This window comes from Oryzias latipes, chromosome 21 (genome assembly GCF_002234675.1).
Source record: "Oryzias latipes chromosome 21, ASM223467v1".
Taxonomy (NCBI): Eukaryota; Metazoa; Chordata; class Actinopteri; order Beloniformes; family Adrianichthyidae; genus Oryzias; species Oryzias latipes.
Window position 1 is genome coordinate 11738830 of NC_019879.2, and position 144179 is coordinate 11883008.

The window sequence follows — 144179 nt, forward strand, 5'->3', positions numbered from 1 at the left end:
GTTGTGTTAATTATTGTCCCACAGAGCACTATGGAAACTGAACATCTGAGAATCTCCTCTTTTTTTTTTTGCCTCACGGTCACATTTTCCATGTGCTGCAATGACTGTTTTTTTCCCCCCACTGGATCTCCCAGCAGCTCTGGCTAATCCATTAATTCTGAACAACTCACCTTGATTCAGCCTCAGCATATCTGCAAAGTTTTCAAGGTCACATTCAGAATTTAATTCCTGTTAATCCTCTGCTGATCAGAGCTGAGGGGTTCAGACTAGGCCGAGGCTATTTATTACATAAATGCTAAAAGAACATGTTAAAAATACCAATAAACACCATTTTCATTGGAATGGGTCTTTAGGTTTCTGCATCTTGCACCTGGGGGTCTAAAGTGACTCTTTCTCAATGTACAGTTGAGAAAAAACAAGCTCAGAGTTCATAAAGTATTTTTAAAAACAGCAGATGTCATCATGTTTGAGCCCAAACCAGATGCTTCACCAATGTGGAAACTCCCAGATTAAACAAAGCAGAAAGAGCAAATGGAACAAACCGTTGAGTAATTAAGTGCTGATGACTCTTAGCAAAAAGAGGTGTATTTAAGTGTACTACGAGTATACTTGTATAGTAAAAGTGAGGCAGTGTCTATTTTTTTTTTTTTTTTTTTTTTTACTATTTTCATATTGTAAACTGGGCAGCACAATGGCGCAGTGGTTAGGGACCTGAAACAGAACACCAAAGGGACCTTTCAGTGTGGAGTTTGCATGTTCTCCCCGTGCATGCGTGGGTTTTCTCCGGGGACTCCAGCTTCCTCCCACCTTCCAACAACATACTTCAGAGGTTAATCGGTTACTCTAAATTGTTCCTAGGTGTGAAGGCAAGTGTGTATGGGAGAGCCAGGATAGGCTCCGGCAGCCCCTTGACCCCGAAACGGACAGGACGGATTTAGAAAAGGAATGAATGGACATTGAAAACTTAAAAAGTTTCCATGTAAGCTGAAGAAGTATTCGGTTAGGATACTCCTTGCACCACATGTACATATTCTGTAGTATACTTGCTATACTTATATTCAAGTGTACTTAATAAAATAAACTTTTTGATGAGAAAACCATTTTTTGGTACAACTAGACCTTCTCTGAAGGTGGTGCCTCAAAGATTGCATTTAAAAAAATCTTCAAGTTTTAGCTGAAATGACATTTGTAGACATGATTTTAACTCTGCATTGATAAGCCTGGAGCCAGAACAGACCCCACCTTCTGGTTAGCATCATGGATCAGCCTTGGCAGCATTTACTTCTAAAAAGTAATTACTTTACTTAGTGTTACTGGATCAAAATTATAATAACATCACTTTACTCATCACCTATTTGGAAAAGTATTTCTCTACTCTTTCCTTTTTTTTTGCTTTCACATACAAATTCTCGAAGGGAAAACAGCACAAACAAGATCCTCTTGTCTTTCATTTAACGCTATTTTATTTTAGGCAATGACCTTCTGCAAAGTATGAACTGCTTTAAGACATAACCTGGTTTTATCAGGCTTCAGACAACAGTTTGAAAAATGAAACAAAAATAAGTTACAACACATGTAGTCTATGCCATTGCGCAAAGTGAGATGTGGAAAAAAAAACTGCCACACCTTTATTCACATCTATCAAATCTGAAGTAAAGCTACTCTTGTGAAAACACAAAGAATTATTTCATGTCCCCATGTTCATTTTCGCTGACTTTAGGTTTTCCATTACAATGAGTTGCACCTTTCTCCCTCTCTACATCTGTCGTTTGTACAAAGTTCTGCACTGCTGGGGGTCTACCACATTGAGCACCAACTCACATGGACCAGAGACGCAGTCACATGCAGCTTGAAGAAAGAAAAGAAAGACTTAGTAAAAAAAGACGACTCCCAGGTAGGAGACTTGTTTTTTACACCAAAGAGCAACTTTGATGGGGGAAGGACTCTGTCAATAAGAAACGTTTTCATAAAGTATTTATAAAGTTGTGTCCGAATTCCTTCACTACTCACTACATAGTGCACTATATAGTGCATTTACCATTTTGTAGTGCTGTAGCAAATCTATAATTCCAAAATCAAGTGAACTGATTTGATTGAAATCAGGTTTTATGTACATTTGGCAAAAATAATTAACAAAATTATTTTATTTTTTGCAGGAAAAGTTTTGTTTTTAGGAAAGTCTCAGTTAATTCAGACATTGATTCCATCATTGTGAATGCAGGGATGTCCCATCATGTCCCACTACAAGTACAGGGGAGAGTTGGCAGCATTCCCAGAGCTCTCTGACAAACTTGTTAATCAGCAACAACAGTCCTGGCTCAATCATGCTAAGAAGTTTCCAAGTGAGTTCATTGTGGCTCATGTCAGAGTGCAGGGAGAAGTGGGTGGAGAGCAGGTGCTCACCCTGTCAAACCCTAATTAACTTACACAGGTTGAGAGGATGATGACAGATCTAAAGACAGACGTTGCAGCAGCTGACTCAGAAATGTTAACACGCAGGAAACCTCAGCTGATCAGACAGCTATGAGACACAAAGTGCATACAGAAGTGGGATTACACAGTGGTATTTCACCATGTGAGCTCACAATCAGATGATGTGGGTCTGTTGTCGGACACAGACTGGATAGGATTGCAGCAGCTGCAACAAAATACACTGCTCAAAAAAATAAAAGGGACACTACAAAAACACATCCTATATCTGAACGAGTGAAATATTCTTCATTCATGGTTTTATGTGCTGACAACACAAACACAGAAAAATTATTAATGGAAATTCATATCATATCACATCATAGCCAAAAGAAAAATCGAAAAACACACTACAGGCTGATCCAACTTTGACATAATGTCTTTGAAACAAGTCAAAATGAGGCTCATTAGTTTGTGGCCTCCACATGCCTGTATGACTTCCCTGGTGGTATGCTTCTGATCAGGCGGTAGATGGTCACCAGGGGGATCTCCTCCAATACCTGAACCAAAGCATCTGCCAACTCCTGGACAGTCTGTGGTGCAACCTGGCATTGGTGGATGGACTGAGACATGATGTCCCAGATGATTGGATTCAGGTCTGAGGCACGGGCGGGCCAGTCCATTACCTCAATACCTTTGTCAAGCAGAAACTGCTGACACACCCCAGCCACATGAGTTCTAGCATTGTCTTGCATTAGGAAGAACCCAGAGCCAATCACACCAGCATATGGTCTCACAAGGGGTCTGAGGATCTCATCTTGGTATCTATTGGCAGTCAGGCTACCCCTGGTATACACATGGAGAACTGTACTGCTCTCCAAAGAAATGCCACCCCAAACCATTACTGACCCACTGCCAAACCAGTCATGTTGGAGGATGTTGCAGGCAGCAGAGGGTCCTCTTGAACTTTTCTTTCATGTGGGAAGAACACAGGGTGCCAGTGGTGAATTTGCTAATCTGGGTGTTCTCTAGCAAATACCAAATTTCTTGCACTTTGTTGGGCTGTTACCACAACTCCCACCTGTGGACGTCAGGCTCTCAGACATCCCCCATGGAGTCTGTTTTCTAACAGTTTGAGCAGACACATGCACATTTGTAATTGGTAAATGGTAAATGGCGTATACTTATATAGCGCTTTTCTTCCTACAAGGACAAAGCGCTTTACAGTCACAGACCCATTCACCCAGTCACACACACATTCACTCACACATTCACACACTGGTGGCGGCTCCGCTGCCAAACACAGGCGCCTGCCTACCACCAGAGGCAAGGTGGGGTTCAGTGTCTTGCCCAAGGACTCATGGGCATGCAAGGCGGGAAGCCTTAATTTATTCAATCCTACACTGAAGGCCTGATTCCCTAAGATCTTTTATGAAGTGTGCAAAAGTGCATGGTTGCAGGTGGAGGTCAGAGCTGTCAATATCAGCTGCTCCAGAGCAAAGCAGGCAGGACTTGGAGAGGTGGAGAGGAGCGCACTGTGTACCAAAAAATGTCCAAAATACATTATATGATATTGAGAAAATGATATTTCTTTAAACAATGTATTCACCTTGTGGTTAATGCAAACTAACCATTGCACAAAAAGACAGCGGGTCAATGTGTATGTTGATTGTTGATAGACTTGTACAACAGATACAGCAGGTCAACATGTGGGAACCTGAGCTGTATTTCTAAAAAAAAAAAACGGTTTCACTGTACAGGCAGCCACTATTTGAGTTGAATTCTATCCTCAAAGTGGAATTGTTTTTTTGTTATGTGGCCTCTCAAAACTCTAAGGAAAATTTTCTCGAAGCAGCAACTTTGTCTGGTCTTTTGTTGTTGTATAAAATTAGCGGAGAACATCTATTTATCAGCAGAGTAACTAGGTCTCTTTCTCCAGCTTTCAAAAAAGTGGAGAAATCTAATTTTGAACTAATACAGACCCTGTTGCTCAGTCTCTGTCTTTGTTTTCGAACTGTGAAGAATAAGAGCCGAAGAAAGCTCCAGGCGACACTCCTTTGTGTCTGTTTTAAAGGAAGAACATCCACGGCTGCTCTTCTCCATCCACACAATATAAAAAACAGACACATCTGGTGACTCTTTGGCCTAGATGAACATCGGTAATGCTGCAATTCAGCACTTGTCAGCACGGTTAGAACCACAGCCTGGAGCGTTCTGAAAGAGTAAGGCACAGCATGCAACAGCACGAAATGGGAATACCATAAATCAGCATAGAGAGTGGAGGACAGCACGGGATTTATGGCAACAGGAAGGTTCTAAAGTGGGATCAGAGCTCTGTTACCATAAAGTAACGTTAGCCATATCATATTAAATCAGTTTCACATTCATGAAAGGATATTTTCCTTGTCACACCTCAAGAAATGTTTAGTTTAGATCCTTCTTATAGCTCTTTAAAACTGCCTTTAGTGGTTCTGTCTCCTACATTCTCATTTAGTCACAATAAATTTGAGATGAATGTGACATTTAACTTGCATGAATCATATTGTTGTTCATAATGTTATGAGTTTTCTGTTATATTATCTCCTAACTGAGAGCTCTTTGTCTTTACTTTAAATCTCTGATCTTCTCACCACATTTCTGGTTTTGATAGACTAACTAGACCAGGCGTATGCGACCTGAGAGTCTGGAGCCACATGTGCCTTTCTCACCCCTTGTGGCTCTCTAGGTGAAGATAAATAAATTATTGGTCTTTAATAAAAGAAAGAGTTACTTAATTAGCATTGATTGCTACATTTGTGATAGAGGCGCACCTAGAAGTAAAAAAACTAAAGGTTTTTTACATCTGTCCTGACATCAAGAGTCCTTCTAAGCTTCCTCCAGAATACACACATTTTAAATACAAAACTGCACTTCGATAAAAAGTCTGATTTTCTCTGATTGCACAGATTTGTATATTCTTTTTCTACTTTTTCTACTGGATCATAAACCAATGAAGTCAGAGGACAACCGTTCACCTACAGCAGGGGTGTCAAACTCATTTTCACTGAGGGCCACATCAGCATAGTGACTGTCCTCAAAGGGCCAGATATAACTTATACATGTAACTAAATTTAATAAAAAATAAATGTATCTACTCCTCAATGTTAAATAACTCATGATTATTTTACTATAACTTTTTAAAGTGAAAATTACAGTTAGATAGAAAACATGTTTGTTGTAAACTCTAGAATAAATCCTTTTAAATTTGATACTGTCAGGTTAAGTTATATGGACAGTGTTTAAGTCCTAATGTATAGCTGATATTTGATATTTCAAGTCTGATTCCCCCTAGACATGTATAAATACACACCAATTTTTATGTTTTATTCTAAGAAATTAAAAACTTGTATGCTCTTGGGGCCACATAAAAGGACATGGCGGGCCACATTTGGCCCGCCATGTCCTTTTACGCTGGCCTTCAGTTTGATACATGAGACCTACAGGGTACAACAAGAAAATATTCTACTTTTGTCTTTCATTGTTTAAAATCTTCAATAGGAGTACATTAGAAGCAGTAGCATGATCCAGTTAAGAAGTCTTTTATTTTGAAAGGAAATCCTACAAGCTTCTGTCAAAAGAGAAAATGCTTGTTCCTCTTTATTTTTCTGTTTTTATTCATGCCAAAAAGGAAATGTGATTCATATTTTTTAGACAAATGGATAAAAGCAAATCAGTATCAAATTTTACTGGAGGGTGAAAAAAGAAGACTTTGCTGCTCCTACTAGGTTTTGTATAAAAAAATCCATTTGATGACTCTTACTGTTAAATGTTGCAGATTTCTTGATTTGAAGCATTTTATTCAAAGCAATAAAGAATTTACACATATTTATACAAAACAAGAAAGTCGCTTAAATCACATTTGCTTAATTAAATACAGTGATCATTAACTAAATTTAAGTAGAGCTTGATTTATGGCTTGAAAAGGAGTGGGAAGAAGCAAGTTTATATAATCCCACCCCTACTGAGTTAATTCATTTTATAGTTTTACAGTTTTTGTAATCCAGTTCTGACCCGATAGATTCTTTTTCAAGTAAAAAAAATCCAATGCCTAGTAATGATTAACTTCAGAAAACATTCATTCATGATTGCAGTAAACAGTAACGGTAACCGTTATGCAATAATCATTGTTTATCATTAGAACTCATGATCACATTAAACCAGTAATTATTGCTACACATTGCAGATCAAGTAAAGAAAATCAATGGCTTATTGATTGACTTCTGAACTAGAAGAACCCCTTCATCAATTATCTACTAAACCTCTCGCTTAATTGCATCTCAACGTGATTCAAGAAGCAATAAGGTATTTGCAGGAGCGTCTTTAGTTGTTCTCACTCTTTGCAGCTACTTTCTGCTTCCTGTCAGGTAATTAAAGTCTATTTTAACTTTATGCATAACAATTTAGCACTCATTTCCTGTGTTTTGAAATTGGTTCTATTTCTATCGGCCTTCCATTCTTCTTTTTTGCTTCCTTCTCATCCAACACTTTGTCAAAACAAATTGGATTTGCTTTAATCCCGCCTGATTTTTGTCTAACTTTTTGTTTTGTCTTGAAGTGGCGTTCCCCTCCATATCAGAGACAAGTTCAGACACATGGCGATAAATGTCCTCCTCTGCATTAGACACTTAATTTATGATGAAGGAAAGATTGACGCACTCCTGCAGCTAACTCACTCCGTCTATATTTTGCTCTTTTAGAAATGTCATTCCACTGTTTCTTTACGAGACAAAACGGGCACAGAGCTGGTGGCCTCAGGGAATGTTAAATGCAGCTTTTAGCCCAGACAACAATAGCCTGGAGGCAAGAGGCAGGACTGACGATAATAGTGATAAATGGTAACAGCGATGAGGACAGGTAGAGTCACCAAGGCCAAACCGTCCACTTTCCTGTTTGACAGAAAACAAACTGGAGTGAACCCTCTGACACATTCCTTTGAGCCCTCTTTCCCTGAAAGACAAAACAGCAAAGGTAGAGGTTTGTGCACGCCTGCTTTGACATCAAGCCAGGAGATTTTTTCTAAAGTGAGGAAAGACGGTTTTGTCGGCTTTATTTTTCACCTCCTAAATGTTACAATCATTTAAAAATGAATTTTGATCAAATATAAATTTTATAAATATTTTCAGTTCAATTCAGTTTTATTTATTGCTCAACATTACAACACAGTTGTCTCAACGGGCTATTTAGGTGAAAGTGTTGAAATGACAGGCTTTTTGTAAATGAGGCGATAAGGCAACTCCTTAAAGCTTGAATGCAATAATGGGGTCTAATTAGTGTAGTTCCTGTTCATTTAGGGATTTTTTTTGGGCATATTTGTGCTTTGATGGGCCTAAAAACCCCAACAGGCAGGAAATGCCTCTAAACGAAAGCAGCTTCTTTTCCTTTCAACTCTCAATTAAAGCCTTTGCTTGTGTGTGGTATCACAGATGGATTTCACTTTGTACAACTGCTGTACAATTACCACAAAATAAACAAAACATACACTAAGCTTATTGGAAGCTTTGAGACAAAAACAGCAGTTTCAAAACATCATTTAGTTTTTTTTTTACTTGTGCAAATGTTAGACTTTCATACACGAGCCAAAATCCTACCCACAAAGGCACCGTAAAGAACTTGACACAAAAAATGTGGCACTGGGAAAGAGTTAATAAAACCTGAGCTTTAAAAATAACTAAAAGTTTGGAGTGTAGATTTTTAAAAAATAAATCCAGTCAAGAAAATGAGACAAGGTAACCAATTTAACAAATGAATTAACATTTTGCCAGTCTTGTTTGAGCTTAAACTTGTGTAATTTCCAAGCATTATCAAGTATACAGCATGAAATCATTGATGTATTGATCTCACAATCTGCTTGGATCTGGTTTCAATTTAGAAATATATAGAACTAAGACTGACTCCAATGAATGTTGTGATTTTAACATGCTCCTGTAGTATTTTTCTGATTATGGAGGGCATATCTAAAAGAAATTAAGCTTAAAATTGCATCTCTGAGTATTTCTTCAGTCAAAATCACTGTAAATCAGGAGGAGATGAAAAAATGCAGTTGGAAAAAGATTTAAGCTGTGACATAGGAAATACAATTGGTGGGCCACAAGCTCCCTGCTCCGCTCCATTCTGATGCATCCACTTGTAGACAAATAGATCCATGTACGTCTTTGTTTTCCTCTTCTGAGCTAGAATCTGGATCTAAACTGCACGGCTGGATAGCTGCAATATAGCTCACCATTTTTGTTGCACCGGTAATGTTAAGTTGATGGTGTGAAGGGCTGCAAGCTAGCATGAGAGACTGTCAACAGATGGATGATGGGAAATGAGGTGGTGAGATGGGTTTGCTTTGTGCCAACAGTTTTTCCCAAAACTCACAAGGGAATTTCTAAAAGATTCTTGGCACTCTGCAAAAACATTGTCCCAGAATACAGCCCAGTTTTTTTTCCTTTGGCTAAAAACAGCATAATGATAATTAAAAGACCACCGGGAAACTTTTACAATATATCAAAATATAGTCGAAGCTTTAACATAAATATTAACTTATCCTAGTAATCATTAGATTTTTTTAAATTGTCTTTTTCAAATGCAAGAGTGCACAATCAAGTGTTTTTGTGTAGAATTTCAGGGTGTATTCAGACTGAACACGTCTGGTTCTCTTAAAGTGAAACAGAGTTTGTTTCCCTCGATAATCTGGAATAAATTTTCATTTTCATATGTGCAAACGGATCCTGGTCCGGGACCAGGAACCACTCTCTGATCCATCTTTTGAGGTGGTCTCGGTTCGTTTCCAATGGGACTGAGCTTCAGTTCGCTCCGAGATTCCTCAGTTGGAATACAATCCGTTCCCGAAGCGGAACAACTCAACCAAAACGACCACCACAGCCAAAGTAAACAGAGTAGGAATGTCATGGTATTATGTTTATTTATTAGAACGTTTCATACATGCTTTTCCTGGATCTAAATACGGAGCAGGCGCCCGGTGCTGCTGTGACATCATCCTGAAAGCTACCTTGTAGTTCCTTAACAGAATTCTCTTAAAATAACGGCGTAACGGCAAAACGATGAGACACAGCAACTCATTGAAATGTGGTCGGATGAATGCAGGCTCATTAAAACAACTTTTAATGTGATACACATTACTTTCACTTTTTTCCCAACAGTCCATGTCATAAACACTTATCAGAGTACCTTCTTACCTGTCGTCTTGCCAGTAACCACCCTGCGGCATGTCTCCACCAGGCCAAAAAAGCAAATAAAAAGTGTTGAGCCTGACGTTGATATAGAAGTTTCAAACTTGAGAGCAAAATATAAAGTTTAAATTAACTAAAAGCGCAGGACTTCCATAATCTCTGCCTCTAGTTGCTTTGTCCCGCCCTTGTAATTCCTGACGAATGAGTGAAGAGATCTTTAATCACATGGTTTTGTTTACAAGCTTTAGTCCAGAACAGGGGGATATTCCAGAAAGCATGTTTGAACTTTCTTGACTTTAACCATGAACTCTGGCTTAAGTCCGCCTGAACTTGCTTACTCTGGGTATGTCGGTTCCAAAAGGCCGGATATGAGTTAACGTAATTACACTCGACTTGATAACCCTGGGTTAATGCACGTGCACTGCAAGACATTAAGGCATTCTCAATGGATTGCCGATATCCCGAGTCTCCATGGAAACACATGGAGAAAAAAAAGAGAGCGCTATACTTCAGTGAGACAGAGTCGGAGATTTTAATAACGGCTATGAAGATTATACGCCCATCAAAAAGTAATACGGCTGCATCATCAAAAGAAAGAGTTTCTGCTTGGAGAAAAACAATGGACAAAGTAAACGTAGGAGTTTCTAATCTTATTTCCAATTACATTGTGATACATATATGATATATATATATATATGTGTATGTATGTATGTATGTATGTATGTATATATATATATATATATATATATATATATATATATATATATATATATATATATATATATATGTGTATGTATGTATGTATGTATATATATATATATATATATATATATATATAATGATTGTAACATCGGGGGCGACAGTGGCTCAGGTGGTTGAGCGGGTCGTCCAATGATCGAAGGGTTGGCGGTTCGATCCCCGCTCCCACCAGCCAAAATGTCGTTGTGTCCTTGGGCAAGACACTTCACCCTCCTTGCCTCCAGTGTGGCTCCACTGGTGTGTGAATGTGCATGAATGATCCCGGTGATGGTCAGAGGGGCTGTAGGCGCGAACTGGCAGCCACGCCTCTGTCAGTTTGCCCCAGGACAGCTGTGGCTACAACCATAGCTAACCATCACCAAGTATGAATGAGGAGTGAATGAATAATGGACACAATGTTAGCGCTTTGGGTGTCTTGAAAAGCGCAGATAAATCCAATCCATTATTATATATATTTATATACATATATATATAAAATGTTACGCCCCTCTCACCCTTCCGCGGGTGGTTTTTCCTCCAAGCTCGGGTCCTCTACCAGAGGCCTGGGAGCTTGAGGGTCCTGCGCAGTATCTTAGCTGTTCCTAGCACTGCACTTTTCTGGACTGAGAGGTCTTAGGTCTTTCCAGGTATCTGTTGTAGCCACTCCTCCAGCTTGGGGGTTACTGCCCTGAGTGCTCCAATTACCACAAGCACCACTGTCACCTTCACTTTCCAGGCTTTCTCCAGTTCTTCTCTGAGTCCCTGGTATTTCTCCAGTTTCTCATGTTCTTTCTTGCTGATGTTTCCATCGCTTGGCACTGCCACATCCACCACAAAGGCTTTCCTCTGTTCTTTATCCACCACTACAATGTCTGGTTGGTTTGCCATTACCATCCTATCAGTCTGGATCTGGAAGTCCCACAGGATCTTTGCCCTCTCATTCTCTACCACCTTCGGAGGTGTTTCCCATTTTGACCTTGGGGTTTCCAAGGGTTTCCAGTTTCTGTTTCCAGCCACTTGATTGTGGCGCTCCATGTATGCTTTACCTGCCAGCATCTTACACCCTGCAGTTATTTGCTGGATTGTTTCAGGCGCCTCTTTACACAGCCTACACCTTGGGTCTTCTCTGGTGTGGTAGATCTGAGCCTCTATCGCTCCGGAGATCAGGGCTTGTTCCTGAGCTGCAAGGATGAGTGGTTCAGTGCTGTCCTGTAGGCCAGCCCTTTCTAGCCATTGGTAGGAGTTCTTGAAATCAGCCACTTCAGTTATGGTCCGGTGGTACATCCCATGCAGGGGTTTGTCCTCCCATGAGGATCTGTCCTCCAGTACTGCATCCTCTGCTCTCCAGTTCTTTGGGTGTATTCAGACTGAAAATTAGTTCCAGATTATCGAGGGAAATGAACTCTAGTTAGCTTTAAGTGGACCAAATGTGTTCAGTCTGAGTTTTTTAAAGATGCTTGTGCCGTAAGTTTTTCTCATGTTAAAATCACTGCATTTGTTACCGTTTTAATCCATGTTTCAGCCGCCGTTTCTTTTCTATTAAAGCCTCTAAAATAAAGTCCCTCCTCGCTGCCTCGCTGGATTAGACATGCAAATTTCAGCCAATCATATCAACCAGAAATGTTACTGCCCCCAAGTGACAAATACACCCCTGAATACCGCCCCCCAAGTGACAAAAACGCCCCCTTAACACTGAACGCAAATCCTGGTGAGGGCGCAAAGTAGAATTGACCGCGCGGGATAAGCGCTCAGTTAGGATTGCAGGCGTGCAGTTGTAAAATGCGGGGTCGCTTGGTTAGAATTGCGCCTGCGCGGTTGTAAGGTTCTCTCACTCAGTTCCTGAATACGCCCGCTCAGTTGTCTTTACCCCCTTTCACTTTATGGCAGAGATTAAACGGCATAAGCTTTAACCTGAATGTTTCCTAGCCTGTTTTTATCACTGCAATGACGTACCTGCTGTCTCTCAACCATTTAGAGAAACTTTTCTTCATTCACACCACATCTTTGTCCCTCTTGCATTTTCTGTTTTGATCCACCGATTGTTTTTTCTTTAGGGTTTCTATTTTAAGTGCGTCTTTGCGAGAGCGCGCTCCAGCACGTTCTCGCGGACACGTGCTGGATTGCGCTCTCTGTTCAAAACCCGAGGGAGGGAGGAGCGGTTGCGGCGGGGGCACCCAATCAGTTACGATGTGCTCATTTACTGATCATATCATGCAAATATATGTGCGCAAACAGCTGTGAAATTAAAAATTACGAACTATAAATAATTTTCACAACTTCGGATTGGCGCCGCCTTTGGCTGGTGCCCCCATGCGACGCATATGCTGCATACCCACTTGTTGCGCCCCTGATCACAGGTGATGGCTTGTAGCTGGAACCTCACTAAACCTGCTCGAGGTCATTGCAGGCTGAGATGAAGGTTTCTCCCTTCTGCTTTCAGCCTTTAACTACTACAAATTCTCATTCTTTCAGTGCATTTGCCAGGACTTTTATATCACATTTTTCCATAATTTATGGAAGCGGTGTAGCACCTAACCTTTTTAACAGCAATCAAACACAAAACTGAAGTTTATTTTACTGCCACACTTATTGCATCTGACAGTTTTCACTGCTGTCAAGGTCCTGATGATTCGATGAAGACATAATATGATAATCATTACATTTTAGAGCTTTATGAATTCAGACTGTGCGAGGCCATGTGTACTACAGTTTAGTGAACTTCTGAGTCTGTGATATCAACACACATCTGTATTTCTGCCTGTTTATGGATTAAGCACTTGAGCAGCTTTCAGAGGCCTCTAGTCCAACGTCATGATTCTCACAAACAGTTAAAAGATTTTATTATTGTCTAAATGCCTATCTTTGTCACTGTACTTTGAAAATCTGTTTTTAAATGTAATCCTCTGTGTTTACTGTCTTTTCTTGTCTCCTTCCAACAGTTCCTGTCCCAGCTGTTGTTTTTGCCTGGCTTTTTCACACTTTCCCACACTTCCAGTCTTGTTTGTATGCAGGCTGAAGCCTTTCTGACCACAGAGGAGCTGCTGTTGGCTCCTCGTTGCTGCTGTTAGTTAGTCTGTTTGACATAAAGTGCTGTGTGAATGTGCTGAGAATTGAATATCTGCCATATTCCAAGTCCCTTTTCTTCTTCAGCTTGTTTCCTAGTTTCTTGTCTGTTTTTTCTGCAGCTGGTGGCATCAAACAGCAGTTGCACCTCTGCTCTGGCCCCTGTGCTCATCAGACCAAATATGTTTAGATTCTTGGCAACTGAAATATTGAAAATTCAAATGTATCACTCTGTAAATATAGTTTTTCTTCACATCCTTTTTCTTTGAACAAGTATCGCCGGGCCAGCCTTATACGTGAACTGAGCAGCGGTTCTTCACTCTGACACAGGGGTGAGCAAACTTGAAGTGTTCTAAAATTCAATAGAAGTGTCGAACCAGGGGCAGATGGATGGAGTGTGACAGAACATTTTGGAATTTTTATTTCAAAACTGTGGCTTTTGTTCTCATTTTAGAGCCAATTGCACCAATGACTTGATGAACCTCGTGTAAAACCCAAACTTAGAGAAATGCTGTGTTCACGTGTTTGAATGATCGGAAGAATGAAAAACAACAAGTCTTCCAACACCACATGGATGCTAGAGCGGGGTCCCCAAACATTTTCTTGTGAGGGCCACATAACTTTTTTCCTCTCTGATGTGTTTGAATTTAAACTTCTTTTGTCTTTCTTTCATTGTGAAGCACTTTGGTTCCCATGAAGGAGTTGTGAAGTTCTAAATGAATAAAGTTTCATTAATTCATACATGATCCTTTTAATTAAACAAACAACATTATTTGTGAAGAACAAATAAAAACAAATAACTCTCTCTGTAATATTCAAAGAAAAAAAGTTAAGAAAAATAACACTAATACATTTCCAAAATATAGCCTAACAAATAGTCTGTCTTTGTAAGGATTCTGTGGTTTTGTTTTGTTGTTCTTGGTCATGTTTTTTTTTTGTCAGTCACTCCGGTTTCAGGTTCATGATCCACAGCTGTCTTCAGTTCAGTTATTACCTCAGCCTATTTAAGTGTCTTGGTTTCTGGTCATCCTTGTCAGGTCATCTGGGGGGGGGTATTTCAGAAAGCATGTTTAAACTCCCCACACTTTAACCCTGAACTTTGGCTGAAGTCCGCCTGAACTTGCTTACTCTGGGTATGTCGGTTCCAAAAGACCGGATATGAGTTAACGTAATTACGCTCGACTTGGTAACCCTGGGTTAATGCGCGTGCACGGCAAGTACATAAAGACATTCTCAATGGATCGCAGATTTCCAGAGTCACCATGGAAACGCGTGGAGAAAAAAAGAGAGCGCTATACCTCAGTGAGACGGAGGCTGAGATTTTAATGACGGCGTATGAAGATTATACGTCCATCAAAAAAGTAACGCGGCTGCATCATCAGCAAAAGAGTTTCTACTTGGAGAAAAAGAACGGACAAAGTAAACGCATGAGTTTCTGATCTTATTTCCAACTTTTATACAACTTATAAAACTGAAATAAATTGATTCAATTGGTAACAAGTAATTGAGTTAAATTTATTCAACCTAATTTCTTATGTCTATCCAACTCAATAGTTGTTTATACAACTCAAATTTACATATTTATCTAACTAAATGTCATATTACTCCAATTCAATTATGTTTTTCCATCCTAATGTATCCTATTGTACTTCTTGAACCCTCGTATGTCTAAGTTGGAGGCTGCAGATATTCTCATTTTTATAAAATTAAAATAAGAGACAGTTTGGATTTACAATATATACCATGCATTTAATTATCATGACTCTGACTGTAACTTCAGTTCTTATACCATTCTGATGCACCAGTGGTGTTAAATAATCTCATCATCCTCTCCCTCCCTCTCACTCATGTAGCAGAAAGATTTAAATATAACAGTACAAATAACTCGGCAAAACACAGTAAAACAGCTACAACTAAACACACTTGGTAAAAAACCCACACTTAAAACCATATTCGTCCAGACAGGCAAAGGGAATGGTATCCCACAATCCCTTGCGCTGCCAATCTAAAAGCAGCACCAAAGTTACACCTACTTAATTGAATTAATTTGAATGAAAGTAAAATAACTGTCTGATAACTACGTGTTATTTTTAGGTTGACTGAACTCAAAATAATGATTTATCTTAACTGAAGCAAATAATTAAGTTGGATCAATGTAAAAAAGTTTATATTTCCAACATGCATATGTGGTCTTATCACCCTCTCATGGTGGAAAAAGTATTATCTGACCTTCTTCATCCACTAAATCATCTTCAATGGACACGCCATGCTGCTTCACCTCTCTGAAAACAACTAACCTTCAACTAAACCTGCTCGAGACCAGGTTATGTTCAGAGCATGAGTTGGCATGACAACTTGACATACCCTGAAACATACACTGTACCTCTGTTTTTGGAATCGAAAGCTGAGGTTATCCGCTTCCTTAGCCTCAAACTTAGTTTGAGTTAGTGAGTTAGTAGTTAGTTCCTGACAGTCTTTTCCCGTCATAGCGCCATTGAGACTTTGGAGGGCTGAAGCTCCTCACACGTCTCACAGTTTGCAATAAATTTCACGAAACAAACTGAGCAGCAGCACTGTGTCCTGCACGTTTGTTTCTCATCCAGTGATACTGAAAAAAGTCAAATTCTTATGTCTTCTGCTGCAGCTGGACATATATCTGCATCACCTTTTCACCAGTTCATCGTTCTGATCGTTATCAAAGATTTATGTACCGGTAGATCTGAAGAGCTGTGCGTTTCTGTAGAGAGGCGGAGGAGATTGATTGACAAGGTCTCCAGAAAATCAGGACACAGAACATGGTGCGCTGTTTGAAAAAAAAACAAAAAGCAACATGATCGCTCTAAAAGAATAAGTGAAACCGCGAAAGATGAACTGCAATGTAGAAAGGGAAGACTGTCTTCTGTTTTATATAAAAGGGATTTTTAGAGGGTTTCAGATCGGGGCACAGACTGCAGAAGGGAGACTAAAATATCCCGTTCTATCTGGCTCTCGATCGCGTGGCCAGATTTAAAAAAAATCATGTGTCTCTGTTATTGTTCAGGGGCCAAACATGGGGACGGAATAGAACAGACAGTTGGGGCCTGAGAGCCAGACCTTATGGCTAAAGAAGCCTGTCTGCTAATACATTCAAGAGGCATCCTTGGAAGGAAGTGACTCACCAAAGCTGTTTGTCCTGTTTCTTTTGCATTCAACAATGCTGAATTCCCAAATTCCATAAAGTAGAGTGTCCAACTTGTGGACGAGTGTCCACCCTGAGACTGGAAAGTCATGAGTTCAAATCCATGGTTGAATCATACCAAAGACTCTCAAAATGAGACCCTGTGCCTCCCTGCTTGACATTCAGCACAAAGAGGTTGGATGGGGGGGGGTTAAACCCCTAAATGGTTCTGGAGCACTACTGTGTTTGCAGCTCACTGCTCCTCAGGGGGATGGGTCAAATGTGGGGAATAAAAGTTCACACACCATAGTGTGTGAAAGCTAATGGGACTTCATGCTAAATAACTGATTTGTCCTTTAATGTGCAGCTTCAGCTGTTGGTATTGACAATCTCACCACGTTTAAGAACATGCTAAACATGGGTTCTTAACCCTTGTGCTATCTTAGATGACCCCACCCTTCCATTGACGTGTTATTCCTACCATGAGGTAGGTGGAGAGGATTTCATGTAATCCATGGACACCAGTGAAGATCACAAATCATTGAAGAAAAAAGGTTCAGAGCACTGTCTAGTGGGTCTAGATGACCCAACTCCCAACGTTAAAGTGCCTAGGATAGCACGAGGGTTACACATGCATTTAACCTTTGGTGTTCACACTGGACAAGCAGGGAGGGGCTTCATTTTCTTCTGCTACTGCGCATGTCCACCGCCTACAGTTAGAAGAGGTTTGGTGTGAAGCGTCAAAGCTGTGCAAATCTGGTGAATCTTGCTCCAGGCTTTTTCTTTCACAGCTCTATTTCAATAAATGAAAGACTTGGTGTCCTACAATTCCAGCTGGACACAAACCGCAATATTAATTTCTCCTTCATGATGCAGTTTTTAACAGTTGGCACTACAGTGAATTCAAAGAGACTCCATCCATACGTCACTACCAAATCCGAGTCCCTGATTGGTCAGAGTTTAACATAGCGTAACTTTCAATGCGAGTTAACAAAAGTGCTTAACAAAAATTTGCATAGCGACACGTGAAGGCAAGAGTTTTGAAAACGGAAGCCCATTTACACACTCCTACATAGACTGTTCATTGGATGAGGCTGCTTGAACGCGCGTTGCTGAGGCGATGTGAACGTAGCTTGAGGCTTCTGGAGGACATTCACATATGCGGTTTGATCAAAGATACTTTCTAGCTTTCCAGCATCCTATGTGACACTCCAGGCAAGGTATTCTGGGTATTGCTGGAGAAAAACAATTCCCACTCAATGGATAACTGATTATTATCATGATTTCAGAACTCCAGTATGACTACCAGGAACCCGAATGAAGAGAAGAAAGATTTGCTTTACCAAGAAAATGTTATTGTTTAATTTTACCTTTCAGGTTTTAGATGTTTTAAATACATATATTGTTTTCCAGTTTTGTAAAAATCCACCTTATTCCAGTCATTGTGTTAAATTTACATCTGACTGTTGTGTCAGTACTTTACTATTTACATAATAGAAAAATATATTTCACATAAAGTGATACATTTACACATTGATGGTAAAAAAAACCAAAAAAAAACAATTATATATCCATTATTAAAAGCCTTGTTTTAAATACTCCACCAGCTCAGGTTCTGATGGAGGAGTCTGTGCGATGACAGATGTTCCAGGAACTCTTTAAGTTTCAATGGGGATCCTGAGCCCTCCTGCAGTCTGAGAGCATGCTGACCCTGACCGGACATGGTGTTTTCAGGTGGAGTGTTTGCATGGTGCTGGCTTTGTCAGCAGGGAAAGGTGAGCTCTAAGTGCTCAAGGAGAGGTGGGGTGGGTCCAGCCATCCAGATTCTCCTTATATGCCTTTAGGATAGCCTGTGTGTCACATGCCTAAGAAGAGACAGAGATATTCAGTATACTTCAAAAGAACTGCTGCTGATATCCTGAAGAGCTGTCTTGGTTTTCTTGTAAACATGGTTGTATGAATGTACATGCTTATTCTCAGGTGCTAATGCGGGAGCAGGGCAGCAGATACGTGGCTTCTGACTTCTTCAGACAGATGTCCTTTCAGGCCCCAAACGTCAGGACAAAGCCGGCTGTGTATGCTGCGTTTTTACTCCCACTCTTTTCTCATTCCATTCCTGACATTTACAGTTTCCCTCAGTTGGAATTTAAGCTCCGGTTCTCACCAGCACACTGTCTCCAAGCTGCAATGCATGTGGACTCTGCCTGGTGCTGCAATGCTTCACATTCTGCAAGTGTTCTGCTACTTTTTACAAATGCGGATATTGGAAACATTTTGCTGCACTGTTCAAACACAGCCTCCCTCCAGCAGAAGCTATGAGACTTGATGATCCTTGAAGCTGCTTCCTGACTCATGTTTCCTGGAATGCTGAAACGTTTGGCTCCACTGTCACTTTATGAATGATTGTTGACATACAGAGCAAAAGGCCAGCAGAGAATCACCCCAAGCATGGTAGTACACTGCCCAATTCATTATGACAATCTTACTTTGCAATGTCTTGTCGAGGTCTGCAATGAAATCCTCCAACTCTTTGGTGTCACCCAGTTTAGCTGTAAAAACACAAACACTAATGAATCAATATGACACTTTGAATTTCAAAAAATAATGGGATTTATGGTTTATATAAACTCCTTAATTTCCTGAGTATTAGATACATTTGTAAGGAACTTGAGTTTTGACAAAAATAACTTATAGGTCTACCATAGAGCAGTTTTTAGTTTGCTAGTAGGTAAACTGATTGGATATTTTCATTAGAAAAGAAAAAAATTACACACATTATTATAAATACACACATTTAACAATGAAAAAAGCTGTAATTTAATATATGTGCACCAAACTGTTTGTATCAGTTGTATATGTTTGAAAAACTGAATTCCTTCCCAAAAAGGTTTTGTAATTACTTTAAAACTGGGCTCCATCTGAAAATAAAGTGACCATTTTTGACTTCCAAAAGGGGCATGAAAGTAAAAGTAACTTTCAATTAAAATTAAAGAATGATTTATGGTTTAAATCCAGACTATATTTTAGTCCGGTTAGAATTACAGACCCACTCAGATTATCTTTTGATCTATTCTTAAAGTGTTCCCGGAGGACTTTTAATTATGATTTCACTGTTTAAATCAATTAACCTGTGTCATTTTTAGGACATAGTTTCTGCAGAGCAGCAGTTCATCAGAAATTTACCTCTGAGCTGTGGTGTGACCCTGCCCCCGCTTCCTGTTATCCATCTGTTTAAACTTTCTCCAGCTAGCTTACAGCCCCTCACACATCCCCAAAAAATATTAGTGGTGCAACAAAAATGGCGAGCAATATCAGAGCCATCCAGTCGTACAGTTTAGATCCAAAGTCCGGCTCAGACGAGGAAAACAAAGACGTATATGGATCTGTTTGTCTGTAAATGGATGCATCAGAATGGAACAGAGCTGATTGTAGCTTCTACGTCTCACCTACAAGCTCTTTCCAATGGTATTTTATCGTCCGCTCCTGATTCACAACAACGTGAAATAAATACTCAGAAAAATACATTTTAATTTGAATTTTGTTATATATGTTCTCCATCATGGAAAAAATGCTACAAGAACATGTTAAAAGACCAAAAATACAATTTTTCATCAGAGTGGGTTTTTAATTCTACGATTTATAGATTGGAATCATATTTTGAATGACAACATAAGGAACATTGCAGCCTTGTGACTCCTACTTTCTTATTTGTGCATTAAACATAAAGCTGATGAATCTATGATAAAAATTATGGACATGATAGTAGACCTAATAAAATAAAAAGATACTCTCTGAAATCAGGAGATGCAGCAAAGTTTTAAGGCTTTGTCTATTTCGGCCTACTCTCCTTTTAAAAAATGTTTTAGTTGATAGATTTCTATAAAATACCCATATTGAATTTTTTTTAATTATGCGGGGTATAAATGACATTTTATAATAAAATTGGTTCAATATTTTATGAAAAAAACTGAAATATACCGTATATTTATAGGAGGGATTATAAATATATGTTGTTATTGGGTCTAAAGGTGATGGAGCTTACGTTTGGGCGACATCAGAGGGGGGGAGGTGGTGGCTGGAGACAGCGGGGTGGGAGAGTTCAGCCTCTCGTCGCTGAAGCTAAAGCTGTTTCTGTGCAGCGACTCGGCACCTGCCGCAAACAAAGGAGCAGTTTAGGCGATTTAGAAGCTTCTGGTAAAATGTCAATCAAAAAAACGTGCAGACATCTTCCCTGTGTTTGTGGTCATGTTTGGCACATGTCACCACATCTCCACATGCATGGCATATTCACACTTCTACTTGAAGACACAAAGTTGTTGTTTTTTGGCTTAAACATAAAGAGTAAACTGTCTTTTTTCAAAAATAAATAGTTTATAACTTTAGACAGAGTTTCACATGATGTCCTTTCAAAATAAAAGGTACCCAGCGTCACTTAGTATTACCTGAGGCAGTGAAATGTCAGCTGTGATTTAATAAAAACTGTTTATTTTATCATTTGTGGTGCATCTGAGCAACAAATGTGTAAATCTATCGAACAAAAATTAAATCAGAGTTAATTATGTGACCCGTACCATATTGTTTGAATCATAAGGCGCATATAAAAGCCTTACATTTGTTAAAAATAGAAATTTAATTCAGTGCACGTTAATCCTGGTTGTGCTCACTGACCTCCAATTGATTTTCTGTGGTACACGGAGCACAAAAATCTGTCAAAATGTTTCCGTTTAACTTGTGATGTTCTGTCCTTCAACAGTTTGAGAATGGGTTGAATTAGAATCAGAATCAGAATCTTTTATTATCATCATGCAGTGCACAACAAAATTATTTTCAAGCAGCTCTTTTCAATAAATAACTATACAAGTAAGAGAGAGTGCACAGGAAAATAGGAATGATTATTGCACAAAGATTTAAAGTGCAGCCGGAGCATGATGGGGGGTAGATGGACTTCACAGCTCTGGGGAAGAAGCTGTTTCTCAGTCTATTGGTGTGAGTTCTGATGCTCCTTTATCTCTTTCCAGAGGGAAGAGGTACACACAGTTGGTGTCCCGGGTGAGTGGGGTCTGCAGCTATACGACCAGCCTTCCGTCTGACTCGGATGTCGTTCTCTGAGTTGAGTTGTGGGAGAGGCCCTCCCACAATCTCCTGTGGGGTTTTCACCACCCAGGCCAGGTCCTACCTGTCTTGAGTGGTGCAGCATCCGTACCACACCGTGGCAGTCAAACAGAAGATGCTTTCTATGGTGGCTCTGTAGAAGTTTCCTAGTAGTTGCGTTGAGAGTCCAGTCCTCTTAAGCTTCATGAGGAAGAAGAATCTCTGTTGAGCCTTCTTCACATGGTGGGATGTGTGCAGCGACCAGGTGAGGCCTGAAGTGATGTGGATCCCCAGGAACTTGATGTGGTCCACCCGCTCCACCGCCTCACCATGAATGAGGAGAGGGGTGTGTACCACCTTATCCTCATTCCTTCTGAAGTCCACAATAACCGCCTTGGCCTTGGTGGTGTTCAGGAAAAGGTTGTTATCGGCACAACGTCCTGTTAGGTGCTGGACCTCCTCTCTGTAGGGAGTCTCATCATTGTTGCCATCATGGGACCTACTACGGTGGTGTCATCAGTGTGCTCTACAACCATGTTTGTGGGATGGATAGCAGAGCAGTCATGGGTGAACAGAGTAAAAAGGGCTGGGCTGAGGACACACCCCTGTGGTGTTCCTGTGCTCAGGATCAGTGTGGATGATGTGGAGTGCCTGATTCTCACCACTTGAGGCCTGTTGGTGAGAAAGTCCCTGATCCAGAAGCACAGAGAGGCAGGCAGTCCCAGGTTGTGAAATTTCAGCGTCAGCTTGTCTGGGATCACAGTGTTGAAGGCTGAACGGAGGTTTACAAACAGCATCCTAACGTAGGTGTTAGTATGTTCCAGGTGGGACAGGGCCACATGTAGGGCTAATAAAGTTTGAGTTAGTTTACTTTCGTTTTTTACTTTAGAATTACTTTCGAAAATTACAACCGTTCTGTTTTTCGTTAACCAGAGAGCCACAATGGAGGGGTCAAAGAGCCCTAACCCTAAGCCATCGGTATCAGACTTGAACTATCTTATGCTTGTATTCATCACTGTCTCTGTAACAGTGACACACAAACTCTATATGTTTGTTCTTTACTTGCCAACCCTTCCCCTATTAGTCCATCCATCCATCAGGGTGGGACACAATAGGTCACCTGGGTGTTGGACAGCTCTTTTCATTAAAGACCGCACAAATCATGCTGGAATGTGATCCTCGCTGCTTCCCTGTTTGTCGCCATTATAGCTATAGAAGTAACATCTATCAACAGGTCAAATGAGCATCAGTGACTCAACTTCCAAAGGCTTGTGCTAGTTTTACATTCACTTGTTACATTACTGTCATAAGTCTGTAAGAAATGCTTTTAGCTCCAGTTAAAGGGAGGTTACAATAAAATTTGCCCATTAATGATAATGTCAGACATGAGAAAATTACTGTTACCATATGTTACGTCATAGAACTGAATCGTGGGGAAAATTGATCTTTGTGTCCGTACTACAGACATTTTCATACATTTCAGTTGAAAGAGTCAAACACGACTTACGCTGAATTTAATGTATCGAATTTTTTTTATTTACATTATATTAAGCCAAGTTCCATGACCAGGGTTTGGGCCTCAGAGCAGAGCAGGCACCCGCCTTCGACTGCCACCCAAACCACATTTCACCAGCCCCTTTTGAGGTCTCCTGTGGGTGGTGGGCCCATGGGAGATATTAGAGATATCATATCTGCATCTTCTTTTACTTCTCATTTTCTAATCAATTCATGATTAATCATCTAACGTTGGATACATCAATGAATAAGATCAATCAATTTTGTTTGTCTTCTTGAATATTCTTTGTTTTGATTGCTAGAAATAAACCAATTTCCAATCCGATTCAATCCAATCCAAAATAATGGGCAAAGGAAAAGGAAATGAGCATGCGCTTCAGACAGACAGGTGCAGCACCTGTCTGAAGCTCTGAGAGCCCGAAGGTCCGGTTCTACCAGAGCGCAGGTACCGGGTGCGCGCGCACTCACTCTCCGAGTCGCTGAAGCCGCTGTCGCTGACGCTCGCGCTGCTCCTCCTCTTCATCGTGCGCAGGTGTTCGTCGTACCTGAAGTGACGCTTCTCCACGGGGGACGTGAAGTCCTCGATCACGGCGTCGAACTCGCACAGCACGTCGCTCAGATCGTCCTCGTCTGCAACTTTCGCTGCAATATAGAGCAGATAATCTGGTAATATTTATAATCCTCCATAAACCGGTTCTGATCCGGATTTCTAGCAACCCGGTTCCTGTCATCAAGGCACCTTGAGCTTTCTGCTTCGGGGACTTCATGCTGCTTCGGTTCGCTTGAAGAAGATCTGTGTGTTCCTCCGTCCGAGCCTTTGCCCTCCTCTGAGCCTCCGGCCAGAGAAAAAGCGCTTCTGGAAGAGGGAGGGAGGGGTCACGAGCTCCTGCCACACCTCCCTCCACAAACTACTTTACCAAACACATCAGAAATTCACAGCCAGTCCAAAAAGTTTTCATGTTGAAGTTTTTTTGTTTTTTTTTTACTACCCATAATTTAAAGCAATATGCATGTTCCAATTGAAAATGCAATTTGATCATGCATTTTACAAATGGAATTGTCTATTAATAATGGCTGAATTATGGGTTTAAAAAACTTCTATATTGTAACCTTTTTTATTTTTTCAATTTTTTCTTTTATTATTTATGTACAATTACTAAAAACTGAACATTAATTGGAAGCTGTGCCTTGTAACGTGTATGTGCTGCTATCTGCAGGTCCCATTTGTACAGCAGAGGTCCGTTAGATTTATCTCAGCCACCAGCAGTTTCTGCTCTACACCTGTGAAGTGAGTTTAGACTGACCCCTTCTGGTGAAAAGCCTGTATTATAAATTTCCTTAAAAACTAAGTAACCCCTGAACAGGGCATCATGCATTTGTGCATGCATCTAGCAAAACTCACACATAATTGTGTAAGAGTTACATAATATTTGCATATAAACTACGTAAAATAGTTTGTCTCATGCTGCCAAGGACCAGGTTATTTTAAAGTTCTTGAAAGGAAAGTCTTTCTTTATTTAAGCTTTAGGGATTTCTTCCTCTTCTGAAGGTGATTCATTCTGCTCTGGTTTGTCTTCCTCCCCATCTTCTTCCTCTGATACATTCTCTACTTCCTCTTCTGAATCAATGTTTTCATGCAGGACAGCTGAATAAAATTAACTCTAGAACCCGTTCAATGTTATAATGTGCGCTCTTGGCCTCTGCGCATAAAGTATTTGGGGTACTGTCATCTGCAGCACTTTTATAGCTTCTGAGAGTCAGCACAAAGGGGCAATATTGTCTTATTTGGGTTAGGTTGGGTCACAGGCAGGACAATCGCTGAGAAACCCACGTGATCCGTCTTGTTTACGGCCGTTACTAATTTATCTGAGACAGTTCTAAAGCATTGTCGCACTTTTTGATTGTAATTTCAGCTCGATTTGACTGTCCGGTCATTATGAACAGAAGACAATGTTTGTAACATTTTCTGTACATGTAACATAAAATTGTAAAGAAACACAACAACACACATTTTCTATGTTGGAAATGTAATCAAAATTCTAGTTGAAAAAACAATGTCTAGGGTACTTTTAATAGGTTTTCAACAAAGTGGTTGGTCATTTTGACCCAAAAGCAACAGGGGGGTTAAGTATGCTAGTGTACTTCAGCACCATTTTGGTTGGGTTGCCCATGCTTTTTGACAATTCGAGAGGCTGGTTGAGATATCTGGTCTTATTAAAGTTTCTTGACAGATCCTTGACAGCAATGACACCAATGTGCTTGTGATCTGCAGAGTCTTATCTTATCTGAGGTTTACCAGGTTCCCGCTGGCACAAAATGTCTACTAGATACCTAATATACATCTATTGTGGATGTTTAGTGGAAATCTCAGATAGCTCTGTTTTGTTACTCTATTAGATGTCTACCAGTAGTGTGTGAAAGATATCTGTATGTAGAGTTCTACTATCTACTTGTTGCCTTCTGTAACACTTAACTAGGACAAGATACACTGACTACAGAAGGTGTGTTTGTCACAGTGAGCTTAGAGTGTGTGAATGAAAAACGCAACACAGGAGTAAAATAACCAATAGATTGGATTAGAAAAAAACAACAAACAGAACATTAAACATAAAGGATTGCATCTGAGGGCTGATTGTCCGGATCTCTTTAGTCCTTCCTGAAGGTTCTTTTCCAGTTCTCAATTCAGGTGCTCTGCCTTTCGGTTCTTTAGTAGCTCACCATCGAGTGAAACAGCGGGTTTCAGTCCCAGAATAAACAGCAGGTTGGAATGTATTTATTTCCTGGTGTGGTTTCCACTAACTCCAGCCAGAGCACATCCCCCCCACAGCGGAGCAGCATCAGTAGCACCAGGAAGGGGAGCCCGGAACTGATCTGATGACCCGGTTGTTTTAAAGAGAATTTGGCCTCGCCACATTAAAGGCATGGCCAGGTGGTGATCATTCCACTGACTGGTTGTTGTCACTTGTCCAGGTTACACATCTAATCTTACGATATGTTTAGATGTCTATTAGAGAACTTTTTAAAACATTTACTAGTTAAAAAAAACACTGTCATTTCACATTTATCTATAGTACCTGCGGCATTCCCTCTGGGGTCACGGGGCCACTTGAGCCAAACCAGCTATTATTGGGGAAATGAGGGGTTCACCCTGAACAGGTCGCCAGTCTGTTGCAGGGTCACACAGTCCCACACACGCACACACACACATCGGTGTAATTTAGAGACACCAGTTAACTTTTGAAGACTGTTTTTGTACTGTAGGAGGAAGCTTGGGAAAACACACACATGCACAGGGAGACAATGCAAACCGCTCACAGGAGGGTCTCAACTGGAATTTGAAGGCGGGAGTGCTAACCACTACACCACCATAAAACCCGCAATTTTACAATTAGTCACCTTTGTGATTTTGTTCACAGACAACTAGTGATCACAAAATTCTACATTACGAGAAACAGCAAACATTTCTACTAATATCTAATTGCCGTTAAAAGGTTTCAAACAATCCAACACACTTTTGGAGCTTCATTTGTGAACATCATTCATTCAGAAAAATCAGAGGGGCTTCATTTTCTTCCTTTTCACAAATCAAAATCCAACATAGAACATTTAAATCTCCTAGTACAACAATGCAGATCACATCAGAAACAGAGTGTAGCAACCACAGCTATATATTGAACATGTATACTTTGAACAGTCACTTTCACTAAAGTCATCCTGTTAGATACTATCAAGATCGTCCTGTAGTATTGTTGTATTCGAACATTGTCCTCCGTTTCACTATCCAAAGTTTGAAAGATGGCTTCTAAAGCACACAAAGCCACCATTAATGCACCCTAAAATGATTGTTTCTGTTATCTATTTAACCCTAACCCTCCTTGAGAAAAATGACAGCATATTTACAATTCGCAAGCTATGTTCGGATTGTGCTGTCATTGGCTTCGGGAAAGTCATCTGCTAGAGATTCAAACAGCGATGTGCAATAAAACTCTATAAATTGATCTCCATGAGATGCATTATGCAATTTATAGAGAGGGAAACATGTCATGATTTAGACATCTAATAGGAGTGTCTGAGCCCAGTGGGTTGCAGTTTTGATGTTGAACTACATTGCTGAATCCCATGTGAGCTATTTTTGGGTTTGTTAAAATTCTTTTAACTGTTTTTTTGGGCGGGTCTTTACATGGGTTTAAAATTGTCTGTTTGTCTGTGTTAAAAATGAAAAACTCTTTTCAGTCAGTTACATTGTATTATGCAGACTAAATAAAAGGAGAAAATAGACAAGTGTCTTTGATACGGTGATGCTGACAAAAGCGACACCAGGAAAAATTTGGACAACTTTATTTATGCACAATTATCATAGAAAACCCCAACAACCTGTCACTCAAAGTCACAGCCCAGCAGCTCTATTCTCATAGTGATCGAACCAATCCATCTTTCTGGAACAATTCGGATGTAGCGGGAAAAAATGGGAGGGTAAATGTAGTTCCTCACGTGGTCACTGTTGTTTGTGTTTCCAGAGAATTTCTGCATTCAGAAACATAATAAAAGAAGATTTAACTCAACTTAACTTAAGCAGAGTTCTTTCATAGGATTGTGGTTCTGGGGGCATCTTGCTGTAACTCACCTTGGCAGGAAATTCCTCGTTACCTGTGTAGTGTGTCCAGTGGACACCATTGTCACTGTACTGGATGGTGTAACTGGTAACATACATCTCCTTCCCTAGAGACAAGGCTCCCTGAGTTATAATACCGGTGATCTTCTTTACTTTTGGCAGCTCCACCTGCAGCCACTGGTTCATGTTGTTATTCTGTCAGAAACATACTCTGCATTAAGTATAGTCAGTTTTGCAGGCTTTGAAGGTGTCTTAATCAGGTTAGTCTTTGACAAACTTATTTCAAATGCACTTTTTTAATGTCTTAGATCTATACCTTTGCTCTCCATGCATTGATAGCACCCTGTTTGTTAAGCCTTGCAAGGAATGGACTCCAGGAGCCACCGTACCAGCTGGAGGCTGTCGAGCTGGCGGAGATGCTGTGGTCCTGTATCTTGCCACTCTCCATCCCCAGAGGTACTGAGCAGCCTGATAAAGGTGAGTAAAACAGTCAAATATACAGATTATAAAATATTGCACGCTTGCTTAGAAAATTTAGATGTATTAGTTTATATAAGCAGAAGATATCAAAGAGAAGCACGAGTTGCCACTGAATGATCTGGGAATCTTAATAAATCCCTTATGATACAGATGATGGCACAGGCATTATCATACATTTTAGTTGAAATGCAAGGGAACTTCACAAAAAAGATATAGTCAAACCATAAACACAAAATAAAAAGACTTAATTAAAAAGTTCTAATAAAAGCAACTGAAACAGGTACGGCGTTGTCAAACAATCATGGCTTTACAAAAAGGCAAAAAAAAAGTACAAAAAACTGCTAAACCTCTATTAAAGAAAGGTGTCAGTAAGCAGGAATCTTTTTTAACTCGGGAAAACCCACAATGTTGAATTTGGCCCTTGTTTTTTCCTAATTTCTTTAATCTATTTTTATATCTATGTTTTAATTTTTTTTTTCTAATTTCGGCTGCTGTTAATTGCTGCTTTCCATAATGAACTGACAAACTGTAAGTCAAAAATTCTTACCCTATTGTCAGATTTTCTTTAAAGAAGCAAATATATCAGCCAAATGGGGTAATAAATCTGCTCATACCAAGAATTCTTATTTTAAGAAATAAATCCTAGTAGCAGATATGTTCTCTTCATATTATTTTCATGCATAACAAAATAAGACATTTATTCTTGAACTAAGGGTCTTTTTACTTTCTTAAGATTCAGTTTTTAGAGATGGGATAGATGGGGGGGCAGCACCTTGCAAATTGTGAAAGATGTGGAGGAGAGTCGCTCTATTAAGGCTCTGGCCACCATGACAAGCTATAGACTAATCGTAGAGCTAATTTAACCCTTCAATTGACATTTTAAAATAAATATAAACTTTTATTGATCTTTTTACAGTAACAAAAAATGTTCTTGGAAGAATGTAATTTATTGATCTTACAAGCCTATGGACTCTGCTTTTGAGTGGAGGAGTGCCTGGTTAGTATGTGAGACATCCTTGGTCCTTTATCTATTGAAAGCTCTAGATTATCAAAGCATTCTAGAGCCAAAAATTCTGTCTAGTGTCAAAAAGTTTAGGTTCACTTACAGGTAATATTTCTTCTTATGGGATGATAACTTATTACATAAATAGTTTGAACACAATAATGTAAAAATTGAACAATTTTTGGGAGGCTTTCTGTGAGCTCTGATCTAAATTCTGTGAAACACCAGTGAAATGAGCTGGAACCTACCAACTAAAGAAGGGACCTTTTAAACATGAGACAGCTGCTGACTGTTTGCTCTTGAGGAGCTGGCTAAAATAGCAGCAGACTGTTTTTCATGACCAGCTTCAGTTGTCACTCATGCATTTTTAGATGACATATTATGGTATCACAATATTTCTTATGGCACCATCAAAACACACAGACACTGTTGGTGGGAAGCAGCACCCCCTTTCCCACCCTTTGCGGAGCAGAGAGGAGCAGGGAGCTAGTACCCATCCGTTTGAGCATAAATTTCTTTATCTATGTCCTTCATCATCAAAAAAAAAAAGCCACAAGAAAAAGTTAAAAACACCATCTTCATCTAAGTGGGTCTTTAAAGAACAGAGCATTAACTATCACATATCCATAGATTCTGGCTTCTTTATGTTCAGACTCTTTAATAGTAATGTATGTCTAACCATCAAGCTCACATCCATAGAACTCCATGCGGACTGTGGCAGATTTGTACCACTCAATGGGGTGGAGCCTGATGAATCGTCCAAACACAGGAGGAGAAAATGTGTTCGTCTTTGTCTCATAAGCCTCCTGGTTACCAGGGAATTCCTACAAAAGGAAAGATACACAGAAATCAGAATAAACCAGAGAGGTGTTAATTCCATCCACAGGTGATCCTACCACCCTTACCTTCCAGAAATATTTGCTGTCGCCTTTGTAGTAGCTCCATTTGTGGTTGTCATTGCTGTATGAGATAGAGTATTTTGTCACATACTGGGATTGGAAGAGCTGTTTGGCACCCTGAATTGCCACCTGACTGATTACAACTGGCCTCTGGAAGTCCACCTGTACAGAGACAGATTAGAAAATGTCAAAAGTTAGAGGCCGCACAAAGTGAAAAGCTTGAACTGTTTACCTGAATCCAGCTGCTGTTGTTCTCTGTGCTCCACGCATTGTATCTGCCATTATTGTTCAATCTGGCAAGATGAGGCTTCCAGTACCCTTTAAAGTTAGGCAGAGATTCTTTATTAGTTCTGCAATGGTAAATAAAGGACACTTATTTAGCAGTTTTTCAACTTATTTAATGCTCAAAGACCATTTAATTCACTGTCACACCTACTTATTCCCCCTTGCCACAGATGACGTGAACTGCCATTAACCGGGCTAGGAGCAATGTGAGGATCGGTCTCTTGCCTAGGGACACTTGGACACATGAGTGTGCAGAATTGGAACCAAACCTGGGGTTCTTCAGAAGCCACTAAATCCATTTTCAGGAAATAGGTTGCCAGTCTTTTGCACACTTACACATACGGACAATTTAGAATTACCAATTAACCTATAAAGAATGCTTTTGGACTGTGGGAGGAAGCTGGAGAGCAAACTCCACACAGAACTAGGGCCTTTTCACTGTGATGCAAGAGCAAAAACCACTACACCACAATCCAGCCCTTGGCTGAAATTAACATTTGTTTTTACTCCCTCAAGTCTTTAGTCAGTTTAGGTCAACTGAGCTAACGTACACAAAGAAGGTATTATGGTTGCTCACAGATTACATTTAGCTCCAAATAGCAAAATGAGAAGTAAGAATGCTCACCTCTTGTATGGATCGCTGTAATCTGGTTGTCTTTTACACTGCCTGACTCAAGGCCCAGCGGATGGTAGCAGTCTTGAAGAAGAAAAACATTCTTAGCCAAAAAGATATTACCATCTGAATACAGTATGTGGTTGAATCTGTGTTTTTTCATGCACCATTATCCAGAACTAGAAAGAGGGTCTGCATGCCCTTCTGCTGGATTAAACCAATTTCTGTCTCCAGCTGCCACAGACCAGGTTTAGATGGGTACATCTCCAGGGTTGCAAAGCTCCCTATGGAAAAAACAATGAATATTAAAGATTATACATTTGACCTTAAACACCATTCTGTATTCTCTGCATTTATTTTTTTTCACCAGGCAATAGTGGATAGACAGCCTGTCTGTAGCTCTTGGTCTTCTTGGTAATGAAAGTCTGTCCATGAAAGTGAACACTCTGAAAGTCTTTGGAAGAACCCATGTTTAGAAGGTGCCAGTACACGAGCTGGTCTGTGTACATCCTCAGTCCCTTCAGGTTGAATATTATTCCATTTATGGCTGCATAAACAAAAGACGGAACATGTTTTGTATCACTTTTGCCTCTACACAAATGTGGAATTGCAACTCACCTGGATGGTCAAATGATTTGTAATAGATTTTAAAAAATGCAAATGAAAGAACTGATCAAAAATTGATGTATTTAAAATATGAAACTTGTTATCTTACAATGAAATTTGAGGTTTTCCTTAAGGCTGGCATCCAGAAATCTCCTTCGGCTCTTCCTTTGCAACAGCTCAAAGTTCTGGTTGTAGTACCAGCTCTGGGACTCGTCAAATGTCATGAAGAGCAAAGTGAACTCCCTTGAGTCTTCTTGTTTGTCCAATGTACCTTCTCGACACACCAGTAAAGGTCCAATCAAGCCAGAGTGGATATCTTTTTCCTAGGTGTAATAACAAGGTGATGCATTCTTCATTTTCTTTGACAGGTTTTTGTGACATCTTGGTTTTATAAGACATCAAAAATCATAAATCACATATCATAAATAAACATATTTCATTCTAATCATATCACAAACTGAAGAGGCTATGAACTTAATGGACTTTAAAATAAAGATGCCTTTTCACATTCTAAGTTATATCAAAGAATTACTTAGGATCCACATTTTTGAGTACTTTTAATTCAAATAGTTGTGAATCAGGATGAGATGAAAGTACTGGTATGCTGTTTAAAATTTGTAACTGTGACGTAGAAAAAAACAACCGGCAAGCCACAAGCCGCCTATTCCGCTTCATTCTGGGTCTCGCCCACAACCCAGATGTGAATTTCTAATGAACTACTGCTGCTCTGCAGAAATTATGTCCTAGAGAAGGACACAGGGTTTTTTTTGTTTTTATTTTTTATTTTAGCTATACAACATAATGACAATTAAAAGACCACTGGGAATACTTTTACAATAGATCTGAAGATGTTTGGAGTGGGATTTAAGGCTGAACTTGTGTCAGGAAATACAATATAAACTGAATTTTTTAGCCACCAAGTTTTTACTGGTTGGCATGATATTCTAAAATTTATAAAGCATGTTAATTTTTCAGATTTTGAAAATGTACTTTTATTCCAAAAATGTAAATCATTAAAATATATATATATATCTTACAGGATTAACTCCAGAGTAGTAAGCCCAGGTCCGGCAATTAGAGTCTTCTGGTCCTGGTCCAGCATCAGTACTGGCCTTCCATATATAAGTAAAGGTTGTATTAGGTAGAACCTCGTTGTCATACTTATACCAGTTCTTGGAGCCGTCCTCATAAGACATGCCCTCTGTCTGCTTTGTATAGGAAACTCCATTTGGATGTATGGAGTAGGGGCGGTTGGCACGGTTTCTGAAAACTACCTAGAATCAACAAAAAAAATTGTTTTATTTATGAAAGACATTTCAAGTATATTTGCAATTGATTTGTTAATAAAAGAGACATAACTTTCTCTTTTGAGATGCGTTCGTTTTGTAAATTCCTCCAGTGTTATAATGAGGATTCACTGAGTATGCAGTCTTTACCAGAGAAGCTTATATGTGCAGTTGTTCTTGAACAGTACTTTGATCTTATTGGGCTGACGTAGATTGACAAAGTAAAAATATGAAAAACTTGGCTGTGCACTTTTTGTCATTTTTATTCCCAAAGTTGAAAGCTGTAAATTGCAGTAGAGCTGTAGCAGGATTCTCTACCAGATAAACAGTTTTGTTGTGTTTACCTAATGAAATGCCATACAGTAAAACTCAAGGGCCCATTGCAAACCTTTGGTATTTTATGCTGTTTGGCTTTTTACCTCAGGTCTTTTATCACAAAGCAAACAATCATAAGTCAATAATTTCAATGCATCACAGTGAAGTAAAACAAAGTTGCCTCTTGGGGCAAAGGAGCATTTGCACAAAAGCCGGTTCTGTTTTACCAGGGACAACCCCGCAGATAAATAAGACTGCATGTTAAATTACAAACACAATGCAGATGGTGATTTAATAAACAATGTTTTGCATTTTTTTGTTCTTGTTTATTATTTGCTTGTTTCTTCATTTCTGAATGTACAGAGAGATAGAAAAAAATCTTAATCCTGAATCCAAATTTAATCTGTTTATATCTTTAGTCTCCCCAATTCTTTTTAATGTTTTCAATCCCAATACAACCAAAGCAGAATGCATTTCCATGGTAACTGGAGTGATCTTAAATATTCATTCCTTTCATGAAAAGGCAACTGAGTCATGAATACATTTACTCAAGATTTCTAAAAAATCCAGAACAAATTCCATAATTTTATGTGTGACATTCCCATCAGATCTTAGGGGAGATAAAACAGATGTTATTGTACTTACTCAGATAAACTCTGAAAAAGGATTTAGATATAATTTCAAAAGAGAATTTTAAATAGTAGACAACGTGATTTTTTTTTTACAAAATAGTAGTACGGCCATTTTTGTCTGTGTCAAGTAAAAAATTGGATTCTTGTCTTAAAAGCTTTCGTGTCAGCAGTCACCTTATCTTCAAATCAAATGTTGCCTTCATAATGCCTTTAATGTCTTTAATTTCTTGTTTTATTTCCAAATGTATTTTCTTGGTGTCTTGGCTTTTACAAAGAACATCTCACTTGTTGAATGATGCATCTGATTTATGTGATGAGAATTCCCTCTGAGCCAACAGGTCCTGTCTTACCATAATGGTTTGTCCAACCTCTGCTTTGATGACAGGTCCCAGGATACCAAGATGCTCATCAAGCTCCCCACGGATATCAGGAGTGCTAAAGTCACTATCCAGGTAACCACGGAAAATAACCTTGGTAAATTTTGTTTCTGGGCCGTACAGTTGGTTTTTTTCTGGTCTCCTGTACAGATAACAGAACCACATGTCAGTTCCATGTTTACTTGCATGACAGTTTATTGTACATTTCAAAATACCTTGTCATTATTAAAGCTTGGCTTTAATGTTTACCTCTGCCCGTAGCCAGCATAGTCCCATTCTACTTCCTCTGCAGCAATGAAGTAGGTCTTGGTATTTGGGCCTGATAACTCTAAGTAATATTTGGTGGTCTCATCCAGGTTCATGTTCATAATATCTTTGTGATCACTGTAGGGATCTTTGAACATCACATATTCATATTCATTTGCCGTCACATCTTGTTTATTGATCTCCAGATGATCTGGTTCCTTTCCAGGAATATATAGCTGGTAATCACTGAAACCATGCAGGGGCACACCAATAACAATCGGTTGGTTAACCAGCTCCTCGTCATTAGACACAGGCTGTGGTGTCAGGGGGCGATTCCCACGGGGGGTCATCTCTGGACTGAATCCTCGAGGAGACAAAGGTAAATCACTTCTTTCTTGAGGTTTATATACCTTCTTTCTCCTGGTCTTCATTCCTTGGCCTTTCTTGGGTTTTTGTTTGAGAACAACCTTTTTGGTCTTTTTTGGAGGCGGAGTGGTTGTTAGTGTTTCTTTCTCAAAGTATTTCTTAAGGTCGTCCGGAATCTCCTGAGGCACTTTATTATGAATTACATCATAAGTCCAATTCTGATCTTGTGGATTGAAGGAGAAGGTTTTAATTGCCTCTGTAGTGTTTTTGTTTAGATAAATGAAAACCTCTTCTGTGTCATACAAAGAACTTAAGATGTTTGAACTCAGTTTTTCTGAGTGGTTAAGTAAAACTGAAACCTCACTGGGTAAACTTTCTAAAGAGGTGTTGGTCAAGTTTTCTACGTTAGATGTGACATTATATTCATTCGTGTTTGAGGGATCAGATCTGGATGCATTCACTGTGATGTTTAGTGAAGGAGGACCTTTAGGCAAACCATCTGTCACATTTTTAATGCATGTGTTGGTTACAACAGTCAAAATCTTGGAAGAATTTTCTTGAAGTTGATGGTCTGTAACTGTAAAGTTATCATTAATGATATGTGTGGCATTAGTTATTGACTCAAGAGTCCAGTTGTAACTTGCAGAACTGTTGCTGTTTAATTCCTTAAACCAAAGTTTTATCCCAACTGTCACGTCAACAGGCTTTGTTTTGTTGTCATATACTTGTTCAGTAGTTGTATTGCTAAGCACAGTTGCATTCTGTACAGTGCTGTTGTGTTGCATTGTGGTACTGCTGGTCCCAAACACGTCATAAAGGAACACATCTCCTCTTGTGATTTGACCCTCAGGTTCTATTACTACTCCTTTGTCCACTGCAGGAGAGCTATCCTCAAGGAACTGAGTATTTGTTGTTTCGTTTTCTGAAAAAGATGTTTGATTTTGTGGAAGTGCTACAGTCATATGGAGACCATCCCATATCTCCATGGTTAGATCATTACTTTTGTCACTAATTTCCGTTATTACAGTTGGTTGTATAGGGGATCCTGTGGTTACATTAGTAATGTCTTGTGACTCAAAAGTTGTATTGGTCTGGTCTAGAAAGGCTTCAGTTGGATGGGTAATGCCTGGTAATGTTGCGTTTAGACTGGCAGCCTTTTGTATTTCTGTAGTGGATTTGTGATTGTCCTCTGAGTCTTTTGTTACATTGGTAGTGTTTTGTGATGTTCCAGTTGATGTGACTACTGTTAAGGTTAAATTGGCATTACCTTGTAAATCTAGTATTACATTTGTAGTATCTTGTAATGGCATGGTAGGATTGGCTGTAGCTTGTAAAGGTGCAGTAACATTTATGGTTTCAGAAGACACGTTCTGAAATATTGATGATGCAGTAGATTTGTAAAACGTAGTATTTGTGGAGAAAGAAGCAGATTCAGGGTTGGAAACAACTTTGGACAGACTTGCATTTAAAGTTAAACTGCTGTTCTTTGTCAACTCTTTATACTCACTGAAAACTGTTTTGTTCTTTGTTTGAGGAACTGACAAAGAATCAAAAGCTGCAGTCGTGTTTCTCAGTGAATAGGCTGCGATGTCACTTATGCTTTGGTTTTGAAAAGCAACTTCTTCCATTTTTTTGCCGTTTGAAGATTGAGTTTTGTTCAGCACGTATGGTTTTGAAGAAGATTGATGGTTTGGCTCCTTTAAAGTGATGTCACCATCTACATCGATGGCATCATAATCAAGAAAAGACAAATCCAGCTCCTCCACATCTGATGCACTGGACTGGGTTTTCTGTGACCGTATATTTAGCCATTCTGCATAAATGTCCGTTAGATGATCTGTCTCCTCTGTTGTTGCTTTAGTTTTAGTTTTTGGCTCCTCTTTCTCTTTTTTGATCTCATCCAATGTTGGAGGATTCCACACAATTAGAGCTGGATTTTCAAAGTCGTCGTCATATTGAAGCTCACGATAGCACTCAACATCTTGAAACTTGGTGCGAAGTCCTTTAGTTGTTCCATGGGAATTCAGGGAAGCCAAAAGCCAGACACCTGTTCACAGAAAGATGTGTGTGTCAATCTCTGTAGACTTGGAAAATAACATTTTGGCAAGTGAAATATAACAAAAAAATAGTCTTTGTAAACTGGGACTCACCAATATTGTCCATGTTCATCGTGATGGTCTCTCCAGTCATGGGATAGAGGCTGAGAAAGTCTTCTGTCCTGCCATTAAGCTCAAATGGGTGGCCGTAGAAGGTGGCTGTCTGAATGTGGTTCTGTGCGCCGATGCTGGACACATGCCATGTTGCCACCTCACCATTGCAGAAGCCCAGGACAGGCCCACTTTCAAAAGCATAACCATTTATAGCTTTGAAAAAATAAACAAATATGTAAAAACTGTTATCTGCCAAACCAGGAAATGTGATTGCAGTCTAAAGGGCTGTCCCCCCAAAAAAGTATGCAATGCTGTTAATGTCTCCCTTACATCAGCCCTTTAAATTAGCTTCTCTGAGCACACATTAGAGGCTTAAAGAGGCCTTTCATTAGCTGCGTTTACATGGACAAAAGTAATCGGAATGAACGCCTGATCGGAAGAAAAATGCGTCATGTAAACATGCCGTTCGGAATATTCTGCCCTGATCAGACTCGTTCGAATCAAACTTTCTTTACGATCGAGATCGGTGGGTTATGCCGATTGTTGATCTGACCGTGGTGCATGTAAACAGCTCATTCCGATCGTGTGTCACTACTGCTCTGGTTTTACGTCACGCATAGACGGTGCGGTGCTCCAAAGAAAGCTTTGGAGCGCAAACAGGACTGACCGGCTGCTCCGCAGCAGTGAACGGTGTCTGTGAGCACAGCAGCCGGACTTATAGCTTTGTGTTTGCAGGCAAGGGGGTGTGTGTATGTGTGTGTGTGCTTTGTTACATGTGCGCTCCGGGGGAGGCTTCCGTCCCGCCTCTCTGGGTGAGCTGCCGGACTCAGGAGAACCATGTCTCCCTGTAGAACTGTGTATCCCGAGCAGAGCCCAGACTAGAGGGCTGCATTGGGATTGGGACCCAACCCAAATCTCGCGGGATCGGGCGGTTTGAATTGTGCTGCGGGCGGGCGGGAGCGGGCGGCAAAAAAAAAAACCCGCTGGATCAGTGCTGCCATGAATATCTCATGAATATATATTAGCGGACTACGTTTGGCTGTGCGGCTGTTGGATACTTATGTACTGAAGCTCCGTGAAGGCACCAGGTTGAGATGCCCAATGGCCTCTGTCATCTAACCTGTTGTTGGGAGTGTGCAACGCCCCGCCCCACCTCTTACTAAGAGCGCGCTTCAGGCCGTCTGTCTGTGCGCGCACACACGCAAACTTTTAACCGAACAGGGTTTGGGAAAATATATTTAATATTTAAGTTGCACACAAAAGAGGAATGCATGAAAAGATGAGGCTGGAGGAGGGACATGATTCTCTTTAATAATATCAATAAAAATGTGTTTTTTTCCTGCGGGACGGGAGACGATACAAAATCAATGCATCTCTATTACTATGCGGGACTAAATTCTCTGAGTTTTGCGGGTGCGGGCGGGAGTGGACATACATATTGCGGGTGTGGGCGGGAGTGTAACGCATACGTTGCGGAGCGGGCGGAATTGGTCAGAAATTCAGCGGACGCGGGCGGGAGCGGGATGAAGAAAATAGTCCCGCGCAGGGTTCTAGCTCAGACCGCCAGCTCACACACCGGCTTTGGGCCGGTGTGGATTTGTGTTTCCAGTCGTGTCCCGACAAAATAAAGGCTGATGTTATTCCCACATATTTACGTGGAGCCAAGATGCAAATAGCTGCATTTCCCGCATAGATTTTATGTTCATCCAAGGCTAAATGTTGTTAAAGTGTTAACCTTCTCCTAACCCTTCTTCCGGCTCCGTTCTCCCTGAAAAAAAGCTCTGACCACATGTATTAAAATTAAAATGATAAGCGAACAGGATCTTCATAATAACCATAACAATATTAAAAGCATGTTTAGAAGATCATCTTGTATATTAGCGAGCTGCCACATATCGGCATATCCACATATCGGCTTGTTTACAGTGGAACTCATTTCCTCTTCTGGTATTTTAGTGAGTACTGCACATGTCCAAATGATTTATTCCGACCAAAAATGTAGCCCATATGAATGTTTATATATATATTTGGAAAACGTTTTTCTGGGCACATGTACACGGTTGAATTCTAATCCGATCTTTGATTCGATCAAGATATTTTGCACATGTAACCGCGGCTAATGTCTGGGTTTTTAATCTGAAAGCATCAGAAGCTTTACACAGTGCTAGAAAACATCACTTTACTTCATTGTTAGTGAGCACCCTAACAAACATTTCCACACTGAACCTGATCAAGAAGCTTTAAATTCACAGTTTGAGCATAATTATATCTCAGATGCCCACCTATGAAGAAAATGACAGTTGGAACTAAGCTATTGGATCAATGAAGGTTAACTTATCTGATTTGAATATTCAGGGGAGGATTGGGAATTCATCATGGCATGAAAAGATTGTAATGTTTGCCAATCATTTCCTTATGACCTAAGTTTCTTAGTTCATTTGCCTACATCCCATTGTGCTTTGGTCAGCCAAAATACTGTATTTTCCGGACTATAAGTCGCTCCGGAGTATAAGTCGCACCAGCCCAAAAATGCATTATAAAGTAGAAAAAACACAGATAAGTCGCACTGGACTATAAGTCGCATTTTGACGGGAAATTTATTTGACAAAATCTGAGACCAAGAACTAATAACTTTCACAACCTCATATGACAAAATCATAGCAGACTGTTTATCTCATAATTTCACAGTAATTCTTTCTCAAACTTATTTACTTATTCTTTTCATGAAGCATCATTGGCCAACTAATACTCTGTTTTCATCCTTTATTGGTAGAAACAGTTTTCATTTTTATTGCATTTCTGAATCTATGAAATCATTGGAAAATAGAATATTATGTTTTTAGCCTTCAAGATCTTACTGTAAAAAAAAGTTTGCTGATTCTCTGAGTCACTTAACATACTCTTAACACATAACATACCTCATACATCAAATTTACCCAGGAACATCATCTCTGTTCCTCACAAATGAACATAACAGGAGGGTTAACAACTTATTTATTTGAATTTATTTCTAGTATAAGTCGCTGCGGAGTATAAGTCGCACCCCTTGCCAAACTATGAAAAAAAGGGCGACTTATAGTCCGGAAAATACGGTACTTCTTTCTGATGGCATTTTTACAGTAGATGATACTTTGTTCATGTACTCATGACATACACAAAATCTTTAGATTGAGTCATGGCATCTGGACTTAATGTCCTCTCTTCTGAAAACACTTTACTACTTATAGCTTCATATGAAAACAGAAGACATTAAGTCCAGATGCCATGACTCACCTTCAAGAAATGTTTTTTCCAATGATTTTATTTAAAATCTTCTCCTCTGACACAACTTATGATAAAAGCTAGAACAAAATAAGTGAGCACAGATGTGCTATGCGTGTCACAAAGTTATATTTTCATCCCTACCCATTACCCCTTTACTTCTAAAGACTAGGAGACAGGGTCTGAATTCAGATGTAGCACTAACATTTACTCTTTGTTAAATAATTCATATATAACTGGATGTATCCCATTAATTAAACTTACTGTGCATGACATTAGAATCATAAAAGTCTCTGTCAGCCTTGTTGACTTTGGAAACATCCGAATACAGTCGAATGTTGTCATCCAAGTACCAACTCTTGTTCTCATCAAACATGGCAAACACTGCTTGCTGCTCTTTGTCTGCCCTCACCTGCAAACAGTAAAAAACAAAGACTGTCAAAAGTCTAAATAGGCATTGCATTTGGTTTACAGGTATACACTACTCCAAAGTTGTAATTACTTACAATACGTCAGGCTTTGGTTTTTGTTTTAGTCTGTGTTTGAAGCTAACACTTTTTGAAACATTCTGTGTTTAGACTCACCTGTACCAGCAACTCCAGCTGGAGGTCCATATTACCAAATACCAATGCATTACTTTCTTTGAATGAGGCTCTAAAATATCCAGAGAAGCTGGGACCTTGTGGACATCATTTAAAATTAATGCATTATGTGTTTAATGCATTGTGTTCCTATTATTTCTCTGTTTGAGAGTGGCTTTCTTTGAAACTCATTTCACTTCCCATGTTTTCTTTCATACCTATTGTTTGAGTCAAAATAGAGTCCAAAATGCTAAAAGACTTGCGTGTCAACAAAAAGTGACACGCAAAAAACTCTCAAAAGTGAATAAAACAGTCTGGTAATCTGAGGGATTTTTTTACTCAGGCCCTTTCATCAGGCAGAGTTCTACTCAGTTGGGAATCATGAACCAGCTTGTGACACTATTGATTGAATGACAACTATTTGGTTGTTCTGGAAGGCCAAATGTTATCAAATGTTGCAGCTCTCTCTTCTTCACAGACACACACACACACACACACACACACACACACACACACACACACACACACACACACACACACACACGCACACACACACACACACACACCCACACACACACACACACACACAAACAAACACCCTTTCTACACATTATTTAAATACATTACAATTTCTAAGAATTCAGAACATGCCTCTGGGTTCACACTGCCTCGATTGCTGCTCCAGATTATTGAACGCTTTTGGTTCCAGCCTCTTTAGTTTGTTCTATCCTGGCGCTCGAGTAACAGTATTTATTCTTCATTATACATTTTATATTGGTGATTGGTTGATTATCACCTTGCTAAAGAAATTGCTTTAGCGTATGGATTCTTGCATTTTAGTGATCCTTACAAAATCCTCAATAAAAATACTGTAGTGCATAAGCCTCACCTAATGATTTGATATGAAGAATAGTGACAGTTCAGTGCCATGTGAAAGTACACTTGAGGAATATACAATTGTGCTCACATTTGAACTTTAACAAGAAAGGATTTTTTTTTACTTTTTAGAGTAAACTTTCACTATAAAAACAATTTGCACGGTAAGTTCCTTCATTCCAGATCTACTCACTTGCACATTTCTGACATTCAGGGACTGACTCTTACAAATGAGGATTGGCCCAATCAGTCCCGACGCAATGTCCCGAGGTGTGTCCACTGCACTGTGGTACATCCGTGTCAGACAGCGAGAATCTGCATCTAAAGGCTCATTTTCCTCCAGCACCTTCCACACATAGGTGTGTGTTTCACCTGGTTTAACCATGTGCGAATGATTTCCTGTTGCAAGCATTCAAAAACATCCCATCATTAAATTACTACATCTAAGTTTTTAGAATGTTTTCACCGTTAAGCTTTACAAGGTTTTGCTAAGTTTGTCTTATAAGTGGAAGACAGTACCTCCTTTTGGGTAGTAGACCCCCTCCTCAGATTTTTCTATCATCAGCCCATGTGGATAGATACTGTAAGGCCTGGATGCCATGTTCTTAAAAATAACCTGAGCACAAACAGTTAGCCTTTGATCAGAATTTGCAAAATAAAAATTAGTGCTGTTTACCGAGTTACCTAATGTGTTTTTCTGAGACGGAATCCTTTTAATCAAAATGAGGGCTTTGTATTTTCAGGTTCCACTCTTTTGCTCTTTAGACACCTACCTTAATAACATCTCTGATTTGAGCTCTGATCACTGGGCCTAAGATCCCCAGCTCATTCTTGATTTGCGCATTCTCCAATCTTTCAGTAAATGATTCATTTTTGTACAGCGTGTACACTGCCTTCTTGTACTTGGCACCAATACGAGTGGATGACTGCGTCAAGTATTGGCGTTTGAAGTCTCTATGAAAGAAAAAAAATGGTGTTACAAAATATAAGGAACCCAACAGCTACTGTGATGAATTATCCAACATGACAAAAAATTAGCTTTTTTGGAAGTGGGTGTTTGTTTTCGCTTACTCGTCCATATGTTCCTGCATGTTGGGGGAGTAGTCCCAGACAACTTCCTCTGCAGCTATGTAATATTTCCACTCTGTGCTTTGTCGTTTTTGTGCGATGGTCATGGTTCGTGTGGGTTCTTTAAATTCTTCACACTTCTTTATGTCCAGAAAACCGTGCAGGCCGGCTGCAGCAGACAAATTGCATTAACTCCCTTTTTAAGCTCCCTTAAATTGGTTTATATCATAAGTGTGGAGGAACACCCACCTTCTATATGCCTCATGTTTTGCGAGGAGAGCAGCCAGCGCCCCGCGTAAGGCGCCACCAAGCTGACGGTAGCTGAGGAGCCGCTGATTAGCCCCACTGATGACACTTTGTGTCCCTCCTGAGTCAGTACCTGCCCGTTGATGTGGACTGAAAACACTTCGGGGTTTGAGCTCATTCCCACCAGATGCAGACTCACAGGGGCGTGAGCGCAAAAATGGACATCTTCAATACAACAAACAGATTATCCTTTTCAATTAGGATTCATAGTATGAAAATAAATAATAATAAATAGATTACATGCATAGAGTAAATAAATGTAATAAAACTGATGGCCAGGACTAGATCTATAAGCCAAACATAAGGAAAAGCCCCTCAAACTGCCTGTTTGTTTCTACAAAAGGATTCAGTTTGGATGTTACCCGAAATAAACAAGTGGGTTTTTTGTTTGTTTGTCTGAAAGTTTGCCAGGGTAGTTGGGATGCTATTAAAGTCACGGCTGATATTGTGCTTCTTGAAAACAGCAACAGCTTCTTGGCATAGCAAGCAGACAGCCTTTGATTGGACTTTAGTGAAAAAATATTCTGTCGTCCTCTCTGTATTAAAAACTTAGCAATCACTATCCACTTTTCTTTTCTTTGATAAGCTCATTTTTAGGGCTTGTTGGGAAACCTTAAAAGAAAAGACGGCACCAATGGTCAGAATGCATTATCTGTTGGAGAAAGTTAAATGAATGGTGCGCCTACACCTGTCCCGGTATTATTAATTCTATATTAATAAATAATAAAAATAAAATAAAATAAATAATTTTATATTGCAATATAATTTGGACAAGTTTGGATCATCATCCAATCAGCGATGGCCTACGGTATCTACCTTTTCTGGTTTCTCATTGTGTTTCATTTTTTAAAATTTCATTTGGTTTTTCTAGAAATTACATTTGTTTTCTGAAATGTTTCCTTTTTTTTAAGTTTTGGTTTCTGGAATTTTTTTTTATATTCTGACATGTAATGCTGTATTTTTAAATATTTGTTTTTCTCTTAAAATTGTCATTGTGATCTTTTAAATGTTTTCATGTCGAGTAATTTGCTGATGTGATTTGCACTTCAGGGCCACCGTAGTACCGAAACTCTCTGCCAAGTTGCTACCAGTTCCATAAAGAAGCGTGGGATTAAAGAAGCGACACTGTAGATCACAGTATTTTACTCAACAGACTGAGAGGTTTGGGCATCTCTGGTACTGTACTAAAGTGGTTTTATTCCTATCTCACAGATCGAAGTTTTTACGTAAGTATGGATACTTGCTCCTCAAGGGTCTTCGACATCAACTGTGGGGTCCCCCAAGGTTCAATTTTAGGCCCACTACTTTTTAATCTATATATGCTGCCACTGGGGGACGTCATCAGGAGGCATGGCGTTTGTTTCCACAGCTACGCTGATGACACTCAACTCTACATCGCTGTGTCTCCTGATGATGAAGAGTCGGTCAACACACTCTTAAAATGCATTTTAGACATTGAGTCATGGATGGCAGAGAACTTCCTACAGCTAAACCAGGACAAAACAGAGGTTTTAGTGATCGGTTCTGAAGACAAGAGAGAGGTAGTTTTATCTAAACTAAAGAATTACAAAACTTCTCAGTGTGTGAGAAACCTGGGTGTCATTTTTGACTCTGAGTTGAATTTTATCCCACAAATTAAAAACATCACAAAAACAGGATTTTATCATCTAAAAAATATATCCAGAGTCCGCCCATTTCTCTCTCTTGCCAGTACAGAGGTGCTAATGCATGCTTTTATTACCAGCAGATTAGATTATTGTAATGCCCTGCTCTCTGGTCTTCCCAGAACAAGAATAGCAAATCTTCAACTGCTGCAAAATTCAGCAGCACGCGTTCTGACGAGGACCAGGGGGCGGGAACACATTGCACCAGTTTTAAGATCGCTGCATTGGCTCCCTGTGCAATTCAGGATTGATTTTAAAGTTCTTTTATTGGTTTACAAATGTTTTTATGGTCTCGGGCCTTCATATTTATCTGACATGATTTTAAAGTATGAGCCCTCGCGGACCCTGAGGTCCTCTGATACAGGCCTTTTGGTTATCCCAAAAGTTAGAACAAAAACGTACGGCGAGGCCTCATTCAGTTTTTACGGACCTCGCCTGTGGAACAGCCTCCCAGAGAGCCTCAGGGCTGCAGAGACTGTTCATGTTTTTAAAGGAAGGCTTAAGACCTACCTTTTTAATTTAGCTTTTAGTTGAATTTTAGGATTTTTAATTTTTTTATTTGTTTATTTATTTGTTTATTTATTATTAGTATTATTTTTTCTAATTTATTATTATTATTATTTTTAAATATTTTAATCAATTTATTTTTCTTTTAACTAGTTTTATATGTGTATGTAAATACATTTATTTATTTATTCTATTAATTTTTAAGACGCTCTTACTATTTCATATGCCTATTAGGGTTTATGTAATTATTTGTTTTTTGTCCATGTTTTATATATATTTTAATTTATTCCTTTTACATTTTATTACACTCCAGTGTTTTCCTCTGAGGGATCCTCCACATCGGTGACTGACCCTTCTCAGTGAGCGGGGTCGCTGCAGTGGGATCTCCTGGGTCTGACTCTTTTGATCGGATCTGGGGGGTTCTGTGGTAGTGTTCTCCGTGAACTTGGGTTGGGGGGTCGCTGGTGTGGACATGTCCCCAAACTATCGTTTTCCCACCTCTGGACAAAGCCAGGTCTCCACATTCTATCATTCTATCACTTTTTTATTTATTTATGTATTGATGTGTGTGTGTGTGGGTGTGTGTGTGTTTTTGCGGGGGGGGGGTTGTCGCACGGTTTGTCTTGTCATCTTGTTTTTAAATTTTATTGTATTTTATGCACAGCACTTTGAGTGACATCTGTTGTCGAAAAAGTGCTATATAAATAAAGGTTGATTTGATTTGATTTGGTGCTTCACAGCAGGCTTGAAAAAGAACAGATGCGCAGAGCGCAGAACTCCAGTAAAAATCCTAAAGACGGACCAAAGTTCTGCTGTACTTCACAGCCAAAGAATCTAATTCAAAAACTGATGGATCAGAGTCATGTGTACAATGCTCTAAAAAAGAAACTTGTTGTGGTGATGAGGGAATGAAATATGTGTTTACTTTTGCGTGTTTGAAAGCGGTGATGCCGTGCTGCAGTGCAGACAATCAGGGAAATACAGCCTTAGACACATTTAAGCACTCTCATTCGCACTGTCACATTGCATCCATAAGCTTAAATGTTTATGAAAAGAATGCACGATTTTTTTTCCCCAGTTTTGATGCAAACTCATTGGTTAAGGCATTTATTCATTTTTTTTCTCATACTGAAAACTTATTTGTTATGGAAATCAGACAATGTTGACTGTTGCCTTAAAGAACAAATATTTCTTAATTTACCAAAAGAAAAGCACCATGAATATGCTTGGGCAAAAGCAACTTGCATATGAGATACAATTGCTGTGCTAAATGTTTTGATCATTGCATAAAATGTATTTTACCATTTTATTAATGTAAAAGGTGTATTAATATTCAGGCAGAGTTTTCTCTAATGTATGCTACTTAAAAAATAGGAAAGATTTGTCTTAGGTACTGTTTTGAGATTCATTGGGACACGTATGGTATTGTGGCATTTGTATTGTGACACATATCGCATCGCCAGACTCTTGCCAGTAAACACCCCTAGTGATAACCATTACACGCTAACAGAGTTTCCATCAATGCAAGTGGTGTGGGTACCATAACCATTCGGCCTGCAACAACTGTTCGGGGTCCTTCGACTAGTGCTGACGTCACATTATGTGATTGGCTCTCCGTTGGTCCGATGACGTATCAGATAGTGATTGGTCTGGACAAGTTACGATACTACCATAGGAGAAGATATTGTTGTAAACAAGAAGAGCTCCGACATAGAGCGAGATTATTATTCTAAACGTGCTTTTATTACTGTTATGATTATTATTAAGTGCAATTGCAGCCAAACGGACTGCAGTCTGAACCCTTCTCAGGACGGCGCACACTATAACAAAGCACCTTCCCTGCCTGCATGCAAACACTAAGCTAAGAGACTCCAGCTGCTCTGCTCAGAGACACGGTTGGCTTGTGTGGAGCAGCCGGTTAATTCTAACAGTCACAGATCTTTTTACAAAGTGGATTGTGGCAAAATCTCTCTATAAACACTACAAAGAATTATGTCAGACACAACTTATGGGGGAAAAGAACTTTGGGTTGCAAAAGGCAACGTGAAATGAAAATGGGTAGAGCCTGAGCAGATCTCCATACTACACAGTTTGTCCAAGTGGGGCTACTGTAGTGTGACTTTATCCTCAGTCGAAAGAACCCGAACGGTTATTGCAGGCCGAATGGTTATGGCACCTACAGCGGCACCAGCAAACTTAAGGCAGGAAGTCAACCACCAACTTTGTAGTTTGGTTTAAAAGACAAATTACATCCACATTCCTTATAGGCCTAACAATTGGAAAGTAATTTTATTATGCCCACTTTTCTAACACAAGTTTTTGTAGCTTTCACCTGGTTGACCTTTTTCCAAAAATGATACCTGGTCACTTCACTCAGTCATTACTGATGAATAAAGGACAGCACTAAATGTAATGGTTTGGCTCTTGTGAGCACAAGATTTAATCCAACTTCTACTTAAAAATAACAATAAACTGCTCACTTCAATTTTTCATCTGCATAAACGTGTGTTACTCCAATTAACTTTTACAGCACAACTTTCTGTTTGATTTTTTTTGTTTTTTCCAGTTTTTTGAAGGTTTTTCATTTTGGTCAATTTCTGAATAAGGATGTTTATACTGTAGATGTTCTTGAATTTTTCCTGATGTTCTGGTCTATTTCATGGTCTAGTTTCTTTGTTTGTTTGTTTTTTGACAGTTTACTTTTGAGTGTATGTTACATTCCAAAATCCATTCCAAAAGTCAGCTATTCCCAACTGGTCTGTAATTAAAGTAATTTCAGTAAGTCTGTATTTGATAGATTATCCCCACATTGTTCCACCAATGTTTTGTGGCTTGACCTTTTGACTGTTCTGTAGAGGTGTTTTCATTTCTCATCTCTCAGGTTGCACAGATTTCAATCTCCTTGGTGAGGACTCATACTTGTAATAAAAATCTATTGTGTTCTCTATTCTGTTTATGCTTATTTGTTGCTAATCATTTACATGTTTTAATAATCAGTTGAATCAGCTTATGGACTTTTGCTCACTAGCTTTTTCTGGCTCATGTGTGTAGGATGGTCCTTTTTTATAACTGTTTGCATATTAAAATTGGAAAAAACAAAGAAGGAAAGACAAGCACTCACCAGGCAGGGCTCCCTCTGCGTATCCATTAATGGTATACATGACATGGTTGTCAGTGGAGAAACCTCTGGGGTCATATATGCTCTGTTTCTCATCAAAAACTCCAAAAAGTAATGTGTATTCCTTGTGGACACCGACCTGCTTCCCTGACTCATCAAGACTGCCTTCAAACGGAAGGGAGCAGTCATTATTCACTTTTTTCCTTCAATGCACAAAACATCCTGGAGTCATTTTACTGCTCACCTGGCTTGCAGATGAGTAAAGTTCCAATGAGACCAGAGTTGTAATCCTCCACTACATTTTTATGGGAGAAGTACGTGTAGGTAAGGCAGTTGGGGTCATCAGGCTGTGGAGAAACTTTTGACGTAACTTCCCAGTAGTAAACGTGTTCCTGGTTGGGATATACCAGATCATCTTCTTTTTCTTTTAATGATGTGTTGTCAAAGTAATTGGCTCCTGTAAAAAATGGGAGACTCTGGTTTGGTTTGAAGAAAAAGGTTCACATCAGAGCACCTGGAAATACACTGACCAAAAAGATAAACACAACACTTTTGTTATTGCTCCCATTTTTTATGGTATGAACTCAAAGATGTGAAACATTTTCCACATACACAAAACAACCAGTTCTCTGAAATATTGTTCACAAATCTGTCTTAATCTGTGATAGTGAGCACTTCTCCTTTGCCAAGACAATCCATCCCACCTCACAGGTGTGCCATATCAAGATGCTGATTAGACAGCATGATTATTGCACAGGTGTGCCTTAGACTGGCCACAAGAAAAGGCCACTCTGAAATCTTCAGTTTTGTTTTATTGAGGGGGTCAGGGGACTCAGACAACCAGTCAGTATCTAGTGTGACCACCATTTGCCTCATGAAGTGCAACACATCTCCTTCGCATAGAGTTGATCAGGTTGTCTATTGTGGGCTGTGGAATGTTGCTCCACTCTTCTTCAGTGGCTGTGCGAAGTTGCTGGATATTGGCAGGAACTGGAACACGCTGTCGTATACGCCGATCCAGAGCATCCCAAACATGCTCAATGGGTGACATGTCCGGTGAGTATGCTGGCCATGCAAGAACTGGGATGTTTTCAGCTTCCAAGAATTGTGTACAGATCCTTGCAGCATAGGGCAGTGCATTATCGTGCTGCAACATGAGGTGATGTTGTTGGATGTACGGCACAACAATGGGCCCCAGGATCTCGTCACGGTATTTCTGTGCATTCAAAATGCCATCAATGAAATGCACCTGTGTTCTTCGCCCATAACATACACCTGCCCATACCATAACCCCACCACCACCATGGGCTACTCGATCCACAACATTGACATCAGAAAACCGCTCACCCACACGACGCCACACACGCTGTCTGCCATCTGCCCTGAACAGTGTAAACCGGGATTCATCTGTGAAGAGAACACCTCTCCAACGTGCCAGACGCCCACTCAAGTCGGCCCTGCGAGGTGGGATGGATTGTCTTGCCAAAGGAGAAGTGCTCACTATCACAGATTTAGACAGATTTGTGAACAATATTTCAGAGAACTGGTTATTTTGTGTATGTGGAAAATGTTTCACATCTTTGAGTTCATACCTTAATGGGAGCAATAACAAAAGTGTTGTGTTTATATTTTTGGTCAGTGTAAAATGAATTTGTTTCAAGTTTATAACAGTTTGATTAATACCATCTTTTGTAGCAGCTGTGTGTTGCTTTTTAAAGACATTTGTTGAACTGACCATAAGTAATTTTTATGGTCTCTGGTCTCTGGTCTCACACTACCCTCTGCAACATGCATTCAACTGGTCACATCCAATGAAAAGTCTATGTAAATGCACATATATACCCATTTCAGGCTTCCGCATTCAACACTCTCATTCACTTGTAGCTATGCACATTTTTAAGATAAGATTTGGTAGTATGGATGGCATCTCTTTTAATTCATGAAAGTGCTAACCATTTGAAAATTGATCATGAAGGAGAAATTAATTATATGACACCCAGTCTTTTATAAATCGAAATGGAGCTGTCAAAGATTAAGTTCAATTCCCAGGGGTGAAATGAGCTTCATCCAGTGTTGGTCCTTGGGCCACACCATTCGTGTTACCGCCTAACTATGTAGCCATAAGGGGCACAAGTCTGGGAGTATACCCCTTGCTGATTCCCAGCCCGGATAAAATAGTGTGTTGTTTCAGGAAGGGCATCCGGCATAAATATTTCTGCCAAATCATCTGTAAATCAGTGAAAGCTAATCCGCTGTGGTGACCCAGGAAGGGATAGGTTAAAAGGGTAACAACACCAACAACATTTAGCTCCAAGCCTCTTTCTACTAGAAGTGGCGGACATGCACCAGTATCGGGTGGCGACAGTACAGTGTGAACACTGTGGGCTAAATCCATGTCCAAAAATGTGCGTTTAGTGCATTCTTTAGCGCACGAGACATTCCTGGTGTGTCTGTAGTCTCACACTTAAACACACAGTCACACAGAGTTTAGCAGTGGGTTAAACAATAAAAGAAAACTTATGTCACAACAGAAACAGTCTGGGACAGAGTATCAAAACAAAGAAATTCCTCACGGAAAAAGAGCTTCTGGAATAATGTGTTGATTTGGCAAGAAGCTGGGAGTGGATGGGGGAGGGGTGTTCTGTACATGTTTGTGTACAATACTTGTACTCATGACAGATAATGTTCTGTGAGGCTGGCGAAACCTAGCCTTTTAAATGTACTACCCTCCTTGATTTGCTATCTACTGTTTGGATGAAAGTTATTTTTACCCTCTGACTGACTAAGCACATCTGATCTGACTCATGTTCAATCTGCTTCAGCAAATCAACAGCAAACAGTACACATGGTCAGAAAACAGGCGGGGTTGTGGCTCTTGAGGGTCAGAGTAGATCAGTTACGGATTAAAACATTTTATTTAAAGGTCTTCTTTCTGTCATTTGAGTGGATGTCCAAATCCTGCTAGGAAGAGGAAGCTACAAAGTACTTATTTAAAAAGAAGACTTTGTGCAGACAGTAGCAGCTAAATAGTCATAAAGTCTAAAAATGTTTTGCAAAAATAAACTGTTCCAGGAAAATCTCTAGCTTTAATTACAAAATACAGTCAGTGATGTTTGCACCATTGACTGTACTGTATGTGAGAGATGGACGAAGTGAGTGTGATGTCACCCATAGAAAATAGCTCAGTTCTGGTTTCAACAAAATAAAGTCAATTCGGTTGCCATTTTGGAGCCAAACGTTGTCAGTAAGCAGTGATTTCTCTGAGTCTGTATTAGTCATCGTTTCATGGCAACCACTCTTGCCAACCAGGAGTGAGCTAGTTGGAAGTCCACACGCCTACCACTCAAAGCAGGCTTGTGAGAATTTGTTAATCAAATGTTTTGAACATATGACCTGAGACCACATACTTTGATTGAGGCATTTGATTGGTCATTTTAAAACTTGAATAACTTGAACTACAGAAAAAAAACATGAAAAAAATTTGGATTAACAAGAACATGTTAAAAAAAAGGAGTCAGAGCAAGAATGACTATTCTGACAAATAGTAATAGCTGTTTATTTGTCTATAAAAAGTCTATGAGATCATTGCTTCTTGGAACCTGCGGGTACTTCCTGTTTGGTCTGACGGGGGGGATGGGTTACTCAGTCCATTTCTCTATACTGTCAATAGTTCACACTGATCAACTTCTTATTTTTCCTCTCTGTCCAAGATAAGTCCTTAATCCTGGCTTAACCATTTTCTGTGTTTTATGAAATGCCCCTATGGTAAGGACATGATGATTTTTTATTAAATCCAGAAAGTATGCGACCCGTACCTGGAAATATTTAGAAATACATGAAACCAAAGAACCAAAAAACAACAACAATGTCTTATTATTCTTATTTCAATGATCCCATGGTTCAATTATCTTTCTTTCTGTCAAATAAAGTCCCATTGCATTTAGAAGACAATCGACTAATCACATCTCATCAATGAAATAAAAACAAAGGTTTATAAACAATTACTCTACAAAAATCCAATATTTATTTACGTTTTTATTTAATTAAGGAGCCCTCAACTTCCAAAATCCATGAGTCACTCCTTACATACTGAGATAAATATTTTCAAAGGCTTAGCAATCCTTCCTGTTGGACTTCAGAACTTTTTGCTTTGGTGCCTTGTCTGTCCTAGTTAATCTTTTAGAGAAAGACAAACAAAGTTGTTTGCTGTAAAACGAGGAACATCATGAGTATACACACACCATGACCCTAACAGGCCGTGCTGTAGCTGTTTTAATAGTTATGCCAGAGGAATGTGTGGCTTGATTAACCCTTGTGCTATCTTAGATGACCCCACCCTTACATTGACGTGTTCTTCCTACCATGACAAAGGTGGATAAAGGTGGAAAGATTTCATGTAATCCATGGACACCAGTGAAGATCACAAATCATTGAAGAAAAACGGTTCAGCGCACTGTCTAGTGGGTCTAGATGACCCAACTCCCAATGGTAAAGTATCCAGGATGGCACAAGGGTTAAGAGCTGCCTACCTTCAGATTGTTTCCCATAATTCACGCCATGGGAGTGGAGGCTGTATGGACCATTGGCCCTGTTTCTGAAAGTGACGACAATCGTCTCTCCCTCCTCAGCTCGCAGCGTTGGTCCAAGTAAGCCTGTGGAGGAAGTTTATTTGAAAGCAACTATCCATCATGACTTATCGGTACAACCTCAAATGGACATTCCGCCATTAATATAGTTGTTGTGGTCAAATCTACAATTGTTGATCAGCCAAAAGGAATTCTATCATCTCTTCCATAGCTTTACTTTCTCTCCTAATTCTTCCCTGATATAAATGAATATTTTTAAAATGTAGCCAATGTTAGTGGTTCTTTCTTCTTTACTATTTCACTTTGCATCAACTCAGATGCAACGTAGGGACTGGATTTGGACCCAACTGGTATTTCTTCTGAATCTGAAGCATCATTATGGTGTCAAACCAATGCTTTTTGGACCCCCTAGTACACCCAATTATTTGTTCTTTGACAAACCAATGACTATACAAGTATGTCTATATCATAATTAACCTCAAATCTGAGGTTCAAATCAATATGGCATGCATGCCAGTTATGCCAGGGTCCTATAGAACAATGCAATCAACACACAGGTATAAAATGCAAACCCCAGAAGAGGTCCTCATGCATAGACATCTCCTGTAGATATGTATACATGTTTCTTTAAGAAGGAATCCAGATAAACCGAGCTAACATCAACATCAGGGAATACTAACCTAGCCATGATGGATGAGGCTTAGCTTTTCGGAAGTCTTTGTCATACTCCCGAAAGACCACTTTTTTGTAGATGGGATTAAACCTGAGGAAGAGCACAGAAACAGATATTTGCAGAATGTACTTGTACAGACACCCCACCCCCACACAATGTGTTATCCTTTTGTGCTATCATAAAAATATTTAAGAAACAGGCTGCAAATGGCAAACAAAGCAACAAAAACAGACTGTTCAGTTTTTCCCAATCGAATTGTAACCATCGTCTGATTAAAACAATTGAAAATATTTTTTCATGAATAAATGTAAACGCAGCAGAGACGTCTTTTCGTCAAATTTAAAAAAGATATAATATTCTAGCTGAGTAGTTGAAGTAAAAGATGACATGATCTATTTCAAGGTTAACTCACCTGTTTGTGCCATTGCCGGAGTAACTCCAGTCAATTTCCTCAGCAGCAATGTAGTAGTGCCTCTCCTTCGCTTGATTCTGTTCAGCTTTGACATGTAGTGCTGACACAAGAACCAGGACTGGCAGCAGATGATGAGCTCCTGCCCAGGAACAGAGCCCCATATCTGGGAACTTTTCTGACTGAGTGTGAAGCTGCGATCTGACAAAACGCTTCACTCTCTGCTTTATCTGTGACTGCTCCACACAAACCAACACACGTGGGTTAGACAGTTGTGTCCCAGGGCAATGAACTGTGCGACTGCCTTGTTTCCCTTTTATAATTAGATAGTGTGCTTTTTTTTAATTAAATGATGAATTATGCCTTCGGGTTTGGGCAAATCTCTTAAGAAATGTGGAAATGAGTAATAAAAAAAACGTATAAATTCTTTCAACCCCATAATGTCTCTGGAGAATCAATGAGAAAAACATCCCGTAATTCAAATAGTTTGTATTTCTCAATACTTCAAGATCAATGAAGGAAGAACAAACACCAGACCTCAAAGTTTTCTCAGGTAACACACATATTTAATGCATCCATGCATCCATCTATCCATCTCCTGAACACAGTGAAGTTGCTGCAGTTCTGATGTTGGAGATCAACACCAAGACTAATGTTGAAGATGAGGCAGTTAAAGTCCCACTCTGATAATCTTTAGACATATTGTTAAAGCATTCCCAGAGGTCTTTTAATTATGATTATGACGTTTTTAGCCAAAATCAAAAAACCTGTGTCGATTTCTAGGAGATACTTTCTGCGGAGCAGCAGGAGATTATCAGAAATGTGTGGGCGGTGATTGGGACTGTTGGCCTGGAGTAAGCTTTCCCTTTTTTCCCATCATGATTTGTTTACACTTTCTCCTGCTAGCTTATAATAATAACAATAAATTAATAATAATGAATGTTATTTGTACAGCGCTTTAAATGGCACACAAAAATGTTGTACAACACGTGAGTAAAACACAGTCAATAAAAACAAGAGCTAATACAATTAAACTAAAAACATAAAAATGACAGATTTAAGATTAAAAGTAATTTTTAAAAAGATTAGTTTTTAGTGATTTTTTAAACACTGGGTGTTGGGGCAGTGTTCAAGCGGGTTGGGGCAGCGATTGGCTCTGTCTCCACAGGTTTAATGTTAGGTCCAACAGTGGAGGGACGAAAGGTTTGCATCAGAGGAGCACAGGTGTATAGTTTTGAGCCAATGAGGAAAATGAAGACGAACATGGAGCTAGTCGTCTACAAGTAGATGCATCCAAATGCTGTGGATCAAGGAGCTTGTGGCCTGCTGATCTTAGCACCTATGTCACTGCTACAGGCTTATTCAAACAGCATTTTTTTTGTCTTCTCCTGATTCACAATGATTTGAATAAAGAAATATGCTGAAATGCAATTTAATCATAATTTTCTTTACCACTTTTCTGAGTATTTTTTTTTTATTCAAGTTGAGATGAATCAGGAGCAGACGAGAAAATGCTGTTTGAAAATACTCTTTTTCGTGACTCAGCAAGTGAAATGGGCAGGCCAAAGTCTCCCTGCTCCGCTCCATTCTGATGCATCCACTTGCAGACAAATTAGATACATTAACATCTTAATTTTCCTCATCTAAGCTGGCATCTGGCTCAAAACTGTACAACTGGATAACTCCAATATTGTTCACCATTTTTGTTGCACCACTAATGTTTGATTGGGATTGTGAGGCGGTGTAAGCAAGTGGGAGAGATAGTATAATAGACAAAGGGATAATGGGATGTCAGCCGAGGCTTACTTCTGTGCCAACTATCTGGCCCACAACTCAGAAGTAAATTTCTGATGAACTCCTGTCGCTCTGCAGAAACTACTGTATCTCCTAGAAAACGAAACAGGTTTTTGATTTGTGCTAAAAACGGGATAATCATAATTAAAAGACCACTGGAAACCCTTTTACGATAGATCAAAAGATGATCAGAGTGGGCCTTTAAGGTGTGACAGGAAGCTGTAGATTTAGGTGATGTTTAGACATATTCATACTCTGCCTATTTCTCAACTGAAGCAGTGATGGGTAAAATACTTTTAAAGAGTATTTGATTTCTTTAGCTAGTGGATGCAATCGTAATTGAATTACTTTACTCATTCCCCAGTTTAAAAAGTAATTCACTACTTGCTACTTTACTTTTTTCCACTCACATACAAATTCTCAAGGGAATAAAGTTAGCACAAACACGATACCCTTGTAAAATTCACAAAATAAGAACATATAGGCTATACAAGGACAAACATGTTTTTAGCACCACCTCTTTAATTTCACCACATGAATATGAGAAATGTACATTGTATAGAAACCTACATAATAAATAGATCATTGACACTATAGGGCAGTGGAAAGCAGTTCATCTCCAGGACAAAAAATGCACCTAATTGAAATATTTTTGCCTTTGTTTTCAACAAATTTGAAATAATTTGGTCTCCAGACGAATGCGTCTGTGAATTTGTCCATATTTCCATTCTCTCAATCTCACTTTGAGGTATCCACAACTCTCCATACAACTCTGCATCAACGCGAATGCGTCAGTTTCAATTAACCAAGAGGCCCAGTCAGAGCCAACTGTTCAAACAAATTAATGTGTTTGATTAGTCACCTATGGTTCCACTGTACAAAAATGTGAGTAATGAACTTATGACAGTTTCTATAGTCTAGTAATTGTAATTCAAATACCAAAATTTAAACTGTGATTGTTTAATTATTCCGTTACTGACAAAAGCAGTTAAATTGCAGTGTTACGTTACTTTGTACTCCATTACCCCCAACACTGAACTGAAGCTAATGAAAAACATGTTCAGCTTATTGTATCTGTTGAGATTGCCATCAAACTGTTCTTTCTTCAGCTTCTTCTTCCTTTCCTCGTGCCTCATCATATATTTCTGACATAGTTCTGCTGGTGCGGCCTGCTATGCTGCTTTCTTTCGTTCCTCACCTTGATGTTTTAACAATTTTTTAAATTATAGCAAGTTTATTTTTTTTTGTTGAATCAGATGGAATCGGATTTCTCCGTACTGCGTTAAGAACAGAAAAGAAAAATGTTGACGTAAGCACGTCACTTGTGATAGCCAAACATCTGCAATGCGCATGCGTCCGTAAACCAGGAAGTTGTGTTTTGTATTGACGGAACAAAATGGAACAGCTGTGTAATGAAAAGACATGATTTAACAAGTGAGTGGTTTTAAAAATATTTCTTTTTCTCGTCTTATTTACTACGCAAAAAGGAAAAGACTAAGTTGAGCAATAGAAGAGAAACGAGTGTTTCCTTCAATGAAGCCGGGTGCTGCCTGGAACTGTGATGCTAATCAGGCTAAATATTAAACATATTTTTGGTGTCATTACAAATTGTTTTAAAACACTAACAAAATGAAGAAATTCTTATTAAGAGTTTACGTCATTAATTGCCTTTTTTAGTTTTACCCTATCAACACGACAGCTGTCCCTGCTGTTCCTTTGTTTGTGTTGTATCTTTGTAGGGGGGTTAGCATGAATCTTTTGACTAAAAACCACCAACAAAAACCTTCACAGTAAAGGTACGTAAAAGAAACCAAAATAGCTAGGCTAAAAAAGGGTGCACTATTTTATGGTTTAATGTACACAGTAGACAAATGTAATGTTATGAGCCCAAGGTTTAAACAAGGGGAAAAATCTTGAATGCAGTCAGTGTGCGAGAGAATTTGGTAAATTGTCCATCCCTGTTGAAATAATACGTAGTAATTCATCTTTTCCATTAACCACCTCACACCTTTATTTAAGGACTTTATTTGGTTAAGTTTATCTGTCTTCACAAGAACGTTTAGGCGAAGATCACAGCTTAAACGGGACACCAAGGATTTTAAATAAATAATCTTTACGTTAAAGTCAAGTCTGACATGTAAACAATTTTGACAATGTAAGCCTGAAGTAATTATTAATTATTTAAATATAATTCAATACTTCAAAGACAATTTAATACATTTTATTCTTTGAACTATCTAACCTTTTTATTTTACCCCCCTCTTTTTTTTTTTGAACATTTGCTTTGTTGGTTCCTTATAACTTATTTCTAACATCCTTTCCTTCTTCATGTAGGTGCTTCGATAAATAAAATATTTCAAATACATTTCATCACCTGTTTAGACCTTTAAATCTGGAATGAAAACTGATCAAAGTGAAGATATGTAGATGAAAAAATGTAGAAGGGATGATGGGGGAATTAGGTCAGATTGGGCTCTGTTTCTTTCTTGATTTGACACTTTAAAGAAAACACCTAGAGTAAATCATTGTAAGCATTGAATACTCACTATTAGGAAATAACGTATTTTTTCACATAGTAGGTGGAATAATTTTCCGTACCTATGGGGCTTGCTGGCACCTCGAATATTGAAACAAGGTCGTGGTGGCTCAGTGTTTTTGTCACTTATGTGTGACAGGTCATTTGTGTGAACAAACTGCCAATGTATAAGCTCAAAGGCGCGATCTGTTAAAAATTCAAACCTTTTGTTTGTGGGTTACATGTATGATTAGTCGCTATTTCACACAGAAACTCCTCTAATGAAAGATTTGCAGTCACACGAATATTAATTTTTAAATGAAGTTGTTCTAAATGCTCAAATATTGATAATTATTAAAATACTATATAGAAACAGTTGTTTGCCTTTTTCTGTTGTGTCTCCAAATAAAACTCGGTTTACGTTTTTTTGGCAGCAGGTGAGACCTCATCCTGCCGGAGTTGCAGCCATGGTCTGCTGCCCCCGCTGCCCCAGGCTGTGCTCCCGCTCCTCAGCCTACACTCTGCTGCTCGGCCTGTGCTTTGTGACATTAGGGACCAGTCGCATCCTGCTGCTCAAATTCTCAGCCAATGCTGGTGGGTATAAAAACAAAAAACAAAATACAGCACATTTGTTAATTTCATCTGAAAATGTTTTCCACATGTCTGCTGAAAAATAAGAACAACAACTTTTTCTCTGTTTAGACAGCCAATATGACTTCCTTCCTGCTTCGGTCAATCTGCTGGCAGAGGCCCTCAAACTACTCTTCTGTTTGGTTATGTCAGTCAGAGTCATCATCAGAGGTAAATTTCAAAGTCACCGTGTTTTTACAGGAGTTTCTTTAAGTAAACTCTGTGCGGTATCTCATCAATAGCAAAAATGCAGGTATAAATATGTATGTATACAAAAAACATTGTGAATGCTCAGCAATACAATTACCAGATGACGCATTGAGTTCACCTTATGACCAGTAGTTACAGAAGCTGTGCTTTAAGACATATGTCAGTCTAAAGCAAATATAAATGAACTGAAAGAGATTCAGGAAACACACAGACCTGTTAACACAGCAAAGGACGCCGAGCTAAGGTTCCTCCTTTTGCTAGAATTTCTGCATCCATGCAGTGAGGCATGATGGTTAACAGTCTGTGGCTCAGTTGAGGTGTAAAAACTCTGGTTGCTCTGAAAGCAGCTTCACTTCTTCTGGATTTCCATCTTCCTTTTTTCAGTTCCCCATAGATTCTTGAGTAATTTACCTTTAAATGAGTTTGCATTAGTGACTGCTCCAAGTAAATGAGGTTTTCAATTTGCTCTCTGAAAATCAAAGCTTCCTAAAGCTTGATTTGCTCTACTGATGGAAAAAAAAACATCAGCAAATAGTTTATATTGAGTTGAAGCAAACATGGCATGTTCCCTACCAGTGTTTTATAATTGGAGCCTGACTGCCTAATTTGTGAAAAGGTATAACAGATTGTTTGCAATGAGGTGGTGTGTGTCCTGCCACCTCAGGATCATCCCACATAGAATTAAAAACAAAGTGAAATGCTTTGTTCTGTAGGCTTCAGGCTGTTCTTTGGTGTATTAGCAGAACTCATAAAATGTAGTCTTTAGCATAAAAAAAGTATTCCTATATTATAACATGAAAATGAATGTGTGGAGAACTGTGTTTCTGATGGTTTCAAAAGATGTAGTACATTTAAACCTCCCGTCCGTCTGTAAATCTGTGTTAGGTTTGAGTCTGAACTTTGGTTCCTCTCATGTCTCTGCAGAGGGACGGTCATTCAGAAGTTTGGGCAGCACTTCCAGCTCCTCTTTGCTCAACTCCCTCAAATGGTCCGTTCCTGCTTTCCTCTACTTTGTGGACAACATCATCATCTTCTACGTGATGACCTACCTGCAGCCTGTTAGTGGACACTGATTGAAATGTGCAGCTACTCTTTTCAGTCCATTGAGTACAGAATGTGTCATCTCTGACTCTGCCCTCGTTGTTTTCAGGCCATGGCAGTGCTGTTCTCAAACGTTGTCATCCTGACCACTGCTGTGTTATTCAGAATTGTGTTAAAGTAAGTGGAGACAGTGACCATCTCCTGCAATGTCCTTTCTTTTCAGTTTTGATTTTACCTGACAAAATAATTGAGTCTTTTTTTAGTGTTTGTGTGAGCCACATTAGAAGCTAAAACCTATGATTTAAACAGAATTAGTAATATATTTATCACATTTACATGAACGTTCTTAACCTCCTGCACAAATGGAATAGAATCAAGTGCTTTACTGTCGTCATACAAGAAGCACAACAAAATGTAAGGCAGCCATCATGTTAAGGTGCATTAAGGATCAATCAAAGATACATTTTAGAGTTACTACTAATAAATCAGTAGTGTTTGATTGCAGTGATCACATTAACGTTCTTAACTCACTACTAAAACAGAATAGAATACAATGCTTTATCGTCATCATACAAGGGTCATGATGAAATTGAAGGCAGCCATCATGTTAAGGTGGATTAAGGATCATAAGAATAAAAGACGATACTAAAAGCAGTGTCAACCTGTATATGTGTACGGATGTCAAGGCGTTTGAAATGGGGTAATAACTGTGCTTGAGTCAAATGTGCTCAACTAAAAAACAGCCGTCTGTTTTACAGGGGAACTGAGTTGAAACGATACATTTAGCTGCTGGTCTGAGTATCTTCTTCAAGCTACAGAAGCTACTTGGATGATCAGCAAATTGTTTTCTAGGTTGAAGTCCAGCAGAATCCTGAATGACTGAGAACCTTCACAGACTTTGACTTAAACAGTTGCAGGATCTCCTTTCACAACATTTCTCTTTTGATTTTGTTTTTCCACGTCATTTTAGTAAGAATTTTCTGATCCTGATAACTGAGAGTTTCTTCTTTTCTTTTAAAATGATTCTTTTAACTGGTTTTCTTAACTGTTTTTGTGTCCTTGTCCTTCAGGAGGCGCCTGTCTTGGGTTCAGTGGGCAGCTTTAGTTATCCTCTTCCTGGCCATCGTTTCCTTGACAACCGGCTCAGGATCCAAACAGAACTCCATAGTGGTGTCAAGCCTTCACTCAAACCCCCTTTTCACACCCTCCAACTCTTGCCTTCTATACACACAACTCTTGGATCAGATGAAAAACAGCAGGTAATGCTCATGCGCTAAATTGTGCTCAGATGTTTAACTAACTAAAAGGGTAAAAAGATATTACAGGTTTTTTTATCTATATTTTCTTGATCTTCTTCTCTCCAAAGCTTTAGAGCAATGATGTAGTCCTTGAGGTCACTGTCCCACTTGTTTTCCAGAATACCCGCCCCGCTCCTATAAATCACTGATTACTTTTGCGAAGTGTGTTTTACCACCAAGTGTTGGTGTGATTGAAGAACAAGCAGGGTAGTGGCTTCTGGGACTGGTGCCATTTCACTGCCTCAGTTTTCTTCTAACGGATTAGTAAACTAAGAAGCTGAGTTCTACTAGTTATATAATCTACAATTTGAGGACTCCAAGAGTGTATTTCTACTAATTCCTCTTTCGTTTTGAGGCTAAACTTGATTTCAAATTGATAATTCACAGTGAGGAAAAACTTCCACTAGGAAGTTCCAACAGTTCCTCAAAAATCAGAATTGAAAAACTCTTGGACTGCAACTGGGGTGTGGGAGGAGTTTGGTGCAAGGGTCATCTCTCCAAAATCTTATGAGAGGGAAGTCCCCATAGGTTCTCTTAAAGTCCCACTTCAATCATCTTTTGATCTACTGTAAAAGCGTTCTCAATGCTCTTTTAATTATGATTATGCCATTTTTAGCCAAAATCTAAAAACCTGTCGTTTTCTAGGACATAGTTTCTGCAGAGCAGCAGTTCATTAGGAATTTATGTCTGAGTTGTGGGTGAACTATTAGCACGAAGCAACCCTGACCCCCCTTCACCATTTCTGTTGCTGAGAGCACACTGTTTACAGTCTCTTCTGCTAGCTTACAGACCCTCTCAAACCCAATCAAACATTAGTGGTGCAACAAAAATGGTGAACAATATTGAAGCTATCCAGGTGTACAGTTTAGTTCCAGATTCAGCTCAGACGAGGAAAACAAAGACGTACATTAATCTTTATGTCTGCAAGTGGACAAATCAGAATAGAGCGAAGCTGGGAGAAATAGTTTTTTTTTTCTTCAAACAGCATTTTTGTGTCTCTTCCTGATTCACAACAATTTGAACAAAGAAATACTCAGAAATGCAATTCTGAGCTTAATTGCCCTATATGTATGTACTCCATCATCAGAAAAAAACCCACAAAAACATCTTAAAAACACCATTTTCATCAGAGTGGGTCTTAAACCTTCCAGCTTGCTTTGTTCTTGTGTGAAACAGCACCTCACAACAGAGCTTTGTCCAGAAAAACAACCAAATGCATTCTTGCTGGCTTGGGACGGGACCCTTATATAATATATATAATATATAAAAGTCCCAGAACTTCATTTATTGCCTTTATGTAGAAAAACATTGTGTAAACTAGGAAGGGAAGAGTGCATGACATCATTTAAACACACATGTATTGGTAAAGGGAGGAACGAACCTCGATGGAAACATGGAAAGCCTTTCCATTGCACATTTATAGACATTTGATAGCAAAAACAAAGAAGAACGGAACACAGAACATGACTCACTAATATAACAACATTTTTTTTATTGGTATGATTGTATGATAATGACCACATGCATCAGTAAATAAACCAATAGTGTTTAATTTTAAACAGTCAGCTGAAGTGACTCAGACCTGAAGGAGCGACGCTGACAGAGGACATGCAGGAAAACACAGTTTTGAATGAAGGAATGCAACATTAGTCTTCTCTTTCTTGCTTATGAGCAGGAAACCATTTCTAATTTCAGCTGTTAACGACTGATATCTGTGGCTTTTAAGCAAAGCTTCTGTGCTTGAGATGGTCTTGACCTGTTTTTGAATCCATGTTTGTTTTATTCTACACCAAAAACAGAACATTAGATGCATACACAAATCTAAATGACACATGCAATTAACTAAACACCAAGATACCTGTAAAAAGAAAGTGTGAGAAACAAGGAGAGAGGCTGGGTCTAAGCTTTAGATCTTCAACTTTTTGGTTTTTCTTATCATAGCAGCGCTGGTTCGAATCCCAATTGGGACCTTTCTGTGTGGAGTTTGCATGTTCTTCTGGTGCATGCGTGGGTTTTCAGCAGTTTCTCCCTACCGTCCAAAAAACATGCTTCATAGGTTAGGTAATTGGTGTCTCTGAAGTGTCCTCAGGTGTGAATGTGAGTGTGTAGCCCTGCGACAGACTGCTGACCTGTTCATGGTGTACCCTACCTTCACCCAACAGTAACTGGGATGGTTACTAGTGACTATTAAAGGAATTCAGCGGGTTTTGTAAATGAATAGATGTGCTAATGTGCAATGGGGCTGAGCTAACCCCTTTTTACACTTCAGTTCAATGCAGTCATGATGACAGGTTTCTCCCAGTGATGCAAAGGACTGACAGCAGAATGTAATTCCTAGTTTTATTAGTCAGAAAAAGTCAGCAAAAAGATTGGACCGGTTTTTGGTGTAAACAATTACAAAACTGTCTCTATGAGAAAATTAGGAAAAGCATTTTGGTTGCAATTAATGACCAAAGAAAGGCTAGCTCTAAACTGTCATCAAAAGCTTCAAAACCACACATTTAGTTTTACATGACCTGTATTTCTGCAGTAATGATTACATTTAGTATTTATTAACATGGTATCCATTGCTGTGAAGTTTTTACGTTTGTGTATGTTCATGTTGCTGTTTGCAGTGCCTCTGCTTTGTGGACTTCATCTCTTCCTGGTCAAGCCTGGAAGGACCGGATGCTGGAGAAACTTCGATATCTGGGCGTGGGCCACATCCTGATTCTGCTGCAGTGCTTTGTCTCCTCTATGGCCAACATCTACAACGAGAAGATCCTCAAAGAGGGAGAGCAGCTCACAGAGAGCATCTTCATCCAGAACAGTAAACTGTGGGGAGCCGCTCGTGTAGAAAAAGCCTGCAGTAGAAGCAAATGTGTGACTTTGAAACTCATGGTGTTCTGTGTGGTGTTGTAGGTATGCCTTTGGTGTGGTGTTCAATGGCTTTACTCTTGGGGTGGGCAGTGAAGCCCGAGGGCGCACTCTTCACTGTGGCCTCCTTTACGGCCATAATATCTTTTCCCTGGGCCTGGTGCTGGTCACCGGTGAGTATTGATGGAAAATTACTATAGTGGTTTAGTATATTCCTTTATTTTGGGCAATAACAGGAGTTTCTGCTTCTGATACACATCACACTAGCTGCCTTTGCATTGATTATAAAATTACCCAAATTGGATTTGCGATAATAAATTTGCGTCATATGACAATTTCGGGGGGAAAAACTCTCATTTATCGAAAAAAAGGTTTTTGAGCTTGAAGGTGTTTTGAGGCGTATCGAAATGGACGTATATCGCAAAACTGCAATAGAAAACTCTTTATTTTGAATTAAATGAGTCAGATAGTGATGGCAATGTGCTTCTTGGTATGAACTGGTTGCCTTTTAAGCACTGCACAGCGGGAGCCACCAGAGGTCACACAGTTCATCACAAGATGAGCGTGTCATGCAGAATTGTTGGATCTAGACCTCCTTTGTAAAATCACTAACCACCATTTCCCAAAATCCCTTCATCTGTGGACACTCCCACGTGTTAGGAGCTCCATGGCCTGAATAAGACGCCAACGTCTCCTTTGATGGATGATGATGAGCGCTAGTGCCGTGATAGAAATGTGACTCTATCTGCTGTAAATCATTTTTCACACCCGTCGCTGTGTTTTTGAATAAATTATCACATCAGTTGGTTTGTGTTTATGTGCATAGTTATGATTTAATTTAGAATGTTTAAGTACGAAATTGTGTTTTTTTTCACTTTTCTAGAATTTTGATGAATGTTATGCACGTTATGTGTGTAATAGAAACTAAGCTAATGAGAAGCTTTATTTAGCAATGCTTGAGGAACAGTAAATTAGGATCACTAATGATAATCTGGATAAATGGCAGTCTTCAAGGTAGAAAGGAGAAAAGGTGAGGGAAGACAAGAAATAAAAATGAATCAAAAGGCAGACATGCTCACGGAGACAAAGTTTGAGATCAATTATAAGGTTTGCTTGTTTTCCTTGTCTTTCCTTACCGACTCTGTGTCTTCCTGGCAGCTGCTCTTGGTTTATCGGTGGCTTTCATCTTAAAGTTCAGAGACAACATGTTCCACGTGCTGACCGGCCAAATCACCACCGTCCTGGTAACTGCCATCTCCCTCTTCTTCTTCAACTTCCACCCTTCACTGGACTTCTTCCTGCAGACCCCTATGGTTCTGCTGGCCATTTTTATCTATAATGCCAGCCGCCCTAAAGACTTAGAGTACAGCCTGCAGCAGGAAAAGTTACGGGTCATCAATGGAGAGGTGTCTGAAAGGTCTAGAGGGGTAAGCTGCTAAAACACATCCGCCTCCTAATTTTTAATGCACATACCAGGTGCTCTGTAGAAAACCATTTTGCTTTTTTCTATTCGCTGATGCAGGATGGCGAGGAGCTAGAACTACTGACGAGGACGGACACAGACAGTGAATCAGAGGAGTCACTATGAGCAGCATCACAGAGGCTCCTGAAGGAGATTCAGCACAGACTTTTTGTTGAAGCGTTTACAGTAAATGGCAGCGATGTTGGGATCAGCTGGGACTGTGACAGAAATCAGATGCTGGAGTTTTTCAGACGTATGGATCCTTAAATGATTCCAGTTGTAATTGCTGCTCTTCAGCTGCTGATGAGTGACCTCATTTCAGGCTTTTCCTCCTTTTCTTTTTACCTGTTTTTAACACTTCATTCATCATGTGAGAAATAAAGAGATTTGGAAAGTGTAGATTTAAAAAGTATTTCTTTTTAAATGTGTTTTTGTTCATCTAATAGAAATACAAATGCAGCATGCAAAATTATGTTTATTGACATTCTTTTCAGGAAAAGGTAAAAAGAAAGTTGTGCCAAAAAATATCAAACAAATCTGTTTCCAGCCAAGGTTTTTTTTTTCACATCACATCCTTTTTAAAATGGCTAAATAACTGATCAGGTTCCTTCAAATGTTTGCCGCATTTATTTTATAGCAGGAAAGTGTCAGATTTATGTTTTTATTATGAATAATAAATGCATACTTATGCAGAAAAACTCTTCCTTCATAACTAATTCTAGAACAAAATAGGCTTAATATTTTTCCACAAGATAGTTGGTAACCTTTTTCCCTGAAAACTGCTAATGTCTGTTCTTCATCCTGGTGTATTTGTTTGTCTTATACAATTTCTGACCTAAAATATTAGAAACATTGTTTTGAACAGTGACATTTAAATTCTATTTTTGACAAGTAGAGACACTATTTTCCATATTTTTGTTTTTGTGGTACTCTGGCAAGTCAAAACATACTCATATGTTTTCAGTGTTTTCAAGTACTGAATACCAGTACAACCACTAAAGGAAAACTCAGGTATGTAATTCTGAGGTCGAGACCCAAAGATCACAACAGACTTATGAGCCTCAAAATGTGAAAAAAGATTGTTTCCTGAACTGCAATGCTAAGACCTTCATTGTGCTCTAGTGAAAACATGACCTGTCATTTTTTGTGCAGTGGATATCTAACGGTGTGTGAAATCCTTCTGTGCTGTCAAACACTGACTTTAACATTGAAAAGTCATCATAAAAATAACTGCATCTGGCTCAGACAGTAAGAAAATCATGCATTTAGTTACAATCAGGACCATAAATATTTGGACAGAGACACATTCTTTCTAATTTTGTTTCTGTACATTACCACAGTGAATTTTAAATAAAACAATTCAGATGCCATTGAAGTGCAGACTTTCAGCTTTTATTCCATGGGTTGAACAAAAAGATTGCATAAAAATGTGAAAAACTAAAGCATTTTTTAAACACAATCCCTTCATTTCATGGGCTCGTAAGTAATTGGACAAATGAAATAACTGAAAACAAAATGGTCATTACTAATATTTGGTTGAAAACCCTTTGTTGGCAATGACAGCCTGAAGTCTTGAACTCATGGACATCACCAGATGCTGGGTCTTCTCTTTCTTAATGCTCTGCCAGGCTGTTACTGCAGCGGCTTTCAGTTGCTGTTTGTTTGTGGGCCTTTCTGCTCAGATCAGATCCAGGTGAATGCAGCCAAACTGATTGGGTGGCATTTCATACAGTAATACAGATGGACATCGACCCAAAACATACAGCCCAAAGCAACTAAGGAGTTTATTAAAGCAAAGACGTGGAATATTCTTGAATGGCCAAGTCAGTCACCTGATCTTAACCCAATTGAGCATGCATTTCAAGTTCAAGAAGACTAAACTTCAGACATAAATACACAAATAAAACATTTAAAATGTCTATTTGTGTATAAAAACATCACAAGCTACAACTGATTATGATATCAGTTCAACCTATCTTAAATGAATATTCCTGTAATGTAATTGTGGAAAAACCCATTGTGTGTTTGTTCATATTGTTTGTTATATTGTACCGGTAATTGAACCCACCATTACGTATCACAATGAGGACCCAACATGAGGATAATGACCTAAAACATGTCGTGGACTTGAAACCTTTTTACTTGTCATACTGTCCATAAAGTATAAATAAAACTTTGGGCAACAAAAGAAATGTAGAAGAAAAACAATGTGACAGCTTTTAAAAAATTGCACATTAAACAAGACAGATACCAAATAAATACACATTATGTCAGCCCACTATCTACAGAATACAGGTCTATGCTGAAAATCTGAGTCGTATCTGGAGAAAAATGAAATAAAGTGAGACACAAATATGCTTAGATGACAAATGTGTATAATCTAGGTAGGGATTATATACCTGATATTCCAAAATCTCCTATAAAACCAGATCTGATGAATGGGTGTTCAGCCTATTGTTACCTATGGTGTGTGTCAAAAAGCACATTGTAAGGTTTACACGAGGAACAGCAGAACATTCAAGGCGCTAACTCCATCTTTTGGAAGGAGTATCACTTTAAAACAAATGAATGTTTAATACTGAAGGTAGTTGGGAATACCCTCCATAACCCTGGAGATACTCCCCTAATAATCATGTTCATATCCATGCTGATGGTAGCCATAACCTCCATACTCGTCCTCAGGGCAACGCATGCCAAGCGACTGCTGGATAGCCATCTCCTGTCTGCGCAGCTGCATGGAGTCCACCAGGTCGTAAATGATAGCCATGGACCACATGGGAGAAGGGTACCAGGATTTGACGTTGCCATCCTTCCCAACCAGCAGCATGGAGAAGTATTCTGGACTTATCTGGAAGTAGTTCCTCATGTCCTTCACCAGAGTGGGCGACAGTCCTTCACGATCCACTGTGGCACTTCCTGAATGGATCAGAGGTTTAGATTAGAAACAATGAGCAGCTTGAACCAGCCACGTCTTTCTGTCTCCCAAGTAGAATGTCACTAGACAGAACTTAGTAAACTTAGTAAACTAAGAACTAAGTAAACGTTTAAAAACTACATTGAAAGATCAACATACAGAACTTGAAAATCACAGTGGGTGTTTTTCTGTCAGTCAGACAAATGTGTGTGTTTTTGTATCATGCATTATCCATTTTCTATACCTGCTTAGTCCATTTCAGGATAACAGGGTTGCTGGAGCCTATCCCAGCTAGTGATTGATTAAAGCGGTGTTCACCCTGGAAAGTTCTCCATTACATCATAGGGCCACACAGGCAAACACATACTAACATTCACATCTAAAGGACAATTTAGAGTCACAAATGAACCTATTTCTCAAAAGAAATCTGTGGGATTTTGGCTCCTGGGAGCCAGCAGGGACTTCCTGTTTGGAACGTGACGGGGGATGGGTCATAAACAGGCAATGGAGGCAACGGTGCAAACCACTACACCACCAAGCAGCCCTTCTTTGATCATAGTTAAATTATACATCATTATATATAATTATGTTAATGACATAGTAATTACTAAAAAAAAAGCTTGGTGGAAACCTTTCATTGATTATTTAAACTGCTCAAGATTTGCTTTCAAGCCATTAAGATGTGCCATTTTTTACTGAAAAAAATAATGGTCTTGAAGCTTTCCGAGGCTTAGAAGACTTCTTTATTAATCAAGATATTAATCATATCTTGTAGCACTGTGAGGTTTCATTTAATGAAAATTGCATTATCATTATAATGTATTATTATTATTAAACAGACTTGCTCTCAGCTGATTGAATGAAAGATATATCATTTCAATGTCTAACTGTATTCACTGGGGACATGTGAGACAGCCAACTCCCTTATTCTTTAGCTAACATCAAATCCATATCGTTTCTTTTCAGTATTATTGGACTAAAGTTTAGTTTCATCCCCATGTTCTACATTTGTTGATATAACGCTGAACATCATGTTCATGTCTGCTTCTTTTTGATCCACTTGTTTTCTTTAGTTTAGCTGCTTCATACATGGGATGTGTTCCTGGATGTTTTCCCGAAATCATCGACAATGAAGAGTTCTGTAGCACAATATGGAAAAAAAAATGTTTGAAAAAGTGCCAAATAACTGCAATATAAAGCTTAGCAAGAATTGCCAAAATGCCTGCTGGGAAATTTCTGAAATAAAGTCATCACATATTCCTTTTTCTTTCTCGTACCTGATTATGTAGAACAGCAGGCACAGACACAGGGACAAATCATATAATTAAGTGATTCTGTTGTTTTGTTTATGTGCAATATTTTTTTCAATTTTCATGACTTGTGTTAACTTTGTAAATTATATGGATGTCAAATAATATTAAAACCTTTGCTGTCCTATTTTGGGAAAGCTCTTACATTTCCACAGCTTGGAAAAAGTCATGGAAACCAAATACTGTCAAATCTATGGCGCTTGACCAGCATTACTATTTTGTTAACTGTTGTGATCCTGTGTGCATGCTCTCCTCCAGAGCCTGAGCCACACCTGCACCTCATCCTGGCCGTGCACCTGCTCCTCATCTGCTCTTCATCAGCCACTCTACATAAACTTCACATGGACCTCCAGCCGACGCCAGACTATTGTTCACCTCTGGTAACAAAATTGGCAAGTACTATCAGAGCTAAAGTCGTTTTTATGTGTCCTAATCCTCCTGTTTCTGTTTGCCTGCCTGCAAAACTGTCAGCCCGCTATCCTCACTCTGTTCAAAATAAAACTCGTTACCCGGAAAGCCGTGTCCGCATTTGGATTTCACCTTCCACCCACCTGCCCTAACACAAACTCAAGCTTGGTCACTCCTACCACAGCGTTCTGACCTCGATTTATCTGCTCAGTGGAAACATGACTGTAGTTTCCTGTTCTTTTTTTTAAGCTAGGAACATGTTTGAGTGCAAAAAGGTTTCTTAGTTTTTTTTCTTTCCTTTTTGAACAGAAATGCTTTTGAAGAAAATCAGCATTTTGAAAAATACTGAATGTTCACATTGATGGTAGCAAAAACATGGTAACATGGAACATAATAAACAAAGAAAAGAGCACTATTAGATTTCAGTTTCATTTGTTCAGGCACCATGTGCAGAAACAGACATGCAGAACTCTAGGTACATGTAGGTCACATTGTTTTGAGATTTTACCATTAATGGGATATAATTCCAAGACTCCGCCCATGTCTGGCAGCTCCTTACCAACCAGCTTCAGAATTGCAATGTGTCTCAGACCTACATCACACATGAGAAAAAACAGAGCAAAAACATATTCAGGGAAAAACCAACGGTTTGTCATCAACCAGATCAGATTCTGAGCTGATTTATTCATCTTAACCCTTGTGCTATCCTTTGACCCCACCCTTGCATTGACGTGTTCTCCCTACCATGACAAAGGTGGATAAAGGTGGAAAGATTTCATGTAATCCATGGACACCGGTGAAGATCACAAATCATTGAAGAAAAAAGCTTCAGCGCACTGTCTAGTGGGTCTAGATGACCCAACTCCCAACGTTAAAGTGCCTAGGATAGCACAAGGGTTAATCCAGCAAAGCTGCAACTTCTAAGACAAAACAAATTGTTTTTCCCCCGTTTTGCGTCTAACCTCCAGCTGAACATCTCTGAAACTAAGAAGGTACTAGACTTTTCCCAGGCTCCCCCCTGCTTTACAGCCTATCAACATGGATGGTGAAGGTGGAGGTACTTAGTTATATTCTATCATATTGCTGTCACAAGTGTCTTCTTTTGTGCTGCTGTTTGCTTTCTGTGTCAAGGAAAGCCTCCTGCTGCTCAGCTGCACTCCTCCTGGAGGTCCCTCCTCCCCTCCCTGCTCTCAGGTGTTCACAGCTGGTTCTCATGTGCTCCTGATTTGTGCCCTTCTTAAGTTGCTCTGTACTCTCTGTCATTGTCGCAGCGTTGTGGTTTACTGGCTTCTCTAGCTTTGCTCTTGGCATTAAAAGCCCTTTCGAGTTATTTAGTTTGTGTGTCTTTCCTGCACCTGGGTTCCTCCTTGGTTCCTCGTCACATTACGCTGCGACCATGTCCAACCCAGCAGGAGATTCGTCTCGACGAGACTTACCTGGATCCACCGCCGTTGGTGGCTCCGTCACCAACGGCGACCGAGATGCGGGGCTTCATGTCGGGTATGCAGCAGCTTCACGAACGCCTCTCCAACCTGGAGCATGCTTCCTCGCCTTCTCCTCGGCAGACCAGACTGGGTCACCCTGAACCGTTTGATGGGACTGCTGCTGACTGCCGGGCGTTTCTCACTTCCTGCCGGCTGCAGTTTGACTTTAATCCTGATGATTTCCCCTCTGAGCAGAGAAAGGTGGCGTTTGCTCTGAGCTACCTAACCGGAAGAGCCAAACGATGGGGACTGGCGGAGTGGGAACGCGGATCGGAGCTGTGCCGCTCTTTTCGAGTCTTCTCCACCCGGCTTCTCACGGTATTTGATCCCACCACGCCTCATCGTGCTGCCGCTTCAGAGCTCCTTCGTCTGCAGCAGGGATCCCGCTGTGTCTCGGACTACGCGGTGGAGTTCCGGACCTTGGCTGCCAGCACCCGCTGGCCAGATGAAGCACTGCTCGACGTCTTCCTGCGGGGCCTGTCCGACGCTCTCAAGGACGAGCTGGCGGCTAGGGAACTTCAGGACGACCTCGAGGACCTTATCGACCTGGCGGTTCGTATCGACCGGAGAATGAGGGAACGGGGTAACGAGCAACGCAGCCTTCCAGGTTACCGCCTACCAGTCCCCGTGGAGGTTTCTCCGCCTCTTCCCAATTCCTCCCCGGAGCCCATGCAGCTAGGAGCTGGCCGTCTCTCTCCGGCTGAATGGCAGCGCCGCATACGGGAGGGACTTTGCCTTTACTGCAGACGTTCGGGACACATTGTGCGCAACTGTCTGGGAAACGCCAGGGTTCCCCAGCAGTGAGGAAACTGGTGAGCCGCAACTATTCTTTTTCCTCTCCTTCTCGTCCTTCTACCAAGGTCTGGGTGGCATATGCTGGAGCCCAGGCGGAATTTGACACTCTTATTGACTCGGGGTCTGATGGGGATCTGATCTCCCAGGAGGTGGTGGATAGACTGAAAATCCCCACTGAACCTCTGTCTCCAGCATTAGACATTCATGCCATTAATGGGTCCCTCATTCACAAGGTATCTGTTCGTACTGTTAATATTTCTGTGTCTATCTCTGGAAACCTCTCCGAGACCATGTCATTTTATGTTGTTGAATCCCTTAAACCTCCTGTTATTTTAGGGTTTCCCTGGTTGAGCAGACACAAAACTCACATCGACTGGGCTTCGGGGCGGTTTTTGTCTTGGAGTCCCTTTTGTTTGCTTAATTGCCTCTCCTCTGCCTCAGTTCGTAAAGCTGTTGAAGTTCAACGGTCCCCAGACCCTCCAGATCTCTGTAAGGTTCCGTCTGTTTATCACGATTTAAGTTCTGTGTTTTGTAAAGTACGGGCCAAATCTCTACCCCCCCATCGCCCTTATGACTGTGCCATTGATCTTCTGCCGGGGACCCAACCCCCTAAGGGGCATATATACCCCCTATCACCGCCTGAACGAGAGGCTATGGACTCGTACCTGCGGGAGAGTTTACAGGCGGGGCTCATTCGACCTTCTTCCTCGCCTGCTGGGGCGGGTTTTTTCTTTGTGGGGAAGCGAGACGGGGGTCTGCGACCCTGTATTGACTACAGGGGTTTGAATAAGATCACCGTACGTAACACCTACCCCTTACCCCTACTGCACACTGCATTTGACCTGCTTAGTGGGGCACGTATGTTTTCTAGGTTGGACCTCAGGAACGCATATCACCTTGTCCGGGTGAGAGAGGGTGATGAGTGGAAGACGGCGTTTAACACTCCTAGTGGACACTTTGAATATTTAGTTATGCCTTTTGGACTAACAAATGCTCCTGCAGTATTTCAATCTTTGATCAATGATGTTCTGAAGGACATGCTGAACAAATTTGTGTTCGTTTATCTGGATGATATTTTGGTTTTTTCACCTGACCTGGATTCTCATGTGCAGCACGTCAGAGCCGTCCTCCAGCGCCTCCTAGAGAACCACCTCTACTGCAAGGCCGAAAAATGCGAATTCCACACTACGCGGACTCGGTTCTTGGGGTATGTGGTCTCTCCTGGGCAGGTCCAGATGGACGACTCTAAGGTTCAGGCCGTCCTGGAGTGGCCGGTTCCCTCTGGTAAGAAGCAACTTCAGCGCTTCTTGGGGTTCGCCAATTTTTACAGGCGTTTTATCAGAGGTTTCAGTGGCGTTGCTGCACCCCTTCATAGGATTACGTCTGATAAGGTGCGTTTTGTTTGGAACGAAGAAGCTGAGAAGGCTTTTAGTGAACTGAAGAGACGCTTCTCTACGGCCCCTATACTGACTCAGCCTGATCCCTCCAAGCAATTCATTGTGGAGGTGGATGCATCTGAGTCTGGTGTGGGGACTGTGTTGTCACAGAGAGCGTCCGATAACAAAGTACATCCCTGCGCGTATTTCTCCCGCAAGCTCACTCCTGCGGAGAGAAACTACGATATAGGGAACAGAGAACTTCTAGCTGTGAAAGTGGCCCTGGAGGAGTGGCGCCACTGGCTGGAGGGAGCTGAGCAGCCGTTTCTAGTTTGGACTGACCACAAGAATCTGGAGTACATCCGGTCTGCCAAGCGCCTCTCTCCCCGCCAGGCTAGGTGGACTCTGTTCTTCGACAGGTTCGATTTCACCCTCTCCTATCGACCGGGAAGTAAGAATACCAAACCGGACGCACTCTCCCGTCAGTACCAACTGGAGGAGGAGGAGAGACCTGCTGAAGACACGCCTGTGCTCCCCTCCCGCATGGTGCTCGGAGCCACCCGCTGGTCTCTGGAGCGACAGGTACAGGCTTCCATTCCAGATCCTGCCACTATCCCCGCCGGCTGCCCGGAGGGCCGACTCTTTGTGCCATCGTCTCTTCGAACCATGGTGTTGAAGTAGGGGCACTCTTCCAGACTGGCCTGTCATCCAGGGGTTACAAGGACTGGTTTCCTCATTGCCCAGCGGTTCTGGTGGCCCTCGATGTCTTCTGACATACGTGCTTTTGTGTCAGCCTGTCGTGTTTGTGCTAGTGTCAAGACCCCCAGGACTCCCCCTGCCGGGCTACTCCACCCTCTACCTGTGCCGTCTAGACCTTGGTCCCATGTTGCTATGGACTTCATCACCGGATTACCAGTTTCTCGAGGTAAAGCGGTTATCCTCACTATCATTGACCGTTTTTCTAAGTTAGCCCATGCCATACCCCTGCAGAGACTTCCTTCAGCCAAAGAACTAGCCACCCTGGTTTCACACCACTTGTTTCGCCTTCATGGCCTTCCTCTGAGCATCACGTCGGACCGGGGCCCGCAATTCATTGCAGCCTTCTGGAAGGAGTTTTGCAACCTCCTCGGGATCAAGGTCAGTCTGAGTTCTGGTTTCCATCCTCAGACTAACGGCCAGGTAGAGAGGTATAATCAGGATCTGGAGACATCGCTGCGAGCCATGTGTGGAAAGAACCCCAAGACCTGGTCTTCACAGCTCCCATGGATTGAGTACGCCCATAACTCCCTGGTCAACTCTACTGGGTACTCTCCCTTTCAGGCTGCCTATGGCTTTCAGCCTCCCTTGTTCCCACACCAGGAGCAATTGGCGACCTCCTCGGGGCCAGCTGCGTTTGTGAGACGATGTCGTCGCACCTGGAGCAGGTTCCGGCTGGAGCTCCTACGGAACCAGGAACGTCTCGCTATGGTGGCTAACCGGCGACGGATTTCTGCTCCAGACTACAGGGTGGGAGACAAGGTGTGGCTGTCCACGTCGGATATCCCGCTGAAGGGTGGTTCCAGGAAGATGCAGCCCAGATTCATCGGCCCTTTTACCATCTCTCGTATCATCAACCCTGTGGCCGTGAGACTGGACCTGCCTCGCTCCATGAAGGTGCATCCGGTGTTCCACGTTAGTAAGCTAAGACCTGTTCGGAACTCTCCCCTGCAGCCGGATCCCACTCCCCCCTCCTGCTCCACGGATGGTAGGCGGTGGCCCGGTCTACACTGTCCGGGAGATCCTCGCCTCCAGGAGGGTAGGTCGTGGCATCCAGTATCTGATCGACTGGAAGGGCTACGGTCCGGCAGATTGCCAGTGGGTGCCTGCACGCCACATCTGCGACCCCACGATGATCGCTCGCTTCCATCGCCTCCATCCAGATCAGCCTCGTCGGGGTCCGTCTGGTAGCCGGACTTAGGGACGGGGGCTCTGTCAAGGAAAGCCTCCTGCTGCTCAGCTGCACTCCTCCTGGAGGTCCCTCCTCCCCTCCCTGCTCTCAGGTGTTCACAGCTGGTTCTCATGTGCTCCTGATTTGTGCCCTTCTTAAGTTGCTCTGTACTCTCTGTCATTGTCGCAGCGTTGTGGTTTACTGGTTTCTCTAGCTTTGCTCTTGGCATTAAAAGCCCTTTCGAGTTATTTAGTTTGTGTGTCTTTCCTGCACCTGGGTTCCTCCTTGGTTCCTCGTCACATTCTGTCTAATTCCAGCAGACTAAGGTCCTGTGTATATATATATGTTCAAATGTAGTTCCTCCTTTGTGAGATGCAGTTGATCTTAACTCATCACCAAGTCTTTCTTTTCAGCTAGTTTTCCTGGCTCTACCTTTACCCTACTCTGTATCACCCTGTACCCCTTTCTACTTCTATTTATTTTCAGTGTCTCAACCTTCTTTTCTTAATAATTGAGCAGAATGATTAAAAAAAATCTAGTTTGGAAGTCTCCTTTATATTGTGTTTCAGAAATAAATGTCAAAACCTCAAAGCCAGAATCCCTGGGACATTAGTCAGAATGAAATCGTTAACATTTGTATCTGCTTAAGTAACATCTGGTCCCGGGGTCTGCAAGGGCCATTTAGATCAATGAATTGAATTTATTCTATTGTTACTAGTATAATAAATAAAAAATCACCTATTTTTGCATAAAACATAAACATAAGATTTCTTTTTCAAAATAAAAAATAGTTCATTATGTTTGACAGAGGTTCACATTATGTCCTCTCAAAAAAGACACCCGGACAGCATAGAATTATCTCAATGCAGCAACTGCAGTAGTTCAAAAAAATGTGCATGGTTTATTTTATTGTTGTTGGTGCATTTTAGCCTGAAATTTGTAAATCTAACTAACTCAAATAAAATTGAGTCACCTTACCTTACTTAAAAATCCTTGAATTGAGATATAAACTCCGGTGCACCTTAAGTATGAACTCTGGTTGTGCTTAGACCCAGGATTAAACGGAGAAATTGTTTCTATATTTGACATTAGCAGCTGGATAGCTCATTTGAGTGGGTGTAGGACTGTATGAAGGAAATCTGGGTTTGCTTCCCAGGCTGTGCAATGACCTAATTCCAGCGTGGGTCCTTAGGCAAGACCCTTCACGCTGGTGCCTATCTGGGCATCCCTGAGCCATGAAAATAAAGGATTGTGTCAGGAAGGGCATCCGGTGTAAAAACTTTCTGCCAAACCACCAGTGCGAACAAGTGAAAACTGATTAGCTGTGGCGACCCCTGACGGGATCAGCTGAAAGAGGAACAAAAATGTCGATACTTTACATCAAAAAACACTTTAAAATTCCCCTGGATGGTCTGAGAAACGAATGTCAGTTTTGACTGTTTCCCCTTTAACAAAGTCTCAGATAAATAATAAAAATGAATAGATAGTTTATTGCAGCTAATAAGATTAAATAAATCATACCTCTCAACTTATTTCTGTCACAGTAATACTTTATAAAGCTGCACTAGTAACGTCTGTAATCTGTCTATAGCTTCATTGCATTGAACTCTATTGAGATGTTTGCATCTGTCAACGCAGTAGTAAACTAACAGATCAGTTACAGTTTTCTGAAGGGACTAGTTGGTTCAGATGACTCACCCAAATTACAAGCCTGACTGTTTAAACCATAAAGTTGCTGCTGATAGGACCAATCCTCGTCGTTTGGGGCAGAGATGATAAACAAGCGGCGTCTCCATCGAAACCTGCAATTACAAAAATATATATATATATATATATATATATATATATATATATATATATATATATCACAGCTTGAATTTAAATACCTCTTTGGTACATGATTGAAAATAAATGCAAGTGGAAACTGCTAGTTCGTACTCAACATTCTCCCATGCAATTACTGCCAAATGGGGACAACCCAAAATTATGCTTCAAAACAACCTCTGTAATCTGTACTTTGCACTGTCTCCATAGAAACCAAAAATGGCCTGTCTGCTTTTGATACTTCTTTAAAAAAGTGACAACATTGATTCGGTTTTGAGAAACTGCAGAGGATTCATTTAACTTTATTTTCTATCAGACAGGGGAAAAATCGGGCTCATTTCTACTAACGGTGACCATACAGTATGCTACCTACTTACTGTAATACTTTGTAAGGACAGACAAGTTTATCTCAAAGTCTAGATTCACCATAAGACTTTTTTTTTTTTTAAATAGAAGGTTTGATGTGGGACCACTACATACACAGTCAAAGGCAAAAGCCCTAGCTTTCTGATCCCCTGTCACCATGGAATCTTGTCATCATGGAATGTCACCTCTGTGCTCTGTTAACCCTTGTGCTATCCTAGGCACTTTAACATTGGGAGTTGGGTCATCTAGACCCACTAGACAGTGCTCTGAACCTTTTTTCTTCAATGATTTGTGATCTTCACTGGTGTCCATGGATTACACGAAATCTTTCCACCTTTATCCACCTTTGTCATGGTAGGGAGAACACGTCAATGTAAGGGTGGGTCATCTAAGATAGCACAAGGGTCAACCCTTGTGCTATCCAATGTTGGTCAGAACGGAGCGATACCTTGATTTCACGTGTTTCAAGGTAATAAACATGGACTGGCAGACATAAATTGAGGAGAACATTGACATCAGATTGAGAGCAGCTCTTTTACACACGGGTATTTCTCCGTTCTCCAAAACGTAACAGGGCCTTCTTTCAAAAGAGATTTCAGCTCAATCATCTCCAGTTCGCTCGCTGCCTCATCAGTGACAAGCGGGGATCTCAGGCAGTCACTCTCTGCATTAAAGGATCGATTCGAAAAGTGATCTGTGGTCGTTTCTGCTGCAGGTCCTCAAACCGCAAAGTAAAGTTTCCGTCCAGTTGCACAAGCAGCGTCACGTTCTGCGCTTTATTAATTTGGATTGCTGCCTTCTGCTGTGAGCTCCGCAAAGAAGGAGAGTGGGACAGATTGCCGTTTTGAATGTGCACTTTGAAAATCTTCAACTTGTTAATAAAGGAGACAATTTGTGTCAGATTAGGAAGAGTTTTTAATTTTTCCCGGGATACGTTTTGTTCTTTTCTGCCATGAACTATTTTACTGCTTCCAAAAGCTCACAATAATAAATATAGTGACGCCATTCTGTTCAGTAAAAAAGTAAGAATCTTCCCATTCTTCCAGAAACATCCTGCGTTTATCTTTATACTCTGAATTTCGCCATTTTGACCATGAGAGTAACAGTCTGCACGCACATCATATGTTTAGTTGTTTTTTCCGTTTTTGGGCGTAACCTGCGCAAATGATTGGCGATCACGTATGTGTCGGGAACAGCATCAAAACAAACACACTTCGAAATTGCTTTTATTATTATTTATTATTTAATACCCTCTGATGGATTTGAGTGTGGTTTACAAGCGTAAAAACTATGAAATGAACAATATATAGAAAATACGATGAGACGCAAAGGCACGCGGCTTTCGAGCCGCATGCAGCTCGCAGCATGCAGCTTTTTCGCCCCTTCTGCTCCATAGTTTACAGCCATACTGGATGTTTAACACATATAAGGAGAGCTTAGCTTCCTGTGCTCTGCGGTTGGGAATGAGGTCCTGAACGTCATTTGTGTTCATGTCCATGATGTCAGCTCAGGGTAACCTGGCTCTTTTGTGGGGGTGCTTCCTTGTTTTCTTTTTTAGTTTATTATAGTTTGTGAATCGACGACAGTTACAGTTTGTCTGCTGTTTGTCTCGGTAAAGAGTTTTACTTAACTGAAAAGGAGGGTCTAAGGGCAAGGACGCCCAGTTTAACTTTGTGTGTTTAGTTTAGTTTAATCATTACCTACTGAATCTTATGACTTCTTCGTTATGATTTCATGTACAATTCTTATACGATTACCAGCATCTAGCCCATTTAGACGACGATTGTTGTAATATTGGGCTGTATAAATATAATTGAATTAATGTTTACTCTTACTATTAGCCATCGTTAATTTGTAATGGGAGGCATCTGAGGGTGTCGCTGTGCCACGGTGCAGAGGGTATAAAAGGAAGTTTATGTGTGGTTGCCATGGTGCTAGAAAGGTAATAATGTTTTTATCCTTACCTGTGGCTGATGTTGTAACCCTTGTGCTATCCTAGGCACTTTAACATTGGGAATTGGGTCATCTAGACCCACTAGACAGTGCTCTAAACCTTTTTTCTTCAATGATTTGTGAACCTCACTGGTTTCCAGGGATTACATGAAATCCTCTTCACCTTTATCCACCTTTGTCATGGTAGGGAGAACACGTCAATGTAAGGATCGGGTCATCTGGACCCCATAGGATAGCACAAGGGTTAAGCAGTGGTTGATGTTTTTATTTTAATTTTATGACAGGATCACGGCAGAGGTAGATCCTGTTTTACCGGGGGTTTTCTGGACTGGGTATGAGGTTTTGCAACGCACCAGTGTTGGAGTACTGTGCCCTGCTGTCCTGTTCAAGTTTATGTTTTTGGGTTTTGTTTGTCGTGATTGATTAATCAAGTGGAGGAGCGGCGTACTTCTCTTGGTCATTTTTGTTAAAGTTACTTCCCTCAATTCACACTCGTGGACATTATTTCCATGTTGGTGGTGTATCTGACCGAGTTTGCTGTGCATCACACTTATCCTGCATGTTTGACATTTTTTATTGGTGGGCATTGATTGTTTGCTGTGGTGTTATCGGTATGGCATCAGACTGTTAAACTGTAAATGATGGTGCCTCTGTGTTAATAAAACTTTTAACCTGCTTCACGGCATTTATCCTTTTTTGCTCGGTGCAACAAATTCAGAATCTTTGCAGATAACCTCACCTGGAGAGGAAGTTCTCCAGAGATCTGGGCTTGTCCTCCTTTTTACAAACCACTCCATCTTTCTTCTGCTGTTCCATTTCACTGATGCGGGAGGAGAAGGTATCAATGTAGTCAAAAATAGCCTTCATTGCGATTGGGACCACGTAGGATTGCTGGTAAAATAAAAATAAAAAATAAAAACAGCCATAAAAATTATATCACTTTGTCTTAACACTCTCTAAAATGAAGGTTTTAAATGTGTGAAAACCAAAGAGGAACAACATCAAACGCAGACTTTGTCAACCCCTTTCCTTCTGGTTTTTCTGACATTTCTGCTCTACTTGCAGAAACGTGCATTAGGTGTATTACGTTCAAAAGAAGCTGCAACGACAGCGGTGGTTGGTCAAGAAGCAAGATAGTGGCTCTCAAGGACAGAGGTTTAAAGTCTTTTTCATTTAGTTACTGAGTCAGCATGTCTGTGGAAAAATCTAATGAAGACAGTCCAAGATTTTCAGAACTTTCGAAATTAAAAACATGATGAGGAAATAGAGCAATTAAGTCTGAAACGTGTTTAGAAATGTGGCGGGGTCTTAGCCAAAAATTCTCTGCATCATTTCTCAGAAGCTGAAATCCATATGTTTGCCAGTCACAAGCCTTACATTGTCACTGGTTTTTTGGGTCGTGCTAACTTTAAAAATGTCTGTTTTTAACTGCAATCTCATCTTTTTTTTTTTTCTTAAACACACAACCCACACTCCAGACTCTGCAGAAGACGATCACTGGCCACTACAATGAATCTAACCCAGGGGTCTTCTGCAACCTGAGGCCCCCGAAGCCATACGTGACTCTTTTATCCTCCATTGTGGCTCTTTGGCTTTGAAGACAAAATCCAAACAATTTGAATTAATAATGGATTGTAGTTCATTTGTTTAGGTTAATTAAGTTTTGTAATTGATGTTTTAAGGTTTAAAATGTCATAACTGAGCAAAAACACATGTTCTGATCAACTGCTGCACAACAGTGTCTAGTTGCTGTTCAGAAGCAAAGTTCTCAAAGTATAGAACTAAATTTACTTGTATATATAAAGAAAAACATGGATTCCACACCAACGTCAACGTTTATATTGGATAGTAAAACCAAAGTTATGATAGAAAATGTCATGTTTGACTTTCTTGCATTTTCAGTTCAAGTAAATCTGCTACTGCAGGAGGACCTTCATTTACACAGCACAACTTTTCCTTTGAAAGAAACTTGTATGTGCTTGTAAGTTTCAATTATTATATGTAGAGAAATTTACCACTGTTATAATTCAATTATTGTAAACATTTAAAAGTTTAATTTTGTAAAAGAATAGCTAAATGGCCTCAAAAACATAACATGTAGTTTTCTGGGCGGTTTTGGTCTGTAAGGAACTGGAACAAGTGGATTTTTTAGTGTTAAAGGTTACAGATCCCAGCTGTAACCCAAAGCAGCCAGCTGATTGACCTCTGCACATAGTCCTGCAGAGAAAATAAAATGTAGACCCAGTTAAAAGACAATAATCATAAAGCATAGAATATTATTGAGCCAAAATTAAACGAAAATAAAATAAATATATTTATCTTTATTACAGTTGCTTACTTTTTCTGCCTTTTTGTATTTTAACAAAGGTTCCCATTTTTTTGTGTTCTATTTTTTATCATTTAGACTTAAGCCAGAACTTCTGTAACTTAGCCAGTTACAGAAAGTTGTCCCCTTGACAGAGTCGGCTTCTGGTGGACGGCTTTTATATTTAAAAGTAGTTGTTGTTCTTCTCTCTATAGCCCCTTTATTTCATACAAAGTTCACCAACATTGGTATCGACCACTTCTATAGTAAATGCTCAAATTTAGAATAAAGTGAATAAATGTCACTTTATTCAAAAGATTCAGACCTAAAACAAATGGAAATAAAAAGAGGTGTTATGACTCTGTAAGTGAAAGATCTGGACTGCATGGAGGTCATCTCCGCCTCTGGACCTTTGTGGGACAAAGCCATGCTGTTTTAACAGCTGGTGTGTGTGGTTTGACATTGTTCTGCTAAAAGTCTTGTGTTGGGAGCACATGTTTCTCTCACAACAAAGAATGTCAAGTTGGACTTGTCTGACCACAAAATCTGCTTTATAAAGGTCTATTTTAAACAAATCCTGACCTAATGGAGCTTTTGGACAATCTTCAAGCATGTCTTTTGTTTAGCATGGAAGTTTTTCAAAGCCTTTGCAGTGTGAAATGTAGAAATATTGTTTTAAATTACTGCAAGATATTGCACAACATGGGAATTTTAGTCTAAATGACTGTGGAAGTTTGTGCAATGCAAAAGGATAAATACTGATTTGTGGAATCTGTAAACAGATGTGAAATGACAGGATTGTTTCTCAAGACTGACATGTTCATGGCAGCTGGCCCCTTTCCTGGTGGTAAGTCTCCTAACCAACTTCTCCGTCATTTTCCAGAGAAACTGCAATGACTAAAGAGCTCAGACTGAACAGGCTTAGTTTAGAATAGTTGATGTAAAGCCCAGTTTTCAAAATTGGAGATGGAACTGGCATGGATTTATTTGTTGTCTATGCTTAGACCAAATGTGTCACTGGAAATGAAGAAAAACAAAGCTATAACGATGATTCCTTTTATCTGTGACCTTTTTATGAACTCATTTTGTGTCAAACATGTTTACCCCTTGGCTTTTAATGAAAATATGCAACAAACCAATTATGCTCCATAAATCACATTAATTTAGCATCTACTCAAAAGCAAAAACATAACTGAAAAAAAGTTATAATATAAAGATAAATTATAATTAAAATGAAATTAAAATTAGTGTCAAGAAAGTGTCAATGAGGTTAAAAAATCATTTTTAGTTTGAGGGTCTCATTTAGAAAGACTTTTTGTGGTTTAGATTTTTATTTATCTATGAAAGTAAAACATATGTACATTTGTTAGGACTTTACTTAGAAATATTTTTTGTCATAAAAACCTAAACATAAAAACTGAATTTCTAGACCTCTGTAGCTGAACAAAAGTTTAAAATCTTAATCGAAGTTTCCTTTCCTGAATAACAAAAATTCTGTTGCTGCATTAACTCAAGGACCACATTACCCAGGAAAAAATTCTCTTCTGTTTGCAGCAAAACAGATGCACTATGTGATGTTGTCATTGCAAGTGTGTTCTTCCTTTATGTACTTCCTGTCTGCACACACAACTTTACACAAAGTTGTGTAAAGTCCTGTGTGAATTTGAGGTTTTTCCATTGGAATCACTTTCGGCGTTGCTGGAGCCGACCCGGCTACTGTTGGGCAAAGGCAGGGAGCACCATGAACAGGTCAGCTGTCTGTCGCGGGGCCACACACTCACAGTCACACTCAGGGGAATTTTAGAGTCACCAATTAACCTTTGAAGCATGTTTTTGTGCTGTGGGAAAAGCTGGAGTGCCCAGAGGAAACCCAGACATGCACCAGGATAACATGCAAACTGCTCACAGAAAGGACCCGGCTGGGATTTGAACAACGAACTTGTCGCTGTGGGGCAAAAGTGTTAACCACTGTTCCACCATGCAGCAACTTGGGATTTTAACTAAATAGAGAAAATACTAAGGGAATAGGCTACTGGTGTTTGATAAATTATGAATTTTTGGAGAAGAGTCATCCATGAAACTCATGGCTATCAGGAAAATGGAAACAATCTCCTGCTGCCAGAGAGCAAACTGATTAGAGCAGACAAGGGAGCGCTCAGTCATACGTTAGATTTTAAAAAAAACCCACAAAGAACCAAACAGTCATTTTATCGGGGACACATACCTGAACTCTCATATCAGTATCAGTGAGAACCATGTAGAATTCATCATATGTCATTCCATACTCTTTCCTTAGCTCTGTTATTAGGTCCTGGTTTACCAGATCCTCCTGACGGAGACCTTTCATCGGCTTGTCGTTTTCTGAAATGCAGATAGACAGATGGTTAAATACAACTGTCACTCACATTTGAAATGACATTTATAAACCTAAAGCTGTTAAATGTACAGAAATTCTTTGAATTTTCTTTCATAACGTCAAAACTAGTATTGAGATTCAAGAACATTTCTGGATGCTCTTCTTTATGCCTCTAGAACCATAAGCTATTGTTATTCTACGAAGCCCCAAAGTTTTTTTTAAAATTACGTTCTTCACTGCAGAGCCTTTTTTCACTGCTCTGTCTTGTCTATATGTATAACATTTACAGAGTTACTGTTGTTTTTCTTTTTTTATTACAGCAGTTCCAGTGATTTATGTTTGTCTCTGTCATGTCCTCTTTGACCCCAGCCAGTCCCAGCTGCATATGTTCACACTTAGTGAGTCTGGCTCTTTTTAGAGGAAGCTGTTCCTCTTTATCTTCATCCCCCCCATAATGTTTTGTCAATATAGTGGACTACTCTTCAATGACAATGGCATCGGGGGGCACATAGATCATTATTAAAATACAATTATTACAACATAGTGCTACCAGTATGATTTGGACTAAATCAGGAGTGTCAAACGCATTTTGGTTTGGGGACCACATTCAACCCGTCTGCTCTTAAGTGGGCCGGCTGGTAACATAAAAGCAAAATAACAGTTTTGTGTTTGTTTTGTTTTTTTTCTCAGTTGGAAAAAATGCCTCAATCAACATATAGCCTAATCATTTATATTAAACATTCATTCACAGAGGCCAGTGGATCTCAAATAAAATGCATTACACTTAAAAAATGTTTATTCAATTTTGTACAGACTGAATATTTTACATCTGAAACTGAAGCAATCCCGATAGTAAACTCAAGAGGAGGCAATGCAAAAAAATGAAACACGCTGCCTAAAGTGTAAATGTGCAAATCAATGAAAAATGAAACTAATTTAAACTTGCAAACATTTGTGAACATAATAAGAATTTGGAGTTAACCTCCCTTTCTCTCCTGAAACTTCACCTAGCCATCAATATCAGGATTCAGATCCTGTGCAGAAACATATTTACTGTCATTCAAGTTTACAAAACACAATGAAATGTCCAAGAATCTTTTATTGGTTTGTTGCCTGAATTTTGTGGAAACACCTGCCTTCTTCCTGACCTTTGATGGGGCGCCATCAGTGACCAGACTGACATCACATGACCGTCTGGTCACATTGTCCAGCACAGTAACTAGAGAGCTGACTATGTCATCAACTGTTGTTGTGTCCATCATTGGAACCAACTCAAGAAACTCCGCTGTGACAGGTCTCTTCAGCACCTCTAACAAATGTGAACAGTTGTATAAATCTGTGATGTCGGTGCTTTCATCACTAGCGACCTAAAATTGAATGCATGACTGGATTCCTTCATTTAGCTGCCCAAGTCTCCTAAGAGATGTTGGATCTGCAATCCCTGACAGACTTCTGTTATCAAAGGTCCACTGCTTTTTGGATAACAGGACTTCTGCAGCCTTCAGCATTTTTCCATAAGATCACCATCTGAAAATTATGTTGATGTTTGCACCAACTTGTTTGCAATAAGGTGTCTGTCACTGCTCCATCACTGACGTCACGGCGGCAGTAAAAGCAGACAGTGGTTTTTTTCAGTCCAGCTAATAGTTGGTAAATCTTCTCTTTTCTTAACTGCCCCTTCAAATGGTGAAACTTTTCTTTATGGTGAGTCTCTTAGCCCTTGTGCTATCCTAGGCACTTTAACATTGGGAGTTGGGTCATCTAGACCCACTAGACAGTGCGCTGAACCTTTTTTCTTCAATGATTTGTGATCTTCACTGGTGTCCATGGATAACATGAAATCTTTCCACCTTTATCCACCTTTGTCATGGTAGGGAGAACACGTCAGTGTAAGGGTGGGGTCATCTAAGATAGCACAAGGGTTAATGGTGCTGAATGTTATATTCTTTTAGCACTGCGACCTGTTGATGACATACCAAGCACGCAGGTTTTGCATTCAGGTACGTGACTAAATAATATTGTCTGTTTTTCGTGGAAAGCTCAGCACTCTACTTCAACCTTTTCTTCTTTTTGACAACATTTTGGTCATTAGGGTTTCACTACTGATCATTCTCATAGCAACGTAAGAGCGGTGAGGCTCGCGGGGAACCAAACTCCATCTTACACAGACGCAGAGCTGTTAGGTTTCGCTTTTGGCACGCGCTGATTCACCTGTATTGCTTTTCCTTTTTGCTCTCCCTAGTGCATGTTGCACATTTTCGTTATTTCTTAAAAAAAAGTTTTCAATTTCTGCCATAAGCCCGGTCTCCTGCAATTCTGGGTCCCACGCCACCACATCTGAAACCAGACACTATAATACACTGAGGATGACTGTCTCAAGTGAAGACAGCTGTGAATAATTACCAAATAAAAGCAGGTGAGGGTTTGACAGAAGGAACCAAGTAAACATCATAGATCCAACAAACCAAAGGGGTACAGTTCGATCCACAAGGAGTTCCAAGAGAGCAATCCAAATGTAATCCAGGTCCTAAAAACATGTTCCACTCTGAAACCTGGTCAAAATGTTAAGAACTTGACACTGGATAACGGGTGGGCCAAGCAGAATACCTGAAAGGAAACATACCTGAAAGGAACATGGTAGACTGTTGTGTCTAAATTCCATCAACATTCACTACTTAATGTACTTTAAATGTGTTCGCCATTTTGTCAGGGAGTCCGAATCTAGAATTCCAAAATTCAGTGCACTAGAAATTTCCCAGAAGTCTCTGCGAAAACCCAATGTGCATTGATGCTAACCAGATTGTCAAGGATAGACCACAATGCATTGCGTTTGAACGATTTGTCATTTGAAAAAAAAAAAAAAATCATAGTACATTTATTTTTTATAAATCATCCACGAACAAATCATCATAAATAAATCATCATCAGAACAAAGTGGAATCTCAACCCTTGTGCTATCCTATGGGGTCCAGATGACCCCACCCTTACGTGACGTGTTCTCCTATGACAAAGGTGGATAAAGGTGAAGAGGATTTCATGTTATCCATGGACACCAGTGAAGATCACAAATCTTAGAAGAAAAAAGGTTCAGAGCACTGTCTTGTGGGGTTTAGATGACCCAACTCCCAACGTTAAAGTGCCTTGGATAGCACAAGGGATAAATAGTCTTTGTAAAATGTTCATATTTATTAGGTTTTTACTTTGGAAAATGGGTCACGACATACTTATTTGGAGTTTAATAAAAAGGTGGAGAACATGAGTCTGAGTTGCATTGAAATCCTGGGCACAAGATTTATCTGCATTATATATATATGAAGTTGTAGGAAGTTTTGAAGGAATTTAGACATAGCCTGTGATTGAAAAGCATATGGTGTCCTACACAGGTGAAAGACTTTTTCACAATCAATGAACAGGAAGTCAGAAGGGACAAAGTGGTGTGAGGAGCCAGAATCCTAAAGTGGATCATGTTTTGAGAAGCAGAAGAGTTTCCTTTTTCATGTAAATTAGGCACAAACCCCATGAAGCAACTCTTTGAACATCTGTGGTTGAGCGGTTTCTGAGACTTTCAACATAAAAGTGCAGAACTTTGCCATTAAGTGCACCAGACCAAAAGCCTTTAATTATCATGTGGGGAAGGAAGGGTGGATTAACACACGTAGCACAACAGACATTTGGTGGTTTGCTCACAAACACTGAGCAAAAATTGACACACTCGGAAAAAAAATCTGTTCCACTTGATGTTGACCAACTATGAAGTCACAGTGACCTGCAGAGAGGAGGGGAAACACCAAAAGAACCAGTTGTGTGTACACTGGACATGTTCACAACCTCATGCCATGTTTCCATCACCTCATAGAACTCACTAGCCTCAACGTTGACCATGACTCATACTTGTTGAGCCCCAACCCTTAGAATAGCATTAACCTAACTGTAATACAAGGTTTTACAGATGGATTTATGTTGCCAAACCATGATATATTCAGACAGAAACACACATCCTAAACCCACAGAGAATCAGGACTAGGAACTCAACTTTTGCATAAACTATTATGTTCATGTTGAATGAAAAGCACAAAGTGGGTTTGCTCATCATTAGAGACCCACTCTGATGAAAATTGTGTTTTTAACATGTTCTTGTGGCATTTTTCTGATGGTGGACATGTGTAAACAACCTAAATGTCTTAAAAAGCCATATTTCATGTCTATCTGAAGCATCTGTTTCCTCTACATGGGCGTGCCTGTTGGTGCTGAGCTGAGTAGCCCCGCCCTTAATCCCCCCTTTCTCGAAATACGTACAGCTAGTTCAGCACTTTATTCTTGGTCACATGGACCCAGATAAGGGGTTAAGTTTAGGATTTCAGTTTATGGTTCGGGTTAAACCACCAAATAGTTCCTGAATGCGGTTGTTTCTGTTCGTGAACTTGTCCACGCTGGACGAGCAGAATGGGAAGCTCGTGCAATGCGCTCTCGGGCCGTTGCGACATCACAATGGCTCATTAATTCAAACTGAGCGTCTTTGCAACAGTTTGATTGACAGCGATTTAAAAGGAGAAATACTCAGAAATGCTAAAATAAAATGATTTTTATTATATTTCATTACATAGGAAAAATACCACAAGTACATGTCAAAAACTCAAAAAAAATATGATTTTTGTCGGAGGGAGGTCTTAATGCTTTGTCTGTCGAAGTAAGTAAGAGCTTTGAATGAAGCTGACAATCTCATTTAAAAAAATGATCAATCAGTCCATGCTGAGAAACAAAAGCACTTACCTATCTGATAATGGTCGATCTTCATGGTGGAGTTGCTCATTGTGCCAAAGATGGTGATGATCGAGAGTTTTCTGATGGCCATCTCACACACCGACTCCAGATACTCGTCTCTTTGCTGGACATATATGTTGTTCTCTTCAGAAGGGGATGTGATCAGCTGCATGAGGAAGGCGTGGAGGTCAGAGGGTCAAGTATAGGACAAAACATGCAGAACAGATATGACTTGCTGCAGTCAGATATTAGGACCTTTTTGACTGAGTGGCCTTTTCATAACAGAGACGTGATAAGAATCGGCACGAGTTGCAAAACAGAGACACATAGTCTGTCAGCACTCAACTGTGCAGTCTGTCCATTGGCAGGAGGAAGGAGGGGAATACATTTTAGGCAGATGTTACAGAGCTGATAGTAAATAACTGTCTCCTACTAGTGTACAGGGGTGCTTCTCAGTCTTTACCCAATAAATAACTTTAACAAAAAAAGTCCCAAACTTACAGACCACTGTTTGGCCCATTTAGTTGTTTAACTTATTGCAAACCATTAAAATACAGAAATACATTTTGCTAGAACAAAGCAAACGTTTTTTATTTGTTTCGATCAATCTAAAAATGTTATATTTTTCAACTGCAAAAAACACCTGCAAAACCTTTTTTCTTACGTCTTATTGCGATAAAAGTGTTTGAAAAAGTCAACGGAACAGTTCAGATGTAAGTGAGGCTTTTTCTACAGAGGACATCACAAGCTGGACAGGAAGCTGCTGAAAAGACAGAAAAATCACATTTCTGCATCTTCATGTTGAAATCATCAAGACAGAAACACCACCACCAATTTACATGCTTTCAATGAGATGGAAATAAATAACTGTTTAATTCCTGTTGACGTTTAAGATCAAATATAAGCCAATAACTTGAAAAAATGAGTAGTGAGTATAGAGGCTTACAACGTACCAGATATGTTAATAATGTACACTTCATTTCTATTAGAAGTGTAGGGTATAATAAATGAATAGGTTTAATAATTTTGTACATGAAAAAATGAATCCTTTAGTTAACAGGGTTCAATTTTTGTGAAGGACATACAGAAAGGATGATTAAAAAATTAAATTCAGAAGTAAATGAAACAGCACAACAAAATATGCTGCTCTGACATCCAGTCTCTGGTTTAAAAAATATGAATCAAGGAATAGTTTTGTGTGTAACAAATAAGATTATTGTGTAGCTGGTTTAAATTAGTATTTAATATTATATTTTATATATGCTAATAGATAGATAGATAGATGACTTTATTAATCCCACAATGGGGAAATTTCATTTATCTGTGGCAGCAACACGACATTCAGAAATAATCTATATAATATAACATCAATAAAGGACATCACAAATTACATTTATATTAGATTAGTAAAAATATTACTAAAATAGGTACATGTATGCATTTATCCTGCACTGGTGGCTTTTCTTTTCTTTTCTTTGCCAACACTTTGAATGCACTCTTCTTCCTCCTTCAAGATTCAGTTTGATGAAAGCATTTCTGAGCAATTCTTTATCCAAATTGTTGTGAATCAAGAGCAGATGAAGAATGCCGTTTGAAAAAGAGCTCATTTGTGGCGTAGAAAATACAATGGGCGAGCCACAAGCTCTCTTCCCGGCTCCCAGGTCTCAACAACACGGAGTGGGGGTGGGGGTTGCCCCTCGTTCGGAGACCCGTCTACAACTCAAAAGTGAGTTTTCTAATGAACTACTGCTGCTCTGCTATGTCATAGAAAACAGTTTGTTTTTTTGGCTAAAAACAGCTTAATCATGATTGAAAAAAAAAAAAGAAATGCTTTGAAAATAGATCAAAAGATGATCAGAGTGGGTCTTTAATAACTGGACTGCTAATATGTCCTTCTAGAAACTTTCCCCCAAATGTGAAGATAACGTCATGCTTACCAGAAGTCGCCTTCTGTTACCAAAGTAGTCCAGGAAGGAGTCCAGGAGAGAACCCTTTGGAGGAAGCGTTGGTCTCTTTGTGGGCTTTGGGTAGTCCTCTCTGTTTGGGTGTTTTGCCAACTTCTTTCCATTTTTCTTTCCTCCAATTTTTCCCTCCTTCCCAGCTTTGCCTCCTGTTTTCTCAGATTTCTTGGCAGCCTTGTTTTTCTTCTTCTTCTTTTCATGTTTATCGTGCCTGCCCTTGGCCTTTTTGGTTGGAGGTGCATCAGTGAGGGTTTCTGTCTCCTCCGGGTAACTGAATGTTGGCTTGCTGGGCTCTAGCTTGTCCTCATACTTTTTAATCAGGATCTGTAACCAAAGAATGATGGTGTTTTGCCAATAGCCTTACTTGCTAAAGACCGTGTCACACAGCAACTACGTACATTTTGCACGTATTGCACCAATGAAAATTGGTCATATGTGAATAAACGTGGAAAAGTGAGAAAAGTTGTTGGCTTTACGTGAAATTTTCAAAGATGTATCACAAATGAACCACATTAAAACCACGGAAGTATGGATAGACCATGCTAAGAAGATGCAAATTAACGTAGAACATGAACCATTCGTGATTATTGCGCTGTTTAAATGCAATTTATGAGTGATTGGTGCGTCAATTGTGTAATTATAATGTGATATGGGCGCTGTATATTAAAGTTATACATCGGTGGTACATGCATGAAATGTCTGTTAAACATACGTGGAACGGACATGGAAATCCAGAAATTTGCAAATGCATCTTGCAAAAATCACGCATAATTGTGTAAGACTTACGTAATAATTGTGTAATATACATAATTCTTAACAGACCAAGAGGTTTGAACTCCTCAAAACTGAATTTACGTAAAGACCTGTGGACGGAAACCCTCGACGGACATCTGCGCACATTAACAAATGACAAACGCAAGAAACACATACTAATTACGTATATCAGGGATGTATCATGAAAGACCAAAATTTCCTATGTGGACAATGCACAAAAAATGTATGTAGAGGCTGTGTGACACAGCCTTTAGGAGAAAAAACATTTGCTTGAAAGACTTCAAATTTTGCGAAACTCTTACACCTGTACCCTTCACATTTGTCTAATCAAGGTGATCTCAAGGCCTAACCAGATACATCCCACAACAACAAGAACTAAAGATTATTAGTAGACACTTAATTTAAGTTTTAAAAAATTGTGTGTCATATCTTGGTCTAAAGTTGACACTTTTTGAATCACGTCATGCAGTTTTGCTTTAGCAAATGTTCATACAATCAACCCTGAAAAACATCCAAATATTCAACAGCTACCATTTTCCTCTGACTTTCAACAGTAATTTCCCTTCACTGTTTGTTTCAGAAAAATCGTTGATGAATAAATAAATGCAAGTGTGAAACAAAATGTCTTATAAATTAACATAACAGGAGGGCGTGGCTTTTTCCCTTAAAACTGCAGCCATGGTAATCTAAAAATATTTATAATATATTTATATTTATATTGTCACAGTATAAACTACTTTCTGTGCATAGCAGACATTCATATCTCCAAATTATTCCTAGCAAATAAGATTTACACTAAATCAACTGATCACCACAGAGTTTTATGGACCAGGTATCATGTCAGGTTCAAGATCTCTAAATAAACTAGAAATCCACTGAAATGTGTCCAGTATAGTGTGTCACCTTCTCTCCTGTGTTCTTCTTCGATGGTTTAATCTTAAAGGGTTTGTGTGTCTCCGAAACTGGCTTCTGGTTGTGTGGATCCTTTCTGTCCTTGTCAATGCTGTTGTCTCCAGATGGAGTGGTCTTAGCCAAATATCCGTCTCGAGGATTGTAGTAGTGTGGGTTTGCTGAGGTTCTTGGGACTGGGGGCCACACTGCTGTGGTTTGTGGCCTGGTGGGTCTTTGAGTGACTGTGGTAGTGGGTTTTTTTGTGGTTGTGGTTCTTCTAGTAGTGGTGGCTTTGGTGGTTGTTGTTGCTCTGGTTGTAGTTGTGGGTTTGGTTGTAGTTGTGGCCTTGGTTGTGGTTGTGGCCTTGGTGGTGGTTGTGGCCTTGGTGGTGGTTGTGGCCTTGGTTGTAGTTGTGGCCTTGGTTGTAGTTGTGGCCTTGGTTGTAGTAGTTGTCGATTGAGTTATGGTTGTAGGTGTGCTGGTGGCAGTTGTGGATGAACTTTCTGGGGGTCAGATCATACAGTATGATTATCCTCTAAATCACGAGACATTCAAACTATAAAATTCTTTCTTTTCTGTTTGTATTGATGCTACAGAATCAAATTGATCAAACTACAAACCTTCATTCTTCTACTTGACAATAAAATGCAGTGTTTGGCACTGATCATTTAGCATTTCAGCGTATTGCATACACTTGTAAAAGGTTGAACCAAGGATTGACAAAATTCCTTCCAATACTGTACTAAATAAATAGAAAAATCACAACCTTTTTATTAAATAACAATAAACAAATGAATAATACCGCATTGAGTTTTATCCAGAAAAATGACCCACCAAAAATGTCTACTAAATATTGGTAACCTTCCTATAAGAGCAGGAGCATCAGCATCTTTAGTATTTATTTATTGGGAGAAAAAAAAGCAAAGACCCAAAAATCCACAGAGGTTCTGAAGTCTATACTATGTACAGATTAACATTTTAAGTTGCCCATTATTGCAGCAGAACAAATCAAATTTAGGCATGATCCTATCTATACACATAATAAAACTAACAAAAAACTGCCAATGTTTAGTTCAACCAAGAAGTAAAGCTTGAGAATCCGTTTTCTGAGGGTAACAATAAAACAGGTTTTTAAAGATTTACTTCAGAGCAGGAACAGTCTATGATTGTGTGTTTTTGATGTCTTCATACAATTCTTTGACTTTAAGGTGGATATTGTTGATTTTTCTTTCTTAGGTTGCATTCACACGAAGATGCGAGGTTGTCTTCTGGAAATATTGATAACATTTACACCTTCATTTTGTTGCTCTGACATTCTGCGCTCTAAGAAGAAAACCAAACCTCTTAGAGAAATCATGCCGTGCTTTCTTTGTCTATGATAAAAAAAATAGAGGACAACAAAGAACTCTGGTGAGTTCCTTTGATCCACTAAATGTCATTTAATAAACAGAATCCACCTCCTCACTAAAGTATGTGACAGTTTTTTTTAAGGTTTCTTAATAGTACCACAGAATTTGGTGAGTGTTTGGTATTCTTGCATTAGGATGCCATTTGACTGTTTTCCCAGTTTTAAATGAACCCAAAGCTAACCTTAAAGGTGAGCCTCACCTGTCAGTGCTCGCTCCTCCACCTGACCCTCCACACCTGCTGCCTTACACTTCTGGAGGAAACCTTTCTGGCGAAGCTTCTCAATTTTCCTCATGGGTGACTGATCAATGACCTCATACATGGCTTCCAGTCTCACAGGGTAGGGGTACTTCTCCTCCACCTGCAGGGTTTTCTTCAGAAGCACCATCCCAAACTTCCCTGCGGGTCAATTTACCACAAGCTGTTAATGTGGATGGAAACACGTCTGCCTCCATCCATGTCTGAGGTTTGCCTCATATACTCACCCTTCTCTAGTTTGAGGAAGCTCATGAGTCTGGGGATGAGCACCGTGTCCAGAGGCTCCTCAAATATTTTCCCCAGAGGGCTGATTCTTCTCACCTTTCCTCCCATCTCTCCCTCTTGATGAAACATCACGATCTGGTGCACGTGTCTCTCTGCAAGATCGCAGTAGACATCTGACTTGAGAAGAGACATCATCAATCTGTAGTAACCGTCTGATTCATGAGGCGCAGAGATGACGAGGACTCTGTTCTTCCCCGCGAAGCTGGCGAGCAGATTAGGTGAACCGGAGCCGCTGGGCATCCGTCCGCCGCGCGCTCTGGACCCCTGAGCGCCTTCATCTTGGAGCATGTCCGACTGGCGAGGCAAGCCCGATCTCCTGGCGACAGAGCCCCCGCCTCTGCCCTGAAAAGCCCCCTTCTTAATCGCAGGCAAAGCCCCCTCATCAGCCTGAACATTCACCTCCCTGCTGGAGCCGTGGATAGAGAGGGCAGATCCAAACCCAGGGCGCAAACGCCCCACGACGCGCTCCGTGTTCGCTGCGCCCGGTTGGACACGTCCCATCCGAGCGTGTCGGTGCGGCTTTAGGGCGGCCTGTCTGTCTGCTTGGGTCCAAGTTAGCAGACAAATCAGGGCTGAAATAAGAACAAACTCCCGCATTTTGGAAAGAGACCAAACAGAGCAAGACAACCTTTTTGCTGCAGATCCGGCAGCGAGGCTTCAGTAGTCGGGCCGCGTCTTCACAAAATATGGTTTCAATTAATTACAGATGAGGACATCCTGTGCGCAGAGTCGCCTCATAATAATCTACTGATGCCGTTTAGTAAACCAAACATCCAAATTGAAAAGGATTGCTTCGATCAGACATAAATCCCGAGGAGAAGAAGTTCTTTGCGCGTAAGGAGTCACATCCAGCTTTATTCCACGAAGCTTCCTTTCCTGGACGCATCGGGACTTTTTTTTTTAAACAAACAGAAAAGTTTTTAAAAAGTCATACCGCCAGCAGCCGCTGGTTGTTTGCATTCGTTTGCTTTAATCCTCAGATATTTTCTCTTCCAAAGGAGCGTTGACGCGCCTGCTGGAACCTTCGCTGGGAGTGCACAGGAAACGCGGCGTCGTCTCCTCGCGGGTTACCCTGGCAAATGTGAGTTTTGGAGGATTTCCCAGAAAAGTCCACCCAAACCTCAGCCTCCGCACTCCTGTTGGCGACGCCTCGCTCGTCAGGCCTGAGTCTGGACCGCCATCCGGCCAGTCCACTGCAACACTGAAAATGATCAATTTCTGTCCTTCCTTCCCTCCACATCTCCAATAAAAGCAGTGGCGTTTTAAAGTTAAATGATAGCCGGGGCAAACCCCCTACATATACCCCCCCCCCCCCCCCCCATGTTTAGATAGGGGTGATTTAATTGAACCATGCTATTATTTTCATTTGTCTTCTGCAGGAAAAGAAATCCATAAAGAAATGTAACTTCAGAAACATAAAAAAATATATGTTATTAGTGTGTATTCAGGTACCCGCACAGTCCAGCCAGCAAGGCCAATTGGGCCCCATACGGTTTAAAAGTGGGCCTCAACAGGGTTTGTCCCCAGTTTCCACCTCCGCTGTCCACCCGGGCGGCATTTAATCTTAGGTTGCTGGATAGAGTGACCTCAGCCGCTGCTGTGTGAATATTGTAGCGTATTGCTTGTTATATTAGCCTGCAACAAAAGAAGCCTGTTTCTGCCTCAGAAATTACAAAAAAAAAAAAAAAATGACAACCATAAGAAGAAAAAAAGTATACCATATACAAGTAAGAAAAGTGTTACCGCAGCCTTTAAGCAGACATCTGGGGTGGATTGAGGGATTACAGATCAATTTTAAACTTGGCTTCACAAAAAACGAAATACTTTTCTTGTAGTTTCATGTGGGATTTGACTCAGTGATGAATCAGTGACATTGAAGTTTTTACTTGAACGGATTTTAAACACAGGGAAACTTGGAGAATGGAGTGTGGACCTCCAAAATTCTCACTCCTGATTGGTTGCCATAGAAACAATGAGTCAGACCAATTACTACTAAGTGACAATGTCTAGTTTCCACATGGTGGTCTTCATATGGTGAAAAAATTAGTTTCATTTCATTCAACTTGAAAGTAAGTCATTTTCTATGGGCGACTTCACACTCACTTAGTCCAGTTCTCATATTCAGTCAACGACACTAACGCATTTTTTCCTGATATTTTCTACCTGGAAAAGAAACCTTGGTGTTTTAATGACTTGGAACAAACATAGGGTCAAATAACTCCACTATTTAAGATCACCTCTTGGATACCCTTATTTTTTACATACAGTACCAGGCTCATATAAAAGCAGGGAATATTTTGTTCAATTGAGCCTGGAAAAGAAAAAATAAGCTTTGTATGTGCATATAATGACTTTCATGTGACCAAGTGTTTGTCCCACATGTCTGACATCTGTGTAGACCAGATGTCAAAGCATCCTCTTCACAGATGATGTGACTGAAAAATCACAACTGTAGCTGTTCTTTAAGGAAAAAGCCATTTCCAAACATTTAAAAGCAACCCCCCCCCCCAAAAAAAAAAAAAAAACACCAGAACATCTGTTCTGTTGTAAAATAAATGAAGACAGTTAGTAAGAGAACACCTAGCAGATGGACAAAGACTGACTATTCTGTTGAAGAACAGAAGAAAGCAATCAGTTTTTCCAGTGGTAAGAAACAGACAAAAACTACGGTACAGATGTCTGTTATAAAACATAATTTTTAATAGCTGAAACAGCAAGAGGAGATAAAGGCAGACACATGGAAAAATCCCTGGAACCTCTTTTATAGAACAAAAAACAGCCCATAATTATAGCATTGAGAAAACAGACAAGCGTGATCATCCCCTGAAACATTACACAAGAAAACGGGATTACAGGTTTTTTGGAAAAAAATATCATTTTAAAACATGCTGCAAATGCTGCCCCTTATGGAGTTGACCCCCCCCCCCCCCCCATCTAAAGTTTTTGAGGAATACAATGAAAATTATGGCATTACATCACGTATTCCAGACTGCACTTTTTTAAAGACAGGATGGATGTCTTCTTTACCATCCTCTGACACTGACACCTAAACGCTGCATTCATGTTTGGAGCATCAATCTTACAAGATCTGAGTAATGGCCAGACACAGCACAAGGCAGACTGCTACAGGTGCTATAGGTGAGACAGATGAATATGCACAAAGTAATTAATAGACGATTAATCGAAGTGGACTCGTTTTAGGTTTGAACATCAGGCCAAGACAAGAACAGGAAGTGGAGACAAAATGAAGACTTGTTACATCACAAATGTCTTATCAAACCTCAAAAACTAAAACAACAATCACCAAAAATATTATTTTAGAATATAAACAATAAACCTGATGTCACATTTTAGAGACAGTCTCTCTAAAAAAAAAAGCTTAAAACTGTGTTTGTGATTTGTTATTCATTCAAATCATTGTGAATCAGGAGCAGACAAAAAATGCTGTTGGAAAAAAGGGATGTAGACACTAAAACAGCAAGGCACAAGCTTCCTGCTCTTCTCCATTCTGATGCATCCACTTGTAAATGACGAGATCCATGTACGTCTTCATTTTCCTGACCTGAGCTGAAATTTGTCTCAAAACTGTACGACTGAATAGCTCCAATATTGCTCGCTGTTTTTTTGCACCGCTGATGTCAGGTTGGGTGTGTGAGGTGCTGTAAGCTATCAGGCGAGAGAGTAAAGAGATCGATGATGTGCTAGTTATGATGTTATTGCCTCAAACGCTTCATTTTTAAACATATTTGGTACATGTAAGGTAAGCCTGTAAACATGTAAGACTTTTCTCTGATCACATCTGAAAAAATAACATATTCTGTTTTCCCTTTTTTTGTATTTTTGAAAATGTCTATTTGATGTTTACACGGTCTTTAAAACTCCTTGTCTTTTTACATAACCTGTTGGAAAACAAACACTGGACCAAAAAAGTTGTGCAATGCTCAGGATTGGCTTGAATACATGTATTTACTGTATTTACTAAGCACACAACCTGTACTGGACTCAGTGAATTATTCTGAGCAGATCTGGTGGAAGTCCACAGAAGTAAGACAAACAAACAAACAAACAGGATGCAGTAAAAAGTAGAGAAGGTGAGAGCTTCAGCAAGTGGAATGGTGGTTACAGTATCAAACCAAGAAGCTAACACCATTAAAAGGAACATGAAAAGCTTAGCAGGTAGCATGTTTCATCACTCAGTTTAAAAAAAACAACCAAATAAAATAAAGCCACGAGCGGCTTTGTGTGGGCCACAGACCTCACCTGCCCTCACCGCTCACTCTTTGGCGCCTTTTTTCCCACCCTCACTTGTTGAGTGGCTGCTCCAGGTCATTGACTCCACCCTCTGGCTGCCTGGTCAGAGCTGCATGTAACAAATTGATGAAAAAATACTTTATTTTAAAATGACAGTTGTTCTGTTGGGTTTATCTCCAATGCAGCCATTTTAGGTTTTGGTTGCGTGGGAGTTTTACGTCTTGCTGACGCTGCTGTGCTGCATCACCTGTCATTCTGCTCACCTGGCAGGTGTGGCCATTGATCTTGATCAGCACCTGCCAGGTATTTAAGTCAGAGGAGGCCTCAACCATGGAGGCATGCAGAGACAGCAGAGCAGGAGGCTGAGGAGCAGTTGGGGTTTGAGTTGGAGCTGTGCTGGTTGGCCGTCTTATCCTGCTGGGTTTTGTTATTTTAGGTTGGGGTTGGAACTTAGTAGTCTTTATTTGCAGGCTTGCTTTGATTCCTTTCTCCAGTTAGACTTTGTAAGGCAACCTTAGCTGGGACCTTCTGACTCCGACGGTCAATGTGGCTGGGTCAACTTTCTCCCTGACTTATTTTATGTTTGGCCAAGGTTCAATCCCTTCGTTTTGTCTTTTGTTGGAACCAGCACAGTAATTTCATTTTTGTTCTTGTTTTACAGGACAGCAGATTTTTCTTTTTCCAATAATCTGTGTTCCTTGTCTTTATGATCATCTCCCCTAAGCTGGCAGGTTTGCCTGTTGGGGCCGTAACAAGGAGTAACAAACAGGTCTGTATCATTTTTATAAAACTGCTTTAAGTAAACTTTAGGATTTCCTGGGCAGCAACAGTGCTTTTTGTTAACCACGCCTGTAGCTGCCATTGCAGTTACATACTGATATCTTTTGGAGCAGGAACCTTCTTAATGTGTGCTTCATTAAAAAAAATAAGTTATGTAATTGAGTTTCTTGAACAGTAAAAATATGAAGGTACAAACAAAAAATAATTTTCAAGGGCATGAACACATCCAAACTATTACAATAACATTTCCTAAACAGTGTCTGATGTGTTTCTGTGCTTCCCCAGTTCAGAATCCAAAAAGCAAATGCTAATAAAAGACACGGCAGCTCCCAAAATGCACCTAACCAATAGGAAGCCAGAAAAGTGGCATGGCCAAGGAATGACGGGCGCATACATGCATGAAATCTAATAAATGACCTAAGTTCAGCCAAATGGCTCCAATGCCCGTACAGTAGTTCATGTTATCATTTTGTTCAGACTGGGTTTCTTGAACATGACAATGAGCTCACTGGACTCAAATGACCTCCAGTCAACAGATCTTAACCCCAAAAAAAACCTTTGGGATGTGGTGGAACGGGAGATTTGTGTGGATGTGCAGCAGACAAAACTGCAGCAACTGTGGACCAAAGTCTCTGAGGAATGTTTCCAGAACCTTGGGGAATCTAGGCCACCAAGGATCAAGGCAGGTCTGAAGGCAAAAGGGGGTCCAATCCAGTACTAGCAAGGTATACAGTACAGACCAAAAGTTTGGACACCCTCCCTTTCATTTGAATGAGAAGTTGTGTCCAAACTTTTGGTCTGTACTGTACCTAATACAATGACCGGTGAATGTAGTTACATTATTTTTGTCACTTTTCTGTGTGATTTTTTTTTTTTTTTTTTTTTTTTTTTTAAGATCTTGTAACTTGGTGTTTAATATGAAAAATGGCTTAGAAAAATTTCAGCAATGTTTTTGTATTTTCAAGCATTGTTTATGTATAGATTGAACGAATGCTGATTCTTGGAGCCAAAAAATCCTTTCTATCTGCTTTCCCTTGATCCTGTTGGCAAAAATGATGGGTCAAGGACAAGAAGGCAGGCAAGATTTAAAAGGATCCTTGAGTCTCTGTTAGATATCAGTGAGATTTTACAAAAAAACATTTGAAAACAAACGCGTCACATTTTCTTTTCCTAAAAATAAGCATCGTCCTAAGGATAAAAAAAAAATTTAAACTCTACTTTTAAAAAGTGTATTTGCTATGTTTGCACAGCATTAGGAACATTTTAGCAATGAAAAATGCAACAAAGTATTTCTAATCATGCTTTAATGACTTGTATTCTTGCTCTTTTTCTCCTTTATCCTTTGCTTCGACCTTTTTGGAAAAGATGATTTAAATTCCCACTCTGATCATCTTTTGATTTATTTTCATATAGTTTCCAGTGCTCATTTAATTAGGATTATGCCATTTTTAGCCAAAAGGAAAAAAAAAAGGAAAATTTGTAGGACAATTTCTGCAGAGCTGCAGGAGTTCATTAGAAAATCTCCTGAGTGGTGGGTGGACCTGTTGATGAGGAACCTCTGTTCACGTGCTCTCCTGCTAGCTTACATCCCCTCTCACCTCAAACCTAATTTTACTAGTACAACAAAATACGAGCAATATTGGAGATATCCAGCCGTACAGTTTTGATCCAGATTCCAGGTCAGACGAGGAAAACAGACGTACATGGATCTATTTGTCTGCAAGTGGATGCATCAGAATGGAGTGGAACAAGGAGTTTGTGGCTTTCCAATTGTAGGTACGTCACATCCACAGGCTTTTTTTAAACTGCATTATTTTTTGTCTGCTTGATGCACAACATTTTAAATAAAGAAATACTCAGAAATGCAATTTTAAGCTTAAATTTCTTAACAAATGTCTTAGACCAGAAACATTCCACAAGGACATGTAAAAAAACACCAAAATCTTCTTTTTTTTTTAAATGGGTCTAAAGAAAAGCACAAATCCTTAATTCCAACTGATGTTCGAATCAGTTTGTGTTTTGCTTGAGCAGAAGATTGCAGAATTGTTCCTTTTCTGTCCACTGTTTTCTTTACTTTTTGTTTTTTTTTTTAATTGTGACAGCCTTGCAAATGACTATCTTCATCTTAACAAAAAAAGGGAATTGGGAGACATCATTATCTTATTATTATTGTCACATGTTGTCAGATCTCCATGCAGAAAGATGACTATAGAAACTCTTTAGTGATCAGAAAAACGCAATTAAAGTACTTTTCACAAAATCAAAAACGCTGCACAGCAGTTGCGCTGACAGCCAAACTTGGCATGTTAAAGGAAAACAAAGTACAGAGTGTGGGCAACTGTGCTGTTTGAATAGCACATTCCACAGTCTAGCTTTAGAATGACATTCCCTTCATGGTCAGCTTCTGCTACAAATAACTCCAAAGTCACTTGAGCTAATCATCTAGAACCACATATTCTGATAACCCTACTGTAAACTATGCAATCATACATTAAAATATCACATTTTTTTATAGCAGTGCAGCCTGTAACTGCTCAGCAGATGACACAAACGCCTAATATCTGTTGTGCAGATGAAGAAACCCACAATATTATTCATTTTTGAATTATTTCTTATCTCTTACCTCAAATTTGATTCGGAGAAATAAAGGACATTCTCTTTGCATTAAATGCAATTTTTTTCTTTTCTTTTTTTTTTTATTAAAGTAGTTTTTTAGTTTGAAGTCCATGCTGTTTCTACCTAATTTTACTCATAATATTGTTAAATAGGAAGTGTCTGAGATATTTTTTGGAACCCAATTATTTTGCAAGAGGCACATTTTTCCTTTAAACTCTCTCCTTTTTTATTGTCTTTTCAACAAACACAAACATAGCTCTGGGCTGTATGGTGGCGCAGTGGTTAGCGCTCTTGCCTCACAGCAAGAAGTTCAAGTTCTGCCTAGGGGACATGAAATGGAACACCAATGGGGGACCTTTCTGTGTGGAGTTTGCATGTTCATCTTGTGCATGCCTGGGTTTTGTCCAGGGACTCCAGCTTCTTCCCACCATCCAGAAACATGCTTCATAGGTTAATTGGTTACTCTAAATCAGGGGTGTCAAACTCATTTTCACCGAGGGCCACATCAGCATATAGTGGTTGTGTCATGACTAGCAAGGCGAGACAAACCCAGGCGCTGGAACCCGAAAGGAAAACACAGGTGAGTAAGATGGTATTTGAGTTTTATTGTTGGCGTGGCTGGAGGTTTTGTCGTGGCAAGGACTCTTGGCATGACTGGAGGTCTTGGCGTGGCTTAGAGTTCCCAGGATTTTCAGTGAGGTTAATGCTGCTCTTTGAGATGTCTGACTCAGGTGAACACTCGTGGTTTTGAATTCCTGTAGGCGAGGCGAAAAACAAAGTTAGCGAGGAGCAGTCATGGATCTCCTTTTGTAGGGCTGGTGGTTGATGAGGTGAGTGGTCACAGCTGGTTCGAGTCAGGGAGCAGAGCAGATAGGAGAGGGGGAGGAGAGACTGCCAGAGGCACCATGACAGGTTGTCCTCAAAGGGTCAGATATAACTTACACATCTAACAACATGTAATGAAAAATAAACATAACTACTCCTTAATGTTAAATAACTCATTTATTATAACTTTTTAAAGTGACACTTACAGTTGCATAAAAAACATATGTTTGCTTGTTACTCTAGCATAAATCATTTTAAATTTCATTCTCTCTGGTTAGGTTATATGGACAGTGTCTAAGTCCAAATGTATGGGTGCCCAATCCAATATTTCAAGTCCAAATCCCCCTAGATATGAATAAAAAAACACAATTTTTTTTATTTTTATTTTAAGAAATTAAAAACTTTTATGCTCACGTGGGCCACATTAAATGACATGGTGGGCCACATTTGGCCCCCAGGCCTTGAGTTTGACACGTGCTCTAAATTGTTCCTAGGTGGGAATGTGAGAGTGCATGGATGTGTGATTTTAGCTTTAGCAGCCCCGTGAGCCCAAAAGGGACAGAAAGGGTTTACAGTAGAAGATGAATGAACAAACACTGATGCACAGTTACAATTATTCTTGCAGCAGTGCAATCCAAAACAAAATTCCTTTCCACAGGGTTTTAAAAGATGCCAGTTTGGAGGAAAAAGAGAAAAATAAAAGAATCATATATAAAACCCCTATAATGTTAGTGAATAATTAAACTGTTCAGTATGGAGTCTGTATTGAAACTGGTGAAGTTTTCTTATTTTTAAAGGGTCTATACCATGAAATCAACTTGTTGAGCTTTCAAATGTATTCCATTGTTAATACACAATGAAAACAGCTGTAGATGACTATCAATTTGAACCTGATGTGATAGACATGAAGAAAACTAAACAGCTGAAAACAAGAACCAAGAAAATCTAACTGAAAACCAAACCAAAGTGTATAATTCTGACAGTATTCCTCCCCGAAATGGCAGATTCCAGATGCTTCATCACTATTCAAAAATTAGGAGGAGGGGACATAGAGGAGGGTCAAGACAAAAACAAAACCAACTCTTATCAGGGAGCAAGGGAAGGACCAGCAACCATCCAATAAAAAAAAATGAAAAAGCAACAGGACACATAAAGAGGAGGGCCCCTAACATCCTCAGGGCCAGAGAACACACGAGAACAAGAGATGTAGCAATATATAGCTGAAAACCAAACTGAAGTTCACAATCTTCACATTATCCCTCCCAAAATGGCTAATGCCTCATCGCATTTCAACTATTGGGAGGAAAAGACCTGGAGGAGGGTCAAAACAAAAGCAAAACCAGAAAACAGTTCCGGTCCAGTCTGGAGTGATCAGTATGATAGCAGCAGAGCATGGAGGGGAGTACTGGGAACTCTCGTCAGGGAACAAGATTAACCCTTGTGCTATCTTAGATGACCCCAGCCTCATGTAATCCATGGACACCAGTGAGGTTCACAAATCATTGAAGAAAAAGGTTCAGTGCACTGTCTGGTGGGTCTAGATGACCCAACCCCCAATGTTAAAGTGCTTAGGATAGCACAAGGGTTAAGGGGAGGATCAGCAACCATCCTCAGCAACAGGACACATGAAGAGGAGTGGCCCCGGCAAACCTCGTCAGGGCTGGGGAATATAAAGAGATGTGAACCAAGCAATATATAGATGAAAACTAAACTGAAGGTCACAATCCTCACACATTTTTTATTGGCTGGAAGGTTGACCCACAGGCATTTTGGCTTATTGTTGGGTTTGGTGAAACAAATGTGCCCAAATGCTTCAGGCCTCGGTTTTACCAGTGTCTTATAGAAGAGTTGAGAAAGAAAGGTGTTATGATCAATTGATATTTTGTCAATATCTGCTTGATGAATACTTCACATGTTTGATTTTTTTTATCTGTTTAGGTAACACTTTATATCAAGATTCCTTAACAAGCTTTGTTAACACATTAACAAGCATTATAATAGAATTTTTAGGGTGTTTTTAGGGCATTTATTAGTACAATAAGTCTACTAAGGTTTATTAAATTACTTAGTTTACACATTTGCAAGCATTGTTATTGGGCTGTTTTTAAGATGCTACTGATACATTTATTGGGTTCATAGATGCTTAACAAATGTGTCAGTGTTAATGAGCTTAATAAGATTTATTGACAACCTTTGTTAACTAATTAAGAAGTATTATTATTGTTTGGGGTTTTAGTAAGACATTTATTAGCGTTATAGATATCTCACGCAAACCTAAGTGTTAACAAGCTTAATTAGTCTTTTTAACTAACTTAACAAATTAATAGGCTTTATAAGTGCGTAAGATGCTATTAAGATGTTAAGTAGCATTATAGATATCTTGCAAATACCTGAAAGTGTTAATAAGATTCATTAACATCTAAAGTCAGACCAATGTCTTCAAAGTCCATATTACCAAACTGCTTATAAGCTTAACAAACGTATTAATTAACTTTGTTATTACAGTCTATTAAATTTTTTGTAGCACCTCATCTAAAGTGTGGAATGCTTTTACCATAAACAACCACAAAGCATAAAGCTTGTAAAAAGAACTTTATAACATTAAAACAGACTAAACATGCTAAAATCTTTCTGTTAAAGAAATATAATAATTTAGTTCAGACAAAAAAAAAACATAGGGACCATCGTTGGATGACTCTAGCATCGTAGCTAATAAGGATAATGTATTAGCAAACTGTCCTGAGTGAAACATTCATTGCAAATCCCATCACCAGGAGACAGTTCTCTGGATTTAATGCCAACTGCATTCAACCACTGTTGCCTTGCTTCCAAGTCCACTGGAAAGTTGCACAAGCCAGTAATTTTTGAAGACCGAAGGCAATAAACCTACAGGAGCCATGCTAAAGCCAACACGCTAACGACCGACCGGTATGATGCTAATGAATATCTTAAAAGCATCTTACACATTGATAAAGCTTAATAATTTTTTAAGTTAGTTAATAAAACTTATTAAGCTTATTAACAGATATCTATAATGCTAATAAATGTCTTACTAGAACCCCAATCAATAATAATACTTCTTAATTTGTCAACAAAGGTTGTTAATAAATCTTATTAAGCTCATTAACACTGACACATTTTTTAGGCATCTATAATGCCAATAAATGTATCATTAGTATCTTTAGAACATCCTAATAATCATGCTTGTAAATGTGTTAACTAAGTAATTTAATAAACCTTAGTAGACTTATTGTACTAATAAATGTCTTACTAACACCCTAAAAATTCTATTATAATGCTTTTTAATGCGTTAAAAAAGCTTGTTAAGGAGTCTTAATATAAAGTGTTACCAATGTGTATCCTCAAGAGCCAGCAAGGAACTGCTTGGCTCCATCTGTATGTCGTCATGTTACACAGAAGCAGCAGAACTGAACGTTCTTCATTGGGCAAGACTCGTGAGATCACGAGTTTAGTGTCTTCAACACTGATACAACAATCCCAATCTGGAGCAATGACGCAGACGGTTTGTGGTGTGCTGATGTTGATATTTCAGCAGTTAAACTTCTGCACATGCATTTAGTGAGCACGACTCACTTCAGTCCAGACTTTCTTGCACACAACATTAATGTCCTTTCAAACTTACTTTTTCATTCGAAAAAGTATAAGCTATACATAATTACTAGAATGTGCAAAATGGAAGTTAAAGTCTTTCATATGATACACTTTGAGTTTGAATGTTCTGGGCTTAGAATTACCTCAAAAAGAATTACAAAATTACTTCAAACAGGAATAATTCTCAGTCCACTGTCAAAGGAAATCATTTAACCTTTGTGCTATCTTAGCTAACCCCACCCTTACATTTACGTGTTCTCCCTACCATGACAAAGGTGGATAAAGGTGGAAATATTTCATGTAATCCATGGACACCAGTGAAGATCACAAATCATTGAAGAAAAAAGGTTCAGAGCACTGTCTAGTGGGTCTAGATGACCCAACTCCCAATGTTAAAGTGCCTAGGATAGCACAAGGGTTCCATGTAGCCAAGAATACAGCCTGGTTTCAACCAGTCCATTCCAAATATCTTGGAAAATTGTTAAAACGTCAAGGGATAATGCAAAGAATTGTATGGTAGAAGAGTAAAACATTACAGCTGTGGAGCGGTACTTTAAAGTAAAGTATTGTGGTAAAAAAAGTCATAAAAATTGTAGCAATCCAACATCTGAGAACTTTGTTCGGTATGTAATTTACTCCTCAAAGTCACATGCCAGCTGCACAGCTGGTTTGGTGAATGAAAGGCACAAGAGCAGATTGTGTGAAGAGAAAGATCGAAAACAGGCAGAGGCTTTCTGATTTTTTTAGAGATATAGAATGGGTGGTTTTAACTTTCTAGTTTTTGATCCTCAATAAAAGAAGAATTGGTTGTTTCCCATCAAAACCTCACAACTCCGAATTCTTATCCATTAGACTACGTTCACACCAGACATATGACACGTGTTCAAGAACACGCTAAACTCAGATTCTTGACCGTGCATTTAGCCCAAGGTGTTCACACTGCACAAGCTTGGAGGGGCTTCTTCTTTTCTCTGTTTCTACTATTAACTGGTGCAAGTCCACCACCTACAGTTGGAAGAGGCTTGATGTGAAATGATGAAGTGGCGCAAATCTCGTGATTCTTGCTCCTTTTTCTTTCACAGCTCTATTCTGATGTATTAAAGACTTGGTATCATATAATTCCAGCTGGGCAAAAGCCATGATTATTACTTTCTCCTTCATGATCAATTTTTTCAAACAGTTGGCACTTACGTGAATGAAAAGGGATGCCATCAATACATCACTACCAAACTTGAGTCTCTGATTGGTCAAAGTTTGACCTGGTTTAACTTTAGCAGAAGCGTACGTAGCCATTCGTGAATGTAGGAGTTTTGAACAAGGAAGCCTAAAACGCACATTAGAAGTGGCCGCTTCAATGTTGCAGATGCCAGTGTGAACGTAGATTTACAGTGATTTCCTGCACCACTTATATTAATAAAAGGCCAGCTGTAGAACCAGCATTTGTGCTGACTTTGTTTTTAATAAGAACCCGTCACATCTGGTGAAAAGTTGGGGTTGGAAAGGACATAAATTGTGGGTCCACTGCATCTACAGTAAAACATTCAGACTTGTTCCTAATAAAATGTAACCTTGAGATTGAAATTCTGGAGGTGATGGTGCAGTGGATGCTCCTCTGGTCAGTCAAATTGTCCTCAAAGACCCTAAAAACAGAGCATGGTGTTGGTTTAGCTTGAGTTTGCAGTGGGCTATCATTTTCTTGTATCAAGCCGCTCAGGAGCACAGGCATCCTCACAACACCAAAGACCAATAAAACCTCCTGGGTAAATGAGGGATGGACCAACTCAAGAGCTCCTGAACCAGAGAACAGCAGGTCAGAGAACAGAGATAAGCAGGAATTCGACCTTGGAATATATTAGCAACTTTCCCAAGAGAAGCATCTTCCTACCAAAGCTGTACAGGCGCGATCAAAGTTTCTGCTGCATTTGAGCATCAGGTGGAGCTTGATGCTCTGTTGACAGGACGTTTTGGGTGCCAAAAATGTGGACAAGTGGCAAAAATGTAACCACACAGCGCAATGCTTCCAGTGTTTAAACATCTGAACTTTACAGACAAATTTGCATCTCGTCAACCAATCAAGGATTCACTTTTGGCCCTTGATGTGTTGATGATGTAATCAGCGGGTGGGGTCCAAAACCGTCACACAGTAGAGCAGAATCTGATCGTTCTTTTCCAAAAATTTATGATATTTTCCTTATTTGCATTGAGACAATTATAAAAAAGATCCTTGCATTTTTATTGTTGTTTTAACTTTATCCGTCCTTTGACTCTGGCGGGACAGCAAGTCGTCAAACTGGTTCATAGAGAGACAGATATAGCGCTGGCAGAAGACGCAGCTCCATCAGTAGATAGTGAACCATCTACTGAGTCTCCAGATTATGTCATGAACCCAGACATAGAGATGCTCTTCAAAATAAATAAACCTGATCACTCAGCATCATCTGTGTCTTATACGTGGCAATTAGGCTAAAAACTTTTGACAGTAGCTCCTTCCACACGCAGTGGAAACAGCAGATTTTTGAACAAACTTTTGTACAAGTATTGAGCAGTGAATTTGATGGGCGTCAGAGGACACAAATTGGCCACACGAAATGCATTCAGTGTGTTCTACTTTGTTCTACACTACAGAGTTTGTTGTCATGACCGTCATTTATCACCAATGGCCAAAAGAGGCAGGTGGATCCGCATTATCCATCTATTTGTATGTCATCAGTTGAACTCAGTTTCTTTGCTTTGGGGTTGTTGGTATCCTGTGTGGTGTGTAAATACTGCATGCACTTTTGTTAAGATAATACTTAAAGGTGATTGTCTGTAAACTGTTTGCAAAATTATTCAATGTGTTTATTCTATGAAACACCAGTTCACTGCAGTCTCAAATCTTCCCTTCACAGCAAGCAATAGGCAGCAATATCATCATTTAGTTATGACACTGACAGAAACTAATTTTCCGAAAAAAATCCACATTTATTTGAGAAAAGCCTGCATAATTTTTAGTTATGAGATTCCGAGCAAATTTATGAAAAAGGTTAAAGTAATGGACCACTGAGAACCCCAGTTCAGGGGGTTTTGGGGTCAATATCTGTCAAATCTTGGCATAAGTTTCTGCGCTTTTTGACAGTGACAGTTAGACGTTAAATAACACAAAATCTGTTAAAAGGAACATTTACATCTATTTAGTAAAAAGTCAAACAGAGAAATATGTTTAAAGGCTGCAAACACAAACCTGGACAGAGATGTACTGTGTGTGTTCAAGACAAACTCACAGCTAAATATAGCCCAAGATTATCAGAGCCTGTATTCAGAGTGGAAACACATTTGCGGCCAAATGGCTGGTGGTATTTTTCCACAACGTTCCCTCTTTCTTACCGTCTTAAACGCAGATGTTCTGTTTTCATCCCACAGAGAATCTTGCAGGAAAATCTTTTTTATTAGAGAATTGAATCTATATACAATTTAAGAATGTTGTATTTTTCAATAACTTCTAAACTAATAAACTAACAAAACTTTTCCATAAAGACTTCCAGGTGATACATCCCAGTGAATGTGTACACTTAATATGAGAAACAGGTTTCCTGCTTCCTGTGATGTGAGCCAACATCCTGAAAGCTTTGGAATGTTGTGAGAAAAGCCTACCAATCCCATTTGAGAGACACCACCGCTGCCGACAGCCACTTCCTTCCCCATGTTTCCACTGACGTCACTCACGCGGATCCCGGTGGGAGTAAAGCTGATCATCCAAAAGCCATGATGTGCTGCAGTCACCTCTTGAAAGCATCCAGTTTTCTCCTTTGCATGCAAACTTAAGAAGAGGACCCTTGACTGGTGCTTTAACAGAAAATCTGAACACAACTTTAGATATACAAACAAATCTATAAAATCTGGTCTTCTGGTCTGGTTCAGACTGTACAGCTAATAAACTTCAACTTTATGCAGCAAAAGGAAACCTTTCATGTTTGCCTGTCAGAATATCTGCAGAGCTGTGAGCTTTCTTGAAATAGTTAAGCAAACATATTGTCTGGAGCCCCCCCCCAAACACACACATGCACACATGCACAAACATACACAGACAAACTTTACTGCAGAAAGGTCAGAAATGGTGCAGACAGGGAGCAGCAGAAGGTTTTTGAAGATTGTTTACCTATGGAGACATGATCAACACAGGAATGCTCTGTGGACACGCAGCCCTAAGAAGTATGAAGAATAATCTAAGTTCGAGTTTTGGTTTATTTGCAAAGCAGATTTTTTTTCACTTAGTAACAACTTAGGCTTAACTTTCAGCAATCAGATAGTCTTTTAAACTTAACAGAGCTGGGAGTGTTCCACATTGGTGTACAGCAGTGCTTCTCAAATAGTGGGGCGGGGGCGCGATGTGGGTAATACGGGCAGTTGCCCGGGGTATTATTTTAACGTGGGGGTGGTGGTGAAAGCGGCTCAGTGCTTGGAAAAAAATCTGCGCCACTATTGATTTACTCTTATCTGTTCTATCACAGAGTTTATAACAGCCTGAAACTGTGAACTGCTGTCCCTCCAGCTGCTCCTGTCTCCTGTCACACGCGTGTGTGTGTGTTAGAAGAAGAGGGGAGGGTTAGTGGGCTCAGGCTGCCAGGTGGAACGCGCACGGGAGCAGCCTCTGTTGCGCAACATCAGGATCATCACGTGCCTTTAGATTACGTAGCTCATGCTAATAATGTTATCCTTTATTAACTATTGTAGACATTTTGATGACGTGTCTGTATTTTCCATAAATGTATTTTTTGTGTCTGTCTGTTATTTAGTTGGTGTCAGTATTTGACATAAAGACAGCAGGTCATGCAGTAAAACAGCTGCACTTTATGAGATTATCAATAAACAATCCATCATTTACAAAAAAAATTAGCACAAAGTTTGTTACCTATTTCTTCAAACTAAAAACGTTAAATATATTGGTGCTGCTGTGTTAATGTTTCAGATCAATTTACATTTAATATCATTTATTGATTGAATTATGTTTATCAGCATCAAATGGTTCAGTTGGTCAAAAATGTTTCTAGTTTAAATAAGGAGTGACAGATTTTTTTTATTTCAGGCACTTTAAGCTACTTTTCTGTTTTAGACTGTAACAGAGTTTCTGTGTGGCTAAATAAAGTTAATATTTGTTGAAAGTGAATTTATATTGGATTTATATTGATTTTTATAAATACTAACCTAAGATATTGTCATTGCGGCGAGTGTGTGTGTTGGGGGGGGGGGGGGGTATTTTTCCTAGGAAGGGCTCGGCAAAAAACAATTGAGAAGCACTGGTGTACAGTAAAATTTATATTTTATTGCAGCCAAATTTTTTCTTTTCTCATAGCTTAATCATCTATTTTTACATTTTATTAAGAGTAGTGACAAGAATCAAAATGTTTTTAAAATATTTTTTTGTTGAAATAAATTTCATTATCTGGTCATGTTTTCTTATGACACCGCTGTGTGTTTATTTGTAATTATAAAAAAGCAAACAGAAAAATATTGATAAAAATATTTTTGATTTGTTTACATATATATTTTTAATTTTAAAGGGGGTACACTATATACCCCCCCCCCCCCCACACTCACACACGTAGAGCGCTCTTGACAAAAACATTATGCTGTCTAATGTTTGTCAGTACTTTTCTCTGTTTCACTAATGAGACATGAGTAAACATTCAGAAACAAAAATGAACACAGGAGGGCGCTGTAAGATCACATATCTTAACTTGAGCTGGACATTACGTTGGACCTGACTGTCCTTCAAAATGCATCAATAATTGACAGTCTCATAAACTCAGCTTTGTTCTACACTGTAATCTGTATTTATGGTGCACTTTTACTGCATCTTCCTGCCTAAAAAGAAAGGAGATGTTTGTGTTTTGTATATGTTTACAAATATTTCAGTTTTCCAAATTAATGTAAATGGATAAAAAAAAGGTTAAATGAACCAACCAGTGCTACTGATTCAAGACCAGTTTCTTCCATGAGCTTTCAACCTCCTGAACAAAATATGAACCTTCAAAAAAAAATCTGTAACAACTGAATACCATAATGTGTGATATTATTATTTTTTCTTTCTCTCTATTTTCTAACTTGTTCTGTCCAACAGCTCAGCAGACAGATGAGAGCTGAAATCAATTGTGTTGGACATATTTTACTGTTACAATAGGGGTTTAAAAATCTTCTGACACACTAGGTGTATCTTGACTAAACCCATTTCGTAATTTAGGCTAATTTAGGCTATAATATGCAATATTACAGGTCCAGAAAGTGCAATAATGGTTTTGTGCAAAACATGTATGTAGGTATGTATATGTCCATAGTTCCACAAATTCTTCTATTGTTCTTCTCTTTATGTATATTACTTTTTTTATATTGCCTAAACAGCTGGAGAGCACCAGAATTTTGTCACAAGTTTCTTGTGTAACAATGAAAATGAAGGATTTCTGATTCTGATTCAACTGTTTTTATAATCACCATTTTGCATTAATTTTAGCATTCATTACATTTTTGTAACTGTGGAACGTTAGGTGGCCCTGATCTTTTGCAAGCTTACATTTTACATTTCTTTAGTTGTCTTTCATTCACTTTTAAGAAACTGTAATTTTTTTGGTCTATCTTTGTTCTGGTTTTGGATACATTTTGCCCCCTGGAAGGAAAACTACAACTTTTTCAACCTTAAAGTTCTGCAGAAACAAAGATGGTTAATTTAAAATCAATATAAATGGTGTGAAACAATGAACTTCTAAATGCATCAGCCTTTTTTCATGTTTAAAGTATTGGCATGAGTGTGTGTGTTGTTGCTCTTCCTGCACCCCTGCATTCCCCATCCCTCATCTTTGTTGCTTCTCCAGCTGCTCCTCCTTTTTTCTTAGGTGTCTGCGGTCAACTTTGACCTTGTTAAATGCCTGTGTAATCCCTGGATCTGTGTTGCAACTGTGTGTTCATCACTGTTTTTAACTATCCTGTGAGTGTTTTATAGGAGAGATCTTGCCCAACATCAGCCTGTTTTACATGGATAATTGATGCAACAGTTTTTATTTTTTTGATTGAAGTATAACCATACTGCAGAGAATAAAAGAAAAAGTACAATTTAGAAAAATTACAATAGATTAGATCAAAACAGCCAGTGGTTTGTGCAATCTCTGCCTTTTTGTACACAGACATGTGACCAACAGGGGTCCAAAAGTAGTCCACTTGCGTCACACGGCACAGAGATGCTTAGTCTGGATATATCTGTTCACCTCAAACTGGATGTTACTAAATACTTTGAACTCCATTGCTAGTAGCCATGGGTAGAATTCAAATAACCCCCTTGCCATACCAGACATTTAAAAATTAAGACATTTTTGTTTGTTTAATATTCTTTTGTGGTAATAATACCTCTTGGCAGTAATCTTTACGATGTTGATAGCCAATGTCTTTTTGCATTTAGATGGTGCTATGTATCATGCATTTGTGCAATGTGCAGCAGGGCTGAGAATGTGGGTGGCAATCAGGAAAAGTTTGCCAAACAGCTTGTTCTGGATTGGATGATTGAAGTTTGAAGTAAAAACACATGCTGGCAATTTAAAAATGTATTCATCTGACAAACAGGCTCTCGCCCATCTGCAATATCAGGCCACCCAAGCACACGTTGCTACTGTAGCTTTCAATCTTGCATTCAGTATTGTTATATACACGTAAAACTGCTAAAAAAATGGACATTAGAACTTGGGTGAAAAGAAAAAAGTAAATACAGAATGCAGAAGCAGTAAAGAAAAAACTGAAACTGTTTCAGCATCAGCAAGGCAAGTGCAGCTGAGCCCTGTGGTGACGAGCATTTCAGCTCCGCCTCTCCACTCTGCTGTTTGCAGCATCATTCGGATTTACTCATCGGATCCAGATCACCTTGAAGGTGATAAACCCGAGCAAGTGTGCCTCAAAAAATATCCAGCACACAATTTTTCTAGGGAAAAAAATGCAGCCTGTCTAGTTCATGGTCTGACAACAGATCCTTTATTCAGCATTTATGAAGCAGCACCGTGATGGATTGTTGGAGCATCACGGCTACCACAGTCAGGAGCCTAGTGGAGTGATATGTACTTTGCTGCAACTGTTTGTGAATGAGCTGAATAAAGTTTGGCTTATCTGACTATTTTGTTTCGGTGGATGCGCTTTATAATCAGAAAAATATGTCACTTGTTTAAAATTAACAATGTTTTATTTTTCTTCAACCAGAGAGGCATAAAAGGGGGGTCGAGGAACCTCAGGATGTGGACCCCCCAACTAGAAAAGTACCATATAAGTACATTCTCTAAGGTGCTTTTGGTTTTATTTTTGATAAAAAATAGAATAAACCTGTGTTGGAGAGATGATAATCTGTGGTTCAAACGGCTCCTTGCTGAGCTCTTGTTTTGACACATTCTCACTAGGCACTATAGTGTTCTGTGCAGGAACATGCGATCAGCACAATTAGACGTAAACATGTGCCAGCACACACGTATGAGTGTGAGATGAAGCCTTCATGAAGTGCAGCAGAGAGCTCTGGCCCAAAGGTCAAACTACTGATTTCCCCTCAGCCCCATACTGCCACGCTTCAGAGGGATATTGCTGAGCATATCATGACCTGACAGCTCCATTCACTGCCACCAACGGGGCTAAATACACAAGAGGACCCCCTCCAAGCACACATACACACATCCATTATCCATCTCAGAATTCTCTCTCTTTTCTGAATGCTTTCACTTCCCAAGAGAGAAGAGGAACAAATCTTTCACTCATCCCATCTCCTTATCCCTTCGTCCCCTACCCCATCTTGCATTTCTTTGCTTCTGTCTTCTTACTGGTCTTTGCTCCATTATTGTCCCTCCCCCTTTCTCCCCTTAATGGGTGTAATCCCAGCCTCATCCACCTAAGTGTCACTGAAGAATGTTCCATCATTTAAACTTGGTGTTGGGAGGGGGGAGAGGGGGGCTGTTCCGCTAATATATAACCAATTACACTGGTCACATTTCCTGTGTCTCCTTTGAGCTCCCTGCAGGCTCCAAGTGCCAATCAGGGCTGGAATGCCAGAACATTGCTCTTATTTGCCAGGGGTCAGCACACCAGTAACCTCACATTGTAAAGGTCCATTGTTCCCATGGGCAGAAAACTCACGGAGAGACACACACACACACTAAGGGTGAAAGGCACACACACAAACCCTGGCACTCAGAGGCCTCACATCAAGGGCCCGTTTTGTTTAAACAGCATCCGCTTGCACAGCCACTCACCATGAAAAGTATTGGCCATAATTTTCATGTGTGTGTACACATGCATATATGATCACACATATTTACATGTATGACCTTTTAGCACCTAACCAAGTTTATGCTGCTTAGCCTACCCACTGTATAACTTATACTTCAATCATCTTTTGTTCTCATTTCAAAGTGTTCTCAGTTATCTTTTAATTATGATTATTTCATTTTTAGCTAGAATTCAAAAACCTGTGATGTTTTCTAGTACATAATATCTGCAGATCATCAGAAGCTCATTAGAAATTCAGCTGTGGACAGGACTGTTAGCAGAGATCAAGCCGGCCCCTCAGAATGGAAGCTTGTGACCCACCTAGTGTATTTTCTTTGTAATAAATACAGTCTTTTTCAAATGGCATTTATTTTGTCTGCTCCTGATTCACATTGATTTGAATAAAGAAATATGTTTAATTGTCTTTATATGTATCCTCCATCGTCAGAAAAACACCACAAGAACATGCTAAAACCCCCAAAAACACTATTTTTATTAGAGTGGGTCTTTTCTAAGCCGGCTGAGATGTTTTGTGTTGGAATTTCTTAAGAAAATCAGTTTTTAATATTAATACAAAGTAAGATTTTTTTTCTTGGTTTTGTGGATAAGGACAACCAAAATAAAAACAGAGATGGATGTGAAAACATTTCTGGATAACATGCACTTGACCTTTCAAGCAGTTACAGACAGAACCTACATTTTTAAATGACTATTTAGAAAATCTGCCCACCAAGTAGTGTCAGACAATAAAAAAAAACACTCTACAGCTGTTGTGCCAAGAAGTGCCCTTCGAAGTGCCAGGGGTTCATAAAATTCTCTCTTGACAGCCCATTCCAGGTCACATCAGTAGGTGGGGTAGTTGAATCACTTATGGTGGGTTGACTTAATTTTCAGTTGTGAGGCAAATAATTTAGTTGAGCTCTTCAAGAGGATTTGCAAAATGGATAAATTATGTTTTTAGAAAACAAAAATGCTAAAAGCAACAATAACGGAATGAACCAAAAAATATATAACAATGGCAGTGAGTTGTGTGTCTTTAGTAACACAGTGTTGTGCATAAGAGAGGAATTTATTCCTTTACTTTGATCAACATGATCTTTTTTAATTAAAGTTTTTTTTGATAGATCTGTCAGAGAGAATCTTTTCAGCATTGTTAAATTGGGGGAGACACATCATGGAGTGATGGTGCACAGGCCAGCTGCTGTAGCTGTTGGGTAAAAAGGGTAACATTTGACCCTGTTGTGTCGTTTTATGTGAAATGTAAAAGAAATCAGTGTGACAGTGAAAAAACTTGTCACCTTGTTTTTTTAATACACATATACAGAAATAACATAACGACAGGTTTAGAAACATAATAAATAATGGATACATCCATTTTTTAACACTTGTCACAATCACTGGTACTCCTCAGATGTGTGGAGTTTAAAATAGTTATATTCAGACAAAATAAGCAAAACATCATCCATCATCAGAACCCACTGAATCCCTTTTTGGGTCACAGGGCTGCTGGAGCCTATATCAGCTACTGTTGGGTGAAGGCGGGGTTGACCCTGAACAGGTCATCAGTCTGTTCAGGGTCACACATTCACATGCACATTTACACTTGGGGGAAAATTTAGAGACACCAATCAACGCACCATCAAAGCACATTTTTGGAATATGGAAAGCAACCGGAATTTCTGGTGAAAACCCACACATGCACAAGTAGAAACTGCAAACTTTACTTAATCCCAGCTGGGATTCGGACCACATCCTACTCACTGTGAGGTGAGAGTGCTAACCACTACCCCAGAGTGCAGCCTAACAAGAAAACTAAAGAATTGGAATTTCGTTAATTAGTTTTTACAATTTAACATGATATTTTTTGCAGTTAATGGTATAAATATTAATCTCTTAAGACCTAATATAACCCAAATGTCTCATTTTGGGTTATATTACCACAGTAGTCATTTCTGCTTAACTGGAGCTGAGAGACCAAATGGAGGGTTAGTCCTAATAGGCCTATATCAGGGGTGTCAAACTTATTTTCACCCAAAGCTGGGACCCTGATTAGATGCGACACCTAGACAAAATTCAGATATTTCAACTCTGGCTGCACCGCCCTATTCACGCCAATCAAATCGTGCCGCTGCTAGACATTCACGCCGCACCCGCAGCTCAAATCGTGCTGCAGGACCTCAAACTGCGTCCCTACCATTGAAACTGGCCACCTCTGCCGTGCGACTCGCGATGGGTGTGAACGCAGCTTAAAAATCACCTTAGGTTATTTTGGCAATTATTTCAAGTTTCTATTCTCCCTGTGCCACTTCAGCCTACAGCTGTATGTAAGCTGTATTTTCATACCTTTTATAAATATCTGTTAGTTAATGAAGGAAATGTTCAATTTGCTTAATAAGTTAAGGGTCAAATTACTCATTTAGTAAAGAGGAACACTTATTCGACTGCACAGAAAGAATTAGAACAACTCAGGTTTGACTTTTTTTAATAAAGAATAAAGCTATTCATTCACAAATCCTTTTGTTTTACTCCCCTTTTAGTTGAGCTGATTTGCACTGGACTTATCTCTCTACCATGCAGCTTTTTATGTTCAATAGAGACTTAATTTTTTTGAATTTTCCATTACTAACATGTAAATGCATGTACACACTGAAAAGACAGCGTTTCTCACAGGTAAGCAGTCAAGTTAAGAGAAACCTGACCTACCTGATGGATTGAAACTACTCCTACGCTGCTCAGTTAACCCTCAAAGTTCAACGTGGGAAACAATGCTCTGGCATTAGCTGCTAATTCCTGCATAAATACCTGAGATGGATGAATGGCGGAATAGATAAACTGATAAACATTGACATAACTGCAAAAGGAGAAGAGCATAGAGATATAAAATGTGTAAGAATACGTAAAAAAGCAGAATAAGAGAAGTTAGAATGCAGTTGTTTTTTTATTCATCCCCACTCCATTCATCCCCATTCATCCCCACCCCCATTCATTTCCCTTTTCTTTGGCTGCCTACAAGAGATATGTAAGGCCAAAGGGCAGGCAGGCTTTTCAGAGAAATGTGATCGCAACCTTGCTGCAAAAGGTTGTTTATTTGGAAACATATGACTTAGAGAAAAAAATCTAAAGCATTTCCTTTATATGTTAGCTTTTTTCAACAACACAAAAACCTCCACAGAAGGGTCTTGTGTCTCTGAAGACATTTAAGATATCAAGGTCTTTGCCTTGAACAGCTGTGACTTCACAGGCAAAAAAAGTCACAAATTAAATTGTCATATTTTTATCCATTCATTAATAATTTTTATTACTTTATTTAGAAACGTCCTCCAAGTTACAAGTTGGTTTTCTCTTTTATTTTACAAAGAAGTCATTCAGTTGCAGAAATTGCTTAACGTGTTGAGTCCAGGCCACTCTGCTACTCTGACCTATGAAAGGTTATGCAGATGAAGAGATCAATAACATCTACTTGTGACCTGTGCATGCTCATCGCTTAGTTACGCCAACGATTTTACAGTCAGACATTTGACCATTGTCTATACCAACTAGGTTAGGCGAAGGTAAGCCACTTATTGCCCTACCTGAACCATTGACTGTATAAGAAAACTGGACTGAGTGATCCCTCCCCCCTCAGGTTCTAAACAAGAATTACCCGCTGGCTTCAAGAAGCCAAAATCTCATAGACCTCTACAGAATAAACAGCTGTGACTCAGTCATTCCATTTGTTGGAATAACCATTCTTGCTCTTATACCTTTTTTAAAATGTTGTTGATAATCCTAATTTTTTTTCATTTTATTTCTTTCTTTATTGCAAGTTATAAACTGACTAATCAGATGCCTCTAAAAGCATGTGGTGCCCTCTGACCCCACCTTTGATTGACAGATTCTACCGAGCCACTTTCAGCAAAAGGGGTGTCGACTTTGAACAAGCTTACTCCTGATTGGCAACAGTAGTTGCCATAGAACCGTGGACTCAGACCACTCGGACCATTCACTAGCCGCTGTTACATGCGCAAAATATCTTGATCAGTTCAATGGTCTGATTAAAATTAAACCGTGTACATGGGCCCAGAAAAACTTTGTCCGATTAGAACGAACATTCACATGGGTCACACTAAGTGTTGCCAGATTGGGCGGTTTTGGTTCTAAATTTGCGGGAAAAATGGCTTTGGGCGGGTATGCATAATTTGGGCGGTTTTAGGGTCGGTTCGGCGGGTTTTTCCCCACATGAATATATAATAATGGACTACGTTAAGCTGTGTGCCTGTTGGAGTCTTATGTACTGAAGCTCTGTGTAGGCACCAGGCAGAGACGATAATGGGCTCTGTCATTAGAACCTGTTGGGGGTGTGCAACGCCCCTCCTCTTAGAAATTTTGTTCTTTAAAGGATGATGCCGCGGTCGCGTGTGGGCGGAGCTAAAGTTATGGTCTGATAGCTGCATGGAGCGATGTCTGTTTACATCAATGCATGGTAGACACAGAGAATGTGAAGAGATAAAGTTTATTATTTTGAAGAGTTCTATTTGGTAATCATGTTTCCATGTTTCAATTCAATTCAATTCAATTCAATTTTATTTGTATAGCCCAAAATCACAACAACAGTCGTCTCGATGGGCTTCGAAGTAAAACATGAAATCAAAAGGATCACGAATACAAAGAGTTCAATAGAAAAATACTCAAATGAACTAACAAACTGACTAAGCTATACTGGCATCCCTGCCCTTAGACCCCCCTTCGTGGTAAGGAAAAACTCCCAAAAAAAACGGATTCCGGAAAAAACGAAGAAACCTCAGGGGTGCCCACATGAAGGAGGGATCCTCCCCCAGGACGGACAGGCGATTTACCAGAAATCTTAGAGAAGAATTAACTTATCTAAATCTACAACTACATATATAAAAGTCCAGCAGACGAGCTTCATCCAGCCGTGGTTGTGGGGACAGTCAAAGGCGCGAGTCGAGCCGGAGACAGGAACCACTATGGAGTTATTTCAGTCTCAATAATCAGAAATGCACACAACCGGTTTCACAAATACACACGCTCCGATTCACAAATGTCATTTTATGCAAACGTGAAAAATAAATTTGGAAATACACACCCTGTGTTTCACAAACACACATATTGTGTTTCACAAATGCACACTAAATGTTTTACAAATGCACAATAAGTGTTTCTCACAAATGTGCACACTGTTTTTCACAAAAACATTTTAGAAATTCACAATAAATGTATCAGAAATACACAAATAAACATGATTTTTAGGTACACATGTGATGTGAACTCACAGATCATTCGAACTGCAGACTGTGCATTCAAAATCCCGTTCTCGTTTGTGAATCTCCCCGTGTGTGTGAGAGATTTTTCTACGGTGAATATTGAGACTCATCTGACGGAGCAGGTCAACTAATGTCACCATTGGCTAGTGAATCTGTCAATCAAACTCATCGGCAAAGCAGGCGGGTTCGCTTTTAGCCAATCGTTTGGCCCCTTACACTTTCTCTACGCTTTCTGCAGGTGTCAAAAGCCCCGCCCATATTTGATTCTGTACCAGTCGGTCGTTAGCGTGTTAGCCCTAGCATGGCTTGTCGGTTTATTGCCTTCGGTTGTCAAAAATGACTGGCTTGTGCAACTTTTCAGTGGGCCTGGAAGCAAGGCAACAGTGGTTGAATGCAGTTGACATAGAATCCATCGAACTCTGTACTGGTCATGAGATTAACAATGAACGTTTCACTCGGGATCGTTTGTACGTTATTCTCTTAGCTTTCATGCTAGTGTCATTTCAACACTCAGACACGGTTCCCTTCGGTCTTGATCATCTGAAGGTGGAGGAGAAAAATCTTTAACTTCCACAGTAGGTTCTGTGGAGAAACTGGCATCACTTTGCTCCGTACCACGCAGTGGGACTACATTACCTCAAGTTCATCTCACTGTCAATCACAGATACCCAATACACCTCCGCTGCTCAGCCCGAAGTCACTTTGCTGGACCTTAATGTTATTTTTTTAATAACTCAAATGTCAGTGATTTTATATTGTAACCATATACATATACACCTCTTGGCCAGGTCACCCTTGCAAAAAAGATCCTCATCTCTCTGGGTTTTATAGCTGGTTAAATACTACACAACAAAAGATGGTCATAGAACAACAAAGTGCAAACATTCACCCTTTATTGCAGAGTAAAATTCAGTGAAAACATGGACAGATTAAAACATCAAAATTTAAGCAAATGTGGGATCTCTACTGATTTGAATTTTATTTAAACTGGAACTAATTTTCATAACTTCCTTACATACAATGAAGTCCCTTGAACAATACAGCAGTATTGATTTGAACTTTGTCTTCCTCCCCTCAGTCTCTCTTCTTCTGTATGTAATTATGTCGCCTAAATTAAGTTCTAAACAAACGGGACAGTAAAGATATAGGTCCACTCCCAAACGGTCTGAATTCCACAATGGGTTGATGTCGTCTTGCAGTTCCAACATTTGTGGACCCAAAAGAGGACTGTCCCATACCGGGACATTGATCCCAGGATGAGGTTCAGCCATGGATCCACTCTCCTCCCATTCAATCTCTGGAACCAGCACACCCTGACAAAAAAAAAAAGATACCGTTTATGAACAGCACTGTTTTTTTTAATGTTTTAGATTATGTAGGAACAGAGACCCACTAATAATGACTTATATTGTTTCTAGCAGGCAGACCTCATATCTCCATAACTGTTTATAATTTGCAAATAAGTGATCCTTAACAAAGTAGTGACATTAGTACATCTGATGGCTCATAATGCCATGCATTGTGATGCATTTTGAACTTGCAGATGTGCTATTCTTCCTACTTGATTTAAAAAACCAAACAATTTAGGGAAATAGTTTGCACCACACAACAATAATACTTTTCATTCATTTTTGATGAAAATTCCTTGTAGTCATTGTGATTTCATCATACTGTTCTTGATACTTTCCACTTTAGTCGAACTGCACACAAATCAGTTGTCCAGTACAGTGAGATTAAATAAAGCAGTGTTTTTCAACCAGTGTGCCGCGGCACACTAGTGTGCCGTGGGAGATGGTCAAGTGTGCCGTGGGGAATTGCCCTACTTCACCGATCTAAAAACATTTCCCATCTCCAGGAAATCAGCTCTTCATGCAAACAGGCACTGATAAAACACTGAGTAGTTAGGAATATGAAAGATCTTAAAATGACTTTTTCTTTTTGTTTATTTAATTCTATAAAATACATTTTGATAAGGTTGACGGTACCGCGATTTAGCTGCAGCTATAACTGTGTAAGGAAAAGTCCCGCCCCTTTAACTGTCTCCGCCAATCATTCTTGAAGGCTTAATCACATGTCATCAGTCTGACCAATCAGAAGTAGTTAAAGTCTTCACTTCCTTGTTCTTAATTCTGCTGATAAAGTCGCTCAGTTATAACAAAAATACCAGCTAAAGCTCGTCTTTAGCGGTGTAGCTTTCCACAGAGTCCGGTGTCAGACCGTGGAACAAGTGAACAAAGGTTAAAAACCACTGAAATAAAGCACTTACCCGGGGATCAGAAACAGGGTTCTGGGTCAAGCCCAACTGGCACAGCTGATTTGGTGTGATGCTTTGTTCCGTCCTGATTGGATGGCTGTCCCACGCGTCACTAAAGACATCCAAACTGGCCTGAATGCGTGGTAGGAAAATATAGTGGCAGCAGAATACGTGATGTTACTGATATTGAGCAAATCTTGGTCCTCAGGAGAGAGCAGGATGTTGTAATATAAACCAGTAACAGTCATGAAGACATCACACCAGAGGAGCTCAATCCTGTATTTGGAAAAAAGCAAAAAGAAATATTATATTGTCAGATTTATTTTTAATACATCATTCACTTTTATGTATATATTAAAGCGTCTAAAACTAGGTTCAACTCACCGTTGATTGTGTGTACACTTTTCCTGAAATGAAGCTGTTTGTGTCAGTTCTACGTACTGTGAGCATTAACTCGGCTATGCCCACATGTTCTCCTCCGTGATCTCCTCTCACCCTGACAATAACATGAAAATCATGTCTCAAACACATAATTACAAATGCATCGCCAATACGGTACACATCAATTTAAAATGTAATGTTCTTATGTACGTTGCCAGTAAGTAGAATTTCTAGGTTAGATAAATTGCAGGAGTGGGTTACATGTATCACTGGGGGAAACATTGAGGTGAGAGAGACTGTTAAGGGGGGGTAAAATGTTATTCATGAGGGGAAAGAGTTTTAGAGTTGCCTTTGTTTTCAGAGAGGAGTCTAAAAAAAGTTATTTTATTTTTGTACAAATAACCAAGTACTTATACTGCCTGATATGTGAATAAAATATTTCTTTATGAATAACATGAATACCTCAGAGGAAAGCCATAAACGTTCACAGCGTCACTGAAGAAGGCCAAGTGGGTGTCTGCACAGTTGTCTGCTATCTTCAGGTACAAGATCTATGGAATACAAGTACAAATACTTTCAACTGACAGATATTTACAGGGGAAAAAATGCTAAATTCCCAATTGATAGGTAAAACAGTAATACAATAGGATGATAAAATATATAATAGAATAGAATAGAAGGGTATTTAATAATCCCTCAGGAATTTTTTTAAAAATGGCCATCTTAAAAAAACACATAAACACACATGCATTACAAATAGAAATATCACAAAATAAAAAGATTGATAAAAAAAGGTAAATAATTGGAAAATCAGTGGGTAAAATTAAAAGAAATTACTTGTAAGATGCCCTGCCAGAGAGTTGTATTGCCTGATGGCACGAGGAACAAAAGATTGTCACGCTGTCACGCTTCAGTAATTCCTAGAGAATAAATAAAAACAGGACAAACATGGATTAGATCATTTAGCTGTCTGAGATTAAATTACATCATTTTCAAATATTTGAAAGGGGATTTTTTTAAAACACTCTTGCTATGATAACTTGAGCTTGTAGTAAAGAACAGCTTTAAAAATAAAAAATCAGAGACAAGACACTGATCACAGGAAGCCTGTGTGTAATACTTACAGTAACTTCTACTCAAATCACTGTTGACAGCATATTTCTCCCATCCGCCCTTTCTGTAACTACTTATCGACTACAAAACAGCCTAAAAACATAATGTTTGGGATTCTTGTCATTACGTCATTGGAAGTAAAGATACGGGGAATTTAGTGGCTGTCACTCTGACACAATCTCACAGGGCTTTCAGCACAATACGGGTTCTAACGTTAGAAACTTAATGAGGCTTCTTTCATTCAACAGTGGATTCACGTCTGTTATAGTTAAAAAATGCCGTTTTCATGAATATCATATGAATTAACTTTGTTGCACATATCCACCCCGTCTTAAAGTCTGGGTTGTGAAAAGACTGTGTCTAACTTCTAACTTTAACCCGGATCGCGTTTACATAAAGGCAGCACACGGGACAACTAGCTAGTTAGCATAGCATAGCATCAGTGTTTAAACAAATCCCCGTCTCTAAATCAATATTTTTTATTAAACTTTCTTTGCTGCTGTAAATCCGGCATGCTTTTCCCCTTAGTTCTATCTGAATCATGGTAGAACCTACAGATCATTGGCTACAGGCGCTAGCTTGAACCGACACCGGCTGAACTTCACTCACAAAGGCAGACACAACTTGAGAGTTGAGTCGAAAGCCGGCTAGTTTCGAGGCCCCTGGTTGGTTGTAGTTACTCGTGTTGTGTGAAGAGCTGGTGGTATGCCATGTATAAAATTTGACAAAACCATCATAAGTCCTCCCCCGCTTTCATAAAAAAAATATGACCGCACAGGCTAAGCTAAGCTAATTAGCGGTGGGGGTACTCTGCAAACGACTCGGCTGAAATGTTTATAAAGCATTCACACATGTCACTTGGCTAAGCAGAACGCTTCAACTTAGTATTCAATAACATTACTTACGGGCTGAGACTGATCCCGTTCGGAAGACCTCTCCGCCATGTTTGCCGCCCGCGTCCTCCCAACTGCTGTGCTGAACAGCTCCCTCCGTCGTCAGTTGAGAGTGAAAAGTGTAAGGGGCCATTCGATTGGCTAAAAGCGAACCCGCCTGCTTTGCAATGAGTTTGATTGACAGATTCACTAGCCAATGGTGACATTAGTCAGCCTGCTCCGTCAGATGAGTCTCAATATTCACCGTAGAAAAATCTCTCACACACACGGGGAGATTCACAAACGAGAACGGGATTTTGAATGCACATTCTGCAATTCGAATGATCTGTAAGTTCACATCACATGTGTACCTAAAAATCATGTTTGTGAAGCACCTACTGTGTATTTCTGATACATTTATTGTGAATTTCTAAAATGTTTTTGTGAAAAACAGTGTGCACATTTGTGAGAAACACTCATTGTGCATTTGTAAAACATTTAGTGTGCATTTGTGAAACACAATGTGTGTGTTTGTGAAACACAGGGTGTGTATTTCCGAATTTATTTTTCACGTTTGCATAAAATGACATTTGTGAATCGGAGCGTGTGTATTTGTGAAACCGGTTGTGTGCATTTCTGATTATTGAGACTAAAATAACTCCATAAACCACAGCCAGGTGTAGGAGCAGGAGCAGAGGCGAGGTACTCGGTCAGGTACAGAGCAGAGACGAGCCAGAGATGAGCCAGAGGCAGGATCCACAGCCAGGTGTAGGAGCAGGAGCAAAGGCGAGGTATACGGTCAGGAACTGGAGCACGGATGAACCAACTGGAGTCTGGAAGCACTCCCACTCCCCAGGAGGGGAGAGGAAAAGAGGGACAATACATGAATCGCACTGCACCAAACAGAGGCATGGAGAACTAAATGATAAATTATGATCAAGAATAGAGGAGAGGAAGGGTAGAAGTAAAAAAGGGAAAGAGGACAGAACCCCAGTGCACCATAGTTACCCCAGCTTCAACTTCTAGCAGCCTTTTAAAAGAAATAGTTATTATTAAGTTTAATTTAAACAAATTAACATTAAGTTAAATAATCTCTGAATACTAACTAGTCTGACAATAAGCCTGTCCAAAGAGGAATGTTTTCAGTCTAGCTTTGAATGTAGAAACTGAGTCGGCCTCTCTTACATGAGCTGGGAGTTTATTCCATAAGACAGGGGCTTGGTGACTAAACGCTCTACCTCCAACCGTACTTTTACTAATTCTAGGAACCACAAGCAGTCCTGCATTTTGCGAGCGAAGTGTTCTCATTGGATGGTAAGGGACTATGAGGTCCTTAATATAGGACGGGGCCATTCCATGTAAGGCCTTATAGGTTAACAGGAGGATCTTGAACTTGATTCTGGAATCAACTGGGAGCCAATGGAGCGAAACTAACACAGGAGTGATGTGATCTCTTCTGCTAGTTCCAGCTAACAATCTAGCTGCTGCGTTCTGAACAAGCTGGAGACTTCTTAAGGAACTCGTAGGACAAGCTGCTAACAAGGAGTTACAGTAATCCAGCCTCGACGTAACAAATGCATGGATGAGTTTTTCAGCATCACTCTTAGAAAGTATATTTCTGATCTTAGCAATATTCCGCAGGTGAAAAAAGGCAGTTCTGCACACCTGAGATATGTGAGCCTTAAATGATAAATCCTGGTCAAGTAAAACCCCAAGGTTTCTAACTGTGGAATTGGGGGCTATACTTATGCCATCCAGGGAGACTATCTGAGCAGACAGAGTATCTTTGAGGTTTTTAGGACCAAGTATAATGACCTCAGTTTTTTCTGGGTTCAAGAGGTTGTAATTAATTGTCATCCAGGTCTTGATGTCACTGATGCAGGCGTTCAGTTTCTCTATCTGGTCATTCTGGTCAGGCTTCATGGATAAATACAACTGCGTATCGTCGGCATAACAATGAAAATTAATGCTGTGTTTCCTGATTATGTTTCCTAGGGGTAGCATATAAAGCGTAAACAGGATCGGTCCCAAGACTGAGCCCTGTGGGACTCCATAGTTGACTCGAGTGCACTGAGAGGAATGGCCATTTACATTAACGAACTGATACCTATCGGACAGATAGGATTTAAACCACTGGAGAGCAGATCCTCTGATCCCTATGTCCTGCTCTAATCTATGGAGTAAAATACCGTGGTCGATAGTGTCAAAGGCTGCACTGAGGTCCAACAGGACCAGAATAGAAAGTAGTCCCTTTTCTGAGGCCAATAACAAGTCATTAGAGACTCTAACTAGTGCAGTTTCCGTACTGTGGTGAGGTCTAAACCCCGACTGAAAGTCTTCAAAGTGGCTGTTGTCCTGTAGGTGGCAGTAAAGCTGCTTAACTACAACTCTTTCTAGGATTTTAGAAATAAAGGGCAGGTTTGATATCGGTCTATAGTTGGCCAAGATGCTAGGATCCAAACTGGGCTTTTTCAGAAGAGGTTTAACAACTGCATATTTAAAAGACTGTGGCACGTAACACGTTTCCAGAGAGGCATTTATCATTGTTAATATGGGATCATTAATTAGGGGAAAAGTTTCTTTAAAAAGTCTAGTGGGAATTGGGTCTAACAGACACGTTGAGGATTTGGGGGACGTAATAATTGATGTTATTTCCGCTTGATCCACAGCAGTGAAGCAGTCCAATGTTACAGAGGTTTCTATGGATGCCTCCATTTCTACCACTTCAGCCTGTTCTGGGCTGATAGTAGGAATAACTTGATTTAACTTATGTCCAATATTTGAGATTTTACTGTCGAAAAATGTAAGAAAATCATCAGAGCTGAGAGAAACAGGAACATGTGGTTCTACTGAGCTCTGACTGCGAGTTAATTTAGCTATAGTGCTAAAAAGAAATCTTGGATTATTTCCATTCTCTGATATTAAGGTTGAATAGTACTGGCTTCTAGCTCTACGCAGAGCTTTTTTATAATTTAATAGGCTATGTTTCCAGATATCCAGAGACTGCTCTGAACCGGAGCGGCGCCATTCTCTTTCCAATTTACGGGTTTCTTGTTTAAGAGAACGAGTTTCAGCGTTAAACCACGGTGCTACTCGGTTTTGTCTGACGAACTTAGGTTTCAAGGGGGCAACAACATCGAGTGTACTCCTGAGGGCTTGTAAGGCATCATTAACAAACTGGTCATTTATACTAGGACTGATACTATGGGAGCTGGTCTCAGAGTTTTTTCTCAGAATATCACTAAGTACAGGCTGAACTGTGTGTTTAAACTCAGACACAGAACGGTCAGTTAAGGTTCTTCTAAGCTGTTTCTAATTCACTGGTGCAGAGGGATGTTCCAGTGTAAGCTGGAAGGTAATCATAAAGTGATCAGAAATGATGGGGTTAAGAGGAAGGACACTCAGCTGGCTGATCTCTATACCATGGGTTAGAACAAGGTCCAGGGTGTGCTTATGACAGTGAGTGGGTTCATTCACACTTTGGGTGAAACCAACATCATCTAATAAAGCTGCAAAAGCCTTTCCTAGGCAGTCACTGGGGTCATCAACATGAATATTAAAATCCCCTAATATTATAGTTTGATCAGAATCTAAGACAATAGTCGATAGGAAGTCGGAAAACTCAGTTAAAAATTCTGAATATGGGCCGGGGGGGCGATAAATAATTATGAGTAAAACAGGTTTTGGAGTTTTCCTGTTTGGGTGACTTAAAGACAATATGATGTTTTCAAATGAATTATAAGCATTTTTAACTTTAGGGCTGAGAAGTAAGCTAGACTGTGATATTACTGCCAAACCCCCTCCTTTCCCTGAAATCCTGGATTTCTGATAGTTAGCATAAGTGGGGGGGGGTTGCTTCATTCAATCTAACATAGTCATCCTGATGGAGCCAAGTTTCTGTTAAGGCTAAAAGACTAAGGTTGTTATCCGTAATTAACTCGTTGACTAAGAGGGACTTGGAGGAAATGGATCTAATGTTTAATAAACCGCATTTAATTACATCATAATCCTGCTTGTGAGAACTGCTGTCTGTCACTTTAAGGTTTCTAAGACGCGCTCCTTTCATTTGTCTTTCAGCACATAAGCTAAAGCTCGGACCTGCTTGACTTTCCCTGCATGGGTTTTGCACCGGCACTAACCCTAAGGGAGGCTCAGAGGAGCGTTTTACACTGCGCCCGGGTCTCGTCTCTGGATTGTCAGGTTAACAGACTAAGGCTAGCAGAAATGTTTCTAGAAAGAAGAGCGGCACCGTCCCGGGTGGGATGGACGCCGTCTCTCCGCATGAGACCGGGCTTCCCCCAAAACGCGCTCCAGTTATCCACAAAACCAACGCCGTTTTCTGGGCACCATCTAGAAAGCCAGCGGTTAAATGATGAAAAGCGGCTGTACATTTCATCACTGACTAAGTTTGGCAGGGGACCAGAGAAAATTACAGTGTCGGACATCGTCTTAGCCAGTTTACACACCGAAGTTACGTTTAACTTAACCACCTCTGACTGTCTCCGTCGGGCATCATTACCGCCTGCGTGAATCACGACTCGACGGAACCTGGACTTACTCTGAGCTAACATCCTACACTTCAAAAATTGACTGTCTAAATACAAGAAATTTAGACTTATTTTTAGATTATATTGTCTTAAAACAAGTGAAATTATCTGCCAGTGGGGTAAGATAATTTCACTTGATAAGATATCTTAAAATAAGAAAAAATATCTTGGCTTTTAGAAAGAGAGAAACAACTCAAAATTAGTAGTAAAATACTCATTTCAAGCACTATTTTTTAGGTAAAAAAGTCTCAAAACTAGTTTATAAATTCTTCTTTGACAGTTGTTTATTACTCACTTTGAGTAAAAAGACCCTAAAACTAGATAACCGTAAGAAGATATGCTTTTAATTCAAGAGTTATTATACTAGAATTAAGACTTATTGCTAGCTGAATTAAAGCTAGTATTGTGTAATTACTAGCTTTTGTAGCTCAAACCAAGACAAGAAAAATACAAGCATACAGGATTAGTATACAGCAGGGGTCGGGAACCTATGGCTCGCGAGCCATATATGGCTCTTTTGATGGTCACATGTGGCTCGCAGACAAATCTTTAATTATACTTTTTTTTTCATTAGACCAGTCCTTCTCGGTCGCGATGCCAGAGGCGCGCAGTAGTAGCGGTGCTTGGAGAGAAAACTATCAGTTTACTATTATCTATTATTTCACAGAGTTTGTTCCACCCGGAAACCTGTGAATTGCCGTGCCTAAAACTGCACGCTCCCGTCTTTGAGGAAGAGCGCGCAGTTGCGGGGACGGGATGTGTGAGGAAGAAAGCGGGGGGGGGGGGGGGGGGGGGGGCAGCAGGTGAATCGCGCAGGGATGGTAAAAACGTAAACCCGCTGCCTGTCACTCACTGCGGCGTGTGAGTGTGTGTTTGGCTCCGAGTCTGCATGTGAGCAGTCTTTCTCACATCTACAGAACATTCAGACCTACGATCACGTTTAGAGTCTCAACGCCTGCACGAAGCAGAAACTCACCACGGATCAACCAGACTAGACCATCAGCAGAACTACCACGAGAAATACTCATCATTTATCAGCAACAGCATAACGATGTTATTAAAAAGAATCCACAGACTTATTGTACTTTAAAAATGTTGAAATTACATCAAATGCACACATTCATTTGTATTTTTAGTTTTAAAAATATTGTCGCGGACTCAGTTTAACTTGGCTGTTGGGCCGCGTTAAAAGTTCTGGAGTTCATGGAACGCATCGATCAAGCAGTGATCTGATTGGCTCTTAGTTCTGTCGCTCAGCCTGTTGTTAGGTAGTTTGGACCAATGGGGTTCAGCTATGGGCCGAATAAGGGAAATGCGAGGACTGGAGCGGGAGCAGGGGAATATAAAGTTGGGAGAAGCGCTCTCTCTCGTCTCGGCGGGTGAGAATAAGGAGTTGCTGAATTAATTGTTGGGCGTTTGTTGCGGTTTACAGTAACCAGAATAAAGAACCTTAAAAGAGGTTAAGTCTCCGTGCCTCAGTGTGGGAAAGGGACGCTACATTATTGTATGTATGGCTCTTTCAAAATTACATTTAAAAATATGTGGCGTTTATGGCTCTCTTGGCCAAAAAGGTTCCCGACCCCTGGTATACAGTAAACCCTTGTTTATCGCGGGGGTTACGTTCCAAAAAGAACCCGTGATAGGCAAAATCCGTGAAGTAGAAACCTCTATTTTTTAACAATTATTATACAATTAAATACTCTGTTATACATTGAAAAGAAAGAACAAACCATTTTACAGGCTCAAACATTTGTTTCACAAATCAAAGTACTTTAAAGACGTTTTTTTTTTCAACAAATAACTTCTGTACTGTACTGTCAAATAATAATTTTAATCATCAATGTGAACAGAAGGCTTCAAATCGCGGAGATTAGCCCCGCCCACCGCGACCCGAAGAATTGGATTAAACGGGAGAAAATTTAAAATGATCATGAAAAAAATACAAAGTACAAACGGACAAATAGTGGCTCAGGTGTATTTCAATGCTCTTCAGTCTGAGAAGTTGCAGTGTTTTCTCCTTCTCAAGCCCGCGGTGCAGCTGTGTTTGTTCGGGAGAAGAACATAGTGATTGACAGTTGGTGTTGCTCTTTTTCTATGGGTTTTAGAGAAACTTGAAATTGCAAGATGATTTGCATGTACGTAATTTGGAAAGCTGATTTACGTACGTGTACATATTAAACTGCAACATTATTGACGCGCAGGTAGAGAAGAAGCGGAGTGACTTTTTTAGCCAATCAGAATGCAGAACACAATGCACAATGCAAATCCGTGAAGTAGCGAAACCGTGAAAAGTAAACCGCGTTATAGCAAGGGATCACTGTACTTAACAATATTTATTTATATTGCTTTTTTCAAAATTGCTTTGAATACACTGTTAACATAGAATACTTCTGCTTCTACAAATACAAAGAACTGCTTGAAGCATTTCAACATAAAATTTAACATAGGTTTACAGCTAAATCTTAATGAACGCTGATGCAGGCCATACTAGTAAATAATCTGAGGTTAAGAGAAATAAGAAAAAGAGTGTCTCTGGTTAACATCACCAAACAAGGCATTCATTTCTCACCGTGAAAGCTCTACCACTCAGTAAAAACGTTTCACTCTGCCAAAACATTTTTTATGAACTTGTGGTGTCCCGCTCGTGAATATTGTCCTTCAATATTTCTGTCTGACTGACAAAGTAGGGTTGCCACAAACTTGGGATGGGTAAGATGGAAGGTGTAGTGGTAAGCCAACAGATAAAACAACCTATGGCCAAGATCTTCTTTGGCAAAGGTGGTGATGGGAGTTTCTCCACTTGCCACGAGACAGCAGGACCCATCAAAGAGCAACACCGGGCTGGAGAAAGATCTCTTCTTCAGGTATTTGGCAGGATCATCTGTTGGCTAAAGATAAAAATAATTAGGGTAAAACAGTTTATGTTGTAACTTTTACTAAAAATGTTTTGTTAGTAATAATGAAACATCACTAGGGTCGTATTTGCCATTTTGAAAATTAATATAATTTTTGTAGATGCTTGTATTTAGGCTTTTTAGGTGTCATTAACACCATTTTGCATATCTAGTGGCAGAAAAAAAAACAGAAATAAATGCTGGGATCCTCACATTATTCCTTCCAGTCTCTACCCACAGTTATTACAGACCATCAGAGACAAACAAAAATCAAGCACAAAATCAAAGTTTCAAATGGGAACAAAAACTCACCTCTAGAACATGCAGCAATGCTTCACTAGCATGTGCCAGTTTCTTAAGGGGTGAAGTTGGAGATGGGAAAAGCGTTGGGAGTGCTCTGAAGAGTGCAACGTTGTGTTCAACTAAAATAGAACAATATAATAGAATAACTCAGTTATTAACTTCATTTTCAGCTTAATGTTGAGTTTACATTAAATTGAATATCAGTTTGCATAATAACAACGCAATTCTGACCAACACCTCTGAAAACATTATGCAAAAAAAGACAGTAAAATGAGTTACCTCCACTTAAGTTCATGGGAGGCTTCAACACTTTTTTCCAAACTCTGTAAAACTGCACTAGTGAGCAGAAGTCTTCCCATCTGTCCTGTACTTGACATCTGAATTTGCCGTTTCCCATATCCTGGATCCACCGCAGCTCCTCCATCACCTAAAACACAAGTAACATACAAAAATGCCTCCTTAGTAAAGATGGGCGGTGGGGGGAACAACCAATCAAAAACACAAGTAAATTGCTTACATGATGAAGCTCCTTGAAACATGGATATGCCTCCAGAATCTTTGTAGGTCTATCATCTTCTTTTAGGACATCACTTTCAATGAAGGCTTTTCTTGACTGAAATCCGAGGTCAAGGATCTGGCAGACAGCATCTTGGTTTGGTTTTGGTTCTCTATACATCTATCGAGGCTATCCGTTTCTGCCAAAATGAAAAATAAAAATCAGTGAAGATATCAGACATATTCTGAATTATACAATGGGTTTTAGCCGACATGAACTGTTATACTTCCATTATTTATTAGAGCAACATAAATGTGAAAGCATCTTACACTGCTGTATATAAAAGCTTGTTTACAATGTAAATGTAAACAACAATAGCTGTAATGTCTCAATATCAACAATATCAATATCCAATGGTATAAGGATAATTAAGGTAGGTCAAAAAAATAAGAAAAGGTAAAGCATTTTAAGTGATCACATAGAGGGCATAATTTTATTCCTGAAGGAAACAGCAAAACAACATATTTGCAATCTGAATCAAAGATACGAGTTCTTAGTGTCATAACCTTCTCATAACTTGTCTAATCCAAGTAAGGGAGGTATCATTGCAAAGCTAGTCAGAGAACTACATGAATTAAGGTTGATATCAAATCCATTTTTACTTCATTATCAACAAATAATAAGTAATTACGAATATAACCAAAAAGATTGTACAGTTCAATTAAGCTAAACAGATGCTGTGAGGCAGAGTAAACACTGAAATCTTCTTCATGGCATATATGTTTATAAAATGATCCATTTTTAGCTGACCAAAAAAACCTTTGGAAACAGATATCCTATTTACACTATTTTCCTTTTACATTTTAACTTTTCAAGTTAATAAATAAGAGAGATTCCAGACTCGTTTCCTGGGTTTGAACTATCATGTGGCTCTATGTGTAAAAATACTTTGAAGTACTTTCAAAAGTCATTATTGATTTTTATAAATAAATAAAACAATAATAAAACTGCTGTTTTATTTATTTATTATTTTATACCACAATCCAATAGTATTTCATTAAGCTACGTTTGCTCCTTTATGTTTGTAGACATTGGTTGCAGCCTATCAGTTTACTCAAAACCTGTCACATGACCTCATGTCCCAGCATTCACTTCTTGGACGGAGCCTTGCAAACGGGGGGAACAGCCCCTGCTCGCTTTTGATTACTGATTAAATTTCCGGGAGGTGAAGATAACTACAACAAAAAATATTAGCCTGCATGCATAGTACGCACCGATCTAGTGACGCTCATTCATAAAACGGAGAAAACACTGCAGCCTCGCGTTCCTCTAAATGGAAGAAATTCTGGTGGCTAAGCTAGGTCATACGAACATGCCTAGAAGAGACGGAATGCCGCTCTGCTACTGGCTGCCTCGTCACACTTGTCGACTAGCTTGGATACCTAGCTGTCATTAGGCTTCGGGGAACAATATTTGTTCACATTGAGTGAAGTAATAATATTTAATAAAATAAAAATAGTCTCAGAAAAACTTACCGAACAGGCTATCAGAAGGGTCTGGTTCAAAGTGGCTGCTGCTTTTCCCTCTCTTTCCAACCGTCAGGACAGGCGCAACCAAATGACTTGAGGGGGGTGGGGGTGAGAGGGTTACCGCAAAACATGTACCTTTGTCCACAAAGTTGTATGATGTAATTAGAAGATATTATACACACTACTTTAAAACTCACCTCTATTATTGTTGTATGGTAATACTAGGGAAAATAAATTTTGTGTTATTTATGAAACCCTCCCGTCCCCCCATTCCCTTCTTAGCTGGTATTGACCGCAGGAGGAAAAGGAGTACCGTATGTTCATGTTATTTCAGACTTTGAGATAGTCCAGATTGTTTTTGCACCCGTTTTACCAATGCAGAGCGTATTAAGACTTACAAATCTGATTGAACAGCATCTGAAACGATTTAAGCCATTGTTTCCTTAGAAAACTGTAATTCCTAAGCAACACTGCCTTTGCATCTCCCTGTTAAAATTATTTATCTTGGTTGTTTAGACATATGTGTATTATGTTTGAGTCAAAGCACATTTTTTAAACAATGGTCATCTAAACTAAACTTCAGAAATGTCTGTTAATCACTTGTCAACCATAATCAGCTTTTTGAATGCTGTCAAAATGATATCAGCACAGAGCATCCCATATATTTTTACATGAGAAGGAGTTGGGCCTTGTCTCAGAAATAATTAATTTGGAACACATTACAGGAAAGATTGGAAGGTTTTGTGACAGTTGTGTTCTGTTACTGATTTGCACAAGGGTTATCCCTTTTTCTATCTATCTTAGATGACCCCCCCCCCCTTCCATTGACATGTTCTCCCTACCATGACAAAGGTGGAAAGATTTCATGTTATCCATGGACACCAGTGAAGATCAAAAATCATTGAAGAAAAAAGGTTCAGAGCACTGTCTAGTGGGTCTAGATGACCCAACTCCTAATGTTAAAGTGCCTAGGATAGCACAAGGGTTACAGAACAGGTATAGCAATATTACTTTTCTTAACAGCTTTGTTGCTGTTGCAGTGTTCAAGTCCACATGTTACTAGGTCTTGAAACAAGTCTTTACAGCTAAAAGTGGTCACAAAATAAAAATTCAAGCCTCTGCGAGTAATTTATCTTGTTGTACATGTAAAATGACTAATTTTAGCCTTTATAAAACTAAGTAAGAAATAAAAGACTAATAATCTTGTAACAAGATTAATAATCTAATGAATTCTTCTCTTGCATAGTAAATTATTCTTAAAACAAGTTTTAAATGATTATTGGACTAAATTTAAGATTATAATTCTAGGTTAGAAACTTCATTTTTGCAGTGTAAAGTTCCCCTCGATGTCACCAACTCTGGCCCCCGGATAACACCTGACTGTAGCCGCTGGGAGCTCCACGTTTCTAACTTCAGAAGAGCCTATAACAAGAGTTGAGTGTTCAGCGGGTGTGTCGCCGAGGGGGGAGAACCTATTACTAACGTGGAGTCTCGGGTGCTCTAAGATTTTGCGTTTAGCACTATGTTTCCTCCCAACCGGTACAAACCCCTGACTGTCTCCCGGCTGTTGGGAGGGCGCTGGGGTGCTAGCTAAGTTAGCCCTGGTAGCGCAGCCCGCACTACGAGTAACGACCTGGCTAGCCGGCTTAGCTTCCACTGTGTGGAGCCGCGCTTCTAACTGCTCCAGCCTGGCCTCCAAGTCTAACACAAGACTACACTTAACACACCTACCGCTATCTTCACTAAAGGAGGCAGGATCATCACTAAACATATGGCACATGGGGCAGGAGAGAGGAGGAGAGGCGGAAGGAGTGGTGGCCATGCTAGGTTTTAAGCTAAGGCTAGCGGTGTTTAGGTAAAGAGAAGTGGTCTATTTAGCAAAATGAGAAAGTGAACAGCAAGCGGTTTAACAGTGGTGAATTCGCTAATAAAAGGTACTAGATGTGAATATTAACCCAGATAACCCTTAGAGTAAGCAATAGTAGTAAGGCTAATGCCAAACAAGAGGACAGCAGTCACACACGACTAGCACTGGGAATATCTCACCCGGAAATGACGTCGCAGCAGCACATTTTGAGTTCATAAAATCATCACAGAGAAAGTCTCTGCTTCAACTTCCGCAGTGAAAGCTGCGTCTTAATCTGACGTCCGTGTTTCCATCTGACAGAGTTTGAAGCCAAAGCCATGCCCCCCCCCCTCCCCTCTGTACCTGTTCACCTCTTCACATCCTCCACAGCTGAAGGTTGTTTTCCCCTGCGCTCCTCAATGTGTCCTACACAGTGCAAAATACGGTCATCATAGCAGCAGGTTGACTCAATAGTCGGGGCGCTCCAGCACAGCACAAAGATGAAAACACCGCACGCAGGTTATAGCAGGGATAGAGCGGGTTAAGGAAATTAATTGAAGAAGGCGGTCCACTGAAGAAATATTCAATACTTTACTAATTTTATATATATATATATATATATATATATATATATATATATATATATATATATATATATATATATATATATATATATATGTTTTTAATTTATGTGTATATATGTATGTGACAAAGTAGTTTTCTACTTGTCACCCGTCTGTCATAACTCATCACCTTTAAACACATAATGCATAATCACCTCTTTGATTTTTGTAATGTTTCTCACCTTCTCTTCCTGTTGCCCAAGGAACAAAATGGTGGCCAAGGCCTTACTTCCTGTTTAATAGTTGGGCACAGGAAGTGGAAAGAATTTGGATTTCTTTGTATATACATTTTGTTGTAATGATTTCAGTTTTTTTATTTATGTATGTCTTTATTTGCAGGACTTTAACTGTATTATTTACAAGACATTTCTATCTTTTGTTATTTGAAATGTTTGTTTAAATGTGACTTCCTTCCTGGGTGTGGCCAGCCAATTAACTGGAGCCAATAAAAGAGAAGGAGCTCAGTGTGGAGGGATGTGTGAGCTGTGCAGCCAGAGTGTGAGACCAGAGAATAAAACCTGTTCCTGAACTTAAGAGTCATCTGCCTCCTATGTACACCAGGCCACTCTTGTCACATCACAGTGTGACATTTTGGTGTCAGAAGTGGGATTGAAGGCCTGTAGGAGGCAGCACAAAGATGACAACCAGGCAAAAGAAACCTCCAAATGAGAGCCGCCCAGAAGTTTCCTCGGATGTTGGTGACCAGCCGGGTGCAGCAGGTGGCCAATCTGAAGATGCCGGCAGTGAGGCTGAACTTAATAGTCTTCTTCGTGGCCTGCTGCAACAGCAAGCAGAGCGAGACTGGCGTCAGGAGGACAGGCGTCAGGAGGACCGGTGGAGAAGAATCCAGCACCAGTTTGTTCAACTCCAGCAGGAGGTTCAGAAGGACCGTCAGGAGCGGACAGAAGTGCTGGCTGGCTCCACATCCCCCATTCTTCAAGCAGCGGAGAGTGGTTCACCTTCTCAATACAGGTCAGTGGGACATCGGCACTCCAGTTTTGAGAGGTATCCAGGATGGAAAAGCCCCAAAATGCAGCCCTACAATGATGGTGAGGACATTGAACATTATTTAATCACCTTTGAAAGAATCGCTCAGGCCTGCCGGTGGCCTCAAGATGAGTGGGCCTTACACCTTGCTCCTTTATTGACTGGTAAAGCACGCTCAGCATATGTTGCAATGGATGCTGATGACACAATGGACTATGCTTGTGTCAAGTATGCTCTGTTACAGAAGTTTGAGATCAATTCAGAGACATAACGGATGAGATTTCGTTCCAGTGCCCTGGGTGTAGGAGAAACTCCGAGAGAGCTACAGGTTCGTCTCAAAGACCTGTATGTGAAATGGATGAGTCCTAGTGGAAAGACGAAGGAACAAATTGGAGACACCATCATCATGGAGCAGTTTCTGAAGGTGGTGAGCCCAGAACTGCGTACGTGGATAAAGGAGCGGAACCCGAAGACATCAAAGGAAGCAGCGGACCTGGCTGAATCCTTCCTGGCTGCTCGTCGTCAGTTGAAAGAGACTCGCCAAACTCCCCCTCACCCACACACTTCTTGGGGTAAGCCTGCGGGTCAGAAAGACTTCACAACCAGACTATGTCTGTTCCACCTAGAATGTATAAATGGGAAGCAAAAGACAAGGCTAAATTAGCATGTCATGTTTGTGGTCAGCTGGGTCACTTTAAAAATGAATGTCCAACTTTACATGCTAAAAACTACATGTGTTGTGCTTCAATGGAACCTGTAAGTAAATTGGAGAACCATGTAACAGACACTGGGTTGGAAAAACTTACAGTTGGTGTAAAAATTGAAGACAAACACTTTGAAGCCCTCCTTGATTCAGGAAGTAACCGCACCCTGGTTCGACAAGACAGTCTTCCAGGAGGTGTTATGTTTTCTGAGGGTACAATTGACATTTATTGTATTCATGGTGACAGAGTTCAATACCCTATTGCTGAAATAGAACTTCTGGTCGAAGGGAAGCCATTTTCTTCAAGAGTTGGTGTGTTGGAAAAACTGCCTTACCCGGTGGTATTAGGTAGTGATCTCCCTATTCTTGCTGAACTGATAGCTAAGCAATCGCAGGAAGTTCTGAACTGTGAAAAATGTTTTCTGGCTGTTACTAGATCTAGAAGTAAGAAAGAACAGGATATGTCATCAAATGCATGGAGAGAGTTGTCATTTGCTGATGGAGATGCATCCGGGTTCGAGACTTGTTCTAAGTCTAAGGAACGAAAAACTAGATCACAGCGAAGACAGGACAAGGTTAGGGGTACCAAACTAACTAATGTACTTTCTGGTCCAGCAGAAAATGACACTTTTACTCTCCCAAGTAATGTCTCAAAAATGCAGAAAGAAGACCCTTCACTTAAGCATTTGTTTGCTGCGTGCGTCCCTGACTCAACTCAAGTATCTGGCCCTCGACGGGAGGTATTTGTTGTTAAAGGTGGTCTACTCTATCGCCATAGTTGAATCGGAGACCAATTGGTTGTTCCGCAGAGTTTGAGGCCTACAATCCTTAAACTAAGTCATTCGATTCCCTGGGCAGGACACTTAGGTCAAATGAAAACATTCTCATGTATGGTTCCACGTTTCTACTGGCCAAATCAGTATGCAGATACAGTGAAGATGTGTCAGTCTTGTCCTGAATGCCAGTTGACGGCACCTGTTGGAAAGGGGGAAAGAGCTCCACTTGTTCCTATGCCCATCATAGATGTACCTTTTGCTCGCATTGCTATGGACATTGTAGGCCCACTAGAACGAAGTGGTACAGGTCATAAATACATCCTAGTAGTGTGTGACTATGCCACAAGGTACCCAGAAGCTTTCCCTTTGAAAAGGATTAAAGCCCGCCAAATAGTCAACTGCCTCATCCAGCTGTTTTCCAGAGTTGGAATTCCATGTGAGATCATTACAGATCAGGGCACCAACTTCACCTCAAATCTGTTAAAGGATGTCTACAGGCTGCTCGGAATTCGAGGAGTGAAGACCAGTCCTTACCATCCCCAGACGGACGGCCTTGTGGAGCGTTTCAATAAGACTTTGAAGTCTATGTTGAGAAAGTTTGTCAATGACACTGGCTCGGACTGGGATCAATGGCTTCCATTTTTGATGTTTGCCTACAGAGAGGTTCCTCAGGCATCCACAGGTTTTTCGCCCTTCCAACTGATGTATGGACACCCGGTGCGGGGCCCCTTGGATGTTCTGAAGGAAACCTGGGAGGGTCCTGCCCCACAGCAGAAGTGTGGTGAGCTGTCTTATGTTCTGAAAATGAGAGACAAACTTGAAAACTTTCAAGCATTAGCAACTGCCCATATGACCCAAGTCCAAAAGAAGCAGAAAACATCACTATGACAAAGCTTCCAGGAGGAGAATTTTCCAGGAAGGCCAAAAGGTTCTGTTGCTGTTGCCGACATCTGAAAGCAGCCTTCTGGCAAAGTGGCAAGGTCCCTACACGGTAACAAAGAAAACGGGCCCTGTAACCTATGAACTCTTCCTTCCAGAACGTCGGAAACAACATCAAGTGTTTCGTGTGAACCTGCTGAAAAAGTGGTCTGAAGAGGAACATTCTACAGCTTTGTGGGCACGTGCTGTGCAAGATGAAGAGGTTGAGGAGCAGTACCTCCCAACATCAAAAGAGATTCGGTTTCCTGATTCAAGTCATCTTCCAGCGGAGAAACGCCAGCAGCTTGAAACGTGCATTCCAAGAGGGGTTTTCAGTTCAAAACCAGGCTGTACGCACTTGATTGAACATCGGATTCGCCTTAAAACAACTGCTCAAAAGCCGGTGAGGGACACTTCCTGTCGCATCCCTGCTCGTCTGGTTCCCCAGCTAAAGGACGATGTACAAGAGATGCTCGCAAATGGCATTATTGAACCCTCTCGCAGTGAATGGTGCAGTCCTGTGGTCCTGGTACCCAAGAAGGATGATCCAAACCTCAGGTTTTGTGTTAACTTCTCAAAGTTGAACGCTGTTTCTGCTTTTGACTCCTATCCTATGCCTAGGGTGGATGAACTGATTGAGCGCCTGGGAAATGCCACCTTTCTCACAACCTTGGACCTTTGTAAAGGGTACTGGCAAGTACCACTAACAGAAGACTCAAAAGATCTGACCACATTCAGAGTTCCTACCGGTCTCTTCAGGTTCAGAGTAATGCCATTTGGTCTGCACGGAGCGCCTGCGACATTCCAGAGGTTGGTGGATGAAGTGTTGAGAGGAGCGGAGGACTATGCAGCGGCCTACATTGATGACATTGTTGTCTTCAGCCGGTCTTGGGATGAACACGTCCAGCACTTATCAGACATATTCCAACGGATTCAGAATGCAGGGCTGGTAATAAATGCAAGAAAATGTCAAATAGCAAAAACTCAGGTTGAGTACTTGGGCTATGTAATAGGAGGGGGTAAGATTCGCCCTCAAGTGGGTAAAGTAGATGCGGTTTTTGCTGCGCCTCTACCTAACACAAAGAGAAGGCTTAGATCATTTTTGGGATTAGTTGGTTGGTACCGCCGACTTATTCCAGACTTTACATCCAGATCAGCCCTTCTCACTGACATGACTCGCAAATCCAGCCCAGTGAAAGTCAAATGGAACCCTGAGTCTGAAAAAGCATTCAATGACTTAAAGACCTGTCTATGTCAAGAACCCGTTTTGCAATGTCCAGATTTCACTCTTCCATTTACAGTTCAGACAGATGCATCTGGGGTAGGATTGGGTGCGGTGTTACTGCAAGGGCCAGAGGGGCATCAATTTCCAGTGCAGTATATCAGCAGGAAACTATTTCCAAGAGAGATAAGGTATTCAACAATTGAAAAAGAAGCATTGGCAATAAAATGGGCTCTTGACTCCTTAAAATATTACCTAATCGGTAAACCGTTTATTCTTGAGACTGACCATCGTGCTTTGCAGTGGATTCATAGGATGAAAGACACTAATGCTAGAATCACCAGATGGTATTTATCTCTCCAGCCATTTTGTTTTCACGTCAAGTACAAGTCGGGAAACCAGAATGTAGTGGCAGACTTTTTGTCCCATGACTCTGACGAGTAACGGCTTTTAAGGGGGGGGGGGGGGGGGGGGGGGGGGGGGTGACAAAGTAGTTTTCTACTTGTCACCCGTCTGTCATAACTCATCACCTTTAAACACATAATGCATAATCACCTCTTTGATTTTTGTAATGTTTCTCACCTTCTCTTCCTGTTGCCCAAGGAACAAAATGGTGGCCAAGGCCTTACTTCTTGTTTAATAGTTGGGCACAGGAAGTGGAAAGAATTTGGATTTCTTTGTATATACATTTTGTTGTAATGACTTCAGTTTGTTTATTTATGTATGTCTTTATTTGCAGGACTTTAACTGTATTATTTACAAGACATTTCTATCTTTTGTTATTTGAAATGTTTGTTTAAATGTGACTTCCTTCCTGGGTGTGGCCAGCCAATTAACTGGAG

The 144179-nt window shown here is 39.9% G+C and overlaps 5 protein-coding genes across 11 annotated transcripts; 1 reads left to right on the plus strand and 4 right to left on the minus strand.

Moving 5' to 3' along the window:
• Positions 1 to 17914: 17914 nt before the first annotated feature.
• On the minus strand, positions 17915 to 24053 carry rgcc (regulator of cell cycle). Of its 2 annotated transcripts, none has more exons than XM_004081599.3 (5): positions 23927 to 24053; positions 23656 to 23829; positions 20624 to 20731; positions 19068 to 19130; positions 17915 to 18446 (listed from the first exon to the last, which is right to left on the minus strand). In XM_004081599.3, the coding sequence occupies exons 1-5, from the start codon at positions 23952 to 23954 to the stop codon at positions 18439 to 18441; spliced, it is 381 nt and encodes a 126-aa protein (XP_004081647.1). In that variant the 5' UTR covers positions 23955 to 24053; the 3' UTR covers positions 17915 to 18438. The 2 variants fall into 2 exon arrangements, with proteins under 2 accessions (XP_004081647.1, XP_011487755.1); XM_011489453.3 differs by having other exon boundaries at positions 23656 to 23850; positions 23927 to 24049.
• Positions 24054 to 27509: 3456 nt separating this feature from the next.
• LOC101166425 (venom prothrombin activator oscutarin-C non-catalytic subunit) lies at positions 27510 to 54333 on the minus strand. 3 transcript variants are annotated; one of them, XM_020713250.2, is made up of 25 exons: positions 54110 to 54322; positions 53705 to 53787; positions 52968 to 53090; positions 48683 to 48895; positions 48442 to 48603; positions 43093 to 43314; positions 42847 to 43012; positions 42549 to 42729; positions 42295 to 42391; positions 41969 to 42174; positions 40583 to 40730; positions 37058 to 37270; positions 34545 to 36954; positions 34269 to 34437; positions 32723 to 32959; positions 31795 to 32008; positions 31447 to 31626; positions 31247 to 31363; positions 31092 to 31163; positions 30414 to 30499; positions 30188 to 30343; positions 29974 to 30106; positions 28116 to 28267; positions 27812 to 27994; positions 27510 to 27711 (listed from the first exon to the last, which is right to left on the minus strand). In XM_020713250.2, the coding sequence occupies exons 1-25, from the start codon at positions 54268 to 54270 to the stop codon at positions 27565 to 27567; spliced, it is 6231 nt and encodes a 2076-aa protein (XP_020568909.1). In that variant the 5' UTR covers positions 54271 to 54322; the 3' UTR covers positions 27510 to 27564. The 3 variants fall into 3 exon arrangements, with proteins under 3 accessions (XP_020568909.1, XP_011487756.1, XP_011487757.1); XM_011489454.3 differs by having other exon boundaries at positions 29962 to 30106; positions 54110 to 54321; XM_011489455.3 differs by lacking the exons at positions 27510 to 27711; positions 27812 to 27994; positions 28116 to 28267; positions 29974 to 30106; positions 30188 to 30343 and adding an exon at positions 30618 to 30691 and having other exon boundaries at positions 30431 to 30531; positions 54110 to 54333.
• A 2905-nt stretch (positions 54334 to 57238) lies between these two features.
• Positions 57239 to 66381, plus strand: slc35a5 (solute carrier family 35 member A5). Of its 2 annotated transcripts, none has more exons than XM_004081600.4 (10): positions 57239 to 57334; positions 58850 to 59009; positions 59118 to 59216; positions 60180 to 60313; positions 60406 to 60473; positions 61367 to 61555; positions 64210 to 64410; positions 64496 to 64623; positions 65609 to 65877; positions 65973 to 66381. In XM_004081600.4, the coding sequence occupies exons 2-10, from the start codon at positions 58883 to 58885 to the stop codon at positions 66036 to 66038; spliced, it is 1281 nt and encodes a 426-aa protein (XP_004081648.1). In that variant the 5' UTR covers positions 57239 to 57334; positions 58850 to 58882; the 3' UTR covers positions 66039 to 66381. The 2 variants fall into 2 exon arrangements, with proteins under 2 accessions (XP_004081648.1, XP_011487759.1); XM_011489457.3 differs by having other exon boundaries at positions 58853 to 59009.
• A 597-nt stretch (positions 66382 to 66978) lies between these two features.
• On the minus strand, positions 66979 to 96478 carry ccdc80 (coiled-coil domain containing 80). Of its 2 annotated transcripts, XM_023950565.1 has the most exons (11): positions 96202 to 96474; positions 95210 to 95359; positions 94926 to 95123; positions 93330 to 93820; positions 91629 to 91976; positions 89701 to 89857; positions 84799 to 84935; positions 81009 to 81160; positions 77825 to 77928; positions 71053 to 71136; positions 66979 to 68828 (listed from the first exon to the last, which is right to left on the minus strand). In XM_023950565.1, the coding sequence occupies exons 2-11, from the start codon at positions 95334 to 95336 to the stop codon at positions 68536 to 68538; spliced, it is 2091 nt and encodes a 696-aa protein (XP_023806333.1). In that variant the 5' UTR covers positions 95337 to 95359; positions 96202 to 96474; the 3' UTR covers positions 66979 to 68535. The 2 variants fall into 2 exon arrangements, with proteins under 2 accessions (XP_023806333.1, XP_023806332.1); XM_023950564.1 differs by having other exon boundaries at positions 95210 to 96478.
• A 36876-nt stretch (positions 96479 to 133354) lies between these two features.
• Positions 133355 to 137069, minus strand: LOC101162820. Of its 2 annotated transcripts, none has more exons than XM_023951146.1 (5): positions 136269 to 137069; positions 134755 to 134932; positions 134517 to 134664; positions 134247 to 134356; positions 133355 to 133928 (listed from the first exon to the last, which is right to left on the minus strand). In XM_023951146.1, the coding sequence occupies exons 2-5, from the start codon at positions 134911 to 134913 to the stop codon at positions 133641 to 133643; spliced, it is 705 nt and encodes a 234-aa protein (XP_023806914.1). In that variant the 5' UTR covers positions 134914 to 134932; positions 136269 to 137069; the 3' UTR covers positions 133355 to 133640. The 2 variants fall into 2 exon arrangements, 1 of the variants encoding a protein (XP_023806914.1); XR_002872553.1 differs by lacking the exon at positions 133355 to 133928 and adding an exon at positions 133935 to 134103 and having other exon boundaries at positions 136269 to 137067.
• Positions 137070 to 144179: the final 7110 nt, after the last annotated feature.

What these genes read in the sequence shown, in the direction of transcription:
- slc35a5 (XM_004081600.4), top strand. Translation starts at nt 58,883, where the DNA reads ATGGTCTGCTGCCCCCGCTGCCCCAGGCTGTGCTCCCGCTCCTCAGCC. An exon ending in TGATGACCTACCTGCAGCCT is followed by an intron (nt 60,314 to 60,405) that starts GTTAGTGGACAC and finishes CGTTGTTTTCAG; the next exon opens with GCCATGGCAGTGCTGTTCTC. An exon ending in GGGCCTGGTGCTGGTCACCG is followed by an intron (nt 64,624 to 65,608) that starts GTGAGTATTGAT and finishes TCTTCCTGGCAG; the next exon opens with CTGCTCTTGGTTTATCGGTG.
- LOC101162820 (XM_023951146.1), bottom strand. Translation starts at nt 134,913, where the DNA reads ATGTATAGAGAACCAAAACCAAACCAAGATGCTGTCTGCCAGATCCTT. An exon ending in GTTTCAAGGAGCTTCATCAT is followed by an intron (nt 134,665 to 134,754) that starts GTAAGCAATTTA and finishes CTTGTGTTTTAG; the next exon opens with GTGATGGAGGAGCTGCGGTG. An exon ending in CATTGCTGCATGTTCTAGAG is followed by an intron (nt 133,929 to 134,246) that starts GTGAGTTTTTGT and finishes TTTTATCTTTAG; the next exon opens with CCAACAGATGATCCTGCCAA.
- rgcc (XM_011489453.3), bottom strand. Translation starts at nt 23,954, where the DNA reads ATGAAGTCCCCGAAGCAGAAAGCTCAAG. An exon ending in CCCGAAGCAGAAAGCTCAAG is followed by an intron (nt 23,851 to 23,926) that starts GTGCCTTGATGA and finishes AAATATTACCAG; the next exon opens with ATTATCTGCTCTATATTGCA. An exon ending in CCCTCTGATGTCGCCCAAAC is followed by an intron (nt 19,131 to 20,623) that starts GTAAGCTCCATC and finishes GTGTTTTTACAG; the next exon opens with CTAAACTGGGTGACACCAAA.
- LOC101166425 (XM_011489454.3), bottom strand. Translation starts at nt 54,270, where the DNA reads ATGGGGCTCTGTTCCTGGGCAGGAGCTCATCATCTGCTGCCAGTCCTG. An exon ending in CGCAGAGGGAGCCCTGCCTG is followed by an intron (nt 43,315 to 48,441) that starts GTGAGTGCTTGT and finishes GTTGTATTGAAG; the next exon opens with ATGTCCATTTTTGCGCTCAC. An exon ending in TATGCTGGCTACGGGCAGAG is followed by an intron (nt 34,438 to 34,544) that starts GTAAACATTAAA and finishes TTATCTGTACAG; the next exon opens with GAGACCAGAAAAAAACCAAC.
- ccdc80 (XM_023950564.1), bottom strand. Translation starts at nt 95,864, where the DNA reads ATGCGGGAGTTTGTTCTTATTTCAGCCCTGATTTGTCTGCTAACTTGG. An exon ending in GGAGGAGCGAGCACTGACAG is followed by an intron (nt 93,821 to 94,925) that starts GTGAGGCTCACC and finishes TCTGACCCCCAG; the next exon opens with AAAGTTCATCCACAACTGCC. An exon ending in CTGGAGAACTTCCTCTCCAG is followed by an intron (nt 77,929 to 81,008) that starts GTGAGGTTATCT and finishes TTGTAATTGCAG; the next exon opens with GTTTCGATGGAGACGCCGCT.